The 125,076-nt window shown below is 49.8% G+C and overlaps 4 protein-coding genes and 1 non-coding gene across 8 annotated transcripts; 3 read left to right on the plus strand and 2 right to left on the minus strand.

Annotated features, from left to right (window-relative positions):
* Positions 1–18,621: 18,621 nt before the first annotated feature.
* LOC123353543 lies at positions 18,622–29,616 on the plus strand. 2 transcript variants are annotated; one of them, XM_044994700.1, is made up of 9 exons: positions 18,622–18,715; positions 19,972–20,076; positions 21,724–21,828; positions 22,300–22,362; positions 23,627–23,710; positions 24,977–25,172; positions 26,954–27,064; positions 28,129–28,218; positions 29,290–29,616. In XM_044994700.1, exons 2-9 carry the CDS (start codon positions 19,976–19,978, stop codon positions 29,542–29,544), a joined length of 1,005 nt encoding a protein of 334 aa, XP_044850635.1. In that variant the 5' UTR covers positions 18,622–18,715; positions 19,972–19,975; the 3' UTR covers positions 29,545–29,616. The 2 variants fall into 2 exon arrangements, 1 of the variants encoding a protein (XP_044850635.1); XR_006574528.1 differs by lacking the exon at positions 18,622–18,715 and having other exon boundaries at positions 19,677–20,076; positions 24,977–25,155.
* A 12,865-nt stretch (positions 29,617–42,481) lies between these two features.
* LOC123362321 lies at positions 42,482–42,631 on the minus strand. The gene has a single exon (XR_006576421.1). It is a non-coding gene; the product is annotated as a U12 minor spliceosomal RNA (small nuclear RNA).
* Positions 42,632–42,908: 277 nt separating this feature from the next.
* On the plus strand, positions 42,909–66,029 carry POLDIP3 (DNA polymerase delta interacting protein 3). The gene is made up of 9 exons (XM_044983380.1): positions 42,909–43,093; positions 46,053–46,446; positions 50,858–50,935; positions 56,872–56,967; positions 58,172–58,354; positions 59,034–59,111; positions 60,241–60,370; positions 61,336–61,402; positions 61,904–66,029. The coding sequence occupies exons 1-9, from the start codon at positions 42,987–42,989 to the stop codon at positions 62,076–62,078; spliced, it is 1,308 nt and encodes a 435-aa protein (XP_044839315.1). The 5' UTR covers positions 42,909–42,986; the 3' UTR covers positions 62,079–66,029.
* Positions 66,030–67,623: 1,594 nt separating this feature from the next.
* RRP7A (ribosomal RNA processing 7 homolog A) lies at positions 67,624–75,749 on the plus strand. Its single transcript, XM_044983416.1, has 7 exons — positions 67,624–67,757; positions 69,127–69,269; positions 71,881–72,006; positions 72,259–72,382; positions 73,432–73,529; positions 74,100–74,298; positions 75,181–75,749. The coding sequence occupies exons 1-7, from the start codon at positions 67,694–67,696 to the stop codon at positions 75,264–75,266; spliced, it is 840 nt and encodes a 279-aa protein (XP_044839351.1). The 5' UTR covers positions 67,624–67,693; the 3' UTR covers positions 75,267–75,749.
* A 1,049-nt stretch (positions 75,750–76,798) lies between these two features.
* On the minus strand, positions 76,799–102,511 carry SERHL2 (serine hydrolase like 2). Of its 3 annotated transcripts, none has more exons than XM_044983402.1 (14): positions 102,307–102,511; positions 92,291–92,352; positions 91,468–91,617; positions 91,261–91,374; positions 89,602–89,643; positions 88,438–88,457; positions 88,131–88,205; positions 86,623–86,706; positions 86,269–86,381; positions 85,819–85,898; positions 85,393–85,427; positions 83,693–83,769; positions 79,747–79,837; positions 76,799–77,375 (listed from the first exon to the last, which is right to left on the minus strand). In XM_044983402.1, exons 2-14 carry the CDS (start codon positions 92,328–92,330, stop codon positions 77,256–77,258), a joined length of 1,041 nt encoding a protein of 346 aa, XP_044839337.1. In that variant the 5' UTR covers positions 92,331–92,352; positions 102,307–102,511; the 3' UTR covers positions 76,799–77,255. The 3 variants fall into 3 exon arrangements, with proteins under 3 accessions (XP_044839337.1, XP_044839328.1, XP_044839344.1); XM_044983393.1 differs by lacking the exon at positions 102,307–102,511 and adding an exon at positions 94,530–94,629; XM_044983409.1 differs by lacking the exons at positions 86,623–86,706; positions 102,307–102,511 and adding an exon at positions 94,530–94,628.
* Between the last annotated feature and the right edge of the window lie 22,565 nt (positions 102,512–125,076).

Here is a 125,076-nt window from a genome sequence, read left to right on the forward strand (position 1 = left end):
GCCGCGACTGCGTAGCCGCCTTCTGTATTGGCGGCGCCGCGGAGGTGGAGCGGCTCGGTGCCGCCGGTGCGCTCTGCACCGAGGCAGCTCGCGGTGCCGGCGCAGACGGTGCCGGTGGTCGAAGCGACGCTTCCATTAAGATCTGCTTTAGACGGATGTCCCGCTCCTTTCGGGTCCGCGGTTTAAAAGTCAGGCAGATTGAACACTTGTCCGTTCTATGCCCTTCTCCCAGGCAACGGAGACAGGCGTCGTGCGGGTCTCCGATGGGCATAGGCTTCTGGCACGCCGCGCAGGGCTTAAAGCCCGGTGCCTTGGGCATGAGCCCGCACCGGGTGAGGTAAAAAGGGGAAACCCCCCTTTTTCACCTTATCTATACTAACCAACTATCTAAACTGTAAAACTAACTACAAAAACTAACTATATACAAGAGATGTAAACGCTAGGGATCGTGGAGAACGAAGAGCACTCAATAGTTCCAACTGGCCGTCACGGGCGGTAAGAAGGAACTGAGGAGCGGACGGGCCGGCTGGGGTATATATTTAGCGCAATAGCGGCGCCACTCCAGGGGGCGCCCAGCCGGCCTGCCGGGGTTGCTAGGGAAAAAAGTTCCGAGATGCTGTGCACGCGCGGCGCGCACACCTAACTGGAATGCATTGGAGCAATCACTCGAAGAAGAACTAAAAGATACTTTTTGTGTAAAGCAATATTATTTCCCCCTCCCTTCTTTTCCCAGCTACATAAAAGAGCCCTTACTCATGGCCCCTTCCTCCCTCCCCTGAGAATTGCTGACCAGGGAGATGTGTGGCAACAAATTGTTGCAAAGAAATGTATTTTCAAGGTAAAAATGCCTGTGATCTGCGTAATGCTGTGCACAATCAATAGAGGTGGGTTTACTAACAGAATGGGTGTTTTTATTACCTAATAAGGGTTTTTAAGGTGTTGTAATGGATGTAGGATGTACACGCTAACTTAAACAAAAAGAGTGTACTGTAACTAATTCAGTGCTTACTCAGCAATTGGGTCAAGGGGAACAAGTATCGCAATAAAGAAGCCCGTACTCAAATCTGCCTCTGGGTCAACCTGCTCCTTTTTCTTCTAACTGAGTCTAGCGGAGGGCAACTAAAATGATTAGGGGGCTGGAGCACATGACTTATGAGGAGAGGCTCCCAGCTAAGGTATGAAACTGGAGGGGCTGAAGGTGCCCCCCACAACCCTCCCTAAATGGAGCCCTTGGCATTAACCCTCCAAGTCCTGTATCTATTGTATTTTCTTGCACAGAAAGCTAGCGTTCCTGGGGCTATATAAATCTGCACTACTGTACTGTTGATGTATCTGAGCTGTGATAAAAACATTTGTTTTATTTCAGCGGGACGTGACTAACGAAAGTCCCCTGGTGCCCTAGATATCAGTGTTATTCACTGGTTAAAACAGAAATGCTTCAGGTGCTCAAATACTACAGTGATAAGGGCAGTATAAGGGCTTGTCTACACAGGGGTTTGGTTTGCACTGAGTTGATGCACTACATACGCTGGCTAATAGTGTATCCATGGGACAGCTGTGTCCTTTTTCAGATTGGATCAGTGTGTACACGTGGTGGGGGCTTGGTGTTCATTAAGCATGTGGCATTTCAGGTGTGTATCCTGGGATGGGTTGGACCCCCCCTTCCAGGGTGCCACCTGATGTACTGGGGTCTTACTGAGCCCGTCCATTCAACCAGCCTGGGCTCCCTTACCCAGTCCTGCTGTGCCAGGCCCTCAAGCCTCCTCTAGCACACACACCGGTAGGGGCACACCGAGCTGCAAAGGCACACACGCACTGAGATCAGCTCTGTGTGGGAAGACTCAGCTTGGGGATTGCCCACCACTCAAGTACACATCTCCTTTGGGTGCAAACCCAAAATTATATTGTCTTGCACTGCCCAGAAAACTGTACAGTGTATGCTTATGAAATTCACTCCCTCCCTCAGTGGGGAGGAAGATATGCACAGTTCCCCCAGTTATGAATTGCACAAACTGGGGTTTAGAAAACAAAACAAGTTTATTAACTACAAAGGATAAATGTTAAGTGATTATAAGGAATAGCAAACAGATCAAAGCAGAGTACTGAGCAAATAAAACAAAACGCACAAACTAAGCTTACTACACTAAAGTAACTGGTTAATAGTAAGAAATTCTCACCCTACGTGTTGTTTTAGGCAGGTTGCAAAGTTTCTTGGAGGTAAACTGCACTGCTTGCAGCTTAGATCTCCAGGTATTCCTTTCACAGTCTAGACCTTTTTCTCGTGGGCCCCGTCCCCCTCTCCCTCCTTAGTTCCTTTGTTTCTTCAGGTGTTTTCAGCAGTCTTCCTTCTTGGGCAGAGAGAGAGTAGAAAAGAACCAAGATTAACTCACTCCCCAGCCTTAAATAGGATTTACATATCGTGGGAATCCTTTGTTTCGATTCCCACCCTCCTCCTACCACTGGAAAAATACCAGAAGTCCAAGATGGAATCCAGTACCAGGTGACATGATCACATGACCCTGCAGTGTCAAAGCAGCATCCCAGGAAGCTTCTCAGGAAGGAGGGAGATTAGCATCTTCAAAGTCCTATTGTTCTCCCCAATGACCCATTCCAGGCTGATTGCATTCTGTCTGGTGCGCATTCCCCAGGTGTAAATACAGTTGTAATTATTACATAGTCAATTTTCCTAACTTCAGATACAGAAATGATACATGCATACAAATAGGATAATCATATTGAGTAAATCATAACTTTTCCAATAATACCTCACATGACCCATCTTGCAGTCAGGGCCAGCTCCAGGGTTTTTGCCGCTCCAAGTGGTGGTGGGGGGGGGAAGGGGGAAGTGATCAGCGGCAGCTCCACTGCACCGCTTTCTTCTTTGGCGGCAGATCCTTCCCTCCGAGAGAGACCGAGAGACCCGCTGCCAAAGAACCTGACATGCCACCCCTTCCCCTTGGCCGCCCCAAGCACCTGCTTGCTGAGCTGGTGCCTGGAGCCAGCTCTGCTTGCAGTAATAGTGAAGTAATGCAGCAGTATCATAACAATATTTCTATGAAGAATATGGAGAGTAGTGTCACATATCCCAGGATCCTTACTTGGCTGCTGAGCTGTGCACATGCTGGGATTTTTCTTGCAGTGCGTTGTGGGATACATAGTGGAAGTGAGTGGTATTCTGGGACTGGGGTTAAATTCCACAAATCGCGTAAGTCTGCTCCCTCCTTCCTGTGCTTCCGCTCTTTCTGGGCAAGTTAGCACCATTTTCAAATGGCTGTTGGCCAGCATGGACGCAACAATATGTTGTGCTGCTCTACTGCCAATACGCAGAGACTATGTGGACTTTATATGAGCTCTTGGCAGTGGGTGGCTTTGGTTTTGGATTTCAGTTAAAGCTGATGTGGCCATAACAGTGGCTCCTCCAGCACCAGCAGCAGAGGCGGGAGGAGGAGGAAGAGGACGACACTGAGCAACTGCTACTACACAAGCTGTTCCTGGAGCAGCTTCACAAAGAGCTGCACTGTTCCTGGGCTTGAGAAACCAGCATCGATTAGTGGGAGAGAATCATTCTAAGCCCTGGCAGGCTGAGCAGTGGCAACAGTACAACTCCCAATTACAAGACATATGTACCTCAGCCAGGAGCAGTAGCCTTACTATCTTTATGGGCATGCGGTGTCTGTGTCTACATCTGCCGCCAGGGGCGGCTCTAGGATTTCCGCCGCCCCAAGCAGGGTGGGAGGCCGCGGGGGGGCGCTCTGGCGGTTGCCGGTCCCACGGCTCCGGTGGACCTCCTGCAGACGTGCCTGTGGAGGGTCCGCTGGTCCCGCGGCTCTGGTGGACCTCCCACATGCATGCCTGCAGATGCTCCACCGAAGCCGCGGGACCAGCGGACCCTCCGCAGGCATGCCTGCGGGAGGTCCGCCGGAGCCGCCTGCTGCCCTCCCGCGGGATGCCGCCCCAAGCGCGCATTTGGTGCGCTGGGGTCTAGAGCCGGCCCTGTGTACCGCATGTGCCCTGTGAATATTAACCAAACTTTTTTTCATGTAACAACTATCTCAAACTTTTTAATTCCACACAACTATATAGTATCATTATTTGATTCTGCTGCATTATGGGAGGGAAAAGGAGGGAAAGGATGCGGTTGTATCATATGGCTACCATTTTGAGCATGTGAATGGGGTTAGGGTGGTGGGTGGCATTCACCAGGCTGGAGAGATGTGGGGGGGGAGAAGGAAATTAGCAGATGGGTATGCGCCCTCTCTGGGATGGGTTTGTAGAGAGATGATGGCCAAGGATTCAGTATGAGATAGAAGTCTATTGTGCAGCTAGTCCAGCAGCCATTTTGAAAATGTGTTCTGGGGTGAGAACTAATGGCCACAGCATTGGTGAGGGGCGGGGGGGGGGGGGGAGGTTGGGCTAGAGTTGCCAGGCGTCTGGTTTTTGACTGGAATGCCCAGTCAGAAAAGCACCCTGGCAGCTCCAGTCAGCACTGCTGACCAAGCCATAAAAGTCTGGTCAGCAGGGCTAAGGCAGGCCCTTACCCAGCTCTGCGTGGCTCCCGAAAGCCGCTGGCATGTCCCTGGGGCCCCTAGGTGCAGGGGCGGCCAATGGGAGCTGCAGGAGTGGCACCTGTGAGTGGGGGCAGCGCACAGAGATGCCTGGCTGTCCCACACCTAGGGGCTGCAGGGACATACCGGCCACTTCGGGGAGCTGCCTGAGGTAAGCACCACCCAGAGCCTGCACCCCCTCCAACACCCTGCCCCAGCCCTGAGCTTCCCCCTGCACACAAACTCCCTGCCAGACCCCACACTTTGCACCCACTCCCACACTCCAAACCCCTCAGCCCTATTCCATCCACGGCCCCACATCAAAGCCTGCACCCCCAGCCAGAGCCCTCACATCCCCTACACACTCCAAACCCATGTCCCAGCCCAGAGCCCCCTCATATACCCCAAACCCCTCATCCCTGGCCCCACTCCAGAGCCCACATCCCTAGCCAGAGCCCTCACCCCCTCTCACACCCAAACCCCCAGCCCAGTGAAAATGAGCAAGGATGGGGGAGAGCAAGCGGTGGAAGGAGGGGGGATGGAGCAAGTGGGGGCATGGTCTCTGTGACAGGGTGTGGCAAGGGTGTTCCATTTTCTGCAGTCAGAAAGTTAGCATCCCTAGGAAGGACCTGAAGAATGGAAACGCTTCTAGTTCACATCCACCAAAAATGGCAGCAGTGGAACCACACAGGTAAACAGAAAAGTTGGTCATGGGTGTCCGCAAAGCCATGTGGGATAGCAGTTGGAGGACTGCCAAAGTAATTCATAGCAGCAGCGTGTACATGAAAAGTAGACTGAACAACGCAATTCACACCAAACTTAGTCCACTTTAAAAGAGGACACCAGAATTTGCACCAAATAGGGAGTCAGTGTGCTTTGTGGGTTTGCAGTGTGTATACACAGGCATTTTTAATCCGCACTAATGTGCGTTAGTACAGAATAAACCCTCCCCCCGTCCCCGCACCTCCTATGTAGACAAGTCATAAGAACCTGAATAGGATTGAGTGCCTTTAAAAGATGTGATCCCATGCACACACTTCCAAGGGGGTCAGTCACCTCCATAAGTGACCATTCTCCCTTAGACCTATTAAGGAATGGATTTCATGGGCTGGGACGCCTAAATGTGTGTGGGGGAGGAATGGGGAACATGGAGCTCTGAAAGAGATGCAAAATAATAAGAGCCCTTCTGCCTTGCTGCTCCCATAGCACCAATCAAAATAGAATGAGCCTCAAGCAAAGAGCAAAGGGCAGCAGGAATATGACATCTCAGTGTTTAACAGAGGCTGAAGAAGCAGTTGCTTTGTTTCTTCCTAAATTAGAAGTTGACTGACTCTCTCGCCCCAAAACAGGAGTTTCCAACTCTCTCCTCTGACAAAGCCCATGTGATAAATGAAAGGAGGGGTAGTCAGCCAGCCAATTAGCTATAAAATCCCTCTTAGTAGCTGTTCTCTACTTGCTTTATCTGTAAAGGGTTAAAAATCTCCCTGTGATGCATAGGTAAAGGGAAGTGAGTGGGCACCTGACCAAAAGAGCCAATGGGAAGGCTAGAACTTTTTAAAACTGGGAAAAAACTTCCCCTTTGTCTGTCTGTGGTTGTTCTCGGGGAGAGGCAGACAGTGAGTAACTATGCTGTAAGAAGCTTGGGGCCAGGTATGAAAAATCATTGGTATCAGACCTAGAAACTATTCATTTGGAACCCCAGATATGTAAGTAGATCAGGAAATGTCTAGGAAGATGTGAATAGGTTTCTCTCTTTTTATTTCTTTATGGCCTGTGGACTCCTCTGTGCTAACCCCAAATGCTTTTGTTCTTCTTCGAGTGCTTGCTCATATCGATTCCAATTAGGTGTGCGCGCGCCACGTGCACATTCGTCGGAAGATTTTTACCCTAGCAACACTCAGTGGGTCGGCTGGGTGCCCCCTGGAGTGGCGCTGCCATGGCGCCAGATATATACCCCTGCCTACCCAACCGCCCCTCAGTTCCTTCTTACCGCCCATGACGGTCGTTGGAACTGTGGAGCGCGGCTTTGCTGATCTCCACATCCCTAGCTACTCATAGTTCTCTACTGCTAATTGTGTCATAGTTCGAATTTGATAGTTATAGTTAGTATTAGTTAGTTAGTGTATATAGTTAAAAGGGAGGTTTGGGGATTAGCCCCTTTCCCCCGCCCCGGTACGGGCCCATGCCCAAGGCACCAGGGTTCAAACCTTGCTCGGCGTGCCAAAAGCCGATGCCAATAGGGGATCCCCATGACTCCTGCCTCAAGTGCCTAGGGGAATCCCATCTTCCAGATAAGTGCCGCATTTGCAAGTCCTTTAAACCAAGGACGAAGAAGGAGCGGGACTTTAGATTGAAGCAGCTCCTCATGGAGTCGGCACTTACTCCTGCAGCATCGGTACCGAGTGCCCAACAGACTGCTTTGGTAAGGAGCGCCCCTTTGGCCCCGGACCGCTCCGGTACCGAGAAGGAGCCCCGGCACCGACCTCTACCTGCACCGACATCTGCTCAGCACCGCTCCCTGTCCCCGAGACCCAGGAAGCAACATAGCGCTCCAACTGCTGCAGCTCAACAGAAGGAGCGCTCTTCGAAGACGGCTCGCCTGGCACCGTCCTCTGCCACGGCACCGTCAGTTGTGGCACCGCCAGTTGTGACTCCACTGAGCTCGGCACCGTTGATTCCGGTCCCACAAGGGCCGTTGAGTCTGGTGCCTGACAGCTCCCCAGCTCATGCTTTGGTTGAGCTTGCCCTGCCTTCTACACCGGAGACCTTCTCCACGGCACGGGAGCTCATTGCCATGACGGAGTCAGCACGGCCTCAACCCCCGGCACCGCCGGTGCGGGTTATTCAATCTGTCGGAAAACCGGGCCTGGTGAGGCTGCCTTCCGTTGCCCCAACAGAGAGTCGTCGTTCAAGATCACGATCTCTCGATCTCGCCGTTCCCGCTCCCGGCGCCGCTCGCAGTCCCGGTACCGCTCTCCATCACGGTACCGGTCGTACTCAGGGCACCGGTCGACGTCTCGGTTGCCGACCAGGTACTCCCGGTACCAAGCCGACTCCCGGCACCGCTCTTAGCACCATGTTTCCCGCAGTCGCTCTCGACAAAGGGACTCGAGGTACCAGTCAACCTCCCGGCACCGCTACGGTAGAAGGTCCCGGTCTTGCTCGCGGTACCATTATGGGTCACAGTACCGCTCTCTGCTACCGACCCAGGAGTGCACATCCAGATCTGTGGTGCCCCCGCAGGCTCTCTCGGCACCGCCATGGCCTTCCAGACAAACATCGGTGTCCTCTCAGGCTGGTAGTGCATCCTACCAGCAGGAACGTGACTCTGACATCCTCAGCCAAGGACCTCATCACTGGTCCTTCTGGACACCGTGGGCATACCACCAATCCCAAGGTGCTCCCCCAGTCGCTCCACGGTCGGTCCTGTCAGAACACCGGGCACCAGAGGCGACGCTAAGCCGTCCTCCACCTACGGGCACGGATGAGGCTCTGATCCCAACTGCGGACACCCAGACTCCACCTGACGCAGCGGACGTTCCGCAAATACGGGAACCTCCACAGGATCCCTTGGTCCCGGGCCTCTCCTCTTCCTCCTCGCCTGACGAGGTGGTGGCGGGAACATCCTCCTCAGGCCCTCCACCGATTGAGCTCAGAGCCCATCAGGACCTCCTGAGACGAGTGGCTCTGAATATGAACCTACAAGTGGAGGAGATCCCTGAAGTAGAGGACCCTGTTGTGGATATCCTCTCGGCTGATGCACCCACTAGAGTGGCCCTGCCATTTATCCGCGCCATACAATCCAATGCGGATACCATCTGGCAGTCCCCGGCCTCGATTCCACCTACAGCAAGGGGGGTTGAGAGGAAATATATGGTCCCCTCAAAGGGGTACGAATACCTCTACACTCATCTACCTCCTTGCTCTTTAGTGGTCCAATCGGTGAATGAGCGGGAGCGTCATGGCCAACACGCCCCGGCTCCTAAGTCAAAGGAGGCTAGACGCATGGACCTCCTAGGCCGTAAAATATACTCTGCCGGGGGCCTCCAACTTAGGGTGGCAAACCAGCAAGCCCTCCTAAGCCGGTATAACTTTAACACGTGGGTGTCCGTGGGGAAGTTTATGGAGCTTCTTCCGCAGGAGTCCCGCCAGGAGTTTACCGCTCTCCTCGAGGAGGGTAAAAAGGTGGCAAGAACCTCACTCCAGGCTTCTCTGGATTCCGCGGACTCGGCAGCCAGAACCTTGGTGTCAGGAGTGACGATGCGGCGCATCTCCTGGCTCCAAGTGTCCGGCCTTCCCCCTGAATTGCAACAAACCATTCAGGATTTGCCCTTCGAAGGCCAAGGCCTGTTTTCAGATAAGACTGACCCCAGACTGCAAAGTCTGAAAGATAATCGTGTTATAATGCGCTCGCTGGGTATGCACACGCCAGTGACCCAACGCAGGACCTTCCGGCCACAGCCACACCGCCCTTACGCCCCGCCTAGACCGCAGCAGGACTTTAGCAGAAGGCGTGGCAGAGGAAATCGTTGAAGACAGTCTGGCCCTCAAGGAGGCCAAAATCAGGCGCCCCCAAAACTACCAGCAGGGCCCAAACAAAACTTTTGATGGGACGCCTGAGGGCGGCCCACCAGTTACTTTCCCGGATCCTTTTCCTCCGTTTCTCAACCGTCTCTCTCATTTCCTCCCTGCCTGGTCCCAGCTCACTTCCGACCGCTGGGTCCTGCGCACAGTGGAATTGGGATACCACCTCCAGTTTGTTTCAACCCCACCTTCCTACCCTCCCTCCCCGTCCCTCTTCAGGGACCCCTCTCACGAGCAATTCCTCTTGCAAGAGGTCCAGTCGCTCCTAGCTCTAGGAGCCATAGAGGAGGTACCAAAAGACATGAGGGGCAAGGGGTTTTACTCCCATTATTTCCTAATCCCCAAGGCAAAGGGAGGTCTGCGACCGATCTTAGACCTGCGAGAACTCAACAAATTCATGATAAAGCTGAAGTTCCGCATGGTAACGCTGGGGACCATTATTCCCTCCCTGGATCCGGGAGACTGGTATGCCGCCCTCGATATGAAGGACACGTATTTCCACGTCGCAATTTACCCGCCGCACAGACGGTACCTCCATTTTGTGGTCGGCCTTCAACATTTTCAGTTTACTGCACTCCCGTTTGGCCTTTCTACAGCTCCGCGTGTGTTCACGAAATGCATGGCCGTAGTCGCCGCCTCCCTCCGCCGTCGTCGGGTACACGTATACCCGTACCTCGACGCTTGGCTCATTCGAGGGACTTCCCAGTTGCAAGTGTCGCAGCACCTGCGCATAGTCAAAGACCTCTTCGGGAGCCTCGGCCTCATGATCAACACAGAGAAGTCTACCTTAACACCCACACAGAGACTAGACTTCATCGGAGCGACTCTGGACTCCAATCTGGCCAAAGCCTCCTCCCACAGTTGCGTTTTCAAGCGATGGCTTCCATTATTCGAGGTCTCCAAACCTTCCCGACAACGTCGGTATGCAACTGCCTCAGCCTGATCGGGCACATGGCCTCCTGCACCTTCGTAACCAAGCACGCGAGGCTACGCCTCCACCCCATTCAAACTTGGCTAGCTTCAATATACAGGCCGCGCAGAGACAGCCTGGACTCCGTGCTCACCATTCCCCAAGAGGTCCTGGTCTCCCTAACCTGGTGGCTGAACCCCACGATCGTTTGCGCGGGGATGCCATTCCACCCACCGCAACCCTCGATGGCTCTGACCACGGACGCATCAACTCTGGGTTGGGGTGCCCACCTCGAGGGCCTTCACACTCAGGGTCTCTGGTCATCTCAAGAGCTGGCTTTGCACATCAATGTGCGGGAGCTGAGGGCGGTCTGTCTAGCGTGCCAAGTGTTTCGAGACCATCTCCAAGGCCGTTGTGTATCAGTATTTATGGACAACACAATGGCCATGTTTTACATAAACAAGCAGGACGGAGCACAATCCTCTCCCCTTTGTCGAGAAGCTGTTCGCCTCTGGGACTTTTGTATATTCCACTCGATCGACTTGGTAGCGTACTTTCTCCCCAGAGTCCAGAACACTCTGGCGGATCACCTCAGCAGATCCTTCCTGTCTCACGAGTGGTCGATCCGCCCGGACGTCATCCATTTGGTTTCCGGAAGTGGGGGTTTCCACATGTCGACCTCTTTGCCTCCCAAGAGAACAGGAAATGCCAGGTGTTCTGCTCATTCCAGGGCCGCTCCCCCGGGCTCCCTCTTGGACGCGTTCCTGATTCCGTGGAAGAGGCACCTGTTCTATGCCTTCCCACCGTTCCCACTCGTCCACAGAGTCCTTCTCAAGCTCCGCAGGGACAGTGCCCGCATGATCCTGCTTGCTCCAGTGTGGCCGAGGCAGCACTGGTACACCATGTTGTTCGACCTTGCAGTGGCAGACCCGATTCCTCTGCCACTCTGGCCCAATCTGATAACACAGAACTTCGGCAGGCTTCACCATCCGGACCTGCAGTCTCTTCATCTCATGGCGTGGCTGCTGCATGGTTGAGCCAGTCTGAGTTGCGTTGTTCTGACTTGGTTCAGCAGGTACTATTGGGCAGTCGGAAGCCTTCCACTAGGATGACATATCTGGCCAAGTGGAAGTGTTTCTCCTGCTGGTGCACCCAGCGTGACTTAGTGCCCATGCAGGTGCATGTTCCTGCTATTCTGGACTACCTCTGGTCCCTGAAAGAACAGAGCCTAGCGGTGTCGTCCATAAAGGTCCATCTGGCAGCCATCTCCGCCTTCCACCCAAGGGAAAATGGCCGCTCGATCTTCTCTCACCCCATAGTCTCAAGGTTCCTCAAGGGCTTAGAATGTCTGTATCCTCAAGTCAGACGACTGATTCCTACCTGGGATCTTAACCTGGTCTTACCAGACTTATGGGTGCCCCTTTTGTACCACTGGCCACCTGCTCGCTACTGTACCTTTCCTGGAAAACAGCCTTCCTTGTCGCTATTACTTCGGCACGACGAGTATCTGAGCTTCGAGCCTTGACAGCTAATCCCCCGTATACGGTATTCCATAAGGATAAGGTACAGCTGCGACCACACCCCTCCTTCCTCCCTAAGGTGGTGTCTGCCTTTCATGTCAATCAAGACATCTTCCTCCCAGTCTTTTTCCCGAAGCCGCACATATCGCGACAGGAACAACAGTTGCACACCCTAGACGTTCGCAGGGCTCTCGCCTTCTATATCAAGAGAACAAAACCCTTTTGAAGGTCACCTCAGCTCTTCGTAGCTGTGGCAGATCGGATGAAAGGCCTACCGGTCTCATCCCAACGAATTTCATCTTGGGTGACGTCCTGCATCCGTACATGCTATGACTTGGCTCATGTTCCGGCTAGCCACCTCACCGCCCATTCTACTCAGGCTCAGGCTTCATCTGCCGCCTTCCTGGCCCACATTCCTATCCAGGATATATGTCGAGCGGGGTGTATGGGGTGTTCAGGGAGGGGTAGCACCTCTGGTGTAGGGGCATGTCGTGTCCTTTCAGGGCAGCTTGTCCACCTTTGGTCCCCACCTGTCACTCAGTTCTCACCTGTGGCTCCCTGTAGCTGTAGCATGCGCAGCGGCCACACCCCGGGCAACAGCTTCGACAGGCTGGCTAAACCAGGTTGAGGGTAGCTGTTGGGCTTAGACCTCCGGTGAGATAGGGCTTTGTCTATCTCGAGCATGTGAAGACAGACTCCGGCAGATTGAGCGGATGAGACCTTCTAGAATAGGACCAACGGTCATGAAGGCGGTTTCTGCAAGCGGTGTGGTACGCTAAGAGCACGGCAAGACGCGAAAGATGCCCTGGTCAACCACTGCGCCCAGCCCATCTCCAACCGTCTCGACTTTTGTCCTGCCATTGGAGCAAGATGGGATCTGGGAAGAGAGAGTGAGGCTGACTATGCGCACCTCTCCCTCACTTTAATCTAATCCACGCGCAAGTCTTGACATCTCCTAACTTCTGTAAATTTCAAAGTCCTGTGGCGATGGGCGAGCGACGAAGCAGCAGGTGTGGATACACTGGGAGCTGTAGCCGCGGACCTGCACACAGGCGGCTCAGGTCTAATGGTCGTCTTCTTGCTGATCGAAGCAACAGCTGGATTCGGCGTCTACCTGAGTGACTGAGCAGCCCTTTTTAGGACCGCACTGCTCACCTCCGTAGCAAGAGGAAGAGGCTAGAAAAGGTGCCCTAAACATTGTTTGCTTCACAGAACCCTGGCCAGCTTACCGCGGCTGGAGGGGATCCCATCTTATGCGGTCGAACAACAAAACTTCAAATAACAAACCGTAAGGTGACACCACTCATTATTGGTACATGGAACGTACGCACGCTTCAAGATAACCCCTCAGCAGATCGACCAGAAAGAAGAACAGCCCTGGTCGCTAGAGAGCTCGCAAGATTTAACATCAATATTGCAGCCTTGTGTGAAACTCGTCTAGCCAACGAAGGTCAGCTCACAGAAATAGGGGGTGGTTACACATTCTTCTGGTGTGGATGTAGCAGTGACGAACATCGTGAATCTGGAGTTGGCTTTGCGGTTAAGAATCAACTTGTCCGCAAATTTGCCAGTCTTCCCAAGGGTGTGAACGACCGACTCATGACACTGCATCTTCCACTACCGAGAGGAAAGCAAGCTATACTAATCAGTGCTTACGCACCCACAATGACGAATCCGGATGAAGTAAAGGACAAGTTTTATGAAGATCTTGATGCCCTACTCTCAGCCGTGAAGCGTACCGACAGGCTGATTCTACTTGGCGATTTTAACGCGAGAGTAGGATCTGATCACTCTGCCTGGGATGGCGTCATTGGAAAAAATGGAACCGGCAAATGTAACAGCAATGGCCTACTACTCCTGAAGACATGTATGGCTCATGATCTGATCATTACCAATACCATCTTCCGCCTGCCCACTCGCAAAAAGACGTCCTGGATGCATCCACGCTCCAAGCACTGGCATCTCATTGATTATGTCATTGTGCGGAGGAAAGACAGACAGGATGTAAGGGTGACTAAGGCCATGCCGAGTGCTGACTGTTGGACTGATCATAGACTCATCATCTCTAAATTAAGCCTTTACATCAAGCCAAAGAGACGTCCGCAGGGAAACAGAGCTGTGGTGAAAAAGATTAACGTCAGTAAACTGAGGAACCCCAATACAGCAGCTTTACTAGCAGAAGATCTTGACAACCAACTCTTAGAGCTGCAATTAGAGGAAAATGCTGAGAAGGACTGGGAACGCTTCCGGAATATTGTGCACTCTTCTGCACTAAAGGTTCTTGGACCCTCACACAGGAAACAGCAGGACTGGTTTGATGAAAACGATGAAGAGATCAAGGCCTTACTTGCTGAAAAGCACCGCCTTTACTCATCAGAACGACCCGTCGTCATCAGCTAAGAAAAATGCCTTTAACAACACTCGCAGGACCATACAGAGCAAGCTTCGCAAGATGCAGGACTCCTGGTTGAGTGCCAAGGCAGGTGAAATCCAGATGTTTGCTGATAGAAACGATGCTAAACGGTTCTACGAAGCCCTCAGATCCTTGTACGGCCCTCGGCCCTCAGGGAGCTCTCCTTTACTGGATTTAGATGGTGTAACTCTCACTACTGAGAAGACTCTTATTCTACGGCGTGGGCTGAGCATTTTCAATCCGTACTGAACCGCCCATCTTCCATTAATAACGAGGCGATTGATAGAATGCCCCAGGTGGATATCAACTACAGCCTGGACGTTCCACCATCAGAGACTGAAACCCTACAGGCCATCAGCCAGCTGTCCAGTGGCAAGGCCTCAGGATCTGATGCGATCCCAGCAGAAGTTTATAAGGATGGTGGTGCAGTGCTTGTTGACAAACTCACTCAACTGTTTCAGTCCTTCTGGAATCAAGGGTCTATTCCTCAGGAATTGAAAGACGCGTCCATCGTACACCTCTATAAGAGGAAAGGAAATCGAAAAGTCTGTGACAATCATAGAGGAATATCATTGCTTTCCAGCGCAGGCAAGATCCTTGCACGAGTGTTGCTGAATCGCCTGATTGACCACCTGGAACAGGGTCTATTACCCGAGACACAGTGCGGCTTTCGTAAAGAGCATGGCACTGTGGACATGATCTTCGCAGTCCGACAGCTCCAAGAGAAGTGTCAAGAGCAGAATCGTGAACTGTACACCATCTTTGTGGATCTCACTAAGGCTTTTGACACTGTCAGTCGTGATGGTCTGTGGCGTATCATGTCGAAGTTTGGGTGCCCTGATAGATTCATCCTGATGGTACGACGGCATGACGGCTCGTGTTCTGGACGACGGAGAAGCTTCAGAGGCCTTTCCCGTCACAAATGGCGTCAAGCAAGGGTGTGTGTTGGCACCGACCCTGTTCAGCATGATGTTTTCAGCCATGCTGTCAGACGCCTTTCAGAACAGTTCCTTGGGAGTCAGCCTGAGATACAGGACTGATGGGAAACTGTTCAACCTGCGAAGACTCCAGGCTGTCACCAAGATAAAGGAGACTGTGCTACGAGACCTCCTTTTTGCTGACGATTGTGCCCTGAATGCTGGATCAGAGCAGGAAATGCAAGCCAGCATGGACAAATTCGCAGCAGCATGCGATAACTTCGGCCTTCTTATCAACATAAAGAAAACCGAAGTGATGCACCAGCCAGCTCCGAAAGCCCAACACCAAGAGCCCACCATCACAGTGAAGGGGCAAAAGCTGCAAGCAGTGGACCAATTTACATACCTTGGCAGCACCCTCTCCCGCGCAGTGACAATTGACATTGAGGTCAACTGCAGAATCGCCAAGGCAAGCTCTGCATTTGGCGGACTGCTGACCAACGTGTGGGACCGCCGTGGAATATGCCTTGCTACAAAGCTTAAAGTCTACCGAGCAGTAGTGCTAACTACCTTGATGTATGCCAGTGAGACCTGGACTGTATACAGGAGGCACGCTAGGCAATTGAACCACTTCCACACGACTTGCCTCCGCAGACTTCTGAGGATTCGGTGGCAGGATAAGGTGCCTGACACAGAAGTCCTTTCCAGAGCAGGCCTGCTGTCAGTTTACACTCTGCTTATGAAAGCCCAGACACGCTGGGCAGGCCATGTTGCAAGGATGCCAGACCACCGCATCCCCAAACAGCTCTTCTATGGTGAGCTGTCTCAAGGAAAGCGATCGCACGGGGGACAAAAGAAGCGATACAAAGATACGCTGAAAGCCTCTCTTAAGTCCCTGGATATCGACATCACCTCCTGGGAAACCCTGGCACAAGACCGATCGACATGGCGTACGCTGATCCACCAAGGCTGCCAGACATCTGAAGCCAGAAGGATAACCCTAGCACAAGAGAAGCGAGCACTCCGTAAAGCCAGAGCTGTAACAGTGGTGCCCACACATGTCTGCCCGACATGTGGCAGAACATTCCGTGCCCGTATTGGCCTTACCAGCCATTTGCGGACGCACCGTGGACAGCTCACAACCTGATAGATGTTAAGGTCTTCTTCAAAAAGGATGGACGAACATCATATGTTGAGCAGCTACTTGGTCATCGGTTCACACCTTTGCCTCGCATTACGCACTAGTTCAACAGTCCAGAGATGATGCAGTATTTGGTTCAGCAGTTTTGCATTCTGCAACACTCCGACCCCACCGCCTAGGTAAGGCTTGGGAGTCACCTAATTGTAATCGATATGAGCAAGCACTCGAAGAAGAAAAGACAGTTACTCACCTTTGTAACTGTTGTTCTTTGAGATGTGTTGCTCATATCCATTCCAAACCCGCCCTCCTTCCCCACTGTCAGAGTAACCGGCAAGAAGGAACTGAGGGGCGGTTGGGTCAGCAGGAGTATATATCCAGCGCCATGGTGGCACCACTCCAGGGGGCGCCCAGCCGACCCACCGAGTGTTGCTAGGGTAAAAATCTTCCGACGAACATGCACGCGGCGCGCACACACCTAATTGGAATGGATATGAGCAACACATCTCGAAGAACAACAGTTACAAAGGTGAGTAACCGTCTTTTTTGCTTGTATCCTTTAAGCTGGACCTCAAGAAAGTTATTCTTGATGCTTAACCTAGTAAGTGGGTTTTTTTTAAAATCTAGCAATAGCCTGAGTTTCCAGGTGTTTTTTCTTTCTTTTTGTTTTTAATAAAATTTATCTTTTTTAAGAACAGGATTGGATTTTGTGTCCTAAGAGGTTTGTGCACATGTTGTTTAATTAGCTGGTGGCAACAGCTGATTTCCTTTGTGTTTCTTTCTCCGCTCTTCCCTGGAGGGGGGTGAAAGGGCTTGAGGTACCCCACAGGAAGGAATTCTCAAGTGCACCTTCCTGGGATTTCAAAGGGGTTTTTGCACTTGGGTGGTGGCAGCATCTACCCATCCAAGGTCAGAGAAAAGCTGTAACCCTGGGAGTTTAATACAAGCCTGGAGTGGCCAGTGTTAATTTTTAGAATCCTTGCAGGCCCCCACCTTCTGCACTCAAAGTGCCAGAGTGGGGAACCAGCCTTGACAGCCCAGCACTACTTTTGCTTTCCTTTCCCCTGACATTGTGTTTCTGAAGAGAAAGAGAGGAGGAAATGTTAATGTTTTCAGTTTAGAGAATTTCCACTTCTGGGGACATTCATAATTTGGGTTCAGATTAAGTTTAAAAGATTAACCCTTTTATGGTTTGGAACCAAGACTCAAATGTTGGCTCCCTGCATTCAGTGATATCTTGGACAAGTGCTGGGAGAAGGGGATGATGGAGCCACTTTAACAAGGTAGCAAATCCAGAAAATGTCAACGCAGGGGCTTTGGCACCTTCCATACGTCTGTGCACACTTCACTATTGCACTCTTCATCCTGCTTCCATTGGGGGAACTTCTGGGAATTGTTGGGCTCCTGAGATCACATGGTCCATAGGTAGTTTGGGAGGCCAATTCTACACAAAGGCATAGCAACTATTAGTGCCAGTCTCAGGCCAGAGTGTCAGAAACAGGGCAGCCACCCCAAACTAGTGGTATATTCTATAATCAGATTTCACCAATCCAGTAACAAACGTGAACTCCTGGATCACTATATTAGTCTTACCATGGAGTCACAGGCAGTCCCCTTAGACTCTCTAGCCTATCTTGCCACCCAGATAAACTGGACTTTGTGATAATGGTCACTATACTAAATATCACATCACATTAGGTTACTTCCAATCCCAAAGATCAGTTGCTTACCCCAGACCAATTGCTACTCTGGATATTACCAAAAGCAATGCTGGCAGCCAATTCTCTAGTAAACTAACTGAAGATTTATCAGCTAAGAAAAAGAAATGAGAAGTTAAAGCAGGTAAAATACATTAATAGGTGAGTCAAATTTTGTAAGTTGAAAATGACAGCAGAGCTGTAGCAATCTGCTAGTTTTCCAAAAGTCCCTCATGGTCAGTACCGGGTTTACAATGGCTCCGGTGGCACCGTGGCACCAGGCCCACACTTGGAAGAGGCCCACCAGGGCTGGCTCTTGGCACCAGCAAACCAAGCACGGGCTTGGGGTGGCACATTTTCAAGGGCGGCATTCTAGCCATCTTTTGTTGTTGTTGTTGCTTCCAGCGGCAAAAGGCTGGAACCGGCCCTGGCAGCAGCAGTGCGCCATGCGCTGGGGCCACTGTGGTTCGTGTTGGGGAGCAACACCTGCACCTTGTGGCTGGGCTGGGCAGGCTCTGAGTGGGGGACACTCGGGCTGGGGGCCGCCCACGGGGCGCACGGAGCCACCTGCAGGTGCCGCAGGGTAGCCACCCCCCAGCGCCGCAGCCGGGGCTGGGCGAAGTGGCCCAAGCCGCCCAGGGACTGCGGCAGGGCAGCCAGAAGCAGCAGCAGGGCCATAGAGGGCAGGGCACTGCCGTGCGGGGCCAGGGGTGGCAGGGGGTGTGAGTGGGGGAGGGCACTGCTGGGTGGGAGAGAGCCAGGGCCTGGGTGGGGGGCAGCCAAAATTTTTTTTGCTTGAGGAAGCAAAAAACCTAGAGCCGGCCCTGGGGCCCACAAAGGGTTAATCCAGCCCTGGCCACACCCCAGCAAAGTGAAGAGTCAGCAACTTCCCAGCAATGGCTAAAACACTCAGCAGCCCTGCTCAGGGTTACCCAGAAAAATCAAAAAAACAAACAGTATTAAACTCTAATGTTTTTACTTCATTAGACTCTGTAAGTGTCATGGCTGGCCAAGCCTGTCAAGTCTCAATTCAGCTCACATTGATGGTAGTGTGAAGATTTGCACTGACTTAAATGGGAGTTGTATCAGGTCCTAAATGAATTATCCCCATAGTGGGCCCATGACTGTTGGTGACTGAGGTCAGGACAGATTCTGAGCCCAGATAAGGATTTATTTTGGGTTTAATGTTTCTCCAACCTCCTGCTGCCAGATCACCAGAGCTCTTAGCTGCCCACTTCTCTAGCATTACAACTAGATTCTGTCTAGTTCACTACTTATCTAGCCCTGTCGCCATAGTATCTGTGTGTCTCCTCAGTATTTTAAACTAGAAATAGCAATAAAAACTCTCTCTTCCTTTCCTGGCTGTAGGAGAAAAAGCTCGATCAGGCTGTAGGCTTTGTGTTTGTTGGGTTGCTTCTGTTGGTGGGTGAGACTGAGGAGGGGTGTTGTATGTAGAGCTGAGCAAATTTTCACAGGCAACTTTTGGGGGGGGGGGGAAATTGGCAACAGCCAAACATTTGCAAATGCATGTCAATTTTGCCATGTTTTTCATTTTGAATTTTTTAAGTCAAGCTGAAAAATGCCAAATGGACTGTTTCAATATTTTTCTGACCAAAGATTTTTGATAGTTTAGTTGGAAACAACTTTGTTTCAAATTTTCATTTAATTTTATTTTTAAATGTAACAGCGCAAATCAAAATAAAACATTTCTTTTTTATGGAAATAAAACATTTCAATCGAGCCAAAATAAGACTTACTTTTTGCTGATTTATTTTTGAATTTTCAATTTGCTGAAAATGTTCAAGATTTACATTTTCATTTTGAACTGGGACTTTTTTTTTAATTGTGAAGTTGCCCACAAGCCAAAAAATCCATTTTTCACCCAGTTCTACTGTGAAGACTCCCATTTACTTCAATAGAAATTGAATTGTGGCCAAAATCAAGCTCCCACTGCCAAGGCAGCAAATATCTTGGCCTTCTACTCTGGTTCTGCAAAGAGATTGTCTGTCCACTTCTCTGGATACCATCAACACATTTAAACACCTCCCACATATTTAAAACTATAAATAGCAACAATAGTCTCTTTTTAGCCTGCAGGAGAGCTGCATTAAATTACTTATAGCTCAGGGGAGTGTGAGTGGGCAAAGTGGAACACTGTACAAATTGACTTTGCTTTCTTTTGATAGTTAATAACTTAGTTTTGCATTCAGTGTGGAAAGTTTGGAAGAGAGATTTGCTATTTTAACAGAAGCATGGAGCAAAGCGCTTTATCTAACCCAGGCACAGCTCAGCCAGAGGTTTCACAGTGCAAGGACTTGGATCACAGAACAGGGACTTCAGAAGAGACCAACAGGTAGGCTGGGCAATTGGAACTCAGTGGGTAATCACAGCATGTTTAATAGGAGCTCTAAGTTTCTGTTTAAAAACGGTTGTGAAACTCTCATGCAGCATTCTTCCTGTTGTCAGCGTTTGCAGTCAGAGACAGCATCATTTTTTTTTAATCCTAGCATTTGCAAATTTCAATTCAGGATGAAGACCAGATATTTTAAATAAAAAATGACAAAATTCTGCATGTCCCCTACCCTCCCCCTGAATGAAATCTTAAAGTGCTTTGATTTTGCACCAGTTAGAAAATTGCCATTTTTGTTTAAAGTAGTTTCACAGCAAAATGATTGTTCCCGCACATACTGCGAGGGGAGAACAGGGTTTGCTTTTTCACTGACCACTGCTGAACTTGACCTTTCTGCTCATTTGAGTTCACCCGCAGGCACACACACATGCATCCTGACTCATCCCATGCTCAGCTGCAAAAGCTTTGCCGTTATGTGTTTGTGCAGTAAGTCTTAACTACATCTGGAGTGGAGCTGCACAGTTCAGCTCCAAAGCTGGACTTCCCCTAAAATTTGGGAGTATTTGGATCTGGAGTTTTGGGTCCAATCGTTGTACCGATGGAGCAAGTTCAAGCTGCACAGTTTGGATCCTGTTTCAGTTTCAAAAGAGAGGTTTTCAACAGCAGTGACACCCAGTGAAGTGCCAGAGAACTGCTCCTTCCATTAATATTAGACAGCAGTTCATGAGGCAGCCCTAGAAGGGAATTATAGACTTGCAGTCAGAGGCACCGACTTCCCCTCTTTCACGTGGGTGCTCTCCCGGAGCGTGCTAACGCTGCCAAACAGTGGCTGGGCGGGAAACACTGGGAGATAGGTGGAGGAGCAGGGACGCAGCGCGCTCAGGGAGGGAGGGGAGCTTGATTGACAGTGGGTGTTCCAGCCCTGGAGCACCCACGGAATCAGCGCCTATGCTTGCAGTTACCAATGGCCCAGGCTCCCTCATCCTTTATCTGACACTGGGGTTCTGTGGCAGGGGGTCAGATCCTTAGTCATTAACTGAATTGCAGGAATATCTTGAACCTGCAAAACTGAGCTGGAAATCTCTCCAGAACAGTATTTGGAATTTCTGGTCCTAGGAAGAACTGAGAAACAGAGAAGCATCCATGAAACTGCAAAATATCTTTAGAATGCTACAACCTATTTCTGTCTCTCTTTTTCTGACACTCTCTAAAATAAAAGTATCTTAAAAATATTGAAGACTGGTTTAAGCAAAATAGCAAGCCAGATTTTTCCCCCCGACCTCTGAAATGTTTTTAGATTCAGTTTAAGTTTTGTGTGGTGAGTTCTTATTTTATCTTGCCCAGTTCATCCTGCCCTAGTGATAATTGCTAATCTGTCTATTTTAGGGTTTTATACTGTCTCCCATCCCTTCCACATAAAATCAGTAGCAATAGTGAAGTCTTGAGTGGATTTCACGGAGACACTGGCACTTCACGATTTTTGGGTAAAACATCTGCTTGGGGTAGGGTTTTTTGTTTTCATATTTTTAGATTTTATTAATTTCCTCTTTTTTCTGTGAGGGTACGGGGTTTATTGGGTAGAAGGTGTTGTCAGTGTTGTCACTCTTATGCTGGAAAGACTTCTAATGAGTTATCAGTCATCCTCAATAGCTCTGTGCCGTCCAGAGGTGAAAGTGAGGCTCCACAGGATGAGCTCACAAATTTGGGTGGAACCAAGGTGGAACAACGGGTGAAATATGTGGAAGACAAACTCAGGTAAGTTTGGTGATCTGAAATTGTATTCCATTTTAGACCCCTACCCTTGGGGCCAAACAAGTGTTCATGTTCCTAATAGATCTCTGAGGTTCACACCGTTCTTGTCATTTGCCCTCCTTGTCCTTTATTGAGATGCTGGCCCCTTCTTTGGCTAGAGGGACAATGTGTGGCCCTCCTTGTCTCCAGAGGCTCAGTGCTGTGCCTTGGCACCATTGCTTGGTGCTGACTCCTAGAGAAAGAGACAAAGAGAGAGTGGCTAAGATCATCACAGGTCTCCCACATTGCAGGGCAGGGTCATGGTCACCCAGCTGAGCAGATATGTTTTTAACCATATAAGTTTTGACTGTTTCGGTTTTTTGCCGAAGGGCTGACTAAAAATTTTGGGAGGGACTTCAGCTTTTGCAGATGTTATTACTTTATGGATATTTTATTAACTCTAATCCCTTTGCATTGTTCTTTGCCTGACGGAAGGGAAATGAATGCTCGATTTGAAGGTGCAGAGAAACGACTAGAGGTTTTGCAAGAACGGCTCAGGTAAGTGGGGAGGGTCAGGCCTCGATGACAGTGAAAAATATTGTGATTCTTTCTCAAATATCTACCATATCAAATAAGTCTTGTACATTTCCAGGTGGGCTTTCTTCTCGCTTGTGGGTATTTATACTAAAATATCAACATGCCTAGTGATTGGACTAGCTCCATTTCTCTGGCTTGGCATCGCTCTCCATGGTCAGGTTCTGAGGCTGCCATCAACTTCAGTTTGTCTTGCAATGCAAATCTGACAGTGTGATGTAACACCACAGCCTTATTATGTTGTGTGATTTTCATCTTGAAATCATGTCATGTTTTGAAACACTATGATGAATTTTAGCTCCATCCCAAATAGTTTTCTGAATAGGTAATACCCCTTTGTGCATCAGCGGGACACAGGATAAAGCCACCCTTCCTGATATAGAAAGAGCAGGTGGTAAGGTTATGCTTGGCAGGACTGTGAGTGCAGCTGCCATGACAGTATACTCTGATCCTAGAGAAAAGGGAGAGTCTTGCATTACTTAGCAGTGACCTCTTAACAGCTATTTAAGGGGTGGCATTGACAAGCTCCTAAAGAAAGGGTGGCAGCTGGGATTCTGGTGAGAGTGGAAAGGGGTGTACTGTGGGGGAGAGAAGAGAGGCAGTACCCTAGAGATGCAATACACAAGCATAACATGTCAAAATGAATCCTCCGAAAAGATCAAGAATAGTGATGAGCAAATCCAGCAAAGGTTGGTTCCAATAAACACACAAAAGTAAGGATCTTCTTTAGCCTTATCTGAATCCCATATAACTGGGCTAGAAATTGGATAAGAACAGGCTTTAGTGAGAGATTTCCTGCAACTTCTGTGCTTGGTCAGGATGGCATTACAATGACAGCAGCCTATCTCCATGGTATTTTGGAGCTTCCAATCTCAGCTAGAAAAAGGAAATACAGAGGCAGCCAGGATAAGGGAAATAGCTAATCAATCTCTTTCAAACCTGAAAGGTTATTCTTAGAATTTTGTCAACTCAAGATTGGGTTGATGTAGGACAAAAGTTCTGGTTGTTAACAGAAAGTGATCCGTGATACAGAAGTTGGAACTAGATCCAAATTTCCCCCCAAATTCAGACCAAGTTGGATCCAGAGATTTTGTTCAACCAAGTACAGTAGGCTAGCTGCAAAGACTGGATCTGGATCTGGGTATGAACTTCTCCAAAGTTCAGTTTTCTGAGTTTTGGTTTATTCCCATCTGCATTTTCTGTTCAACGTTGTTTGTCCCATCTCTAGTCAGGAAGCAGCAAGTGAGACTGATTGCTGTGGCTCCAGATCGCAGGAAGCCTCCAACAATAGTCAGTGCTTTGCAATTCAGAAGTGAGTAGTGTGTATTTTTGTTGCTATTCTGTGAATTGCCTCATCATCTAGGACCACTCACCCTGCTCTCATCTGTCACCTGTGAACTTGTTGGGACTCTAGAAACACAACCTTGTGAACAAACTTCATGAAGGTGCATGAAGACAGTAGCACACATGTCTGTGCTCAGGGAAAAGGAGATTTTTGTGAGTTAGGGACAAGCAGTGTTGCTTGTCCATCAAAAGATATTTATTACCCAAGGTTTTGACACACTGGACTGAACCAGCTCTTATCAAAGTCAATGGGAATTTTAATATTGACTTCAGTGGGTGCTGGATCAGGCCATAGTTTATAATACACATTACCTTCCTCCTAAGTATAAATATTGAGGGTAGTGAATCCCTTCAGTATCTAAATGAATCCCATCAAGTGCCTTGTGTATTCAACCTGTGAAACAAGAAATCCACAATGTAATAACATTGCATTTGGCGGCAGCAACATCACAACATAGCAAGGCCATAAATACATCTGGGACAATAACTGTCCTGTGAGCTGGGCTTGCAGAATAGATGGGTGAGAAGCTGGGACTGTCTCATAACTTCTGGAATGGGAGTGTCCTGTGCATCATTGGCTGGTTGGTGATATTTATATTGTCCATGAATCTGTTTCATGGAGCTTTCTAGAATGATCAGTGCAGAAAAGTTTCATCAGAAGGAGGAAGAATGTGAAAAGCTGAAGAAAGAAAAAAGAGTCTTAGAGCAAATATAGGGGATTTGTAAATATTTCCTCCAGAGCTTATCTTTCTACAAGGAGCCTGATCCTTCTCCCAATGCTGTAACCCCTCTATGCCACCGTGGCAGCCCAAGTGTCCCCTCCCCAGATTCTCAGTCTCCAGGGGATATGTGTACTACTGGCTGCAGTGAGATGGGGGACTATGGCAGTTCTGTGTCTGTCCCACTACCCAAGTGCAGATGAAAGAGGCAAGCTCTCAACATAAAACCCAAGTGCTGTTTAGACCATGCTAGCTGCCACTTGTGGAATATCACTGTGAGGGTGATACTTTTCCAGACAGAATCTGGCACACCCGGATGCTCCCTGGTCAGGCGGATATCAGTTTAGGGTTGGGAAGTACAGAGTGGAGGCTGTGTCTTGTGAATTATATGGCAATTCATAAACTATTTCCAATTTATTATTAGTTATCCTTTATGAATATCCCTTTATTCTTGATGTTTCTCATTTGTATCTGGTGCTTCCATTTTAAAATGAACTTTTTAACCCCTCTTTTAGCCCTGGATTGGAATCTGTCTTGGCCAATGCAATGAGAAGCCATAAGTTCTCTGAGTACCTGAATGACCCTTGTCAAGAAGCAGATGCGCTGGAAATGTACAACGGGCTCAGGACACATGAATGGGAGAAAGCCAAATGTGCTGCAAGTGGCTCTGCCTTCCCAATGACTTATGAAAAAGGTAGCACCATAATTAAGGTTTGTTCCTATTCATATCCATCCTAGAACTCAAATGTAATAGCACTGTACGAGCCAGTCTAATGACCTGGCATTTAGTACTTGCATGATCAAGCAGGAAACTAGATGTGACCTAAGCACCTCTTGATGCCAACTGACAGAGGGCATAGGGGCATGGGGATCCCCTAGGTTCATCAAAAAATGCCATGTATGGTCTCTAATGAAAGCCTGTGTCACACATGACATCATAATCATTGTAAAAGGAATGTATAGCAAATACATGAGGAATTAAGTGTATCTGCTGAAAATTAGGCTCTGTAGGACTGGTGGTTGAAGGCAGGTCACTGAAATGTAGTGCACCATGAGACAAACTGTCCAGACAGGAAGAGAGAGATATGTATCTCTCTGGTGGGCCATTGTGTGCCTTACAATAAAATTCTATTCCCATACTGAGTCAAATGTTCATTAAGAGTTTCCAGAAACTTTAGAAGGAAATTAACTGAAAGAGATAAAGAGCCGAGGGTGCCCTGTTTTCAGGTGAAGATCAAAGTTCTGGCCTGGTATATCTGGGGGGTGCAGAGAGATGCTCTGGCATCCTTCAGTCTGTGAAGACAAGTTTCCAGCTGGATTGATCTTATGAAAGAGGGATCTCAGCCATCCTGGTTGAAAATGCTGGGGAAAAGACTGGGAGTAAGCTCTCCTGGAAGAGACAGGGGAATACCTTGTGAGTTTAGTTTAGCTGAAACAAGCATGTTATGGTTTATATGTAACTATTTGTTTCCAGCATTGTTACTTACTATCATTTGACTCTCTCCATTTTGATAAAAAAAAACCTTATTCTTGTTTCACTATCCATGTATCTAAGTGCTGTGTGTTAAGCGGAGTGGTGATCCTGAGCTGACTGTAGTAAGCTGGTGTGTCCTGGGAGCAGAGAATCTAAGAGTTCTAAGAGTGTTCAATGAATTAGAGGCTGGATGCTCCATGAGGATGCGTGGAGGACTCAGTAGGGGGTGGGTGCCTCTTGCTAACCTGTACAGAGAAGTGAGGCCTGCGGAGACCTGGAAAGCAGGGCTTGTGTTGCCAGAGTTTGGGGGAGTCGGGGAGCTGGCACTCAGCAGGTAGAGAAAAGACTTCCTCACACTAAGGGCAGGTGGTAGCGAGGTGCCTCACAATCCTGGGTAACCCTGGGAAGTGTCACAAAAGGGTCAGCTACTACGTTGTTAACTCTTATTTTCCAGCCCAGCAGGGCCTATGGAATGCCATGGAGACCAACCTAATGGTGCTGCACAGTCCTGGCATTCAGAAGAGCAGGTTCAATTCCTTGTTGCCATTTCTCACTCCAACTAGGCATCAGCTGAGAGTGTTGCACCATCTTGTCTGGTTTCCTTCTGATTCCTTGTGCTGTGCCACATAGGAGATCTAGTTTTGATTTCTAATTATTGCTTCAAGACTGGGTGTATTGGGGAAAAAAATCACCACTGTATATTAAGAGGACAGCACAGGTGCACAGAAATGGAGTGACTGCTGTCAGAAATGTCTGCACCAATTGTGCAGTGGGAGGCACCCACACTGGCACTCCCTTAATTGATTAACCTCTAGCTATTATTGAGATAACTTCAATCCCTGATAGCTACCTGAAGCTTTTTTGCACATGGATTCAAGGTGCATTTCTACTGATTGAGGGATGTTACAGTCGAATGACCTCTCTACTGAAGATGAGATTTACGTCTTGTACGTACTGCACCATGACTCTTGATTCTCATCAATATTTACAATGATCTGTTGTTATCTTTGCACCACAGGCTGTGTTTTCCATATGTGAAGAAGACCTGTCACAAAGACTGAAGCATATTTTTGAACTCCTTGAGATTCCAGTTTCAAAGAAAACCACAAGCCTCTTTGACAGCCAACAGGTCATTTAACATTATAGCTCAGTAGGACTTGGGTAGCAGCGAGAAGCTGGGTAACCTGCTTAGATCTGCCACTTCTCTACAGCCTTATTCACACAAGGGAAATATCTCAAATGTCCCACAGTTGCTAAACCTGGTTCTGCACCAACTGTGTGAGCGATGCTGGAAGCAGGCCCGGCTCTAGGCTTTTTGCCGCCCCAAGCAAAAAAAATGTTGGCTGCCCCCCACCCGGGCCCTGGCTCTCTCCCCGCCACCATTGCCCTCCCCCACTCGCACCCCCTGCCACCCCAGGCCCCTCACGGCAGCGCCCGGCCCTCTATGGCCCCGCTGCTGCTTCTGGCTGCCCTGCCGCAGTCCCTGGGCGGCTTGGGCCACTTCGCCCAGCCCCGGCTGCGGCGCTGGGAGGCGGCCACCCTCCAGCACCTGCAGGCAGCTCCATGCACCCTGCGGGCAGCCCCCAGCCCGAGTGTCCCTCACTCGGAGCCTGCCCAGCCCAGACACAAGGTGCAGGCGCTGCTCCCCGACACGAACCACAGTGGCCCCAGCGCACGGCTGTGCTGCTAGGGCCGGCTCCAGGCTTTTGCCACTGGAAGCAACAACAACAACAACAACAAAAGATGGCCAGAATGCCGCCCTTGAAAATGTGCCACCCCAAGCTCGTGTTTGGTTTGCTGGTGCCTAGAGCCAGCCCTGGCTGGAAGCCCTAACATAGACAGGCAGCTACAATAGAAATAACATGAGCTAAATTGTGAGCTGTGCAGGACAGGCAGAGTAGAGGGGAGAACCGTGATTCCTTTATCTTTGTAATTAGTGTGACAGGAGAATGGCTGAGTCATATGTAGTGTGGTAGGTCACATGACTGAGACACACTAATCCTGTCATTGACTGTCTGGAATGCACTTACAAGAGAGAAACCTCCTTCCAACCCCATGTCCCAGTCTGGGCATTTGCCCAAACCCTGAGAGATGGAAGTTTCCAAATCACTGTTTGGCCAATAACCAGGAATTGGATTATTCCCATTTCATATCGGCTAAGTCAGGCTGTTTTGTTCTTTGTTTGGTTTGTAGCTGCCCCCTGGGCTGGCAAGAGAGATAAAGAATCACCTTAAAAATCTCTATTTTAACTATGGAGAAGACTTTTACCAAGCCAAGAGTAGGGTGAGTAAATACCAAGCCTGGGAAGGGGGTTCCATTTCCAAACATGTCTGTGAAACTCACGGTATTAAAAGACACACCACTGAGTTCTGTGCTGTATCGTCCACGTCTACCATGGGGGTGGGATTCACCAAACTCCAAGAATTTTCCTATCCAGCCCCTCCCTTTTACTCCTCTTTCCGCCCCCTCAAAAGGCAGGTCTACACGTAAAACACTGCAGCGGTGCAACTGTAGTGCTTCAGTGAAGATGCTACTACGCTGAGGGAAGAAATCCACCTCTATGAGAGGCAGCAGCTATGTTGATGGGAGAAGCGCTCCTGTCCACCTAGTGCTGACTACCCGGAGGGCTAGGTTGGTATAACTGCATTGCTTGGGGATGTGGATTTTTCACGCCCCCTCAGGGATGTAGTTAAAATGCCAATGTAAGTTTGTAGCGTAGCTGCACATCGTGGTAACACCTCTGGCTGAGGAGCTCTAGGTGCTCCTCCCTTCACACCCTGTTAATGCCACACCTTCCATCTGCCAGAAGGGGCTGATAGAGAATGTGCATCTGGCTTCTATGCTTGCCCATGAAAGCTGGACATTACATTGTGCTATGTGGAACTGGGATAACCGTAAGTGGGTGGAACCCTGATTTCAATACCTATATTCCAGTTCTATAAAACCAGACTGTCCTGTTTCTTGTGGTAAATGTCCATCAGGGCTGCAATGGACCTGTGTGGTCAGCCTGCAGTTTGGACATTTCAAAAATCCCTGGTTTCTCTGGTCTCCTGAAAGGCTTTGTTTGGATATGTGGGAGAAAAGGCAGCCCAGGAATTTTGTCAGGCCTCTGGCACGCTGAGTCCCATAACCTAGAACTTCTCCTGGTGCGGAGATCAGACTAAATAAAAGATCCCTGGGTGTATTTCCCTCACCACTATCAGTTCTGGCTTATGAATTCCATTACTGGTGTCAGTTACTCCATATTTATAAGCTGCAAACTGAGTCAACGGGTGGTGGTAGAATCTGCTTAACAATTAACATAACAACATTACAAAATCCCTATGATACTCACTGTCCTCATTTTATTTTCAGCCTTCGCTTCCTCCTGATCTACAGATGTTTCAGCCACTTGTACATTTCACAGCAGAGTGCTACAAAATTTACTGTTTGTTGCTTCTTCAGAACCCACCCATTAAAGCTGTGTGGCCCACAGAGGAAAAAATCCCAATCTCTTGCATACAGCATGTGGACAATAAAAACGTGGAGGATAGGATGCCATTAAACTTTCTGTGGCCCGTGCTGGCATGTGGGAGACTAGTATTTAAGAAAGCTGTAATCTATGATTAAATGGAATGGCTGTTTGGAATCTGATTATACCTCTGTGTTATAAAACAATTAAAAAAAAATAGTGAAAGAGCAGCCTTGCAGTTTGTATCTTTTTTTATTCAAATTCTCAGGTTTTAGCTCGTGTAGCATATACTCCTGGAAGGGGATGTGACATAGAGACCACTGGTACCTGCTGGCAAAGGGGTCACTGCTTTATAGCAGCAAATCCTAACTGGCTTGACAAGCTCACTATACCTTGCACACAGCTTTCATAGTAGTTATCCATAAAGAATGCCATGAGAGGTCTCAAAACCATGGTCACACTGGTCATTAATAGGGTTGTGAAATGTATGTACAGATATTATGTGAGGGGTTATATGCCTGTACTGGAAATATGTTTAGATTCGGTATCAAGGTATGAGTCACCAACCAAAGAGAAAGGAGATAATATGTGTGTCTCTCTGCCAAAATGTAACTTAAGATTGTAGGCTAACAAAATGGAATCCCCATCTACACAGGAAGTCACCAGAGCCCCGGGAAGTCAATAGAGAAGAGCACACTGGAAAAAACAAGTGATGGGGGAGTGATACTGCCCCTGACTAGAGACAATGAACTTTGGGAGATATAGGGAGAAGACAAAAAGACACCCTTTTATCCTGAACCTAGGAAGTAAATGAACAGTAGTTTACATTTGTGAAAATAGGATCTCAGCCAACCTTGGCTGAAACACTGCAGAAAAGGCTTTGGGTAAAATAAACTTCTTTAGAAAGGGGTTTGGCTTGTTAAGTTGAGTCTCTAGAAAGCATGTATTCATTTTCTTGTATATGTCTTACGGTTTGGTTGCTGATTTCTGTTCCCCCCGTCACACCTTTCTACTCCTGGAATGCCAAACATGGACACAATATTATCCACTCAAACTGACCTATTCACTTCTGCATTTAACTTTGGACTCTCCAAGATACCCATCTTTAAACAAATTATCTAGCATCTCAGCTTAGAATTATAATACAGGACAAGTGTACAATTTCCAAGCCAACATAATGTACTATTTAATATGGTATAACATGCCTTGATTAATAAAACAAACAAAAAAAGAAAATAAAGAGGCTGAAGGTTAATCCAAGTCACATTGTTCATTTCTATTGGATCAGTCAAAATAATAACACAGTGACTATTTGTATTTATAAAGCATCTCTCCCTCAAAGTGCTACACATTTTAGTGTCATTTAAAAAGAGTCAGGGAGGGGCTAAAACAAATCTCAAGGAGGAGTGACTTCCAGAAGATCACCCAAGTGAGGACCCAAATGCCCACCACCTGGTCTGTAGTGGAGGGATCCCTGAAAAGCTGGTGACTTCGGAATACAAATATATCCCAGAGAAAAAGGCTCCAGATTGAGACCTTGAATCTGGCCAGGCTTTGTACCACTAAGAACCCAGATCCCCAGCTGTTGTCAATTGTTGCAGCTCCACTGATGTAATGGAGCAACAATGATTTACACCAGCTGGGGAACTGACCTAAAATCTTTAAAAAACTATCTGGGCCAAATTAAAATCCAGCTCCTGCTTTGCAGCCAGTCAGTGTAAAGAATGAAGGGTGCACCTAACATGATCATAGCTGCCAACAGCCCTGACCAACAGAAAGTGAAATGGGCAATACCTCAGAAAGACAAGAGGTCCAGATAAATACACTGACATTTAAATGCTACTCCAAACCTCTGCCTGTGCTAAAGTGAGCTGGAAAACTCAGGAGAACTGATTTTTCTCATGTGACTTCCAGTACTTCTGGCTTCTGAGAGGTGAGAAATACCAGCAAGAACATCTTTGCTCATGGTATGTGAGGGCTTTCCATTTTGGTCCTGCCTGGAAGTTCCAGGTGGAAAAAGAATAAGTCAACCAAACTTTTCTAAATCTCAGATGGTTCTTGTTTTGGTCCAAGTAGATTCCTATTATATCTGAACTGGTCCATCCATTTGTGACACTCCGTATCTCGGGGGAACACCTGGCCCCCCCATGTTCATCCTTATAATATGATTGTGTGGTATCCAATGCAAACGTTGTCATGTCGGGTGTCTTCAGAAGGCTCATGATGCACAGAGGATTGTTGTTATAGTGATGTTATAGGTCATAATTTCATGTATATAGTTATGAGGCTGAAAATGTGTCCTCATAGCTTAAAACAAGCCCAGGGAAAACTCTCCGGGAACAGAGGGGCAGTTCACACCGCCGCGTGAACAGCACAGGAGTGAGGGTTATCACAGCAGAGCAGGGTGAGGCTGGCTCCCAGAGACAAGGATTGGAGTGACTTAGCAGATCATCAGCACAGATAACACCATGGGAACGTCACATCATTCCTAGTACAGGTTTGCAAAAATGTCTATATTAATGACCAGACATAACAGAGATACTGGCTCAGATATCTGGCTGCAGCCATAGTGAGCTTGGCATAGCCCACAATATGGAGTAGGGGACAAAGGTGACGATGCCATTTTATACACCGTGGATACTGGAGCTGTCAGGAGCCAGTTCAGTCCCCAGAATAAGCTAGAGCAGCTTCAAAGGCTGCCCTAACTTATGTCCTGGCAGCAGCTGTCCCCAAGGAACCATTCAGAAGATTAATATAACATAAGAATAGAAGAGTGGCCATACTGGGTCAGACCAAAGGTCCATCTAGCCCAGTATCCTGTCTTCTGACAGTGGCCAATGTCAGGTGCCCCAGAGGGAATGAACAGAACAGGTAATCATTAAGGGATCCATCCTCTGTTGCCCATTTCCATCTTCTGGCAAACAGAGGCTAAGGACACCATCCCTGCCCATCCTGGCTAATAGCTTTTAATGGACCTATCCTCCATGAACTTATCTAGTTCTTTTTTGAATCCTGTTATAGTCTTGGCCTTTACAACATCCTCTGGCAAGGATGCCTCTTCCCTCCCCCTGGCACAATACTAAACATGGGTCTGCAAATGGGAAGCAGTAAAGGCCCATTCTGCAGGCCTTATGTTACTAGTGAACCCTTCTTACACTGGATTGGTGGAAGCAGATTCCCCAGTGGGAAGACCTGGTTGGTTTTCATCCTTTGTTCTGCAGGAGCAGTGTAAAGGAGCCACATAGCAGCCCAGAATCAGAGCCCAAGTGTGGCTTGCTACTGTGCATGGGACTCATTACCTTTTCAGCAGATGCCACACCTTCAGAGAATTCTGTTTTATACTTTGACAGACCAGGAAACAACATCTCTGTCATCTCATGTCTCTCTTGTAGTCCTTTGATCATAGCATTAATCTCCACCCAGAATGTTTTCACTTTCAAAATCACCATCTGGGTTCTGGTTAAATGCTTGGATGCCTCTTTCAAGTGCTTATTTTCCCCTAAGGGAGCTAGCAAACAATATGCAAACATAAGCCATTTCAGCAAACGATGATTTGCATAAATGTATCTTGCTTATGGAAAAAACCTTATTCAATTGCTAGTTAAAGATACTCTACCTATACATTTTTTATAGGAGAGATCTCACTCTCTATTGCAATTTTTAGGTTTTCAAAGTAATTTTCTATGAAATTTTATGGGTTTCATCCTTATTAAATTCCTTCAGTCTTTTCCATAAGGTACTAAAACTAAATCAGTGCTTACCTATATGGTGACTCAGCGTGCTTTGCAGAAAAGCAGAAAGAGAGCATTTTGCACCTTTATGAAAAAGAAAAAGAAACAAACAAAGCTGTAAACCAGAGAAGTTGTACTAAATGTTAGAGACGCAGTCTGTTAATTTAGGACAGACAAATCTCATTGCTTCAAACTTCTTTTAAAGTGCATTACAAATAGATGTAAAAAGAACGGGAGTACTTGTGGCACCTTAGAGACTAACAAATTTATTTCAGCATAAGGTTTCATGGGCTACAGCTCACTTCTTCGGATGCATAGAATGGAACACACAGACAGGAGATATTTATACATACAGAGAACATGAAAAGTTGGAAGTACGCATACCAACTGGAAGAGTCCAATCTCTGAAACAAATAGATGTGTTTCCATTATGTTAGATATCAAAGATGAAATGTCTTCTTTAACTTTAACCCTTCTCCTACAATGCTGGAAATGCTGGGCTAGAACTTGCCAGCCAGAAAGTGAGACTAACTAGAAAGAAATGTGAGAAGGTGATAAATAGCTGGGCCTGAGCAAAAGGAACAAACGGGCAGGGGACATGTCTGACTGAGGCATGTGGTGTAGGTATGGCACTTGTATCAGACAAGACTTGGTTTTTGCGAACTGCACTTGGTTATTCTAGGACTTGGCAGCTGCAGCCACCATTTTGAAAGCCTTGTATGGAAGTGTGCATTCTCATAGAGACTTGGCTTCACTCTGCTCTGTATTGCGCAACCCCCCTAGCACAGATGAGCTGTAAAAAGTGACGTACCCCAGTATAGATTACCCTGGTGGCAGTACCTGTAGCTACCGCAGTGCCAAACACATTTGTGTAGCCAGGCCCTGAGCTCCATGGTGTTACTCTGGGGGAATTCTGTGCCAAAAAAATTAAAAATTCTGCACACAATATTTGAAAATTCTGCAAAATTCTGCATATTTAATTTGTCAAAATAGCACAATATAATCATGCCAGTTTCAATTATTTTGGTAATTTATTTCAAAATATCTGTCAGCAAGTATGTCTGTAACAATACAGAGCAATAAAGAAAAAAAGATTCTGGTAATTTTTTTCATAAATAGCTTTCTTACTAGGCATGTTATGCAAAACTTTGAGTAATTCATTTAAATTAAAATACAGACCTACATTTCCTGCACCTGTCAGAGGTAGTGCAAAGGCTGGGGAAGTCAGGGGTAACGGAGGAGCTGAGGGAGTGCTGCATTTCCCCCTTTTGCCCACCAGAGGCCGTTGTGCACCAGACCAGCGGGCTGCATTCACAGCAGCCGGCTGTTCTGGTGCCATAGCGGCCTCTTGTGGGCAAAAGGTGGAAATGCAGCACTTCTTGGGCAAAATGTCTTTTAGGCGGGAAAATACAGAATTATTCGGGACAGAAGAATTCTGTGCGTCCGCAGATGCGCAGAATTTTCCCAGGAGTAATGGTGGTCAGGGGCAGTGCACCTACTTCTACACCCATTCAGGGGCTGCGCCTGCAGCAAACCCCAGCCTGCATGGCCAGAGGGTGCAGAGGAGGGAATGGGAGGGGCATGAGTCATGACACTGCTTCAGCCCTTCTTTCTGTGCATCCCTGAGGAATATGGAGGGAACACTCCCCCATTTGCAGGGGCTAGTTGTGCCAGACCCTTAAATAGGATCCTTCTGACCCCGCCCCCACACTTCCCACACACACCATATACTCATGTAAGGGCTGGAAGCAATCTGACCCTAACACATTTTAACTAGCCATGGTGATGGGGGAAGAGAAGATTATTTAAGGGCAAAGAGACAAAGCAAGGGGTGGAGATGCAATAAGGGGCCAGGGTCCTTGAGCCCCCTGCTCTTTTCTTGTCTGTCCTTTCTTCCTGCCCTTCTTTCATACTTGCTTTCATGCTCAGTTTGGAGATGTCAGTTTCTCAAATTCCTTCCTCAGGCCAGAGAAGCTGAAATACAAATGTGGTATTCCGGTGAAGCAAATATTGAGCAAGCACTTAAATAAGCAGCCAAAGGAGCAGTGGTGGGACTATACAGGACAAGTATCAGAGGGGTAGCCGTGTTAGTCTGGATCTGTAAAAGCAGCAAAGAATCCTGTGGCACCTTATAGACTAACAGACGTTTTGGAGCATGAGCTTTCGTGGGTGAATACCCACTTCGTCGAAAGCTCATGCTCCAAAATGTCTGTTAGTCTATAAGGTACCACAGGATTCTTTGCTGCTTATACAGGACAGAGGGTGGAAGTATTCAAAACTCTTTATGTACCTAACATGGCTGGTTCAGGGATATTGAACCCAAACCTGCTACAGTGTGAGGTGAGGGACAAAGGACCAGATTTTTAAAAGTGCTTAAAGATCCAGAGCGGCACCTAGGCCAGATCCTCAAAGATATTTAGGTGCTGAACCTACATTGCTTTCAATTGGAGTTAGTCACCTAAATGCCTTTGAGGATCTGAGCCATAGTGGGATTTCCAAAAGCACCTCCAAGGTGCCCTCTAAGCACCTATCTGCATCTTTAGGCACTTTAATACCTTTAAATGTTTGGCCCTAAATGACTTACTTAGGGAGGAGGGATATCTCAGGGGTTTGAGCATTAACTTGCTAAACCCAGGATTGTGAGTTCAATCCTTGAGGGGGCCACTTAGGAATCCAGGGCAAAAACTGGTCCTGCTAGTGAAGGCAGCGGGCTGGACTCAATGACCTTTCAAGGTCCCTTCTAGTTCTAGGAGATTGGTACATCTCCAATTATTTATTTTTTTAACTTGTCTCTCCTTATTCAGCTGATTCTTTGCCAAAAGTTTCTAGAGAAAAAGAGATTACTTTTTCCCCATCTTCTCATAGACTCATAGACTTTAAGGTCAGAAGGGACCATTATGATCATCTAGTCTGACCTCCTGCACAATGCAGGCCACAGAATCTCACCCATCCACTTCTATAACAAACCCCTAGCCTATGTCTGAGTTACTGAAGTCCCCAAATTGCGGTTTGAAGACCTCAAGCTGCAGAGAATCCTCCAGCAAGTGACCCGTGACCCATGCCCAATGCTGCAGAGGAAGGCGAAAAACCTACAGGGCCTTTGCCAATCTGCCCTGGAGGAAAATTCCTTCCCGACCCCAAATATGGCGATCAGTTAAACCCTGAGCATGTGGGCAAGACTCACCAGCCAGCACCCAGGAAAGAATTCTCTGTAGTAACTCAGATCCCAACCCATCTAACATCCCATCACAGACCACTGTGCATACTTACCTGCTGATAATCAAAGATCAATTGCCAAAATTAGGCTATTCCATCATACCATCCCCTCCATAAATTTATCAAGCTTAGTCTTAAAGCCAGATATGTCTTTTGCCCCCACTACTCCCCTTGGAAGGCTGTTCCAGAACTTCACTCCTCTAATGGTTAGAAACCTTCGTCTAATTTCAAGTCTAAACTTCCTAGTGTCCAGTTTATATCCATTTGTTCTTGTGTCCACATTGTTACTAAGCTTAAATAATTCCTCTCCCTCCCTAATATTAATCCCTCTGATATATTTATAAAGAGCAATCATATCCCCCCTCAACCTTCTTTTGGTTAGGCTAAACAAGCCAAGCTCTTTCAGTCTCCTTTCATAAGACAGGTTTTCCATTCCTCAGATCATCCTAGTAGCCCGTCTCTGAACCTGTTCCAGTTTGAATTCATCCTTCTTAAACATGGGAGACCAGAACTGCACACAGTATTCCAGATGAGGTCTCACCAGTGCCTTATATAACAGTACTAACACCTCCTTATCTTTGCTGGAAATACCTTGCCTGATGCATCCTAAAACCGCATTAGCTTTTTTAATGGCCATATCACATTGGCGGCTCATAGTCATCCTGTGATCAACCAATACTCCGGGGTCCTTCTCCTCCTCTGTTACTTCCAACTGATGCGTCCCCAATTTATAACTAAAATTCTTGTTATTAATCCCTAAATTCATGACCTTGCACTTTTCACTATTAAATTTCATTCTATTACTATTACTCCAGTTTACAAGGTCATCCAGATCTTCCTGTATGATATCCCGGACCTTCTCTGTGTTAGCAATACCACCCAGCTTTGTGTCATCCGCAAACTTTATTAGCACATTCCCGCTTTTTGTGCCAAGGTCAGTAATAAAAAGGTTAAATAAAATTGGTCCCAAAACTGATCCCTGAGGAACTCCACTAGTAACCTCCTTCCAGCCTGACAGTTCACCTCTACTTCTTGCAGGAAATCTTGGCTCCAGCAGTCCATCTTAACAAGACCTGATTTTGCCATCTCTATCTCATTGATTTTTACCACTCTCCTGAGCACAGGAAACAGGGAAGAAATAACGTTCTGGGTAGTTATTGCATGCTATACAGGGAGGAAATATGTCAGTATGGTTAGTTCATGCTAAAATCAATTTCATTGCATGGAGAATTAGGCAAATGTCTCCAGATGTTAATGAGAATTGAGGTGTTAACTGCATTGTCTTTCTTTGTAAATTCAGTCAACTGTGCAATGAAGATTGCTTGGGACTGCTATGTAGACAGAGATGGCGTAACAGCGCTGTATGTATGTCTATTATATAATTTCCATGATAAAGCCAGGGAATTTCATACAAAAGGCAAGGCCAGAACAGCCTATATTTTCAGGAGGCCAATGAATTGCAGGTGACTAACAACCTAATTTCATCTACAGATCAGGTGATCATCCAAGTGCTAATGTTTGCTGCTCCATTCCCCACTCCCCCGTTGCTCGCTCTTCCCCACCCTCACACACTTACAACAGGTTGGGGCAGGAGGCAGTGGCGTAGCCAGGTTTTCAGTGTAGGGGGAGCAAAAAACATAAAAAAGGCGTCCCCCCTTGGCTCCTCCTCTGGCCACGCCCCCTTGACTCCTCCTCTGGCCACGCCCCCAGACCTATTCCCCCCCCCGCTCACCTTCCCTCCTGCACTGCTGCCTGTCCCTGGCTCCTGTCCCAGCGCTGAGCTGCACGGGCCAGCAGGCGCAGCTTCCGCACCGGCCTGCAGCCCCGCGGCTCCTCCGGCCGTGTGGTTGGCAGCGCCGGCCGGCAGGTGCCGCTTCCATGCCTGCCAGCCTGAGGGGAAGCAGCTGCTTCCACTGAACCCCACCAGCTACGCTACTGGCAGGAGGTTGGAGTTCGGGAGGGGGGTGCGGGCTCTGGGCTGGGGCCGGGGGGTTGCAGTGTGAGAGGGGACTCTGGGCTGAGCCTGGGGCAGAGGTTTGGGGTTCAGGAGGGGATGAGGGGTACAAGCACTGGGAGGGAGTTTGGGTGCAGGAGGGGGCTCTGGGCTGGGGCAGAGTGTTGGGGTGCAGGAGGGGATATGGGGTGCTGGCTGTAGGAGGGGGCTCAGGGCTGGGGGTTTGGTTGCTGTGGGCTCCCGCAAGGCAACACTTACCTTGGGTGGCTCCCGGGCAGGGACGCAGTGGAGCTAAGGCAGGCTCCCGGCCTGCCCCAACCCCACACCACTCCCGGAAGGGGTCAACGCACCCCCGCAGCCCTGTGGGGGACACGTGGCCACACGCTGTCCCTCTCTGCAGGCACAGCAGAGGCAGTGCTTGCAGGCAGGAGCAGCATCCAGAGACCCCTGCTCCCTCTCCCGCTGGCCCATGGGGGCGTGCTGGTGGCTTCTGGGAGAGGCGTGGGGCCAGGGCAGGCAGGGACCCTGCCTTGGCGGCAGAGGCAGCCCCACTACACCGCTGGAGATCATGATCAACTGGTTGGTGACCACTGCTCTAAGCAGATGGGACAGACTTTTCCCATTGGCTTAATAACTCCACCTCAGCGAGAGGTGGTAGCCATGGTGGCAGAAGCTCTCCTCCCAGCCCCAACATAGCGCTGGCTACACAGAGGGTTAAGGTCGGTATAACTACGTCACTCAGGGATTTGTACTTTTCACACCCCTGAGCAACGTAGTTATAATGAAGTAAGCATGTTGTGTAGACCTAACCTAAGTGAGCCTGATTGCTCCCTGTTTAATGATCTGTCCTCTTCATTATTTACCACTCCCTCAATCTTTGTGTCATCTGCAAACTTTATGAGTAATGATTTTATGTTTTCTTCCAGGTCATTAATAAAAATGTCAAATAACATAGGGCCAGGAACCAATCCCTGCAACATCCCACCAGAAACAAACCTGTTTGATGATGATTCCCCCTTTACAATTACATTTTAATACCCATCAGTTAGCTAGTGTTTAATGATTTAATATCTTCCATGTTGATTTTGTTTGTCTAGTTTCGTAATCAAAATGTCATCCAGTACCAAGTCAAATGCCTTACAGAAGTCTAATTATATTACAGCAACACTCTTTTCTTTATCAGCCAAACTTGTGGTCTCAGGGCCGCCCAGAGGATTCCGGGGGCCTGGGGTCTTCGGCGGCGGGGGGCCCTCGCTTCGGTGGTAATTTGGCGGTGGGGGGCCCCTTCCGTTCCGGGACCCGCCGCCGAAGTGCCCTGAAAACCTGCGGCAGGGGCCCCCTGCCGCCGAAGCGGGACCCGCCGCCGAAGTGCAGCAGGGTCTTTGGTGGTAATTCAGTGGTGGGGGCCCCCGCCGCGGGTCTTCGGGGCACTTTGGCGGCAGGTCCCGGAATGGAAGGACCCCTCGCCGCCGAATTACCGCCGAAGACCTGGCTGCATTTCGGCGGCGGGTCCCACTTCGGCGGTAATTCGCCGGCGGGTGCCCTTCCGCCCTGGAGCGGAAGGACCCCCCGCCGGCGAAGAGCGGAAGACGCTCCGGGGGCCCAGGCCCCGCAAGAGTTTTCCGGGCCCCCCAGAGCGAGTGAAGGACCCCGCTCCAGGGCCCCCGAAAAACTCTTGTGGGGGCCACGGCGGGACCCGGGTCCTGGGGCAAATTGCCCCTCTTGCCCCCCCGTCTGTGTGGTCTTATCAAAAAAAGATCTCAAGTTAGTTTGACAAGATCTAGTTTTCATAGACCCATGCTGCTTGGCATCAATTATATTAACCTCTTTTAGTTCTTTATGAAGTCCTGTATCAGCCATTCCACTATTTTCTCCAGGAGTGATGTCAGATTGACAGCCTATAATTATCTGGGCCATCCCATTTACCTTTTTAAAATATTGGCACATTAGCTTTCTTTCTGTCCTTTGGCGAGTCCTCATTGTGCCAAGACTTATTGAAAATCAACATTAATGGTCCAGAGAGCTCATTGGCCAGTTCTTTTAAAATTCTTGGATGCAAATTAGCTGGACTGGCTGATTTAAAAATATCTATCTTTAGTAGCTGCTGTTTAATATCCTCTTGAGCTACTGTTGGAATGAAAAGTATTTCTGCACTGTATAGGAATAATATTATTATTTATTACTTGTATTACCATAGCACCTAACAGAGATGGACCAGGACCCCATGTGTGAGGTGCTACACAAACACAGAATAAAAAAAAGGCGGTTCCTGCCCCCAAAGAGTTTGTAAGTTAAGTAATACATCAGCTGGCTTCTTCCCGAATACAGAACCAAAATATTTATTGAACATTTTTGCCTTTTATACATTATTGTTGGCAATTCTATCATTTCCAGCTAGTAACTGACCAATACTATTGTTAAGATTAACTTTGGTCCTAATATACTAAAAATCTTATTGTCTCCATGTGTCCTTTTGTTTCCATTACCAATTTTCTACAATTCCTAGCTTTTAAATTATATTAATTGCTATTAGCATCCCTCTATGTATTTATTTATTTGTTTATTTTAATAGCTGCTTTCACTTCCCCTATAAGGCAGGTTGGCTTTTTAACCAGTGTATCCTTCTTTCTTCATTGTGGGAGCATGGGTTGGCTCTGCATATTTAAAGGGCCAGTCTTGGAAAGGCACGATGGGAGGAAAAATGCTCCTGTAAGAGAGTGATCCTGCTCTGGAAAGAGTTAGCAGAAAGCAGCAAGTCACCAAGGAATGTGTTCTAGGGAAGAGGTTCCTTTGGTGCTGTGCCTGTCATCACTCTCTCCCAGGGAGTGTAGGGGAATGACACTTCAGAAATGGGAGGAGTTGTGGAGGGGACAGTCTCGTCTACATGATTTCTGGGGACTGTGGGACTGATCCCGCTGAAATGTAACAGGGCAGGAGCAGAAGCTGACCCGGGGGCTTTAGAGACCCCTGAAGCTTCTAATAAACATTGGGGAAGGAAACCTACTCAGCAAGGTCAGGCTCCACTCATAACTCTCCTGTAAGGGCTTTCTGACCAGGCTCCAGCAGAGCCCACTGGTGAAGCAAATAGCTATCTCTGCACAGGTCACCTCACCAGCCCCTGAATCTGCATATTCTAAGAAAATAGCTGGACACAAGTTTTTCCAAGACTCTTAGGAGTGAAAGATCATGTGTCATTGGAAATGCAGTGTCTCCTAGATTTACAGTAAAAGCTTGCAGACTTTGGATTTACATGTATGCTTTGCACAGTTATCTCCTTTTTTGTCTGATTGTGAGTGGTTCCTCTCCCCTACAACTTCCTCGAAAATATTTAAACGTTTATATTGCATCCATTAATGTTTTGCAGTATCTTTCTAGGTGCTGTAACTTATTGTAGCCTGGCTTGCCTAGACACATTGTATGACCAAAATATCAACACAGCATAGGTGCTGGAACTAAGGGTGCTGGAGGTGCTGCCACAACCCCTGGCTTGGTTTCCATTATATAGTGGGTTTACAATTTGGTTCAATTGCTCTCAGCCCCCCACCCCACATACAAATTTTTCCAGCACCCTTGTCACACAGAGCTAATTTTCTCTTTCTTTCTTTTAGTGGGTGCTCTGAGTTTGCACTAATAGGGTCTGTAGGTTATTGATGAATAGACTGAAAATGCTAGGGCTGAGCTTAGTATTTTGTTAGCATATTGTTTATGGTATTTGATAGACTAGGACATAGATTTAATGTTACATGTTACCCCCTAATTCCTCTTGATCTGAAGTTCAGTCCGGGGAGAAGGCAAATGGAACTGACACACTTTTAACTAGCAGGCAAAGATCTTCCCGTTTTGCTCATTGATCTGTTTCATGAGACTCACACCACACGCGTTCACGTATAAAACGGAACAGAAGGTCTGTTCATGTTTTTTTTTTTAGCGCTGCAAAATGTTGCCAGTTCAGCCCCCGCGGAGATCCGTGCCTGGATACGAGGGAGCCAAGATAATGAGCTCGTTTCGTTGGCCCCATAGCTGGAAAGCGCCCGGATCGCAGGAAAAATAAAGCTTTTAAAGGGCTGTGCCCGGCACTACGCTCTGTCGCCGCTGCACTGAACCACGCCAAGCACACAAGACCTGTGCACAGCAGCTCGGGCAGGGAACAAGCACAACTTCTTTGTCTTTGCCACATCAGCAGGTGGGTGGGATCGGGCAGATCACAGCACCCAGGCATCTCGCTAAGTAGGCGAGTCACCCTAGGGGCGACCTGTGCCCGCGCAAAAATTCTTCTCACATTAGCAGTGAGGACCCGGGCGTCACCCCGGATCGTTATTTTCCTTACTCATAAGTTTAAGGCATGACAAGAGAGTGGAGCAGCTAGAGGGGGGAGCCGAGACGGATGCTATACAAGTCGGGGTGAGCAAGGCTGCAGTTCCACCCCGGATTCAGGTCAAGCCAGGCCGCGGTTTCAGACCCTCCTGACGCTTCCACCCGTGTCTCTTTTCAGCGTGAGCTTTGTTTTCGGGGTAGAAATCGTCCAGGGTAATCGCCGTCGCGTATGCAAATATGGAGACTTCGGACGCACAGGATTGTGGGAACCGCGCGCCTTCCCTTCTCGCCCTCTTTGCGGCGCGCGCCCGGGAAGGGTCGCGCGACGCAGCGCCGCGCCGTTGGCGCCCGGAGCTGGGAGGGGAAGCGGAAGTAGTTTAATCTCATGTCCGGGCCTCGCTCGCTGCGTCTTGTCTCTGGGCCCCACGACAAGATGGCGGACCTGTCCCTGGACGAGCTCATCCGGAAGCGCGGTGTGACGGTGAAGGGGAGGTGAGCGGCCGGGGGCCCGGGACGCAGCGCGCCGGGGCGGGGCGGGGAGTCCCCGGCGGGACCCCGAGCCCCACTATCGCCCCGGCCCGGGCCTGTTCCAGCGGCGCCCGCCTCCTCCTCACACCCCCGACTTCCCATTGGCTGAGTCGCTGTCCCCTGGGACCCCTCTCTAGATGCTAATTGGCTGGCCTTGTTGTCAGTCAGAGCGGGTGGGGGGATGGAGATTCGGGGCGGGGGGCAGCTGGGCGGCGGCGGCGGCTCGCCCCCCGCCTCCCCCGGGCGTGCGGGACCGGCCTCTCCCGTCTGGGGCCGGCAGCCTGGCAGTGCCGCGGGGGCCGCTGAGCCCCGAGCGCGGGGGGCGCCCTGCCCTTTCCCCGTGCTCACCTAGCCCCCCCCCCTGCAGCTTCCTGCCTCCGCCTGCGCAAGCCCCCTCCCTGCCCGGGCAAAGGGCTTTTATCCCCCTGTTGCCTCCCGAGGCTGCTGCTCCGCTGCTCTTCTCTCGCCTCCCCTACTGCGGCTTTGTCTACACTGGAGAACTGAACCAGGCTAAGCATAAAGGGTTCAGCCAGTCCACACTAGCCGTGCTGAAAGGATTCAGTAACTATTGCAGGTTTGCCCTGCAGCCACGCTAGCACACACTGCTTTATGTGTAGGACTTCGCCTTTTCTGTGTTCTTGGGTACCCTGCCTGCAGTTCCCGGCACAGCTCCCAGAAGCAGTGGGACATGGAAGGCCTAGTTTAAACATTTGGGCTAGTCTGCAACCACACTGGCAGGAGTTCAGGCTGAAATGATTCAGACTAAACAGATCTGAAAAATCATAGTCTCCTTCATACCCGCAAAACTATTCAGCGTACTTGTGGATGTGAAGTGTGTTATAAGGTAGTTAGGAGGTGAGAATCATTCTTAGCATAGCAAGTATATATCTAGTGTAGACAATGTGCCCTCTTGATTTTCCTGCCCAGCTACCTTCTCCTGTGGCTGCTTTTGACCTTCCTTTTAGCCTCAGACACTTGATGCCCCTCAAGACCCTGTCCGTGCTTCACTTCTCTCTCTCTGCTCTTCCTAGGCAATCCAATCTACTCCCATGGTTTTAGTTTGGGGAGAGGTTAGACTTGAACATGTGCTAAGGTGGATGAGTTAAAGTCTATACTGTCTTGTCTAGCATCATCTTCTACAACAGGTTAGCCTACGCATATTGACTAGTGCAGCATTTCTCAACCCCTGGGTTGGGTTGCAAGAAATTGGGTTCCGAGAATGTTTCAAAGGGTCACGTGGCAGCTCCTGTCCCACAACCTCTGTGGTCCCAGGGCCCAGCTGTCATGATGACGGGAGCCTCAACAGTCCAAATTTGAGTGAGCCATGCTGTAACCCTATGAGCCAGGTCAGAACTCCACTCACAAATTTGGTCCAGTCATGGGGGCGGGACCAGACCAGCACTGCAGCCCCAGAGGTTGCAATGCCTGGAGCGGAGAGCCAAACCCAGCCAGCCCACAGCACAGGAGCTGCCACTGTGGGTGAGTGCTGGGCAGGACCCAACACACACTTCCCTCCCCCCGGGCAGGATCTGACTGAAACCACCCCAGGACCTCCACCCCCAGACTATTTACTGGGTTGTGACAAGTCATAAACATTTACAAATGGATCCTGAGCCCCAAAATATTGAGAACTACTTGGCTAGTACATTTTAACACACTTTTAAATCCTAGTCTAGCCAAGGCCTTGGCTTTGTCCCTTCATTCAAGCTTTCCTGCATGCTTGGGACAGTCTTATGCCGTTTATTACACCAAGCACTTCCTCTCTCTTTCAAAACCCTTCTTAACTGGAATCCTTACAACCTTCATTTGCTCAGCAGTAATCTGTCAACAGCATCCCTTACTTGAACATTTGTGCCTTGTCTATTCCTTGTTCATGGTGGCTGACGTAGATTGTAAGCTCTCTGATCCAGCTAATATGCCTTACTTAGTATTTGGCAAGCAGAATTAATTTGTATTACTATATAATGCTGTTTAATACAGCCTTGCAAGATTGTCATGAAAATTCAAAAGTCTAGGCATAAAATCTGCTTGCCCACTCAAACATTATGAAAGTGATAACTCTTATTTTATTTGTCACAATCAAGCTGTTAAGTAGAATTTGTACTAACAGGAACAGAGTTATATGGAGTGATATGGTTACTGATTTCTCCTGTATTAGGGCATCATTCAGTTACTACAGGAGTGATTCTCTACAGAAAAGTGACAGTCATCATACCACTACTTTTTTCTTTAACCCTTGCTCTCAAAAACACTGATTTAACTTAATCTTCAATACAGAGAATCCTGGCTGATTTCAACAGCGTTAAGTCGATAGCAGTCTGTATAATTCTGCTCAGATGCTAATACTGGAATTGGGTGAATTGAAGTGAGACTGGCGTAAGCCACTCACACATCCCAACATCTGAGGGTCATGCACGTCAGGAAAACATAACTTGTGTCTGTCTGACAGGAATTCTTGAAAAGATGTCAATACAGGTTAATTTTGTTTTTCTGCCAGGGCATAGTGTGTTACAAAGAACATGTTGAAGGACGTGTTGAATCCAAAAGCATGGAAAGCTGTTTCTGTCCTTTTGGTCCTTGCATGGTTCCCCCAAAATAACAACCCTTGAAGTCATACGGGCTTAGATGGGAGCTGATGTATGTTCAGCATTTATAGCTGCTTAAGTATGGACTTAGGAACCCATTTTTTAAAATCTTGTTGTTTTGCCTTTTGCATATCATATATATAATTTATAAATCAGCTTATAAAACACCTAGGACCTTTAGATTAAATAGACTATTGGAATATCACTCTGCTGCTGTTCTGTATATACACATGCATACACGGGGTTCTGTTTGGGAATACAGGGTTTTGTTTGCACCCACAGAAATGTTTCCATTAATGTTATAACCTGCTTTATCAGTCTGAAATTTCTTTTTCCAGACTGAACAGCAGGCCAGTATTTGGAGGCATTCGATCTCGAATTGGGATCCAGCAAACTCTTCTAAGTAGACCAACGCCAACCATCAGCTTCCAAAGGACGTTTGATGCCCGGCAAAAGATTGGCCTCACAGATGCCAGACACAAACTGGGAGTTAAAGATGCTCGGGAGAAACTGCTTCAGAAAGATGCTCGGTTCAAAATCAAAGGGAAAGTGCAGGATGCCCGGGAAATGCTGAATTCCCGCAAGCAGCAGAGTGTGCCTGCTGAGAAGGTGACCAAAGTGATAGATGCCAGAGAGAAGATCAGCTTGAAAAGGAGTGCTCCTACTGCTGCAATTGTAAGTCCATCTGTGGGGACAGTGACCCCAGCCATGAAGATCACCAAGACAATTCAGGTAGGTAGTCACTGCTATCCTATCACTTGATCCCCACCATCTGTGCTATGACAGGCCAGTTACAATCATAACGGTTGGATAGATGAATCCAAATGATTACAGAGGAGGAGTGTGGGAACCATAGTGATGAATTTTAACCCAGACACTGAAATAGGCATGCCGGGTTTTATGGTGTCTGTGGATTTTTGGTATTCGGAGTGTTTTCTGCAAGATCTGAGCTTTCATGTAAGCAAAAGTGATTCTGGTCCTTCTAGTGGCCAATAAAATCTTCTACATGTGACTAAGGCAGCGTTCTGAGTCTTCAGACAGACTGAAGTAGTAGCACTGAGAGGTATGAAGCACCCCCATCTTGCCCAGAAAAAATCTGAGGAAAATATAAGTATCATCATTAACTCCTACACTGCTGATCATCATAGCAAAACACCCATCTGGATAGCATGGTTGGATGTTCTGTTAATTGGATAGGACTGTCTGCAAGAATTAGATTACAAGTTAGAATATGCAGTTATTTGCATTTATAACAGATATTTACATTTTTGGTCTTAATTTCGTCATCTGCTCTTCTATTCCAGCCCTTTTCCAGCACAAGCTGATGATGACCTGTTTTAGCAGGAAAGTTCTCGTTTTCAGGAAGTGGCCTAGTTACTTGACAAATTACAAAACTCGGGTTTTGTCCCAGTTTCAGTATAACCAACTGATTGGCCTGCCATCTTTCCTCTGCTCACTGAACTCTGACTTTACCCCCTTGCCATGGATACAACCTTTCCCATCCACCCTCAGGCAGAGGTGGATTAAGATTTATTGGAGCCCTGGGCACAAAGAATATTTGGGTCCCCCCCATGCTCCTCCCTTTCCCCCGCCAAGGCCCTGTGACCTGGCTGAAATGGGATAAATGGCCGGTTTTGCCAAAAAGGGACGGGGGGGGGGTGGAGAGAAGAGTGGCGGTGCTTGGGGGTGAGCAGCAGCAGGGCCCAGGCCAGCCCCGCACAAGAAGGCAGGGGGGAATATGCTCACTGGGCTCCAGCTGCCAGCCTAGCCAGCGGGCAGGGCCTCGGGAAAGAGGAGGAGCAGGGTGGCAGGACCCTGGGAGGAGAGGAGAAGCAGGGGTGCAGGGCCAGAGTTCCAGTGCTCCTGCAGGGGCCACCACATTGGCCGGGGCTCCTGGGCACAGGCTCTGTGGGCCTGTGTGATAATCCACCACTGCCCTCAGGTAACGTGAATCTCAGCTAACTCTCCTGGACCTCAGTGCCACTTATCACCTGCCAGGCTCCCCAATGAACTACACGTGCACTTAGTGCAGTGAGTAGACCCAGATGTCACTGTAAAGGAGGAGAGGATGCTGGACAGCTAAAAGGAAAGGTGCCGGGGGAGAGCAGCAAACCTCCGCACATGATAACAGGAACTTACAACCTGATCCTGACCCCTTCTGGCTGCTAAACTGTCCTCCTCCCTAGGATGAGCATTACAGCTACCAAAACCTTTTGCTGAATCTCTTACCTGACCACTCTTTTCAGCTGCTTCCCATGTCTGCTAGGAAAAGCCATTTTCCCCCTTGAATTTGGAGGACTGAATAAGACTCTTTTTTGAGAAATTGCACATTACCTCTGCAGAGTTCCCAGTCCTTGCCAGCCTGGGGAGTGAGAGACTGGACCAAAGGATAGAAGCTGGCTCTCTCACATGGTAGTGTGATGCATTAATCACAGTACAGTAAAGCTTCCCATAGTCATTGATTATTCAAATAGTTGACACTTACAGCAATCCTTGACAGTTAAGGTAAAGGGATGTGTACAGAGCTCTCGGCTGTGAGGCATTAAGACGCTTGCAGTGCACACTATAAGATTTAAGTGGCTTCTGAAAACTTGGTCTACTTTAATGCCCTTACTGATATTTTTGACAGACTCCTCTTGCCCTACTGAGCTGACTAAGGAGTAGTGCAGGGCTTCTTAAACTTCATTGCACCGCGACCCCCTTATGACAACGTTACTACATGACCTTGGGGGTGGGAGGGGTGGAGCCCAAGTCCCAGCCCTGCTGTCCCATGTGGGGGGTGGGAGCTCAGACTTCAGCTTCAGCCCAGCAAGTCTAATGTTGGCCGTGGTGACCCCATTAAAATGGGATTGCAACCCACTTTGGGGTCCTGACCCACAGTTTGAGAACTGCTGGAGTTGTGCATAGTAGAGTTAAAAACAACATGAAATCACATAACTAAAACCACAGAGGAAACCCTACATGTGATCTAAGATTCTTCACAGCTGTTGCCAAAATTCCCAGCTGTTTGCAATGCCCCTGTTCACAACCCACAAACTAAACTGTCCTGGTCCCATCGGGCAGACAGCCATGTTGCCTTGGGATGCAATCTTGTCAGATCTCTTGATCATTACCTGAATGAGGGGCCTCCAAGGAAACCTCAGGGTGCTGCAGGAAGTGGTGTTGGTGGTTTAGTAGGGAAGACATTCTCTCTGAATCTGAATCAGTGGCAGAGAAGGAGCCTAGAGGGAGCTGTGCTGCAGGAGATGCTGCCTCCTAGAAATGCAAAACTGAGGCTCTGACTGGTTGAGATTATTAAAAGTTCCCATACTACTTTTGCAAAGGGAATATTAGCCCCACTGTCCTGGACAAGTTACATACTGCTCTCAAAGATGGCTGCTAAACTGTTAAGAGACCCAATATTCCAGAAAAGGAACCTTCAGTTATGGAATGGTGAAGTTGTAGACCAAGGGTCTCAAACTCAAATGACCATGAGGGCCACATGAGGACTAGTACATTGGCCCGAGGGCCGCGTTACTGACACCTGCCCCCTGCTGCCCTTGGCCCTGCCCCCACCCCATCCCTTCCATGAGGCTCCGCCCCGCCTCTTCCCACCCCTTCCCTGCCCCCATTCCAACTCCTTCCCCAAAATCCCCACCCCAACTCTGCCCCCTCCCTGCCTCCAGGGGGTGCAGGAGGGGTGTGGGGTGTGGCAGGGGCTCAGGGCAGGGAGTTGGGGTGTGGGGTGCAGGAGGGATGAGGGGTGCGGCAGGGGGTTGGGGTGCAGGAGGGGGGCTCAGGGCAGGGAGTTGGGGTGAGGGGTGTGGCAGGGGGTCAGAGCAGGGGATCGGGGTGCAGGAGGGGTGTGGCAGGGGGCTCAGGGCAGGGGATTGGGGTGCAGGAGGGGTGTGGCAGGGGCTCAGGGCAGTGGGTTGGGGTACGGGGTGCGGCAGGGAGCTCAGGGTACGGCAGGGGGTTGGGTGTGGCAGGGGGCTCAGGGCAGTGGGTTGGGGTACGGGGTGCGGCAGGGAGCTCAGGGTACGGCAGGGGGTTGGGTGTGGCAGGGGGCTCAGGGCAGTGGGTTGGGGTACGGGGTGCGGCAGGGAGCTCAGGGTATGGCAGGGGGTTGGGTGTGGCAGGGGGCTCAGGGCAGTGGGTTGGGGTGCAGGAAGGGCTTGGGGGGCGGGCTCTGGCCCAGCATGTACTGGAACCTGGGTGAGGAGAGGCGCAGGGGTGTATTGCTGTTGCTTCAGGCACCACCCCCAGCATCTCCCATTGGCCGGGAACAGGGAGCCGCGGCTAATGGGAGCTGCTGGGGGCGGTGCCTGAAGCAACATCAACACACACCCTGCGCCTCTCCTCCCCCACGTTCTTTCCTCTTTCCGCTTCCCAGAATGGCGCGGGGGCAGGGCAGGCAGGGTGTGCGCTGGGCCAGAGCCGCTCTAGGTAAACACTGGGGAAGGGCGGGGGGCTCCCGCGGGCCGCATATTTGAGACCCCTGTTGTAGACCCTGGGTTTATTCCAGTCGCACAGGGTAACTGGTCAGACTGCTGAAAGGACCAGCTGTACCATCTTGTGCAGCATTAGCTTCAAGCAAAACTTCATACTAGAGTAGGGATACGTTCATGCTTGATATAGAACAGAACTTTTGAATTACTTTGATCCTTAGGGTGTAGGTTTCTGGACAATACCATAAAATGTGGTTATATGCACTGTTGCTTCCCACAGCACCAAAGAAGGGCAGTCTGCAGATCCTGTCACTTAGCTGTATTTAATATTTGTATATGCATAAGTCTGATCTTAGCCTTGCAGGTTTTAAATTCATCTCCCGCTAATCTTAAGTCAAAGCTCACATAATTGGCAGTTATAAATCCTCTACCTAGGCCTTAGCTCTTAATTCCTTTGTTGTTTTGGGCTGGTGTGTCATGCTGAACACTTACTGTAGAAAAAAAAATTGATTCTGCATTATTCTGTCTCTTCTGTGCCTTCTAACTGAGGCTTTGTCTCTATGTCCTACCATATCGTGCCATGGTATGTATGAGAGCAGGGGTGTGAGTCTTGTTTAAGTATTCTTGAAATGAACAAATGGCTGCCCTGTTTTGAGACTGGGACTGGCAGATTCTGGTGTTAATACTTTGTCTGTTTCTTTCCTCTGATACCACAGCAGAAGGCTGCAGTCCCAGGACACTCTCATCCTGCAGGAATGAGGATCAATGTAGTGAACAACCACACACAGAGACAGGTGAGTTCCATTCACTGGCAGTACTGGTACTATCCACTTGTTATTATGTGTTTTCCCCAAGGATTAGTAAATGTGACGGGGGCACCTTTCATTTTCCTCTGGGTTCCAGTATCTTGGAAAGGGAGGAATTTGAAAGTTCTTTCACACCTTGACTCTTGTGTATTCTTGTGAAGAAGGTAGAAGGAGGAGAGGTCAAATAAAAGGGACCTTTTATATTGTAGCTATCGTACATGACAGTTCTGAGAATACAGGGTGGTATTTACAACTTTTGCATTTCTGAGTTTTAAAGTTTCTTTGCAGAATCCTCTCCTGTGTCCCTTCCCTCCAAACTCTTGTCATAAAATCGTTGGTAATATCACACCAGATCATGCAGTTGGTCCATCTAGTCCAACATCCAGCCTGCTCTGCTGGATCTGATTGTGGTCTGTTCACAAATGACCAAGTGCATTATGTGGGGGGGTTCCCCCTTCTCAGAAGTTCTGAATACTGGACCCTGATGAGGCAGAATGCTGGATTACGTTGACCAGTGCTGTGATTTAGCCTGGTAGTTTCTGTATTCATTAACTGAGCACACTTCTGGAGGTCTGAGGGAGACATCTGGCACTCTGTGCTGTCACTTTCTTTTACCATATTTGCATTTGAAAGCTTTAGCACCAGCCAGACTTGTAACATTCTCATCCCCTTTGATTTTTTTCTCTTTCTTCTTCTGTACCCAGGCTCTTGTTTCTTTTGGGGTTTTCCGCTACAATATCTCTCAAATCTATTTTTTCCTCTTCATAGCTATGGTAAAATCTTTTCCATGTCTTGGTCATCTCTCGCCTTGATTAGTGTAATTACCTTCTCCCTGGCCTTCTTTGGTCTTACCTCTTAATTTACTCCCCACCCCTATCTGCCCAGAATGCCATTGGTTAGAACACTTCTTTCTTCTGGCAATGTTGCTGCATTCCATGAATCCCTTCACCAACTTTCTCTTTCCATCCATGTCAGATACAAGTCTCTTGTCCTCATCCTCAGTGTTCCTCGCAACTCCATCCCTACCAACACTTCTGCTCTCATTTCATCCAACTATCCCTCTTCTTACAGTCCTGCTGCATCTCTTGCCTTCATGCTTTCTTCATTACTGCACCTTATGCTTGGAACAGACTCCTATTTCCTGTGCCCAACCAGAACCTGTGTCCTCCTTAAACCCACTTCTTTTGCAGATCCTTTCTTCACTGATCTCCACACTTTGTGAACTGTTTCCCTGAGTATAGAATTATAGAACTGTAAGGCACCTCGAGAGGTTATCTAATCCAGTCCCCTACACTCGTGGCAGGACTAAGTATTATCAAGACCGTTTCTGACAGGTGTTTGTCTAACATGCTCTTAAAAATCTCCAATGATGGAGACTCCCCAACCTCCCTAAGCAATTTATTCCAGTGCTTAACCACCCTGACAGGAAGTTTTTCCTAATGTCCAATCTAAACCTCCCTTGCTGCAATTTAAGCCCATTGCTTCTTGTCTTTTCCTCAGAGGTTAAGAACAATTTTTCTTCCTCCTCCTTGTGACAACCTTTTACGTAGTTGAAAACTGTTATCATGTCCCCTCTCAGTCTTCTCTTTTCCAGACTAAACAAACCCAGTTTTTTCAATCTTCCCTGATAGGTCATGTTTTCTAGACCTTTAATTATTTTTGTAGCTCTTTGGACTCTCTCAAATTTGTCTCCATCCTTCCTAAAATGTGGCACCCAGAACTGGACACAATACCCAGTTGAGGCCTAATCAGTGCAGAGTAGAGCAGAAGAACTACTTCGTGTCTTGCTTACAACACTCCTGCTAATACATCCCAGAACGTTCACTTTTTTTGCAACAGCGTAACTCTGTTGACTCATAATCAGCTTGTGATCCCCAGATCCCTTTCCACAGTACTCCTTCCTACGCAGTCATTTCCCATTTTGTATGTGTGCAACTGATTGTTCCTTCCTAAATGGAGTATTTTGCATTTGTCCTTATTGAATTTCATCCTACATACTTCAGGCCATTTCTCCAGTTTGTCCATATCATTTTGAATTTTAATCCTATCCTCCACAGCAGGGGTCCCCAACCCCCGGTCCGCGGCCCGGTACCGATCCGCGGCCTCTTAGAAACCGGGCCGCGAACCGACCCAGTGGAGCTTCCGCAGGCATGCCTGCGGGAGGTCCAGCTGAGCCGCGGGACGAGCGCTCCCTCCGCAGTCGTGCCTGCGGGAGGTCCGCTGCTCCCGGGGCTCAGCTGGAGCCGGTGGACCTCCCACAGGCGTGCCTGCGGAAGCTCCAGCTGAGCCCCGGGAGCAGCGGACCTCCCGCAGGCACGATTGCGGAGGGAGCGCTCGTCCCGCGGCTCAGCTGGACCTCCCGCAGGCACGCCTGCGGAGGGTCCGGCAAACGAAACCGGTCCCTGGACCTAAAAAGGTTGGGGACCCCTGCTCCACAGCACTTGCAACCCCTCCCAGTTTGGTACACCTCTACCCTATTATAATGTGACCCGATATAACACAAATTCGGATATAACACGGTAAAGCAGCACTCCAGGGGGGAGGGGCTGCGTACTCTGGCTGATCAAAGCAAGTTCAATATAATGCGGTTTCACCTATAACGCTGTAAGATTTTTTTTGGCTCCCGAGGACAGCGTTATAGCGGGGTAGAGGTGTATTGTCTGCAAACTTTATAAGTGTACTCTGTATGCCATTATCTAAATCATTGATTAAGATATTGAACAGAACCAGACCCAGAACCGATCCCTGCGGGACCCCACTCGTTATGCCCTTCCAGCATGACTGTGAACCACTGATAACTACTCTCTGGGAACGGTTTTCCAACCAGTTTTGCACCCGCCTTATAGTAGCTCCATCTAGGTTGCATTTCCCTAGTTTGTTTATGAGACTCTCATGCGAGACAGTATCAAAAGCTTTACTAAAGTCAAGATATACTGTACATCTTTGTGTTTGAGTTGAATTATAAGCTCTTTGGGCAGGTATCTTGGCTTTGTGTTTTGGAAACAACCATATGCATTTATGTTTCCCCTTAAAAACAGTATTGGCTACAATGTAATGAAAGTATTTGGGAGTTCCCTGCAGTGTTGAGGGTAGGGATTCAAAGCATCTAACGAAGCTTGGAAATGAATTTTTCATTCAGCAACAAAGAATGTCGACCTCCTCAGCACAGTGTTTTCTGGGACTGGACAGGCATCTAATGTGTTGAAGAACACAGTTTATTCAAAAGGAATTTTGAGCTCACATGCATTTTGCAGCCATCTGCTTACCAAAAAGTCATGTACATATGCTTTAGGCTGATAGCTGGCAGGATGTTAAGGAACAGCAGGCACTAAATCTTCACTGTATTAATGTTGTCCATGAGTCCACATAATGTCCAGGGATTCAGAAATCTGTATGTAGCTGCAGTATTTTTGGAGAACTCTCTTTGCTGTGACATCCCTGAGGAAGAAGTGTCATTGCGAGAGCACTCTTGTGTTCACTTGCTTTTCGAATCAGATTTATCCAACCTCAGCTCTTTGTCACTGAGTTGTGAGGGCAGGAGCAAGGCACAGAGTGGGGTTGTTGCTACCATGGCCTGGTCTACACTAGGCGTTTAAATCGGTTTTAGGAGCATAAAACCGATTTAACGCCAAAACCGTCCACACTAGGAGGCACCTTATATCGATTTTAATGGCTCTTTAAACCGGTTTCTGTACTCCTCCCTAACGAGAGGAGTAACGCTAGTATCGGTATTAACATATCGGATTAGGGTTAGTGTGGACGCTGATCGACGGTATTGGCCTCCGGGAGCTATCCCACAGTGCACCAGTGACCGCTCTGGACCGCAATCTGAACTCGGATGCAGTGGTCAGGTAAACAGGAAAAGCCCCGCGAACTTTTGAATATTTCCTGTTTGCCCAGCGTGGAGCTCCGATCAGCACGGGTGGCGATGCAGTCCGAAATCAAAATAAAAAAAAGAGCTCCCGCATGGACCATGCGGATGTGATCGCTGTAAGGGCAGGCAAATCCGTTCTATCCGTTCTATCAGCGCTCCGTTACAGAAGATGAAATTCAGAATCCTTTTTTAAAAATCTCCAGACAGACGCCATAGCAGGGACTCAGCGCACTGCAGCGTGACAAGCGTAACGGAAAGCCAAAGAATCAAATGGATGCGCATGGACTGGAGGACTGAAGCTATCCCACAGTTCCTGCAGCCTCCTAAAATTATTTGCATTCTTGGCTGAGCTCCAAATGCTTCTAGGGTCAAACACAGTGTCTGCGGGTCAGGGCATAGCTCGGCAATCTACTCACCCACCCCCCACCCACCCCCAGAAGCGAAAGGTAAAACAATCCTCTGACTCTTTTACATGTCACCCTATCTTTACTGAATGCTGCAGATAGACGCGATAGTGCAGCACTCAACACCAACATCCTTGCTCCCCCCCCGTCATGGGCGGCTGATGGTACAATACGATGGAAATCCATCCTCATCATCAGCATAAGCTGATCGTGCAAAAAGATGGAAATCCATCCTCATCATCAGCCTCAGCTGATGGTACAAAAGGACTGGTAACCGTCCTCGTCATCAGCCTATTGGCCCTAATTTTTTCTGGTGGATGGATGGTGCAATATGGCTGGTAACCATCCTCATCATAGCAACAGGGGGCTGAGCTCCATCAGCCCCCACCCTTCATGTGTAAAGAAAAGATTCAGTTGCCCCTGGACTAGCAGTGGGATGCTGGGCTTCTCTCCTACACACTGCTTAATGTCCTGTCTGGACTATCATAGCAGCTGGAGGCTGCCTTCCACTCATTTCTCACTAACAAGTCAGTGTGTCTTATTCCTGCATTCTTTATTAATTCATCACACAAGTGGGGGGACAATGCTACGGTAGCCAAGAAAGGCTGGGGAAGAACGGAATCAACAGGTGGGGTTGTTACAGGAGCACCCCCTGTGAATAGCATACAGATAATTTCTGCGGGCTCTGACACAGAGCAGGTGGTTCTCTAGCACACTTGCCTATATTAGGCAGCACTGATTCTATTTTTTTATACCAAAAAGGAGGGATTGACTCAGGGAGTCATTCCCAATTTTTGCTTTTGCGCCCCTGGCTGATCGGCCAGGGGCACTTATGACAGCAGCCAATGGTACAAAACGATGGAAGGTACAATATGGCTAGTAACCACTCTTGGCTTTGGCGCCCCTGGCTGATTGACCAGGGGCACTAGCAGCAAATGGTACAAAAGGACTGGTAGCCATGATCATCCTCAGTTCCAATTTATGGAAGGGTTTGGATGGTGCAATATGGCTAGTAACCATCTCTGCTGTCATGCAAAAGCAAAAGCATGCTTCTGTGTAGCGCTGCTGAATCGCCTCTGTGAGCGGCATCTAGTACACATACGGTGAGAGTCACAAACGGCAAAAAAAGCTCCATGATTGCCATGCTATGGCATCTGCCAGGGCAATCCAGGGGAAAAAGGCGCGAAATGCTTGTCTGCCGTTGCTTTCCCAGACGAAGGAGTGACTGACGACATTTACCCAGAACCACCCGCGACAATGATTTTTGCCCCATCAGGCACTGGGATCTCAACCCGGAAGTTCCAAGGGGCGGGGGAGGCTGCGGGAACTATGGGATAGCTAGGGAATAGCTACCCACAGTGCAACGCTCCAGAAATCGACGCTAGCCTCGGACCATGGACGCACACCACCGATTTAATGTGTTTAGTGTGGCCGCGCGCACTCGATTTTATAAAATCTGTTTTACAAAACCGGTTTATGCAAATTCGGAATAGTCCCGTAGTGTAGACGTACCCCATCTCTCTGACAGTGAGCAGGTCTGTTCCTCAGGCGGTTGGAGTTGGGGAGGGGAAGGTGATGGGCATGGTGCCATCTAAAGTAAAACCACGCCCTTGTGAGACTATTGTTTGCTTGCTGTTTGTCTTTAGGGCCTGTATGACATGGAAGATGATGATGAAAGCGTATCTCCCCTTCCTAGCAAACAGATGAAAATCACCACCACAAACAGCTTCCTGCACAACGCGGTAAGGGAGTGTCTCAACAGTCCCCACCACACCATGCTCACCTTGGGTGGACACGCAGGCTGCAGCTTTACAGGGCTTATGTTCTTTTAAAGTATGTAAAAGATCCCCTTGGAATGTGTTTGCCCTCAGCCCCTCCCTTTCCTTCATGCCTGTGCTTCCAGCTTTACCTTGCAGGTCAGAGGAGTCCCCTTTGGCCTCCATACGTTGTTACAAGCCTTTTGCAGCCAGAATGACTGTTTACCGTCGCTGGTAGGAGATTCCTGCATGTTGGCTTTTGGCTGTCTTCCTCTTGTGGGGAATAGTTCCTTGAACCTGGCTCATCGTTGCCTGAGCATGCGAATAGTGGAAACTTGCTGGTCCCACTGATCCCAGACTGGACAACTAGAGAGAGAGATCCTCTTGCATTGCAAAATTGCAGCTGGCTGCCTATCCGCAGGCACCAACCATCTGGGGGAGAGTGGAAAAGCAGGCAAATAGATGTGGCTGTCCTGGCACCCACAGTCTGGTTTGGTCCATCTAAGTCAGTGCTGAATCAGTGCCACTTAACTCCTGGAGTTGCCAGCATCTGACTAAGATTTAAAACCGAGCTGCTGACCACTTGAGGTCATTAAAAATTCCTGGATGTTTTTTTGCAAGAGTAGAGATGTTAGTTCCAATATACTGACCACATTTCAAGCATAATCATTATATTCTGCTGATCTAAAACTCCCCAAGCAGCCCCCAGTTGGAGATGTTATTCTTCACATCTCTTCCTGTGATATTAGGTTAGTGTTTCTGGAGAAGAATGGCCACTGCATTCTAGCCCATAGATAGATAGATGAATCTTAATGGATGAGTGATCTCTGCAGGCAGTTTGAAAAGTGCTTTGGGATCTTCAGAATGAATGATGCAAAATGAAATTCCTTCTTAACTGAGCTTTACTACTGCAATGTGAAAACAAGTACCTTTTAACAGTGCTTGTCTGCAAGGAGCAGTGATGACTGTGTTTAGGGGTAAATGCATCCCTAAGTGCTTTAGCTGATTTCCCCAGCCAGGGGTGGAGCTGCTGAGAGTCTCCAGTAGCTCATAAAGTCAACAGACTGGGAGGGTGTGACAGCACCTCAGTGTGTGTTGGTAATTCTCCCTGGCAATTGCTGCTTGAAAGGGGGTTTCTGCTTGAGAAGGTTACGTCTTTCAAGGATGCTGTTATTCACCCTTTGTTTAGGCTGGGCTGAGTGGCAATAAGTTCTCTCTTTCCAAGACCGTCCCCCTCACCAAAGTGGTCCAGAATGACACCTATACAGCCCCCCCAGCACCTCTCTCTCCCATTCGGACAAAGGCCCTGACAAACATGTCCCGGACCTTGGTGACCAAGGAGGAACCACCAAAAGAACCAGCACCTGTTGAGGTGAGTACAAGATAAGGGGTCTGCCTTCTAGTGGAGACCCTCCACACCTCTAAAATCTGTCTAGATGGGCTGGATGGAGAGCTCGCTTCCACATCTCCCTCCCACACCCTCAACATGGGATTTGTTGCTTAGAGGGTCAAGCCAATCTAGGTGACTAGAACCCACTTCCAGGCATTTTAAAGCTGAATCTGTCTATGAATCCTCATTTATTGCTAAACAGTAAGAAGGGGGAACGTTTGGGCTTCCCATCTTGATGTTTTTGTTGAATTTTCTGTCCCCCAGAAGTCCTGGCAGAATCCATGTTGCTAGGATAAAAGATAAGAAATGGGTGGTTACTTCGACACCAGTGGTGATTTCAGGGACCAATGGGATTTGAGATTTAACTGACTGTTTACATGTGCAGGGCTAAACTAATGGTCACACTTGGGGTTGAGATGGAAAAATAACTTCAGAGACCTATCAGCAGGAAAGATGGGCTTTATCTGTAAAGCTAGGTTTGAGGGAGCTTAGTACTGTCTTAGCTTCTCAGTACTATTGTTTTTCCCTCTCCCTTCTCCCATTTGCCTTCCCTAAGGCCCTATTTGCATCAGTTTATTCATGCTTTCTCTGCCATGATGTCTTCTCTGATGTCTTTTACTCTGTCCTTCTGCATATGATATGCTCTTCTTTGTGTTGGCAGCCGGTGTTCAGCCCTTTGGAAGGCACAAAGATGACTGTGAACAATCTGCACCCCAGAGTCACAGAGGAAGACATTGTTGTGAGTGCCATTTATTGCTGGGTTCTGTGTGGCTAGAATTTCCCTCATGCCCCTCTCCATAGATTTGATTGCACTAGCCACATTTTGTGTTAGTGCAGGGGTTGGCATTTGTTTGGGTTTTTTTTGTTTTTTTTGGGAAGAGTTCTGAGAGTTCCCTACCGTCCACTTCTTAACCTTTATGCTGAAGAAAAATCCCTTTTAGGGTGCATTGAGACCATGTCTAGTTGGCTGGAGGAGTTGATTTCAAGGGATACATGGCATTGTTCTCACCCTTCTACTGCCCACCCTCCACACCCAAAACCTCCACAGCACTTGCTCATAGTAAGCCTCCCTTGTGCTCCCAGCCCCTGAGCACTAAACATAGGCCCCCAGCTGATTAGAATTCTAATTTGTGTTCCTTTGAGAAATGAAAAACATGGAAATCCTTTTAATCCCACTTTGGAAAAACCTTCCTCTCTCTTTCAGTTAGACAGAGAAGGGTTACTGGGTTTAACTCCAGTTATTTCCTATGCTATGAATTCTTTCAGTTATTTCCTATGCTATGACTGAAGTAACCTTGAACGCTTCATCCTGCAGTAGTGTTAGTAATCAATCTATCAGACACCAAGTACTTATACTAGTGGTGGGCAACCTGCAGCCCATCAGGGTAATCTGATTACCGGCCCCGAGACATTTTCCTGCCATTGACCATCTGCAGGCACGGCCCCCCCCCGCAGCTCCCAGTGGTCACTTTTGCCATCCCCGGCCAATGGAAGCTGCAGGAAGCGGCAGCCAGCACATCCCGGCGGCCCGCTGCTTCCTGCAGCTCCCATTGGCCAGGAATGACGAACCGCAGCCACTGGGAGCTGCAGGGGGCCATGCCTGTGGACGGACAATGTCAGCAAAATGTCTTGCGGCCCACAGTCACATTACCCTGATGGGCCGCAGTGTTGCCCACCACTGACTTATACCACAGTAGGTATCTCTAAACTGCTAGCTATTTCACTCCCAGTGTCTTGAACTACTCAGCTGTGGATGTGGGGGTCCTCTTTCTGAGCCTGGCCCACCATGGTAAGACCGTCAGATCAAAGCAGTAACTCTAATGTGGCACTGACAGCAAGCACAGCCTTGACCTGCTGTCTGTCCTCAGGAGCTGTTCTGTGTGTGTGGCGCTCTAAAGCGAGCCCGTCTCGTGCACCCTGGAGTGGCTGAAGTGGTCTTTGTGAAGAAGGAAGATGCCATCACAGCATATAAGAAATACAACAACAGATGCTTAGATGGTAAGTTTGAGGCTGGAGTTGGTCGCGTGCATGAATCAATCAAAGGCTTTCCAGCTCGGTGCAGATTTCAGAAGGTAATTCAGAGTCTTGTGCTGCTCAAGGAGGGAGTGTGTCAGGGAATGCTACTGAGAGCTGGATAAAGGGGGTTGGGGTTCAATGCTACAGGTTTTATGTAGGTAGTTGAGTATCTCCACTGTCCATCAGTGTTGTTTTCAAAATCTATTCCCCTAGGGGAGCGGTCTAGCTCAGAGGTTGCATCTGGCTTCCGCTGAAGTTAAAAACACAAAATTCTCCCCACCAGATAAAACTATTGGTGCATCTAATCCAGTAGCCTGTCTCTGATCCCAGCCAATGCTGGACACTTCACAGGAAGGCATAGTGTCCCTGCTTGGGCAGTATGACGAACCCCTGTTTTTTGCAAAGGCCTCAAGGCACATCCAAAGCATTTCTGAAATCAGGGGGTTGCAAAAATGAATATCAGTCTCTGTATGGATTTTGTATAGTATAGTGATTCAGCTAATACAATTTACCGATATATTATTGTAGATAGAAATTCATTGCTGACTCTAGATGGTTATTCACTTGCTCTTTGCCCTTGAACTTGAGGATTGATGGCTCTTGTAACTTTATCCTAGCGAGCAAAGTCACTTAAGGTGCAAGCAGCTCAGAACCGGAGATTCTCCTGCATCTTTGCTAAACCATTACAGCCTACTCTGTAATTGCTCGGCCAGCTGTTATGATGGTGCTAGTGTTGTAATTGCATTAAGCTCTTACGGTAGGTCTGCTGCTGCTTGCAAGTGCTCTGACTTTGCCATGACTCAAGAGTGAAGCTGCTGTCTCTAATGGCTCCCCACAATTCCCCAATGTGTGGGGCTGCATCCGCTCACCTCTGTCTGCACGTCAGTGTAATGCTTCTGGGGTCTTGCCTTGTTGGGGATATGAAATTTGGTTTTGGGTTTTTTTAGGGCAGCCAATGAAGTGCAACCTTCACATGAACGGGAACGTCATCACATCAGATCAGCCAATCTTGCTGTAAGTGCTCAGGGTGGAAGAGCCAAAAGAATTTGCAGGTTCTGTTTTGGGGAGGACTTTTTGAGGTGAGGTGCAGGAGGAAAATTTTTCTATGGTAAATTCTTCTCACAAGAAAATCCTCTGTAGCCCTTTCTCACCTACACCCCTTCAGCTGCACCTAGCGCTGGATTGCAGCTGCTGCCTTTCCACTCAAGGAAAACAAGATGAGACTCCTTCCACAGCCCATCAGTGCTAGCCTGACTGGCTGCAGGATTGCTCCTGAGCAATGCAATGCGTTCCCTTCGCATGCACCTGAGTTGAGTGTGCTGCAGTCTGTTTCCATAGCATCCCTAGCCCCTGCTAGCTCAGGAATGAGAGGCTGGGACCAGGAACCCTTCCATGGCTGAAAGCATATCTGAAGCCACACACCCAATGTCTTGGAGGGGGAACAGTGGTGTCTGAGGCTGCCCTAGTCTTATTGTAATGTGAGATTAACTATTGTGTCTGTTTTTCATCATGCAGTCGATTAAGCGACACCCCCTCTGTGAAGAAGGAAGTAGAACCACGGCGGTCGAGTGCAGGTGCCTCCTCAAATCCGCCAGCTGAGGTGGACCCTGACACCATTTTGAAGGCGCTCTTCAAATCCTCGGCGGCCTCTGTTTCTGTGCAGCCCACAGAATTCAAAATCAAACTCTGAGAAGAGTGGAGGCGAGCAGTGGACTGGAAAACTTGCTGAAGGCTTGGAATGGGGAGAATCACGTGGGAGCGCAGGTGTTACTGTGTTTGCCCACCTTGTGTTTTTTGTTTTCTATGATCGCTACCTTCCTGTACAGTAGTGTTCCCTCTCATGTGTGTATTTTCTGTTTTCATAGTTGGAGTTTTCTTCCACATTTTTCCAAGAGAATAACCTCCCCCTTCTGCCAATGAGATATATTACCAAGCATAGACTCATGTAACTCCCTCATTTGCTCCACACCCCCTTGTGGTCAGCTATTAAAAGTGCACCCTAGAGACTTTGAGGGAAGGGGAATGATAAACAGCACATCTTGTCCTCTGGCTAACAACCTCTGACCGAAAGGTGAAGCCCCTCTGTTATTGTCGCTTGATACCAGATTTAATTTTTAAAGCTGCTGCATTTGGGGTGGAGCCAGGTGTGATGCTCAGAAGCAAGCAGCGTTTTGACAGTTTTATCTCATGTGCACCTGGTAGGATACAACTTCTGCCTGGCTGTTAGATGCTTTGCTGATCAGCAGCTGTGACACTTGGAGGCTCTGAGAAGAATCCAGCTCCCCTGTTTATCAGCTGATGGAAGAGTTTGGGCTGTGGGGAGGATGTATGCACAAGTGCAGACATACCGCATCTAATCTGCTGTCACAGTTAAGCCTCTGCTATTGTCCTGGTGAAGTTCAGCATTCAGTAACGCACTGAGGGGTAGAAAATAGCCCAGGCTTCTGTGTAACGTGAATATATCTGCTCCTTAGGGTACCCCAGGGTGATCTGCCTTTTCCTTCTTCTTTCTGGACTAACTTCATGTGAGAGCAGGGCTTTTGACCAGAAACACTAGAAATCGAGTGTTTTCCTTCTAATTAGGTTGAGTCATATCACGTTCTCCCAACCCCTGCTGTCCATGTAGGGACATGAGCTTTTTTATTGGGTGGGGTTGGGACTGGGAAGTCCTTCTAGCATCTCCAGTCCAATTTTATGGAGAGGAGTGGGTTGGGAAGTAAGTCATGTACTAATATGTAGGAAATAATCCTCTTGTCCACCTGCTTTGAAGGAGTATCAATTGTAAAAGGGCTCCACGTGAGCTATGCTTGGCCGCTATACAGAACAGTTGCTCATGTACATGGGCTGGAAGGATGGTGGAGGCACTTCATGGCCTCAGAGGGTTGGCCGTTGGGAAACCAGTGTAAGGTATACAGCAGAGAGGAGAGCATGGAAACCAAGCAAGCCCCAGGTAGAGCCACAAGAATGTACCTTCCAAGGAGGGATTGTTTGTCTATGATGAGCCATTGGCCACTAGGTGGGACTTGCTGTACTCCCACTGTTAGCATAGCATTAACCCAGTGAAAATTGGGAAATCCAGGTAGCTCTAACTCTATTAGTTTCAATTGTATTATGAGAAGAGGGAAATGAAAACCACCCCAAAATCTGGCTGAAGTTTGAACTTGATCCTTCCAGCTATGAAACTAACCAATTCTGGTCAGCACTGCTGATATTCTTTAGTGAACTCTGTCCAGTACCATTGTAGATTCAGACTCCATTTCTTGGTGGACCCTATGTTTCTTTTGCACTCTTGTGCAAACTCTTTGTTCTGTCCGGCGGCTACAAACCATTCCTCTCTCATGCCATTTCACTCGTAGTCATGGAAAGAACTGAGGACTCAACAGAACTTGCTTTTCTGAGTACTCATTGAATCTGGAAAATAACTGCAGTTATCGGGGATTTTTCTTATGAACTGCAAGTGTATGGGGGAAGGGTTTGAGACACCAATTGTTCCTCTTTTAGATCACCCATCAGACATCTGTGTTTTAATAAAAGGGGGTGGGAGAAGGGAGTGTTAGGGGTTGGAGAAGACTATGTATTATCTGTTTCAGAATAAATGTTTGTTATACAGAGATTGGATTCTAAACTTCTTAAGACACTGAGGAAATTGACAGAGGCCAGGTCAGTTGAACTTTGAATCAAGCCTGCTGCTTCACTGGTAGAAAGAAGTTGGGAAGTCTCAAATCAGTAGTGTTGGTTCAGTGAATGCCATACATAGTTAAGCACAAGGTGGGGCAGTGGGAGGAGAGTGCATGCCTGGCTCAGCTCAGGCAATTGGGACTAATATGACAAAGCCTTACAGCTTTGGTGCTGAAGTTCAGCCCAGCTCACTATGTCATCAGAATTATTACCCGCTGATAGCTGGCTGCTGTCCTATGATGTGAAATGAGATTGGTAGTCTTGGTCTAATTTTTAGTAGCTAGGTATCCACACTATCAAAATGGACACTGTCAGTCCACATTATTGGCAGCTTGAAGGCAAAAGAATGAATGGAGCTTTGAGACTGAACAACCCTCAGGGTTGAAATATATTGGTGAGATGATGTGGAGAAGTTTGCATTGCTGCTGTCTTCTCCATACCTGTTCTGAGAGAGGCATTCAGTTTACAGGTCTTTTAGGTATCTTTCAGGAGCACTAAGCTCACAACAAACATTTAATTAAAGAGTAGATCCTAACTATGCATTGTCTGAGCCTTTTGGCAATTCTCACTTCATGAAGGTCTACAACACTTGTAACAGTGGAGGGGAAAATATGTTCCAGTGTTCATTTACACGGTAATCTTTTTGGAGCAGGGACAGCACCGAGCCCAATGGGCCCTGAACCTGAGTAAGGTCTTTCAGTGCTACTGCAATATAAATAAGGCAACAAGAACCTGGGAACCTTACACAGTAGCACAACTCTCCTGCCTGCCTCAGAAAATCTTGTCTGTCCTTCCTCCCAGTAATAATATTTCTATCATGACAGATGAAATATCTATAAGGCCACTGACCTTCCAAGTGGTGGAGTGTGTGTGTTTGATGATAACCACAAGAATTCCTGTGCTGCATCCTTATTTTTAAACATCCAAATGCTCTGTGGTGGTGTATTTACCCAGCCCATCATGGCCTCCTTAGGACAGGAGACTTGAGTTGTCTGCATTGCAAAGCCTCTTTACGTGGATGCTTACCTTCCTTTTCCCATTTGACAATAAACATGGTGGTCTTCAGCCTGGCTAAGACTATCAGGACTGTGTGGAGCAACAAGCCCTAGAATGGCCACTGACCACTTAGCAAGCATGTAAACAGAACCTAGATGATGACAAGCTTTCAAAGTTTATCTTCCTGATAAAAATGCAGTCTTAAGGCTCTGAAAGGGTTTGTCACTACTGTAAGTACTGCTCCATGGAGACAAACCTGCAGTAACACTAATCCTTTTAGAGGACTGTTGTCCTGTTGATCCACAGTTAGTTCCAAAGGCAGAAAGGCATGGTGCGTTCTGGTGTCTGTCTAAAAATGTTCTGCATAGTAGATTATTATGCAGTTAACAAGGAGCTTTCTGATTTTATACACTAAGCCTCAGCCACAGCTGGAGAAAGGATACAGGTCTAGGTGGGTCACTAATCTCCATATTTTTGGCATAGGAAGTTCCTTTACCGTTAGGATGATGTGAATGTAGACACATGCATTAATGGTATTTGTTTAAGGAAGAGATGGTCACATTATTAACATTGTGATCATAGGTCAAACCTGGGATAATTTAACTGACATGGACATTTATTTAGAAGGCCATGGCACACTTTTATTTCCCCACAGCCCAGGAGCTCAAGTGTGACCATTGAGAATGTTTGGATTATACATATACTGTAATGGAGAGCCTGGGTCAAAGGTGAGTTCTACTAACAGACCTTATTTGTAGAATTCTAATATAATTAGTAAGTTACCCAAAAAAAAGTGCATTTGTCATGTGTTACCTGTAATGGTGTAGCAGTGGGGGATCTTGACCTTGGTCATTTCTGAGACTTTAAATCTAATGAAGGTCACCTTTCTCATGATATCTACAAAGTGTTCAATCATTTATCCATATCCATTTTTATTCATAATTTAAATAAACCAAATCTTGCCATCCTTACTGGATCAGCCTATTCTGTTAATCTTGCTAATTTAGAGAATCTACCCAACTGCTTTAGACTTCCTATCACAGCTCATCCCTACCTCTCCAAAGAGCTCTCATATCTGTGGTGAGCAGAAGTTAAAATGGTTGAGAGAGAGTTTTGACTCAGTTGCAAAAAATCTGTCTCTTAAAGAAAACAATTTGTTCCATGGGAGCTGGGATTCTCATGTTAGAGTGAGGGAATGGGGCAGAGCCTTAGATTCAGCTGCTCATTTCATAGGATTCCATCTTTTTTATCGTCTTTAAGCATTCTGCCACCTTAGTGATTTTGTATCTTCCACTGACAGAGACTTAAAATCAGTGGTTTGTGTGAAATTAGATGGTGGTTCAAGTTCAGTTTCCAGTGGCCCACCCTATCACAACTGTCAGCAAAGATAGGTAACAGAGATACAATTTCTCTCACCCTTCACTGCATTTCACTGTGGGAATTGGATAGTAGTGGGGAAGACAGAGGAGGAGTGATTTGGAAAGAACTTGTGTTATGTGTGGCTGTGCTGCACCTGTTCTGGGTATAGAGAGGTGCTTTCAGACTCCAGGGCTTTACATTTACCTCCTTTCACCAATGAGAATTTTGTTTTTTTAAATAAAACTAACATCTTAGAAACAGAAGGGAGGGAGCATGCTGTGCTGCCCACACCTAGAGCTCTAGTGTCTTCCAAACTGTCACAGCTTTCCTATGCAAGTTTGGCCACAGTGATTAACCTTCTGCCTTAATTTCCCCATCTGTAAAGCAGTGATAATACTTGGCTATGGCAGGATTGTTGTGGGGCTCAGCAGCGTTCACCGAAGTAGCAAAATCCCCTGATGAAATTGCCCTAGAATGGAAATTGCTCTAATTAGGGAAAGGGCCATGCCAATGCAATCACTGGAACAGGGTGGATGAGGTGGTGTGGGCAGGGCCAGCTCTACTGTTTTTGCCCCCAAGCAGTGTGCTGAATTGCCTGATGGCTGGGGCAGTCCCTGCGCCGTTAGGGCGGCACACGCGTTTCTGGGGCGGCGGCAATTCGGTGGCAGCTTCTGTCTTCAGCTGGAAGACAGAAGCTGTGCCGCCGCGCACAGCTGAACGTAGAAGCTGCCGCTGAATTGCCGCCGCTGCCGTGGAAACATGCGTGCCAGCCTAACGGCACACGGACTGCCCCCGCCGTCCAGCGGCAAGTTGGCGTGCTGCTTGGGGGCAAAAACACCCGGACTGCTGCCCCTTGCAGATTGCCGCCCCAAGCACCTGCTTGGGATGCTGGTGCCTGGAGCCGGCCCTGGTTGTGGGGCAGGAGCCTCTCCACAGCCCCCTCTAGGGCACAGTCAGCAGCACGGTAGCCACTGCCAGGCCTCTAGGAAGTAGGGGGTGAGGGCCCTGTATTTACACCCCCCCCCGGTGCACGCTCTGACTCCACCCCGTCCGGCGCTGGCAGAGGCCTCCCTGCGAGAGGGCAGCGCCTGTGTCAGCAGCGCCCGGGCTGCGCGCGGAACCTCGCCCTCCTCCGGAAGCCCCGCCCCCTACCCAGTCACTGCGTCACGCCAGCTCCCCCGGCGCCAAGGGGACGCCGCGAAGGAACTACAGCTCCCGGCGGCCCCTGCGCGCCTCGGCTGCTGAGCCGACGTCACCGACCGGGAAACTAAGATGGCGGCCGGCAGGAGGAAGCGTGTGGCTACCGCGGGGGCCGGGGCACCGGCGGGCTACACAGGTAACCAGCTGGGGGAGGGGCCTGCGGCGTGGACGGGGCACGGGTTTAAAGGGGGGGGAACCTCTAGACTGAAATCCCGGGGTCCCCCCGCCCCCAGCGTAGCCACAGGGGCTGATCAAGCCCAGTCCCCCCCCCCCCCTCGCGCGCCCCCTGGGCCCCGGTTCTAACACGCGCCCGTTGCCGCTGGCTGGGTCGGGCGCTGGTTGCGCCGCGCGCTGCTGTCCTGCCCCGAGCCGAGCGCGTGGTGCATCGCCTGCGTGCAGGGCCCCGATCCCGCGGCACCTTCCCTGGCCTGCGCCGCAGCACGTCCAGCAGCGCCTGTGGCATGAGCAGGGATCCCAGTTTTCTGTGATGACACCAACCCCTTCCCCCACCTCCCCCAAAATCTTGGTTAAAAAAACCCATTAAAGTCCATCAAGTATCAGAGTGGGGAGCCGTGTTAGTCTGGATCTGTAAAAAGCGACAGAGTCCTGTGGCACCTTATAGACTAACAGATGTATTGGAGCCACGAAAGTGCATGCTCCAATATGTCTGTTAGTGTATAAGGTGCCACAGGACTCTTTGTCGCTTTTTACATAAAAGTCCATGTTTTTTTCCCCATGATGAACATGAAATGCTGAACTTAATTTTCCCTAGCCACATTATGTACAGGTATCAGTTGAACACAATGTTTTGCTGATATATTTACAATTTTTAAACAAGCTTGAAACCTATTAGTTATTATAACAAAATTAATAGACTTGCTGTCTGGCTATCCAGCTCTGAAGGCAATACCATACCCAGCCAACTTTACTTCTGTGCTGCTGCTGGCAGTGGTGCTGCCTTCAGAGCTGGGTGCCAGGCCAGCAGCTGCTGCTCTCTACTCTGCCTTCGGAGCTGGGTGGCTGGAGAGTGGTGGCTGCTGGCCAAGCACCCAGCTCTGAAGGCAGCGCTGCCGCCAACAGCTTTCCATGCTCTCCTCCCCTCCAGAATACATTCCATTTACCCACTCACCCTCAGTTTGAGAACCTGTGGAATAAGTGATACTGGTATTTTCAGTAAAGGTTAGTTAATGTTTTTGTATTTTCACAGAATGTAAAATTTAAAGAGTCTCTGTAAAAATGCAAATTCCATGTTTTTCCATGACAAATGGATTTCTAGGATTCCTGGCTGAGTAAAGCACTTTGCACCTTGACACACTTTCCTGAGTTGTCAGGACTGGTGGGTGTTGAGATCCGGAGATTTATTTGTGGGAGCCAGATAGAACGTGATTAGGCAATGAAGTCAGCAACTCATGGTGTTTCCTCCTAAAATGTTTTTTGGAACTTGATGCTTTGCTGAAATCAGTTGCTGTAAATTGATACATCTCTTTAAAAATTGTCCCTTTTAGCCATTCCAGTTAAGCTTTCTGAGAAGCAACAGTCGCCTCACTACCTGTATGTGAAGGAACACAAAGTCCGAGAAGGCACCGATACTACCCACCCTCCAAACCGTACTCTCTTTGTCCTTAATATCCCCCCATATTGCACAAAGGTGAGTTGTTGGTAGGGTTGCCAACTTTGCTTGGACAAATTCCTGGAGATTTCATCACATGACATAATCTTTCATTCCTGGAAACTCCAGGACAATCCTGGAGGATTGGTAACCTAGTTGTTGGGCTGGAAGAAGTTATGAAAGAAATATGTGAATGTGGTCTTTTTACTGGGAGCTGGAGCATAACCAGAAGAGCAGAGAGTGATGCTGTAACAAGTACAGTAACTCCTCACTTAACATTGCCCTGGTTAAAGTTGTTTCATTGTTACGTCGCTGATCAATTAGGGAACATGCTCATTTAAAGTTGTGCAGTGCTCCCTTATAATGTTTAGCAGCCACTTGCTTTGTCCACTGGTTGCAGGAAGAGCAGCCCATTGGAGCTAGCTGGTAGGGGCTTGTAACCAGGGTGGGCATGCAGGCAGGCAGCCTCCCTATCAGCTCCCCACTCCCCTAAGTTCTCTGTGCGCAGCCGCCCAGCAGGCTATTGATTGCCGGGCACTTCAGCTGTCCCTCCCCCCACTGCCGTGTGCTGCTCCTGCCCTCTGCCTTGGAGCTGCTCCTGGGAGCTTCCTGCCCACTGTGTGGGGCGGGGGGAAGAGGGGTGTTAATGTCAGGGTGTCCCCCTAGCCCTGCCCCCCACTCCTGTACCCCATCTCCACAGAGCGGGGTGGGGGGGTGGGGGGAACGACACGACAGGGCTTGGGACGGAGGGAGCTTGCTGGCAGCAGCTGCTGTCTCAACTTGCTGATCTACTTAAAAAGGCAGTGTACTTAAAGGGGCAGTGGCATGTCTGTCTCTCTCTCTCTCTCTCTCTCACACACACACCATGTATGTCTCTGTCTTTCTCACACTACCCCCCCCCCCCCCGACACTTTGGAAAGTGGAGGGAGTGGTGTGCTCCAGTAGAATAGCGTGGGTTCAGTTTCCGCAAGGAATATTTGCAGCCACTGCTGTGCATTTATTGTATCTCCTCCCTCCATTTGTGCTGCCTTGTAGAGGGGCTACATTAACAACAATGTGTTAACCCTTGAGGGCTCAGCCAAGTGCTAGTTCATCATTTAGCAGTAAGGCATTCCCTGGGAAATATCCCACCCTTTTCCACTCTCTGACTTGACCTCAACCACGTTTCACAATCATTATTGCTGTGTACAGTATTAAATTGTTTGTTTAATACTTATACTCTGTGTGTGTGTGTGTATATATATTTATTTATTTCACTGGAACCTGACACCCCTCCCCCCCTTTACATTAATTCTTATGGGGAAATTGGATTCGCTTAACATCATTTCGCTTAAAGTAGCATTTTTCAGGAACGTAACTACAAAGTTAAGTGAGGAGTTACTGTATGTTAGTACTTGTATGGGAGAGCTGCACGGACTAAACAGTGGTGCAGGGAGAGGGTGATGATGACTTAACAAAGGCCATGCTTCCCTCTGAGGCTTTGTCTAGAATAAGGAAAAATGTGTTTTGTTTGTTAGCTAACCCCACTTGAAATGCCACTTGGGATCTAGTGTAGGTGCAGTATAATACCTTTAAACCCACTTTAGCTAGTCAAAGACAACCATAGCGTGGAGCCAAAAGTTCACCTTGACTGACTAACAAGTTTTTGTAAAATCACCCTTTGTCCTTGTTACAAGTTACAGGGGGATCACTGAAGCCCATGTCTTCCTTCTTGCCTGTAGGAAAGGTAAATTTGCCTGGTGCTCCTCCCATCTTGTGACATATCCAGTAACCATGGGGAGTTGCCACAGATTTGCCCATGCAACCTCCTTAACCTCAAGGGAGCTGCAGTGCTTCTGGAGCTTATTGATCCTACAAGGCAGAAGTCTAGGGACTCTGTTACACCAGTTCCACAAGGAAACTGGTGTAAGTTTGTTCAGTTAGCCCAGAGTTATAGTTAGCCCAGAGTTGTAGGATATCATTGCTTTTAAAGGTACAACTGATAGACCATCTCACTGACCAAAGAGCTTCATAGGACCTGGGTTTGATCTTCATTCCAATCTCACTCCTAAAATGTGTCTTTGCTTCAAAAGTTTGTGCATGTTTTTAGGCCATGATGCAGCTACACAGAAGTAGAAGCTGATGCAGACGCAGCTCAGGCGTTCTTGGCACTGTGTTCTGAAAATCTGCTGGGAGCAGATGTTTCCTAACAGTGATGAAAACACGTGCGCCCTGTGCTCACTATAATTTATCCCAGAGCAGTTGCACCACTATTTGAAAACAGGTACAAAACTTGAGTGTAGACGCTCCCCTGTGGGCTGAGAGCCTAGATCTGGCTCCCTCGTGGTAGGTACGCTACCAGATGGGGGACCCAGGCGAGGGTGTCTTGCTCCTTGATCCACCAGTTGCAGGAAGCATTGTGAGGCGTCAAACTCTGCATGTGAGGGGAATGGCAGAGGGCTTCCTTGTCACTCAGCATTGACGGCTGCAGATGAGTACAGAGAGAGGGTTATAAAGCATTCTCAGCTGGGAGGATGGTGATGGCTGCAGTGTGGAATCTTTGGAAGTAGGGGGGAAATGGGGTGTCTACAGCAGACTGTAGCTCCCATCTCCCAAGGGAAGGGCACACAGGTGAGCCCTGGTCACTTTTCTCTCTCTCCTTTGTATTAAGGCATGTCTGTCCAGGCTGTTTTCCTGCTGCTCGTCTGTCCAGTCTGTGAACGTGTGTGAGAAACCGGGGCCACGAGAGAAACCAGAGGCACCCAAGTCCAAATTCTTCAATCTCAAGACAGTTCCGGTAAAGCTCAGGGAGACTCTGAGAAGAGCAGAGGGAAAGGGGGCATATAGGGGCTAGGACGGGAAGAAACCTAAGGTGTTGGTGGGGAAAGAGGCCTTCTGAGGGATTCTTCAATTTTTTTAACTCTCTCCTGGCAACCCCAGTGCTGGCTGCAGCCTTATTTCTCTAATAAAGCCGCTCATTCTGTGGTACTGCTCGTTCTGAGGGAGCTGATTGGTCACTGACTGTACCAACGCACTGCCTTTTCCCTAGGGATTCCGAGTGGCTTACGTGGTTTTTAAGAATCCGGCTGGGGTACAGGCAGCCAAGTCCCTATCTCTGCAGGGCCCTCATGTGATATCTTCAGAGAGTCACCCCGTGAAAACCGGTATCCGCAGTAAGTCACCTTGTGCTCTCCAGACTTGTCGATGGGAGGGTGTATCAGAGAGGTGTCTCATCCTGGCTATACCCCACGCCATAACAGTGCCATCCAGGTTGTGTGTCAATCACCCCTCAACAGTGATTCTCACATGCCCCATGTTGAGCTGGGAGTTGTCCAGCATTTCCCCTGTCCCTTCTCCTTTTGTTCTGCATTCCCTGTATTCCTCACTCACCCCACATGGAGCTTCTCACACTAGTGGAAGGACCTAGTTCCTGATCACAGGCTCCATAACCAGCTGCTCTGGAAGGGGTGGGGAGGTCCACAAGGGAGTTGCAGTTGTCAGACCTATATGGTGCCTTGGTCATTCAAGTGGTTGTGTGGCCCTTATCCATAGTCTTTCAATATCTTCTCTGGTTTGGGGGAGTTGGCCTTGACTTGTTTATAACTGAGAATGAGACTAGTCCTCATTCCTATGGCACCATGCATTGAAAGATCACAGTGTGCTTTACTGACAATGAACTATCCAGCTGGGAGCACAGTCCATGGTAGAGCCAGGATTTCCTGTGGTTTGGCACCTCCTCCTGCTGATGCTGACATCCTTGCTTTAGGTTTAGAAGGATATGATGCACTTTAAGGAGATGCTGGGTCCTCACAGCAGAGGATGTTAAATTTGAACTCTGAATGTTTAGGGCCCTGGCTGGCTTGTGTAGCGGGGCATGGAGCTACTCTGCTCTGACACTGGCTTCTCCCCAGCCCTAGACGTGAGTGGCTATCTGCTATTCTCATCACACAGATGTTCATTGGCCTGTGGGAAAAGAGCTGGCAGGCATCAGCCCAGATCATGATGAGAAAGGTGCCTGGGTCCCATGAACCACTGTGGCCACATTTGTCACTCACTGGCTCCCTTGCTGGCCATCTTAGCAAGCAGGCCCTGGAGTGATGACATGGAGACTGACCACCTCTCTGGTACCTAGAGTTGTTCTGTCCAGGGCTGCATTGAGGTATCTTGTTGGGAGTAGGCTCACTGCAGAGGCAGCTGCTGACCTCTTCCCTCCTTGTCTCAGAGTGGATCGCTAGTTATGCAGCTTCAGTGGTGGATCCAGCAGAGCTGAAGGCTGAAGTGGACACCTTCATGCAAACCTATGATAAGAAAATAGCAGAGGTAGGAAGGGCTGATGAGATAAACCAGGCATGTGCTTTCTTAAGGGATTCTCTGCGCCTAGCAAGTCCTTGGGGATTGTCATTGCTGACTGGCCTGTTCCTGTTGGACAGAGCAGCTCTTTGCGCAGCAGCAGGAATGCCCGAGTCTTCCAGTGTTTCACATCCTGTCAGTTTGTCCACGCTCTTTATCGGGGTGGCTGGCTGGGCAAGGCCTCCTGTTTAGGCCCAGGGTTGCTGTCTCCCAGTTGCTGGCAGGCAGGGCACAGGCACTAGGTTTGACCAGGTTCCATTATCCTCCCCACAAGCTGTGGTATAGTTACCACAAAAACTCCAGCTCTTGGATGCCCACATCCTCAGCCACTTTGTATCACAATTCTACAGCTCCCTCAGAACACTGCCATGGGCCTTCTCGCATGGCAGAGCAGCAGGTGCTGGGATTCTCCACGCCCTTGGGGTGTGAGGGAGGTGTTTGTTGGGTGACAGCCTCAGGAAGCTGTTGTGGAATGGAACCAGTTGGCTCATGACAGGTTTGGACTAAGCTGCATTTTTTCCCCTCGTCCTCCTCACCTAGGAAGAAGCCAAAGCGGAGAAGGAGGAGGGTATTCCGGATGAAGAGGGTTGGGTGAAGGTGACACGGAAAGGCCGAAGGCCTGGACTCCCCCGGATAGAGGCTGCCAGCTTGCGGGTGCTGGAGAGGGAGAAGCGAAAAAGAGCACGCAAGGAGCTGCTCAACTTCTATGCCTGGCAGCATCGAGAGACCAAGAGAGAAAGTGAGTTGTGTAGGCAGGGGTGACTACCTCCTTGTTCCCCAGCATCACAGTCTGAACATCCCACCAGTCCAGGTTGATTGTCACCAACACTGTGACAGGTGAGAGTGGCCACCACTGCTCTTGTGAATTCCAGGCACAGCTGCAGGACAGCCAGCCACACCACTTCAGGCTGCGATCCTGTCAGATCTTGGAAGCTAAATGGGGTTGGTTCTGGTCAGTATTTGGATGGGAGACCTTTGTGGAGAAGTTGTGTTGATTCAAATGGTTGCGTTTTCCCTTTCTGAGTTAGTGCAGAAGCAATACCCAGCAGAGTGCTGTGGGGAGCTTGGGTTGTTATCTGAATGGTATCATGAGATCCTTGTCTTGTCCTCATTAATTTGATTCCATGCCAGTCTTTGTAAGAACACATTTGTTAGCACCCGTATCCTTTCCAAATTTCCACTACATGCATTGGATGAAGTGGGTATTCACCCACGAAAGCTCATGCTCCAATACGTCTGTTAATCTATAAGGTGCCACAGGACTCTTTGCTGCTTTGTGTTCTCTCTGTTTCCCTTGAATTCCCAGTGAATATCATTTTCACTGGCTGCGTACAGGCAGCTGTGTAAAAGTAAACAGCGTCATGTTCAACCCCAGATGGAACTGCAGCACAGTGGTAGATGAGTGAGTCCCTATATATGCAGCACTAAATTCAGCACTGATGCAATGGGAATTGCACCACTTAACTGGAGTGGCTATTGAGCCTGCTTGTGCTGGGATTGAACTTGCTTCCCAGTAAGTAAAGAGCTTTTGAGAGCCGCCAGGGTACAAAGCTCTCAAGCAAGGTAAATCTGCTGCTCTTGGTAACATGGCCATACCCAATCCCCTTCTTTGTCCTTTCAGACATAGCCCAGCTGAGGAAGAAGTTTGAGGAGGACAAGCAGAGGATTGCGCTAATGCGGGCCCAGCGCAAGTTCCGGCCATACTGAGCCACTCTGGGCGCTGCCACGTCCTTGGATGTTTCCACGGGAGGGTGCGTTGAGAAGCTTACAGAGCCCGCTGAGGGGCCTCTAGGAAGTGCAGTGACACCAATTTGTTCCTTCTGCTGTAGCCTGGGCCCTCAATAAGAAATCCCCGGTGGTTACAAGTGGAGGGTTGGGTGGAGCTCTTCATCTGCTGAACATGCCTTTAGTGGCAGCGAGCCCAGCACAGAGACTCTCATTAGCATGACTCATGTGCAGTTCACAGGGTGCAGCCTCTCCTGTGCTGAGTGGGATGGGTACCTCCTGTAACCAGCCTTCACCTTTTATCTTACTGCACTGTCTCCTCTGGACACCCATCTTAAACCAGATCCCCCAGCAAGGGATGGGACCCACCCCCACTCCTGGACAACCGCAGGAGGGCTGCTGCTGAATCAGAGGCAGCAGAAGTCCACTCTACGTGAATTGTAAATAAACTTCCCTTGTTTCCTATGTGCCGCCTTATTGCCCTTGTCAACCCTCAGCTAGCAGCTCTCCACATGCCTGGTTGAGTAGATAACAGGGCGGGATACACTATGCAGTGTGCTGGGCAGAGCTTCTGCCCTAATCCAGGCCAAGCTAGTGTATTGCCTGCTGCCGTGAGCCCCTCCTCCCCGCCCCCTCCAGGGAGGGGAAGTGAGGCCCTGTGGGAGGAGGGGAGAATGCTCCTGTGTCCTTGAGGCCGTGCCCTGTGGCAGTTTTTCAGAGCGTTGGGCTGGTGCTTGCAGGGCAGGCGTTCATGCTTCCCTCCCTGCTGTCAGGGATGCGGAGCCCTAGGGTCCACCATGAGCCTCCGGCTTGTTGCCTATAGGGCACTGAGCTGCTCTGGCTTATCCTCTGTTTCAGTACATTCACAGGAAGGCAGTGTCAGTGTCCTGTGTTTCTGACTGCAAGGGTGGTACTTGCAGGGGCCTGTCTGTAGCGCTTTGGCTGGGGGAGGGAGTCCCCGCAGGCCCATGGTTCTCCCCACAACCCTCTCATTCCCTTTCTCTCAAATAAGGGTGAATCTGTTTTAACAGTCCAGCTTTCTTTTGGAGTAAGTGGGCCCCCTTTATTACAGTGATGGCAGCTAGGCTATTGCTTGTTTAGTGCATGGGAAGAGTGTGACCTCTTTTGATTGCCTCTGGTGTCCTTTACAAGCCAACTGATCACTCTGACACTAGAAAATGTGTCTCAATGGCTGCTGTTCATGGTCCAACTGTGAAGCTCTGTGTATTCCTACAGGGTTATCTGTCTCCCTCAAGCAATGCTACCTTCTACTCCCCTCCTAATACCAGACTGTGGCTTTTTGCTCAAATGCTGTACTCTCCTTGGATGCCGCGTCTCCTGTAACCTGCGAGGGAGCAGAACCTGCACTGTGCCCCCACTGGTGCCAGAATACATTCATGTCACTCCTGGCTAAAATGCTCAATGAAATGAGAGATGCAGAATTGTTATAGGAGGCAGGTACCGGGTGAAGAGAGGTGAAATGTCATACAGTATCAAAGAACTCACTTCTCATGCATATATAAACATATCTATTATAAGCTGTGGGTGGTGGGGAAATGCCTGGCTTACCCCTCCCAGTCCCTTCCAAGGCAGCACATCACCAAAATGAAGCAAGGGGGTTTGCTTCCTGCTGATGAAACTGCACCAGGTTTAACAGGGAAGTGGGCCTTAAATCCAGAAGCTGCTGAGTAAAGTGGAGGTATGAGGTGGGACTCCTCCCTGTCGCTGTTTGAACAGCAATTCCTTGAGAGTCCTCTGTGCCTGTTTGCTGAGACAGGTTCTTTTGCCATTCCAAGCCACTGGGCTCAAGAGAGGGATGAAAATCATGTAATGAGCAAAACTTCAGGGCCCAGCCAGGTAACGGTGCTGTCTCATCTCGCATGCGAAGCTATTAAGCTCCTTGTCCTCTTTTGTCACTGCTGCTGTCTGCACTGGAAAGCTGGTAGCCAAGCCCTGATGCAGGAATCCAGGCTACAGCCTGGCTTTGGAGCTCTGGTCCCTTTTCAGGAAGATGTTGATGAGCCCAGCCACTACTTCAGGCTCATTCAGGTGGACAAAATGATTCCCCGTCACCTCAGCTAACTGGAAGTGCTAGAGGGAGAGAACACAGGGAGATGTGAACTGGAGGAAATACTTCTCCATGCAGTCTGTGGAGTTCACTTCAACAGAAAGTCATCAAGCTAAATGCTGGGGCTAAATATTTTTCTTGAAGAGTGGGATAACTTCATCAGCAGATGCTGTAGATGTGCAAATAAGCATAATCTCACCTCATTCTGCAAGGTCGTAAAATGATCAACTGAGCTGGGCAGGCAGACGTGTTCTGCAATGAGCAGTACTGAGCATGGGGACAGAGGCTGCAGTAGGGACAGGCAAAAAAGGCAGCTGCCTAGGGCGGCAGATTCATGGCACACCGGGGCATACTCTGCCCCACACTAGCTGCTGCGGTGTGGGCTGTCTGTGTTGATCCTGTATCCATTAATGGTTCCTTAAAGTGCTTTGATTTAGTCTGGTTTCAAAGAGGACTAGATCAAAGCATATTAACAAACTGTTAATGCACATCAGTGGTACCCTGGGCACATTAGCATCTGAGGCAGGGACCATGTAGCTGGAGGGCTCAGCTTAGCCCCTGGTGGCCTCCCCCTGCATGAGCCAGAGAATGAGGCCCCCCCAGTGGCAGGTATGTGGCACCCCCAGCCTGCCCCTCCTGTCCTAGTCTCCAGTTCCTCTCTATCCCTGGTGTCCTACTCCAACCCCAGATACCCCTGCCCCACTGGGATCCTGCCCCCGCCCCCATCCTAGCCTTCCTGCCCCTGATCTCCCTCCTGTGTAGCTAGCCCATCTTCTACCTGGCATCCTGCCCCGTCTATCCCACCTTATCTGCCCCCATAGGCATTGGAGACAAAAAGGGCCATTGCCCCCTCCCCCAATACACTTTTAAAACCTGGCTGGGATGGAGCATGCCACTGGCTGGCCTCTGGGTCCCACTCTGCTTCATACCATGATCATCTGATCCCTCACCTACTGGCTGCTGAAAGGCCACGGTGGCTTGTCTGGGAAGCAGGATGGACCCATCACCCAAGGGCCTCAGGATTGGCAGCTGGGAGGGTAGGATTGGGGGGGGAGGTAGGGGCTTCAGACTGGGGGCTCCATCAAGGGGTCCAGGAGGGTCACGGCTTCCCTCCCCCCACTTCTGCAGTCCTTCCAATTTCCATGCCCTTGATCCCCTGAGGTCTGTCCCTTTCCCCAGTCCTACCTACCCCCTGGGGTCTGCCCCACCCCACCATGTCCTCCTACTCTCCCCACTCTCCAACTGTCCCAGGAGCTGCTCCCTTGCCCTGTTTTCCTACCTCCCTCCATACCCCATTTGTCTCCTCTGTATCCTGGTCTTCACACACTCCCAGGTCCTGCCCCCCCACACCCCACTCATCCAGTCTCCCTATATTATCCCCCACATTGTTCCACCCATGTATTGCATGCCCCCACTGCCCCGCCTTCATGTCAGGAGTCCCCACTGGCGTGGTGCAACTCCCCCTGCATCGTAGGGTTCCCTTTGGATTGACACCCAGAAGAGTTTGCTTGGGGGAGGGCGGACGGATGGACCCCCTATGCCACAAGTCTCAGCTAGATCCCTACCACAGGGCTGCTGGTTCCTCAGGATGGGGGATCCCAGTGTGAGGTCCTTCCAGGGCAGCCTATTTATGGAGGAGCACACTGCTTTACTTGCTGGACTGTGGCCCTGAAAGGGGAGTCAGTCAGGAAGTTGCAGGGAGTCACTCCTGTCTGTGCATGGGGTGTCCCCTTTGAAATGTGGGTGCTGTTTTAAAGGAGTCCTTTAGGTCCTATACATCTTTATATCAGACCCAGGGCTGGGGCGGGGTCACTTACCCACCCACCCAGGCCAGGGCTGTAGTCAGGCTTAGTCCCACGGTTTTATCCAATACGTGTGGACCAGACTTTCCCTTGTGCCCTTATTTTCAATTTTTGTGCCTACATGGGGGTTTCCCCCTCTGCCCCGCCACAAGTCCCCAGCATGGGGGAGGCTCTGCCCCTTATGCCTCTGCTGGGGGCTTTGCCCCATCGGCCTCATCAAAAATTGTACAAACCTGGCTCTGCCTATGTTACGGAAGTGTAAACGCAGGGTAGGCAGAGCACTGATGTAGTGCCTAGGGTGGCAAGTTGTCTGACGCACCCTCTGAGGGGGGCTGGGGATCTCCTTCATTTGAAGCATCAGGCTGCTGGGGTAACTGGAAGTGGAGAAGGACTTGGCCTAGCAGTTGCTAAGTGGGGCAGCCTAATGCTTCAAATAAAGGAGACAACCAGCATGATGAAGGGTGTGAACTTAAGGCACTAAAGCTAGTCCAGTAGGACTCCCCAGGTGGATGCTTATTTTGAAATAATTGCTATCTCCCTGTGTGCACAAACTGGCAGTGACTGGGCATGTCTGGCTGGTGCTTGCTCTCACCTTCAGGTTGGACTGGAATGCTTCCAGCAGGGGTTTCACAAAGTACCGGCTGGGGTTTTCAGCTTCAGCATTAAAAATTCCATCCTGTGCTCTAGAAAACAATCACAAAGTTCCATGTAACACACAGTGCGTCTTGGGCCACAGCTCCACAGATCTTAGCTGCTCTCCTTCCCTGAGAGGTGAGACCAGACACAGACAGAGAAACTGAACTAGCTCATCTTGCTTTCCACAGTCACATATGTGTAGGCTGGGACTGAACTATATGACTCTGTTGTGGACACCAAGGGTTAGACTCACTTAGTTGAGTGAGAGGAGGAAGGACCACACTCAGGGGTCCATTATCTATCAAAGCCCTTGCTGAAAGAGTGGATTGATCATGGTGCATAAGCTCAGGAAATTACCCTTCCCAGGGCTCAGTTCTGTGAAGGTCAAGTTCTTAGGAGAGCCAAGGCCAGGACAGCTTTGCCTAGGGTCTGAAAACCAGCTTCACTGGTGCTTTCACCCAACCAGCCCCTCCATCTCTCCCTGGTGGCTTTCCCCCTCCCCCTTTGAGCATGTACATGTTTGGTTTTAGCCATTAAACAATCCCTGGCATTAGCCTCCTCTGGGCAGTAGGGCACGAGGGGCTACAAGAGCAGCCACTCAGGAAATGCTAAAACAGACAAATGAGAGAGAACAAAACAAACCCCAAACATACAAAACATGTTGCAGTTTCCCAATTTTAACTTTTATGGGAGGCTGTAACACTGCATTTCTTCCACACGGTGGTGCAATGTGCGATTACAAGTCCTCTCCCCCCCTCCCCCCCCACATTTTCAAGATGTCTCCAGAAAATGTTTGTTTCTACTGGATCCAGGGCCGGCTCCAGGCACCAGCTAAGGAAGCAGGTGCCTGGGGCAGCCAATAGAAAGAGGCGGCGGGTCCTTCACTCTTCCTCTTCGGTGGCAGTTCGGCAGCAGCTCAATCAGGTTTTACTTTTTTTTTTTCCCCTTCGCTGCTTGGGGCGGCAAAAAAGCTGGAGCCGGCCCTGACTGGATCCAGAAGAAACAGCTAGACACTTAAGAACATGTTCTCCTAAAGTAAAAGTGCCCATGGTTCTATTTCTGTAACAGATGGAGGCTAAGCCAGCTCTGCTGTTAGTTTCTCCTCCATTTTCCCCTCAACTTCCAGTGGGGTTTTATTTTATATAGGTGCTCTAAGGTCCCAATCAGGATTAGAGACAGGTTAAGTGGACATGACATCAGCCCTGCAGATCTTGTCCTTTAAGAAGAGGAGCTACATACAGAAGTGAGCAGGGGAATATAATGTTTATAATTTACTTGTTTTGCCTTATTTAAATGATCATCAATTTATGCCCTGCTGCCTCTTCTTGGAGGAGCTGTGATAAAAGCGGGCAGTTGAGAAGGGCTTTGGGGGAGGCAGTGGTAATGGGTTTAGATTAGTTTCGGGGATGGGTTTTCCAACTCTGGGAGGAGTGGAGAAATGGGTAAGCCAGGCTAGCATCACTGGTGGAGAGAGAATTAGACAATGAGAAGTAGTTAAAGGCAGAGTTTTAAAGACCTTCACAGGTTTCTTGATATTATGATACTAAGTTCCTTCGTAAAGCATTTAAGATCTACTGATGAAGAGTGCGTTACAAAAGAGGTAGGTATTATTACAATGAGATCCACTTCTGAACTAACTCAGTGTCTCCTCCTTGAGTTGCCTCATCCTCCCTCCCTTTTAGTTGGTACAGTATAATCTATACATTTAGGGCCCAGTTCGGCTGCCAGTGACATGAATATCTCTGCCATACACTTCACGGGGAGCAGTACTAGGTCTGCAATGTGCTGTTTGCCACCTGTTCTACATCTGTGTTTAATTTAACACCAGCTCTTCTCCAAAAGCCTCCCTTGTGAGATGTTACCATTGATCACAGCAATAAGCCATCACGGGGGGCACCTTAGCAGGTTATTGTACCAGCCTTAGGTGTCTGTGTATGTGACCTAACCTGAGAAATGCACTGCCACCCTTCTCTCATCTGGGGTGGCTAACTGCTATTAGCGTAGGGCCCAGTAGTGTTATTTAACTTAATCGACCCCCACTTTGTGTCTGCCTTGCTGTGTTTAGTGCCGCCTCCCCCTATGAAAGAGATCCCCGTAGAAGGATAAGAAAAGAGAAACACACTTTTCCCCTACTATTTTGAAAATATTAGTATTTATATGACAGTAGTGCCTAGAGTAAATTTGATAGTTCATTGCTATAATGCTCTAGGATGCATGCAATCCAGACTGGATGAGAGCTGTGTGCTTATTTTTCTTGTTAAAGGCAGACTCCAGAAAGCAGCTCTCCTATTCAGCCATTTTAGAATCTTTGGTCATTTCACATACGCACCTGCTCTTTTACAATCAGGCTTCTCCCACTGTTATTCCAGCCCACTCATGCGGTGCCAGGGTGAATTGGGAGTTGGGTTGGGTTGGATTGAGAGGAGAAGCAAGCGAGCAGCAGGTGGGAGTGAAACGTACACTCAGCAGGAATTGAGAACTGTTATACAATGGGTCTTTCCACCATGAGAGCTCCATTACAAGTATTTCTCTCCCCCTCTTCCACTTCTGAGCAGGGTAACAAAGGTTACAGCATAGGGCACACATTAGTGACCCCTTGGGAGCCTGTGCACACAAGTCCACAGATACAAGCTTTGAAAGACCCAGTGAGCAGGAGTCTCCAAGAAAGGGAGGAGAATCCTGCAGAAGGGGAAGAAAGCCTGAGCCTGGGGACAAAGGATAAGAAAACCCACCTTTAACTGGCGGGATGGTGGCAGCCCCTTGCATGGGCTGGGGAGTGGAGGCCTCCCATGGGGTAGATGATCAGAAGAAGCATGAATACTGCACTGGGGGTTCTCTCTGCCAGCCTAGAGACTCTTCCTCCCTGAGCATCCAGCAGCGCTAGCCAGTTGTGAAGGGCTCCTTGACGCAGCTTCTAATCCGTGACTTCTAGAGTAGCTGGTGCTCACAGCCCCTGGGCCAGCAGCAGCAGTTTGGGTGTGTGGGAGGGCGCTAGGGGCAGGGGGTTGGGAGGTGTGGGTGGCACTTACCTCAGGATCAGAGGGTCCCCAGCTCCCACTGGCATGGCCCTGCAGCTCCTAAGCAGAGGGGTCAGGGGGCTCTGCGCACTGCCCGCAGGCCCTGCCCCCGCAGCTCCCATTGGCTGCGGTTCCTGGCCAACAGGAGCTGTGCAGCCAGCGCTTGTGGTGGGAGCAGCGCACTGAGCCCCCTGGCCCCTCCGCCACCTAGGAGATGCAGGGACACATGGAGCCTGGTAGGGAGCCTGTGAGCCCCACCAACCCTCCCCCCCCGCAGCACTAGCAGGGGACCCAGGCTGCATGCCACTGCCCGCCCCGTCCCCCAGCATCAGCAGGGGTCCCAGGCCACCTTCCCCAGCACCCACGGTGCCCCCGGACCCCCTGCCCCCCCAGAGGTCCCCGGGCCCAAGTTTTAGTTAGGGGTATATAGTAAAAGTTATGGGCTGTGAATTTTTGTTTACTCCCCGAGACCTGTCCATGACTTTTACTAAAAATACCCGTAACTAAAACGTAGCCTTAGTTATGAGGGAGCAGCAAGCAAGAGAGAACCGGTGTCCATGCCCTTTTCTGCAGGTGAACACACACCTGCCATGGGTTAAGTGAAGGAACCCGTGGAAGGGGAATGGGGCTTGCTGCTGGAAGTGGCACTACCGCCCTGTCGAAAGCTGAACAAGGGGCTAGCTTTGTTTGTGTTTGGGTGTGTGTCCCGGAGCGGTTATACACCAAGCTTATTTAGTTCCTGTCAGTATTAAATCCTTAAATCTACCTTCCATACATGGAAAGGGTTTTTATTCACACCTGCCCTCCAGTGCACCACCCACCCTGGGCATGGGCACATGGAAAGGGGCGGACGATAGGTATTGGCTATGCTTGTGCATCACTCACATGATCATTAGGACACTGGCCTGGATTTTGTTCAAGAAGCTCACACACTGCTCCAGAGTCGGGGAGTCTTGATTGTGCTGCAGATGCAAAGACAAATGGAGACACAGACATCCACAGAAATTCCAGGGGGGGCGGGGTTGGGAGGCAATGCACTCACTGGTTGGCCTGGAATCTGACATTTGACACTACATCCTATGGGCTATTCTGGGGCCTGGATGGGACTTATCAGTGCAGCAGGGTGTTGCAGTGTAGGTGTAGACTGCAGTCACAGGGATGAGCACATACAGACATGCACACTAGCTTTAATCTAGCTAGCATGGCTAAAAATGCAGTGAAGATGCAGCGACACAATGGCGCAGGCTGTACAAGCCTGTCTAGACCCTAGGTATGTACTCACACCCTAGCCCATGCTGGGGTCTGCGATGCCGTTTCTTCACTGCTGTTTTTTTGCTGTGCTAGCTGGATTAAAGATGGCCCAGACTGCTCTATTCAAGCTGCAGGCCCACCGTGATAAGTGAAAAACCCTTGTGATCTTATTAGGGCAACAAGGTGTTTGGAGCTATGAAACAAGGCACCTCTTTCTACCCATAGGGTTTCAAAATTGCAATAACACCAGTACATCAAAGCCAAGTGCTGTAATACGTTCAAGAATGAGAACGGTCTCAGTTCTGAGCATTTCTAGTGGGTGTCTGACACACAAGGCTACGCAGACCCCAGAGTGATGCTGAGAGATCGCATGACTAGAGTTACCCCATTCACACAAAGTTGTTAGTAGAGAAAGGTTTTAGAAAGCCTCCCCTAAAAGAAGGCTGGCTGAATCTCTTGCTTGAGTCCCTACCTTAGGGCAAACAAAATGAGGACTGAGGGCAAGTCCACACTTAAAACGCTGTGTCAGCGCTTTGATGAAGACACTCTGAGCTGATGGGAGAGAGCTCTCCTCGGTTTAGTTAATCCGTCTCCTGAGAGGCAGGAGCTACGTTGGCAGGAGAAGCAGCGCTGTCTATGGGGTGGGGGGTTAGCGTGGTATAACTGCGTTGCTCAGGGATATGGAGTTTTCACACCCCTGAGTGACGTAGTTATTCCGATATAGGTCTGTAGTGTAGGGCAGACCTGACTTGTTTAAAGGTAGGACAGTCGGACAAGGTGTAGATATCTGATCACCCCAACTCTGGCCCCCGCTCTTCTTCCAAGGCAACCCCACAGAAAGGAAACAAGCTGAAAAGCTGCCCCTAAGAACACTCCCACTCTCCCCGGACTTAGGATAGGGAGGGAGAGGACTCGTTCAGGATGATCTGAAAGGGTCTAACTTGCTCTGCTTAGGAAATCCCATTAACTGCAGTGGGGTTTCAAAGCTGTATGGTCAATTCAACCTATTAGAGTGTAAAACAGTCGCCCAGAGGAAGCTCTGCCATTTATATAACTTAAGACTTGCCGGGGGGGGGGGGGGGGGGTGGCACTGAACAAGCCTGGGGCAGGGGTGCTGGAACCATTTGTAGAGTGGGGGAGCTGAGAGCCATTGAACCAAACTGTAAACCCTGGATATGATGGAAAACGCACCCCTAGTTCCAGCACCTATGGCCTGGGCTTTAGGTGGTGGGAAATGGAACCCAGATGGGATGTGACCTAAAACGGGATGGTTTTTTCCCTTTCAGCAAAGGGCCCCATCAGAGTAAGGGGCAGGGGAGAACGTCAGTACTCACCGTAAGGGCTCTCATGTCTCTGTTATACACCAGGCCTGGGAAGAAAGGAGAGAGAGTTATTTACACCCCACAGGGTGGAAATTCACACTGGGGTTCCAGCTCCCCCTCTGCTTTTTAGCTAACCTAGGGTCATATCTAGGGGGAAGGGGAGGAACAATGGATTGGGAATTTCTTCTTTTTACTCAAGTGTTAAATGAATTAAGCCCCTTGGCCTAAGGGGAAAGGTGGGCTTGGACCTCAGTTGTCGGTTACAGGAAGCTCCACCTTCCAAATGCAGTCACTCATTCAGATCTCAGGGGCTCTTCACACCTGGGCTGCCCCAGGCCTTGGGCCTAAACCAGGGAGCAGGTGGCTCTTTAAGCCCAAAGTCAGCATGGCTCTGTAGCCAGCTGGCCATCACTTCCCCGAGCAGCTAAGGCACCTCACCTCCCGGCACCTCAGTCGCTCCTCGCTGCAGTAAGATCCTCCCACTCTCCTCTGTCAGGTGGCTGTTGGCTTGTAATAGCCTGGGGAAGAGACAGCATGTGGTTTTGGAGAAGTGGGGGGTGGAAGGCATCAACAGAGAAGATGATAAAGAGAGGGGGTGGAAGGGAAAAGACCTAACTAGTTCAGTTCTTGTACATTAGCCAACCTATTCCAGCCCCACAGGAGGCAGGGGGCTGGCAATGGGGTACAAGCCCCTGCTCAGATTCTGGAAGAAAATGAATTGCTGATTCTGAAGGGAGGGGAAAGTACAAAGGGGTCAGCTGCACCTCATGGTTCTTGCCCCCACTAATTCTGTCCAGGAGAACACGCACCTACTGCAAGAGCTCTGCGAGGGCAGAGGTGGCACTATCTCCCACAGAGACCAAAGATGGGGCCGGGGGGGACACGCACCTCTGCAGCGCTTCTTGGGGGCTGCGTACTTTAGGGGACTGGTGCTTGTTCTCCTCCAGACTCAGGAGACTTTCAATCACCTTCCTCTTAGAATTCAGCCATGCGTCACTTTCCTAGAAATCAGAGATGCAGGAAACAGAAGTGATTGTATGTTTCTATAGCACCTTTCACCCTCAAGGATCTCAAAGCACTTTACCAACTACGTACAGCTCTTCTGAACAACAACCATGGATGCTGGGGAGGGGTGAACAGCAGCACTACACAGCAGTGGAGGTGGTAATCAGGGGAGGACAAAGTATTGCCAAAGACACTGCTACTCTTAAACAAAATACTACAAGTTCTTTAATATCTCACCTCTGACTTGGATGGCCCATCTCTAGAGGGAAGAGGGGAGTTCAGCTTCCTTTGCCTACCTAATCCTGGGCCTTTGTCCTGACCCTGCCAACAAGACAGCCAATTAGTGGTGACGGTCATTGGTGTGGGGTGAACGCCTGTCCCACTAGGAACTGGAATGAGATCCACCAAATCCTTTCTGATGGCTATTTTGGTGACCTACATGAAAGGAATGGCCCTAAAGTGACATTGTCAAAGGGCCTCAGAATATCCCCATCTGTACAAGTTTGTGCATGTATAGACAAGTGGAGAATTTACACCTTCAGATTACCCATTTGTGATTAACCTGCACTTCACTGTTGTGTCCAAATGGGTTTGGAACAAGCAAGTTCTGCCATGGCACAAGTGACTGTGAAATTTGAGCATGCAAGTGATTGTGTGCGCAGAGGCTTGGTCTTCACTTAAAAATGATGTTGGCAAAGCTACAAGGTGTGAAAAAGACCACACCCCTGATTAGCATAGCTATGACAACAAACCGCCCAGTGTGGATGCAACTATGTTGATAGAAGAGGGCTTCTGTCAACATAGCTAATGTTGTCAGGGAGCTGGTTTTCCTACTTGGAAAGAAAAACTCCTGTCAGTGTATGCTACGCCTACACTAAGTGGCTGTGCTGACATAGGCTCTGTACTATAGACATACCCAGAGAGAGACTATGTTTAAAAAATGTTGCCAACTCTCACGGTTTTGTCAAGAGTCTTGTGATAATTCTTGCTTTCCTTAAAGCCCCAGCTCCTGGAGCCAAGTGGCTATGTGAAGATTTCAGTCTTTGTTCTTAAAGAAAAAATAAGTTTCTAGCCCTTGTGGCTGTGGAGAAAGCTTCAAAATGTGACCCCCCAGTGCAGCCAAAAAGCTTAGAAAGCAGAAGGCGAATAAAACACACCAAATCTATTATTTTACGTCATCTCATGATTCTAAAGCCAACCTCATGGTTTTTGGTGACTTGTGATTTTTGAACATTTGGGGTTGGCAATACTGAATCTGTGATCAGACTGGAACCACTGAACTAGAAATGAAAGTCGTCATGCCCTCTCATCAGTCACCTGAGTCATCCAGCCCTGGGACGGTCTGCTACTGTGTTTGTCCGGTGCCTAGCACAAGGAGGCCCCATTTCTGGTTGGCCTTTAGGTACTACCCTAAGGAACATGATTACGAACAACAAACAAGGGCATTGTTTCTTCACTATGAATTCCCGGAGCCACAAGTGGCTCCAGATATTTATTGTTCATTTAGATCTGTTCTGACCAGCACTGTGCCTGGGGAAGAGACGGGAACTGTTCTAGTTGTCTTATGTCTCTCAACCTCTTGTTCCTTTACCCACTGCAATTGGAAATGAGCCCATGCCCTCCAGAAGGGAAGACCACTGAGAAACATGCTCCCCTAGTGGCAGTACAAGGAATAAGCCTTCTGAGGGTTTTTTCTTTACCCTGTCGTCTCTCTCTTCTGTGTCTGCCAAAGGGAAAAATCTAACCTGAGGAGCTGGGAAGAAGCCATAAGATTCCACCAGGATCAGCTTATCCACCATCTCAGGGAAAATGCAGGAGAACTGGAATGAGGCAGAAATATTGTGAGAGGGAGGAACAGAAAAGGGTTATGTTATTAGCTGGCCCAGAACATACACAATGCTCTTAAGCATCCTGTATCAGGAGGGGCTTCCTCTCATCTTAGACACAAATTTGTTTCTGTCCCATGCAGGCTGCCCCCTAATTCCCCCAGCCTATAGGGGCCATCACCCTTCCATCTGAGGCAACCCCATTAATAAAGGCTGCTGTACTCACCATTCCTGCAACAGTCCCACCTGTGAGAGAGAGGACGACACTTGGCTTATATACAGTAAACACAGTACAGGGCAACACCCTTCCCCAGAGTGACAGCTACCAAGAGGATGCCGGGGAGTATTGGTGGGGTGGCCTAGAAGCGCTCACTTGACAAGGAGAAGGAGGCAACAATCTTACCTGAGGTTTGAATCCCAAGCCACAGGTCAGTGAGTGTCCCAGCAGGGGGCACTGTAGGAATTAGGGCAGGGATACTGGCTGTGTGGGGAGATCCCTTCAGACACCACACCCAGTCTGCCTCAGCAGGAAGCCCTGGCTAGTGGGAGCTGCCAGCAAAAATGGTACAGTGTTCTGGGAGCAGGGAGATGTGGTCACAGATGGGATAGATTAGATCTGGGGCGTCAAACCCACTGGGGAGAGGAACATTTTTAATTATGGTCTGTGGCCCAAGGGATAAGTTTAGGGGTACTTGATCCCCTCAATTCACAGCATTTCTCCCACCGATGGCAATCAAGGATAGAATATGGACTGTATGTAGAAACAGTGAGGATATCAGGAAGTCCTGTTAGTTACATTCAGCATCACTCAGGGGGAGAATACGGTCGCCTTCAGGCCTCCATGCTTTCCTCTGTGTTCTCTTCCTCCCTTCTTATTTACCCTTCTTTCTTCAGGGCAAAAGCGAGAAGGAGGGAGGAGAGGAAGCCGTTCCTTTCCTGCAGCATGTCTCAATTCCCCCATGGACTCCATACCCACCCCATTTCCCATCCTATCTGACAAATGAGCAACTAAAGAGTTAGTGACATGTAAAGTGTCATCCTTAGGATTTAAAATTAATGTCCTGATGAGATCAGTAAGAGGGTTGAGCCATTGTTTCAGGCTCTCTGCCAACTCAGGAAGACAGCACTGCGTTGATTGAAACCCACTTTGCATTTGGACTGTTTTTCTTGTTCTCAAGAGGCCGAGACACAGTTCTTTTTAAAGGTGTGCTAGATGATTGTGTGTAATTTGAATGGGGTGTGGGCCACATAATTGCATCAAATGGATGGGGTGCTTGGCACCTGAAAAGAAAATACTGCAGTCTATTCTCTGCCAAAAGAAAGTGATGCAAGTTAATCATTCACCAATGTTTGCTGGTGTCAAACTGCCATTGGGACAAGAGTCACTTACCCAAACTGTGGCCCATTAGAGTAAATCGACTCCACTTCAAGGCTAAAAAGCAACAGATAAAACACTGGATAAAATACAGCAGCAGTGATGTGTTGCCATTCACTCGTCCCGACACACAGGGACCTAAAGAGAGCCTTCACTGATGTTTTGCTTCCTAATCAGGAAATAGGATGGATTAATAGGCCAGTCTTACAGGGACCAACCTCCGCCTGCCTCAGCTTCTCACTGCCTGTTTGCTGGTTCCAGGCAGTTCCCTCTGGCTCATAGATCTCACCTGCCACAGCCGTTCCCATTCAGGGCAAGTCCTTGGGACCATCAGTCAGACAAAGGAGCCTGGCTGCATTCTGCACTGTAGGAAAGTCGAACCTCTGAATGCTCTGCTGTGGAGCATTCATAGGGAATAGGGCAGACGGGGCCATGATCCTGGGGAAGGACTGTTATTACTCTTAATGAAAACGTGTGGCATAATTCAGCATGCCAGGCTCCTAAATCACATGATGCATTTTCATAACAGCCCTTTAGGTTTGTGGAAATCAGCCTGGAAGTTACAGCTCCATCCATCCTGCTCCTATAAATGTGCCCTGGCATCTTCAAGACAGGGTTTGCACTGCAGCACTTCAAAGGAAAGGGGTGTGCGCTCCTTCAGCTCTGGAGAGATGGATGGTGGTACTGAGCAGCGGACAGATGCTTTTCCAGTTTCATTACCAGGCAGGAAATTGGACCAGGTGGTGCGGAGGATTTGCAGAGGCCTGGTCAGGCCTGTTTTTGTTTATGGCTGACCCTGTTGTAAAGCACAAAAACTGACTCCATGCACCCACTGATGAGTCACAGAGAAAGGTTAGATAGGAAGAATTTAGAGACTCTTCTAACACTGGTCTGAGCGGGGGAGCAGAGCGCAGACCGTTGAAGCCTGGGGGCTGGTTGGTAAGAAGGAGCGAGCCTGGCAGCACACAGATCCATTGGACACATCAGCAGGCCACTAACTGCTGCTCTTACAGGGTTTTATTTCTATCACTTGGTTTCATGTTTCTCACTCGGAAAAAGAGTCAGAAATTGGGCTCTTCATCCAGGCTGCGGGTGCAGAGTGCTGCAGGGCCCCCCAGAGGGTGTGTGTGTGGGGGGTGGGAGTGGGGCAATTTGCCCCAGGCCTCACAGGGCCCCCCACAAGAATATAGTATTCTATAGTATTGCAACTTTTTTTTATGGATGGGGCCCCCAAAATTGCTTTGCCTTGGGTCCCCTGAATCCTCTGGGCGGCCCTGGAGTGCTGCTCTTGGGTGCTGGTGGACCTGCAGCTCTGGAGAAGCCCTTGGTTCCTGAGAGGTCTGGCTCCTGCGGTGGTCAAGGCTCAGCTCCTGACTGGGGTCCCATGGTGCCTGAAGCCCAGGTAAGCAGCATTATCCCCCCTCTGCACCTAGCACACTTTCTGGATGAAGTGCTCTTTGAGGGAGCCTGGGGCTCAGTCTGGCTAAAGCCAAAGTCAAGAAGGAGTCTGGCCTAGGGGGCTACCCAGAGTATGGATCACAGTGAGGCCAGGAGGAAGCAGAGGATAACTGGTAATGGGAGGCGGGGGGAACAGGGGTGTGAGAGGAGTCCTGTCTGGCTGTGGAGCCAGGAACACAAAGCTCCCTGCCCTGCGAGTCCTCCCAGCCTGCTCACCTGCTGTCACCCTGCGGATCTCGCTCACGTAGTCCAGGAAGTGGTAAGGAAAGCCCGCAGGCCGGTGGGATGACAGGCCGTGGCCCCCAAAATCCATTGCCATGTAATAGTAATCTGAAAGAGAGGCAGCAGCGACAGTAAGTCACAGAGCAGCCTCTCTCCCCGCAGCAGCAAACCAGAGGCTCTACCATAAAAGAACTGCCCCACCTTTAGGGAGCAATGGGATGAGTCTGTTGAAGGTGTTGGCATTGTCCAGCCAGCCATGCAAACAGAGCACGGGACGGCCTTGCGGGGATCCCCAGCTCTTGGCTGCAATGTGGCCCCAAGGAACTGGAAACTTCAACTCCGAGACCATGCCTGAAATACAACATACATCAGCAAATTACCTCACCCGAGCGCTGCAGCCTCATTGCTCAGTTAGGGTGCTGTGAGAGTCATCACATTGCGCTCAGAACAGGTGCCAGCTGTTTGTCACCTAGCAAACTCCAGCCTGTGCTTATGTAGTAACTGTTTGCCACCCCCACCCCTGGGCCTGACCCACGTGCTCCTGGCCTCTCACTAGTCCTTGCCCCATGTACGGCCTTGCAATCACATCCCTCCTCTTCCTCCCACATCCCAGCTCCCCCAGTTTCACCAGCTGTCCAGTGAGTGATGAGCTGGACCCAGGATCTTACCCTCTTTAATCACAGAGGTTATTTGCCGAGATGTTTTGGGGTTTCTTTCTGGTAAGTACTGACCCCCAGAGACCTTTCCTTTGGGATTTCCCCACCTCTAGGTCACTAGCAGCTGCCTTCTCTGGTAAGTAGCACCATCAGCACCTTCCAGGGCAACATGCCAGTAATGCTCCTTAACTGCCAGGAAGGGGAGGGCTTTCACAATAAAGCAACAGAAGGAATTCCCCTCTCCCAATCCTTTCCTGGCTCCGCAGCACCTGCTAACCCTGCTGGCCACAGGCACAGAAGATCCAGAGTGGGACTCAAACCTGTATCTCAGCAGCAGATTCCCCTTGGTTAGCAACACAGACACCTACCTGCCACTGGCAGAGAAGACCATTTCAGCAGCGAGGGCATCTCGTTTTCTACCTCCTGGAGCCTTAGAAGAAAAGGGGAACACAGTCTACTAGAAACAGTAAGCAAGGAGAGGCAGACCCTGACCTTTCTCCTTCAGCACTTTGATCACTCTGTAACCTGATGCCAGATTCTGGTCCACCTTGTCACAGAAGACACTCCTCCTCTCACACAGTATTTATTAGCATCTCCAAGGAAACAGCTCCCTATTCATCATCCACCAGGGGCTCCTCTACCATAGATCCTCTCCCCCCGCCCTCCGTGGCAAAATTATCACGCCCCTGGGAACAATGTAGGATGCTTGGCAATATCTGTATAGCTTGGCATGCCAATGAAGGCTCATTTAATTGAATTCAATCAGCTGCTTCTGCAGAATGGCAGGAGCTGCTGCAGATCATGAGAGATGTCAGCTGCTGCATGAAAAAAATCTCACAAATAGAATAGCAGGGAGTAGCGCCTGTAAGGATTGAGGGGTATTGATAGAGCCAAGGCTGGTATTGGCCAGTCAGAGATAGGATATGGGATCAGATTACCTGACTCGGCATGGCAATCTCCATTCATTTCAGAGGCTCTTTTACCTCTGCTCTCAAGATTCCCCCAATCACTGTTGCTCCCTCAATTGCTGCCACCTCATCCTGGCTCTATGCGTGGGCTGGGAAGACAGAGGCTTTCTGCTCTTCCCACCCATTCAAGAGCATATAAGAGCAGAGGTTGCTCTTGCGTGAGGAGCCCAGGACTTTTAGGCTTAGCTCAGGCCCCACACCAAAAAGTTATATTGGCATAGCTACACTGGTCAGGGGGGTATGGAAAAACCGCACCCCGACCAACATAGCTATACCAACAACACCCCCAGGATAGATGCAGCTATGCTGACAGAAGAGGGCCTCTGTCAATGGAGCCGATGTCATCCAGGGAGGTGGTGTTCCTACAGTGATGGGAAACTCCTTCTGTCGGTGTTGGTTATGTCTGCGCTAGTGGGCTATACCGACGTAGTTACATTGGCATAGTATAGACATATCTTCAGTCTGAGAAGTCAGAAAATGGTTCAGCCCCACTTACTAGCAAACAAAACATTCTATAGTATTCTTGCGGAGAAGGAAAGCTTACTGGTATAGGGATACCGACACACTGTACCAGCAAAGCGCTCCTAGTGTGGGAGTAGCTATACTGGCAAGGCTGTTACCGGTATAATAAAATCACCCCCATGAGCGAAACAAGCTAGGAAAGGCACAGCTTTGCTGGCATAGTTGCATCTACCCTAGGGACTTCTCCTAACTCGGCTATGTCAGATCACAGCTCTTCACACCCCTGACTAACAGCTGTGCTGACAGAAGTCCCTAGGGTAGAACTGCCCCTAGAGTAGGACACGCAAGGCTGGAACTTTTGCTGGTATAAAGCAAATATGCCAGTTTACCCTCACTGCAGACATGGCCCTTAAGTTTCCAGAAGCCAGGCAGCTTGAGACAAGGGACACAGCCTCTCTGCACTAGGGTGTTGGTCCAATTCCAGCCCCTGGTTGGATGTGTCCTTGACCAGGGCTGTACTAGAAACTTTTGCCAGTCTAGCAATGTCAGTTAGGGGTGGGATTTTTTTCACATTTCTTTTCCACCAAAAGCCCTAATGTAGAATCAGTTATAGTGGCAAAAAGTGACTTTACCAGGAGAGCTGATTTCATTAGTGCCAGTGGCATACACTCTCCGGGCAAAAGAACTCTCTCATCAGTATAAGCTAGGGCTGTGCAAGGAGGGTTTGCTGGCATTGCTATAGTAGCGGCAAACCTTTTCTAATGCAGATTAGGCCAAAGTCATCCCAACTTGCTTCACAAAAGCTCTTTGGTAGGATCTGGTCTGATTCCCAGCAGGATGGGTCCAAATACCAAAACTCTGCATCCTACCCATCTGGCCCCTGCCTTTGCAGCCTCAGCACACAGGCCAAGGACTGGGAGCGCCAGGGAGAATGAACTGACCCCTTAGCTGTGGGCCCCCTGAGCTGAGGCACAGTTGGAAACTCCATTGCTACCTACCCAGCTCGTACTTATCCCAGAAACTACAAGCCAGGCTTTCGCTCTGGCACCCTCCCCAGCACTAGCCTCAGTCAGTACAAAGGGGAGATTTCTAAAAGGAGGAAGCTAGGTAAGAACCACACCAAGGGGAAAGGAGATCAGAAGGCACGAGGGCACCTGTGCAGCGGCTGCTCACATACCTCCAGGAGTCCACACGGCGGCGTCAAAGCCACAGCTGCACACACTGAGCCCTGAGTCGGCTTGATGCAGAGAGCGGGAGGGGAGGACTCAGATAGCCACTTCCTAGTAGCTGCCGCCGGAACTATAGAGAAGACCCTCCCCCTGTGGCTGCAACGCTTAAAGGGACCTAATACTGCCCCTTCTCCAGCTCTCCTCTGTAGCCTCATTGCTGTACACAATTTAAGGATGGTGAGGCTGTGCCCTTTTAAAACTAATGTCCAGCAGTAGTGATTATAACTGTACCTTACATTTCTGTAGCACTGTCCGTGCTGAAGGGAGCCTGCTTATCTGTGCACTGCGTAGAAAGGGAGTGTTTCTTCCACTGCTGAAATGCAGCCACTGTTGCTCTGGTGTATTGCAGCTGCTCTTTAACAGAGTGCAGCAAACACTAGGCCAGTGGTTCCCAAACTGTTCTGCCCCTTGTGCAGGAAAACCCCTGGCGGGCCTGGCCAGTTTGTTTACCTGCCCCATCCGCAGGTTTGGCTGATCGCAGCTCCCAGGGGCTGCGGTTTGCTGCTCCAGGCCCATGGGAGCTGCTGGAAGTGGCACAGGCCAAGGGATATGCTGGCCGCCACTTCCAGCGGCTCCCATGGGCCTGGAGCAGCGGGAGCCGCAATAGACCGAAACTGCGGATGCGGCAGGTAAACAAACCGGCCCGGCCCGCCAGGGGCTTTCCCTGGACAAGCGGCGGAACAAGTTTGGGAACCACTGCACTAGGCAACAGTGTAAGATAGGATGTGAAGAAGGATGCTGTAGCCAGTGTCAGCTTCAGGGGAGACAATCATCACCCAAACAAGAATTTAATCCAGACACCAGTAATAAGACCCCCTTGCATTTGTAAAAGTAACATGATCCCTTTTATGCAAGTGTTGCAGCTATGTCAGCCCTGTGATATTAGAGAGACACGGGGGTGAGGTAATATCTTTTATTAGACCAACTTTTGTTGATGAATAAGAGCTGTGTGTAAGCTTGGAAGCTTGTCCCTCTCACCAACAGAAGTTAGTCCAGTAAAGGATATTACCTCACCCACCTTTTCTCTGTAATTATCCCTTTTGTGACTAGAAGGGATCAGTACCTCTGCTTCCTGTGCAGTGCAAAAGGCAGAACCACTGTGTGTGTATGGGTGTGTTGTTCTGATTTTAAACTCTTTCCAGGAGAGTTCCCCATCTCCAAGGAACAGCGACCCCTGGTGACTATAAGCACAATTGCAGACAAAGGACAGCTTAGCCTGCAGCACCCCATCCTGAACACAGCTGAGACCTGCAGCTTCACTACTCAGAAATTTCTGCACTTTGACAGCAGAAGACTGTGGCCTGGTCTATGCTACATGGTTAGGTCAACATAAGCTTCCTTAGGTTGACCAGGCATCCTGATTTTATAGGGACAGTCCCAATATTTGGGGCTTTTTTTAATATGAGCTCCTATTACACACACACACCCCGATTTTCCACACTTGCTATCTGGTCACCCTACCAGGCCTTGGTCTACACTACAAGTTTATGTCGAATTTAGCAGCATTAGATCAATTTAACCCTGCACCCATCCACACGATGAAGCCATTTTTGTCAGCTTAAACGGATCTGTAGCAGGGTGGATCCTGCTCCTGCTGGAAGGGGTTTAAAAGCAGCTTGGCAGGGCTTGAGAGCTGCTACTCTCAAGCTGGGCTGATTGGGGAAGTAGCTGCAGCTGGGCCACACCCCAATCAGGCCACAGCTGGCCCCTATAAAAGGCTATGAGCCAGGAGCCCAGGCAGTCTCTCTCTGGCTATAGAGAGAGATGGGCCTAGCTGCTGGGAAATAGAGACCAGGTACCTGAGTGAAGCAGGGCTGGGGACAGGCTAAGGAGCTGGGGAGCTCTGGCCTGGAAAGCCCCAGGCTGCGGCCTAGCAGTGGGCCGATAGGTACTGTGGGTTGCAGAGGGCAGCCCAGGGGTAGGACAAAGCAGCAGGTCCAAACCCTCCTTGCCAGGGGTGAGTAGGCTGATACTGCAGTCTGCCCCAGAGTGTGGGACTAGACAATGACTGGCAGTAGCCAAAAACTGAGGCAAGGTAGGGATAGAGGGTGAGGGTTCCCTAAGGAGGGGAGACCCAGAGAGATGGGGGGTTACTGCTAGGGGGCAGCACCCCATGCAAAAGGGCACTGGGTCCAGAGAGGGACACGGGGGGCCTAAGAACAGGTGCTCCACCGCTGGACTGAGCTAATTCGCAGAGCAACCAGTAGGAGGTGCCGCAGGGGTGAGTCGACCCGTTTACAGGATCTTATAATCAATTTCTGTACTCCTCCCCAACGAGGGGATTAGTGCTGAAATCGACATCACCGGGTTGAATTTGGGGTAGTGTGGATGCAATTCAATGGTATTGGCCTCCAGGAGCTATCCCAGAGTGCTCCATTTTGACCGCTTTGGACAGCACTTTCAACTCAGATGCACTAGCCACGTACACAGCAAAAGCCCCGGGAACTTTTGAAGTTCATTTCCTATTTGGCCAGTGTGGCGAGCTCATCAGCACAGGTGACCATGCAGTCCCAGAATAGCAAAAGAGCTCCAGCATGGACCAAACGGGAGGTACTGGATCTGATTGCTGTCTGGGAAGATGAATCCATCCTATCAGAACTCCATTCCAAAAGTCGAAATGCCAAAATACTTGAAAAAATCTCCAAGGGCATGATGGACAGAGGCTACAACAGGGACCTGCAGCAGTGCCGTGTGAAAATTAAGGAGCTGAGACAAGCCTACCAAAGAGGCAAATGGCCGCTCCTAGTCAGAGCCCCAGACATGCCGCTTCTATGATGAGCTGTATGCAATTCTGGGGGGGGGGCTACCACTACCCCACCCCTGTCTGTGGACACCTGCAAGTGGGGAGTCTCACACAACAGGGATGAGGATATTGGGGACGAGGAAGATAAGGAGGTGGAGGAGGACAGCGCACAGCACGCAAGTGGAGAAGCCATTCTCCCCAACAGCCAGGAACTGTTTATCACCCTGGAGCCAATACCCTCCCAAGGCGGGCTCACGGACCATTAAGCCGGTGAAGGCACCTCTGGTGAGTGTACCTTTGTAAATATAATGCATGATTTAAAAGCAAGCATGTTTAATGATTAATTTGCCCTCAAGACTTGGGATGCATTCGCAGCCAGTACAGCCTGTCCTTTTAAATGGCTAACCCAATGGGTGCTTGGTGTGGGAAGGGAGGGTGCTGCTGTTTGAAACCATTCCCACATGTTATGAAGGTTGAAGAAGCCGAAAGACTGTGGCTTACCATGGCTGCCTGCAAGCTGAATTCTGTTGCCCGGCCCTGCATGTGTGATCTCTCACACCAAACCGGCAGGCCCTCAATATAAGAGGCAAAATGCGACCTTGTAACGAAAACACATGTGCTGTGTAATGTTAACAGCTTGGTTCACCATGAAAGAGTCTACCCATTGTTCTCTAAAATGTGTCTTTTTAAATACTATTCTCCCTTTTTTTCCTCCCACAGCTGCAAATGTTTCAAAGCTCCCCCTATTACCTCTGTCCCAGAGGCTAGCACAGATAAGAAGGCAAAAAAAACTCACTCGCGATGAAATGTTCTCTGAGCTCATGCAGTCCTCCTGCACTGAAAGAGCTCAGCAGAATGCCTGGAGACAAACAATGTCAGAGTCCAGGAAAGCAGAAAATGAACGCGAGGACAGGAGGGACGAGATGAGAGGTGGCGGGAGCAAGATGAGAGGAGGCAGGATGCAATGCTGAGGCTACTGGGGGATCAAACTGATATGCTCTGGTGGAGCTGCAGGAAAGGCAGCAAGAGCACAGACCGTTGCTGTTGCCCCTATGTAACCGCCTGCCCTCCTCCTCAAGTTCCATAGCCTCCTCATCCAGACACCCAAGAACTGAGGGAGGGGGGTGTGCTCTGGGCACCCAACCACTCCACCCCAGAGGACTGCCCAAGCAACAGAAGGATGACATTCAATAAGTTTTAAAGTGCAGTCTGACCTTGTCCTTCCCTCCTCCTCTTATCCACCACCCCACCACACGCAGTGCTTCCCTCCTCCACCACCCCTCCCGGTCTACCTATTTGTGTGATGAATTAATAAAGAATGCATGGTTTTGAAACAATAATGACTTTATTGCCTTTGCAAGTGGTGATCGAAGGGGGGAGGGCGGTTGACTTACGAGGAAGTAGAGTGAACTAAGGGGGTGGGTTTTCATCAAGGCGAAACAAACAGAACTTTCACACCAAGCCTGGCCAGTCATGAAACTGGTTTTCAAAGCTTCTCTGATGTGCAGCGCGCCCAGCTGTGCTCTTCTAATCGCCCTGGTGTCTGGCTGTGCATAATCAATGGCCAGGCAATTTGCCTCAACCTCCCACTCCACCATAAACGTCTTCCCCTTACTCTCACAGATATTATGGAGCACACAGCAAGCGGCAATAACAATTGGAATACTGGTTTCGCCAAGGTCTAACCGAGTCAGTAAACTGCGCCAGCTTTTAAATGTCCAAATGCAATTCTACCACCATTCTGCACTTGCTCAGCCTATCGTTGAACAGCTCCTTATTACTGTCGAGGCTGCCTGTGTATGGCTTCATGAGTCATGGCATTAAGAGGTAGGCTGGGTCCCCGAGGATAACTATAGGCATTTCAACATCCTCAACAATAATTTTCTGGTCTGGGAAGTAAGTCCCTTCCTGCAGCTGTTCAAACAGACCAGAGTTCCTGAAGATGTGAGCGTCATGTACCTTTCCCAGCCATCCCACGTTGATGTCGGTGAAACGTCCCTCGTGATCCACCAGTGCTTGCAGCACCATTGAAAAGTACCCCTTGTGGTTTATATACTAGCTGCCAAGGTGCTCCGGTGCCAAGATAGGGATATGGGTTCCGTCTATCGCCCCACCACAGTTAGAGATTCCCATTGCAGCAAAGCCATCCACTATGACCTGCACATTTCTCAGAGTCACTACCCTTGATAGCAGCAGCTCAGTGATTACATTGGCTACTTGGATCACAGCAGCCCCCACAGTAGATTTGCCCACTCCAAATTGATGCCCAACTGATCGGTAGCTGTCTGACATTGCAAGCTTCCACAGTGCTATGGCCACTCGCTTCTCAACTGTGAGGGCTGCTCTCATCTTGGTATTCTTGCACTTCAGGGCAGGGGAAAGCAAGTCACAAAGTTCCATGAAAGTGCCCTTACGCATGCAAAAGTTTCTCAGTCACTGGGAATCATCCCAGACCTGCAACATTATGTGGTCCCACCAGTCTGTGCTTGTTTCCCGAGCCCAGAATCGGAATTCCATGGCATGAACCTGCCCTGTTACCACCATGATGTCCAAATTGCCAGGGCCTGTGCTTTGAGAGAAGTCTGTGTCCATGTCCTCATCACTTTCGTCACTGCACTGCCTCCTCACCTGCTTTTGCAGGTTTGGTTCTGCACATACTGCAGGATAATGTGCAAAGTGTTTACAATGCTCACAACAGCAGCAGTGAGCTGAGCAGGCTCCATGCTTGCCGTGGTATGGCGTCTGCAGGAGAGCAGAGTTGCAGCGGAAGTGGTGGATGATGACAGATGCCACGAGAATAGATATTTATACCGAATGACGAGAGGATCTGCGAGGTGGATTCATGGCACCAGGAGAGCAGAGTTGCAGCGGAAGTGGTGGAGGACAACAGTTAGCACTGCACACATTTTCCAAGGAAGAACACACGTTCCTGGGAGCCCATGGAGACAACATGGAGAAATTTGCTATCAAGACATAAGCAGGAGAGCAGGGCTGTAGCGGAAGCGGTGGATGACGACAGATGCCACGAGAACAGATATTTATACCAAATGACGAGAGGACCTGCGAGATGGATTCATGGCACCAGGAGAGCAGAGTTGCAGTGGAAGCAGTGGTTGGATGACGACGGTTAGCAGTCCTACTGAACCATCTGCTGAAAGAAGTATGGTGTCTGCATGGAAAAAGGCGCGAAACGATTGTCTGCCGTTGCTTTCATGGAGGGAGGGGCGACTGACGACATGTACCCAAAACCACCTGTGACAATGTTTTTGCCCCATCAGGCATTGGGAGCTCAACCCAGAATTCCAATGGGCAGCAGAGACTGTGGGAACTGTGGGATAGCTACCCACAGTGCAACCCTCTGAAAGTCGATGCTAGCCATGGTACTGTGGACGCACTCCGCCAACTTAATGCGCTTAGTGGGGACACACACAATCGACTGTATAAAATCGCTTCCTAAAAATCGACTTCTATAAATTCGACCTAACTTCGTAATGTAGACATACCCCAGGTGTCTGGTTTTCGACCAGAACAGCTGGTCAAAAAGGGACCCTGGCAGCTCCGATCAGCACCGCCAACTGGGCCCTTAAAAGTCTGGTCAGTGGTGCTGTGGAACTAAGGCAGGCTAGTCCCTACCTGTCCTGGCTCCGCACTGTGCCCCGGAAGTGGCCAGCAGGTCCGGCTCCTAGGTGGCGGGCGGGGGGTATGGAGCTCCACATCCTGCCCCCACCATGAGCACTGGCTCTGCACTCCCAGTGGCTGGGAACCGCGGCCAATGGGAACTGCAGGGGTGGTTCCTGTGGGTAAGAGCAGTGTGCAGAGGCACCTGCCACGCTTCCGCCTAGGAGCCAGACCTGCTGGCTGCTTCCAGGGCACAGAACGGAGCCAGGACACGCAGGGGGCCTGCCTTAGCCCTGCTGCGCCGCTGACTGGGAGCCGCCTGAGGTAAGCCCATGCCCCAACCCCCTTCCCCAGCCCTGAGCTTCCCCTAACCCAGAGTCTCATCCTGCACCCAAGCCCCTCATCCCTGGCCCCATCTCAGAGCCTGTACCCCCAGATGAAGCCCTCACCCCACTGCACCCTAACCTCCTGCCCCAGCCCACAGCCCCTTCCCACATTGTGAACCCTTCTGCCCACCCCCCAGCCTGGAGCCCCATCCTGCAGCCCAAACCCCTCATCCTCAGGCCCACCCCACATCCTGCAGCCCAAACCCCTCATCCTCAGGCCCACCCCACCCCCCAGATGGAGCCCTCACCCCCTGCACTCCATCCCCTTGCGGCAGCCCAGAGCCTCCTCCCGTACCCATAAGCCCTCATTTATGGCCCCACCCTGGAGTCCACACCCCCAGCCGGAACCTCTCACCCCCTTCCGCACCTCAACCCCCCGCCCCAGCCCAGTGAAAGAGTGAGGGTGGGGGAGAGCAAGCCACCGAGGGAGGGGGAATGTTGTGAGTGGGGGGCAGGTCTTCAGAGAAGGGATGGGGCTAGGGTGTTTGGTTTTGAATTAAGATGGCATTCTGCTTGTTTGCTAACCTTTTGTTATAAAGGAATAATAAACCCCGTGGGCCTGGGCCTGGCAGTGCATGCTTGGAGTTGGGCAGTGGTGGCCACCTGTGACCCATGGTACCAGAAGTGGGATCCCAGCCCACCCCTAGACTATGGGGAAAGATGGAGAAGGTGATCTGCCTGACCCAGGCCCTGCTGATGCAGTTGAAGGAGAATCAACAGAAACAGCAGGGGGCCCACTGGCAAGAAGTCCACTCCAAACAGCAGGTGTGGATACAGAAGCGGTTGGGCCGTGCCACACCTGGTAATGCAGTTGATGATCAGACTGGGGGCCAGTTGGCTCTGGGCCTGGCAAAGCTCAGACCAGAGGATGACCCCGAGGCTTTCCTGGTGGTAAAGGCAGCAGACTGGGAGGATTCGACTTGGGGTTGGGTGGCCGGCATAGCACCGCTCCTGACAGGCAAGGCACAGGCAGCTTACCAGGCAGTGAGCGATGAGCAGGCAGACTCCTACCCAGTGGTGAAGGCAGCCGTCCTAGACCAGTTAGGGCCGACTCCGAGGGCTTATGGCCACAGGGTCTGGATAGAACCGTTCCCGCAAGGGGAACGGCTGCGGGTAGTGGCCCAGAAACCACAGGACCTCGCGACGTGGGGGCTCTGCCCTGAGACCAGTTCAATGGAGAAAGTTCTGGATCAGGTTGTCCTGGAACAGTTCCTGAAGGTTCTACCCGGGGGGGTGCAGAGCTGGGTGGGGCACTTCCAGCCGGCCTCAGGGGGGGAAGCCATGGAGCGAGCTGAAGCCTTCTTTGAGGCCAAAGGAGACGAGCGACCAGGGCAGTATGGTAAAGCAAGGGGAGTTCACCAGAGGTGACCCAGGGAAGTCCTCAAAGGGGAAAGACCCCGAGTGTCCTAAACATGGAGGTGGGGAGTGCACAGCACCTACAAAGGACCCGGGGAGCTCTGCAGTCTACTGGAAATACTAGTGGGAGCAGACCATGGGGCCCTGTGGTTTGCTTCAGGTGTGGTCATTCTGGGCCTATTAAACAAAAATTGCCCAATTATGGAATGTTACTACCTCAACTGTTACTACAGTGGGCCCAAGCAGTAGGCATCCGCTCCAAAAATCAGAGGGCTCTTCTTTGGGTAGTAGCAGTTAGGGTGAGAGGAACTGTAGTTAAGGGACTCGTAGACTCAGGTTGCAGGTGTACTCTGGTTCAGGAAGACCAGGGGAGGTTGAATAGTCCAGACTGACACCTCCCAGTACATGTCTCCTGTATTTATATTGAGACCCGCATCTATCCCACTGCAGAAGTTGAGCTGGAGCTGTGGGGTTGGAAAACTCAACTGCATGTCAGGGTGGCCGAGGGGCTGCCCTGGCCCACAGTTCCGGGGAGATACTGAGTGGGTTTCTCAGCCCTCGTGCAAGAGAGGCTAGGACATCAGCCCAGGACCAGGGGGTGGGGGGTCTGGGGCAGACTAGGAATGGAAGTAATGGGGCTGGGAGCTGGAGTAAGGATGACAAAGAGGGACCAAGAGGTAGAATGTGATTTTCTCTGACCAGCCTAGGAAGTGCCAACAGGAATTGGACAATGTAAGCCATAAATTTGATGGTCAAAATTCCTGATGGTCAAAATCCCTTTCCTAATCCTATCTGGCCAAATGATGGAGTTGCCAGTTATACAGAGTTTCAAGTTATCCCTAGAGAGAGGCTTTGATATGTAGAAGGGGGGTGGTCTTTAAATTTAGTAGTCATTGTACTACAAATATTTTTGGCTGTCACAATAACTGGAAATTGTTCTTTAGGGAATCTGTAGTAATCTGAGTGCAGCGCTTTGGAGAGGGATAAAGGAGCAACCAATTATGCTCCCAGCTGGATTCAATCCATGGCTCCAGCATGAGGGAACAAGCCACTGTGCCGCGTGGTTAAAATTATAGCCTGATGGTAAAGTTTGAAGTTGGGAACTTGTAACCCACCTGTATTGACAGAGGGCTGTAATCTTTGTAAGGATGTTGTGGGCTTGTTACCAAAACAACCTCCCCCCTCCCCCCCCCCCAAGAAAGACCTGAACATGTTGTCGATTTCAGTAAAATAAAAGGGAGGAATATGGATGGGAAGGGAATTTAGAATACAAAAGATCATGGGAAGGGCATTCATTTTGTTTTTCCCCGAAGGGAGAGGGGTAGTGCCTTCCATCTGTTTAAATCATTTTCTGACTGCATGATTAATGGGGCTAAGTTAACCTTGACTAAGTTCTTAATTTCCTTAAGGAAAAAGATGCCAAGATATCTGAGATTTGTCTGTTACCATCTAAATATCCCTATAGGAAAGCCATTTCCAACTAGATCCAATGAAATCTTCATTGCTTCTGATGTATCACAATTTATCTTGTAGCCAGAGAATTTACCAAAGTTATCCATTGTTGGTAGAATATTCAGAATAGACTGATCTGGATTTTTAATAAATAGGAGGATGTCATCTGCATGTAGAAGGATTTTTGCCTCCCGAGTCCCTAATTTGATCCCTTGAATACCTTTGTGTTCTCTAATTAGTAGTGCAAGTGGTTTTAATACTAGATTGAACAGGAATGGGGAGAGGGCATTCCTGTCTAGTTCTACAAAACAGATCAAAGGTGGGAGACATTGTACTATTTGTTAGGATAGGGGAGGTGGGATTGGATGTTAGCACCCGAGTCCATGAAATAAAGGATTTCCTCAACCCAAATTTATCCAGGGTAGGAAACAGATATTGTTAGATAAGGCTTTCTTTGCATTGAGTGAAATTATTGCATGGAAATTTCTAGAATGTTGGTGGACTGCCATAACGTTAATCAACTGATGCGTTATCTGAACCATGCCTTTCTTTTAATAAATGACACTTGACTGGGGTGAACCATATCACTTGTTACTTTTTCAAGCCTCAGACAATATTTTTGAAAATGTTTTTATATCAGTATTGACTAAAGAGATGAGTCTGTAGCTCCTAGACTTTTATGCAACCTTACCCAGTTTAAGTAGCACAGTAATTTAAGGCTTCCCTCATAACTGGAGGCAACATCCATTTCTTTAAGGCATCTTTGTAAATGTAGAACAGCTTAGGGACCAGAATTTCTTTGAGACTTTGATTGAATTCTATCAGTAGGCCATCAGGACTCAGGGTCTTGTCTGGACTCATTTTCTCCAAAGCCTTGATTATTCCTTCTGATTGCAAGGGAAAGGCCAGACTGGCCTGCTGCTCTTCTAAGATTTGTGGGAGGTTAAGAGTTTTAACAAAGTTATTCAGTTCTTCCGTGTCAGGTGGTAAATTATTGTAAAGAGCCTGGTAGAATTTCAAAAATTGATCATTGATCTCTTCGTGGCAAGTAATAACCTGCCCTTGTTCTGATTTGATTGACACTATTCAGAACCTTTGACCTCTCACTTTTAATCTCTGTGTGAGAATTTTCCCTGCTCTCTCCCCCAATTCCCAGTATGTTTGAGTATAAAAAGAGCAAATTTGGCTTGTGCTATAGTCAATCTATTTATTTCATGTCTAAGAGTGACTGAGGGTAGTCTTATTGCTATATACTTATGGTGGTGTAACAGAATTGATGATAACCTGTACAAATGTGAGTGTCAGTAAAAACCCACATGTGCTGAGGGATTATTTAATGTTGTACTTTTATATTAATATAAAATGCCTATGCAACTCACATGGAAAACTGATCTGTACTGTATTCTACTTAACTTGTGAATATTTTTTGAAGCCTGCATGCAATTCCTTTGTCTGCCACTTAAGAAATTCTAGGGTCTGTCCCAATATTTAGTTTCCCTCTATCAACCAGCTATTTTAACCTAAACCAAAGTGTAGAAACAGTTTTCAGAAGTGTTGCTGTAGAACAGAAGCAGTTAGGAAAGAGTGGAATTACCTGGTTTTATAGTCTTTAACATGTAAGAACACCATTTTCCTTTAGCATATTTTGTTAATTAATTTGGGTTAAGATACTGTGACAAAGTTCCTCCTCTACCTTGGTGGGTCCTGTGCTTATTGGCAGATTTGCTCACCTCACAGATTCACCCTGTAGGTTGGGAAACAGCACAGAGACCTTCCCCTCTGGTAGAAGCCACAGTCCAGGTCAATTCCTCCTGTATTTGATCAGGAGTTGGGAGGTTTGGGGGGAAACCCAAGCCCACCCTCTAGTCCAGGTTCCAGTCCAGGGCCCTGTGGACTACAGCTGCCTAGAGTGCCTCTTGGTACAGTTGCATGACAGCTACAACTCCCTGGGCTACTTCCCCGTGGCCTCCTCCCAACACTGTTGTGTATTTGGTTGTCATGGTTTTTGTTACTATGGCAACTGAGTTAGATTATTAGGGGATAGCCCAGCCAGCTTCAGCCGGTTCGGTGAGCTCTGTGTCTGTAAATAAAATGGTAATTTTGTTAGCTGTCTGCTGTCTGGCCTCAAGTGATTTCTTCCTAAACCAGCTGCCCCCAAGGATATAACAAGTGGTGACGATGGATGGGATTCCGGTGCTGCTCCAGTAACAGAAGGAAGTAGAAGTCAAGGTAAAGAACAAACAAACAAAAAAACCTGGCTTGTTTGCACTGACTGTGAAAGTGAAACTAAAAATCATGGCTACTCTGACCAGGCCACTGGAACCTTTTGATGAGAATATAGAGCAGTGGCATGTGTATACTGAGCGTTTTGAGCTTTTTGTTATTGCAAATGACATTACAGAAGCAAAGAAGGTACCAGTATTCTTAAGTGTTGTAGGGGCTAAAACCTACTCCCTGCTACGCAGCTTACTACACCCTGTTAAGCCTGAGACTAATTCTTACAGTGACATTGTGGAAATCCTGGGGTCCCATTTTTCCCCAAAACCACTGGTAATTGCTGAAAGATATAGGTTCCACAAAAGAGACCAAAAGGAAGATGAAACAGTTGTACAATTTGTAGCAATTTTAAAAAAGCTAGCAGAACACTGTGAATTTAAAGAGATGTTAAATGGTGCCCTGCGTCACAGGTTAGTGTGTGGCCTCTACAGTGCCTACTGACAGAGGCTCAGCTTACCTTACAGAAGGCTGTTGATATTGCTGTCTCCTTGGAACTGGCTACAAGGGAGGCACAATACATCGGTGCATCCCCTAGGGTGCAAAAAGTGTCACAAGAACCGACCCACCAAACTGTGCAGAGTCAAGAATGTTACCGCTGTGGTAAGCCGGGTAACCAGGCATCAGAATGCTGGTGTAAGGACCTGGTGTGTCGACACTGTGGCAAAAAGGGACACATTGAGTGTGCCTGTAAACAAAAGAAAAAGAGGCCTGTGGTCTGGCCGACAAAAAGAGGAACCCTGCATACCCTAGAGCAGACCCAGGATGATCAAGGTGACACCTCATCGCAAGAGGAAGTGCCACTGCATGTTTTGTCTTTGGCAGTGGGCTCACATGAATACTGGGTAACCCCGTTGTTGGATGGCAAACCTATACGCATGGAACTGGACACCGGTGCAGCTGTCTCGCTGGTCTCCGAGACTGTGTATAAAGAAAAGCTACAGCGTCTTCCACTTAAGGCAACAAAAACTGTTCTGAAGACGTATACGGGAGAAGCTGTGCCCATGTTGGGCACTATTGATGTTAAGGTGGAGCTCAATGGACAGGCTGCTAAATTGCCACTGTTCGTGGTGAGAGGTAACTACCCAGCCTTAATGGGTAGGTCTTGGCTTGGGAAGATTCAACTGAACTGGGCAGAAGTGCACCGGATGACTAAAGAAGAAACCAGTCTAACCCCTATACTAAGGAAACATGCTGCTGTTTTTGGAGATGATTTGGGAAGTATGAAGGGAATCACTGTGACATTGAACATTAAACCTGACAGTCCACCAAAATATCTGAAAGCCCAAACTGTGCCATATGCCATCAGGCCAAAAGTTGAAGAAGACCTGGAGCGCCTGGTCACCAATGGAGTCCTAATACCAGTTACCCATAGCTCATGCGCCACTCCTATCATTCCAATAGTGAAGAAAGATGGCTCTCTCCGGATTTGCGGTGATTTTAAAGTCACTGTCAACCCAGTGTTGTGTGCAGAGCAATACCCACTTCCCCGCATCGATGACCTCTTCGCAGGCCTGGCAGGGGGACAAAAGTTCAGTAAGATTGATCTGAGTCCAGCATATTTACAGATGCACGTCGATGAAAAGTCCCAAGAGCTGTTGACTATTGTGACTCATAAGGGGCTTTATCGATACTGTCGCCTACCCTTCGGAATAACGTCTGCTCCCGCCCTGTTCCAGAGGGCTATGGACCAGATCTTGTGTGGCTTGTCAGGAGTTCAGTGCCATCTGGATGATATCCTGGTCACTGGAAGAAATGAAGAGGATCACTTAAAGAATTTAGAGGCTACCCTACAAAGACTGGAAGAGTATGGCCTATGAGTTCGCAAAGACAAGTGTGAATTCTTCAAGCCCTCTGTTGAATATTTGGGACACATCATTGATTCTGCAGGTCTTCATAAGGCCCCTGCAAAAGTTAAAGCTATTGTGGAGGCTCCCCCACCTCGAAATGTAAGCCAGCTGTGCTCGTTTCTAGGACTACTGAACTATTATGGAAAGTTCATCTCACAGTTAGCCACACTGCTAAAACCACTTCATGAGCTCCTTGGGCAGAACAAGGCCTGGAAGTGGACTGAAGCCTGTGATGTTGCATTTAACAAAGCTAAGGATGCATTGCTAAATTCTGAAGTTCTAACGCACTTTGATCCATCCTTACCCCTACAATTGGCCTGCGATGCCTCCCCTTATGGAGTGGGAGCAGTCGTGTCACACATTATGCCTTCGGGAGAAGAGAGACCTATTGCTTTTGCTTCACGCACTCTAAGCAAAGCAGAAACTAACTATGCCCAAATCGAACGTGAGGCATTAGGAATTGTTTTTGGAATTCGGACGTTTCATCAGTACCTGTTTGGGCAAAAGTTTACTCTTCTCACAGACCATCGACCTCTGACGTCAATTTTTGGACCCTACACAGGCATTCCTCCATTAGCTGCCAGTCGTATGCAACGTTGGGCATTGTTACTTTCAGCACACACATATGAAATCAAATATTGGAAATCCACTCTGCACGGCAATGCCGATGGCCTCTCAAGGTTGCCTTTGCCGGTCAAACATCAAGATAGTGCCCAAAAGGAAATCTTCTACTTTGAACAGGTAGAGAATACACCCATCACTGCTACTCAGATAAAGAAGGCAACTCGCATTGACCCAGTATTGTCCCAAGTTATGGACCTGGTGATGCACGGAAAATCTCAACAAACCTCTCCGGTCTCACCTGACCTTGTTACCTACATGTCCAGGAGGATGGAGTTATCGGTCCAATCTGGTTGTTTGTTGTGGGGGAGACGTGTCATTATTCCACCACCACTGAGATCACAGATGTTAGAACAGCTACATTCCGGTCACTGTGGAATAGTGCGCATGAAGGAAATTGCACGAAGCTATTTTTGGTGGCCTGGATTGGACAGTACTATTGAAGAGAAGGCAAAAGCTTGTATGTCATGTCAGGGTGGAGGAATGCACCGCAGTGGGCACCCCTACACCCATGGGACTGGCCTGAAAACCCGTGGCAACGTATTCACATTGACTTCGCTGGCCCCCTTGAAGGAAGCATGTTCTTGGTGGCAGTAGATGCCCATTCTAAATGGCCAGAAGTCTCTATAATGCAGTCCACTACTGCAGAGAGTACTATCCAAAAACTACGAGGACTCTTTAGTCATTTTGGTCTGCCAGAACAACTTGTGAACGACAATGGACCGCAGTTCGTCTCTCAGGAGTTTCAAAATTTTATGAAGGCAAATGGGATACACCACATCACGTCAGCACCATATCATCCATCCACCAACGAATTAGCTGAAAGATTTGTACAGACAATGAAACGCTTTGAAATCAGCAAGGGGACAACACTCCATTCAAAAGCGTCTGGATACCTTCTTACTTTCCTACAGAAACACACCTCATGCTACGACCCAGGCATCCCCGGCCTTTCTAATGATGGGACGACAGCTGCACACTTGCTTTGATCTGCTGAAACCTTCTGAACCCCGACAAATTGTGCAACATCAGCAGCAATATCAAGTCATCAGACGGGCAGCCCGGGACAGCCAGTTTTGGCTTGGAATTATACTTCCAGAGCTAAATGGGTCCCTGCCACAATCATCACTCAAACAGGACCTCTTTCCTACACAGTCTGGACTGCAGAGAATCTTACCTGGCGGTGACATGTAGATCAGCTATTGCCAGGTCATGCCAGTCCTCAGGACACATCTGCAGTTGAGTGGTCTGACTTCACCTCTTCTGGTGAGACACCGAATCACAAATCACCTGTTCCTGACTGCTGTTCTCCATTACTGCCGGCAGCTGAGATACCCCTTTGCCCAGCATGAGCTGATACCACCTCCTCACCTGTTCGTGCCACGGACCCTGAGCCCATGGTACTTTCGGGTGCAACAACACCAGAAGTTCGCTGTAATCCACCTAGAGACAGAAGGCCTCCTCATCGGCTGGATCTTTAGCTAGGGTGATCCCACGGTTATGGGGCAAAATAATCCCCAGGGTTTAGCCGGGAATGGAGGCAGTCTACCCTCCTTCTCTAGTCTAGTGTGTGTTTTATTAGGGGATGTTCTTATTAGGGGGGAGGAATATGTTGTGTATTTGGTTGTCATGGTTTTTGTTCCTATGGCAACTGAGTTAGATTATTAGGGGATAGCCCAACCAGCTTCGGCCGGTTGGGTGAGCTCTGTGTCTGTAAATAAAATGGTAGTTTTGTTAGCTGTCTGCTGTCTGGCCTCAAGTGATTTCTTCCTAAACCGGATGCCCCCAAGGATATAACAAACACCTTCTTTATCCTCACCACAGGACCTTCCTCCTGATGTCTGATAACATTTGTACATCTCAGTCCTCCAGCAGTATGCCTGCTCACTCTCTGCTTCTTCCTCTCACACACTTCCTCTCCTCTGACTCCCCCTTGGGGCTGACTAGAATGAGCCCTTTTATAGCATCAGAGGGGCCTTAATTAGAGTCAGGTGCTTAACAGCCTCACCTGACTCTTAGCAGGTTAATTGGAATCAGGTGTTCTCATTAGCCTGGAGCAGCCCCTGCTCTGGTCAGTCAGGGAACAGAAAACTGCTTCTCCAGTGGCCAGTAGTGTATCTCCCGTCTACTCCTCTGCTGTAGAGGGAAGGAGGGAGAGGACTGCTGCTGCTGTTCCTGCTGGGTATTGGGCCCTCACTGCTGGTGCTCTAGCTGCTCTCCTGGCTGGGCTAGACATCACCACCCACTCCCTTTCTCTGCTACCTGCTGGCTGTCTGGCTAGTGAACCCCCGCACCCTCAGTTGCTGCTGTTCCTCCAACTGCAGACCCTTGGGGGGGTGGGGGCTGCTGGCCTGCTCCCCAGAGGAGGGGAGTGAGAGACCCCAGCTCCAGCCCTTGTTGTAGAGGATACCACCACCACCACCATCTGATCAGGGTCCCTCCTGCCTGGCCACCAGACCGCCACCTGGAGCTTCTGTGTTTGCTGCTGGGGAGCTGCTGGAGCCCTGAGGAAGAGAAGAAGAGGACCACCTGCTGCTGGGGAATACACAGAGGCTCTGAAGACCACCGTGGAGGGGGCACTTAAGGACTGAGTATTTTTTGAACTGTGCTCTTGTGGTGGGGGTTTGGACTGTGTTTGTGAGGACACTGGGGGTGTGGTGTGAAGCCTGCCCCCGGCCCATCCATGTCCCCCTTTGCCTCCACCACCATTGTTGCCCCCTCCACCATCCCCGCTGGCTGTTTTCCATCTGCCTCGACCTCCTGCCTCTGGGACTGAGCTGCTTGCCTGGCTTGCCGCACTCACTTCCACCATTTGGGCCTGCAGCAGCAGCCAGCCTAATATTGATTTTTTATACTGCGGTGCGGTGTATATTCCGTGCATACACCCCACACCCCCTGGACTGACCCCCTCTCCTTCACAACAGGCCCCCCCAACTTTATCCCTTGCTACCTATCCCGTTTGCCCCTGCAGCCTTTGCTCATCCCCAACCTCAGCTCTGGGTTGTTTGTCTGCCCGCCCATTTCCCTCTGCAGCCCTGACTGTCCTGCCCCAGCCCTGAAGCCAGCCCCTTGGTCCCTCCGCCCCATTCCCAACTTGATTCTTTTTCCCCTATCCCGTGGTTCCCCCAGCCCTGATTAGTCCTTCCCCTTGTGCGCCCATGCCCCCTCCCACGCGCTTGTGCCCCTCCCCTGTTTGAGTTTACCCTTGTTCACTGCACTCCCCTATCCTGTCATCGCCCCCGATCCCCTAGTGCAGCTAGAGGAGCCGGAATTCCCCTTTGAGTCGGTGACTGACACCCTCCCCTTCTAAGTCCCCCATGCCCATTTAGCCCTCCCCTTCTGGCGCCCTACTCCCCTGCCTGCAGCCTAGCGGGGAGGGGTGGTTGCCTCCTCTCCCTCCCCTCCCCTCGCTGTTTGTCCCCCTTCCCACTCTCGTTATGGCGGGGGAGACGGCGGGGGAGACTCACCACAATGCTCCCACCGCCCCTCCTCCACCTGCCCCCGCGTCCATTCCCCAAGCTTCTGCATTGACCGCCGCTGCCGATCCACCTGCTACCGCCCCTGCTGGGGCGCCGGCAGCGGCGAGTACCGGGGAGACCTCCGGAGGGACTGCCCCTTAGCCCGGCACGGAGGAGCGTCCGGGACCCCCGAGCCCCAGCATGGCACCGGCCCGGTCATCGCCGACGCCTCTGGCTGCCCGGCACCCGGAGCTGCCCCTCCTCCTTCCCGGTCCACCACTGCTCCCGCTCAGGCCCAAGGGGTACTCCCCACAGCGCGCCCAGACGAGCAGGAGAGCCCCACCTCCGCTGTCTGCGATCTGGTGGGGCCTGTGGAGGAGGGTGCCGTGGAGATACCGCCGGGCACAGGAGAGGGAGACTCCTCCCTTCTACATGCTGCCCCACTGTTGCCTCCCCGAGTCCCTGAGCCATCACCCTTACCCCCCGACCCGACCCCCTGTTAGCCAGCCCCCAGATGATGCCATGGAGGGCTGGTCCTTAGTGCAGGGGAAGCAGGGCAAGCGGAAGGCTCAGGCCCCTTTCCATCCTTCAGATTCGGAGACCCCCTGGAAAAGCAGGAAGGGGGGCACTAATGCCGAGCCTTCCGCTTTGCCCCCTGACAACTCCCATTCATTGGTGCCAGCTGGCGACAACGTGGCAGCACCGGAAGGTAACATCGCCCCTCCTCCGGAGTCCCTTCCTCTGGAAGCCCCTGATGGAGCCCCTCTCTCCCCACTACCTTCTGAAGCCCCTGCGAGCACCGAGGCGGGCATCGCTTCGGGTGCTGGCAGGGAGAACCCTGGGGTGGTGGAAGTGGATCTCCCCTCCATCTATGAGGAGATCGAGGCCCTGGGTCTGACCCCGGTCACTCAGGGGGAGGACTACCCTCTGCCAGCGGGCCTCGATCTGAGTGACCTCACCCCGGTTCCCCTGTCCCCGGGTTCCCTTCCCCTAACCGTTGCTTCTGCTCCTGCCTCTGAGGGTCCCCTGGAGTCTTCCATCTGCTGGGCCACAGGTGGCACCCCGCTGACGGCCGCCGAGCCTATTGAGGCGACGGCCGGTGCCACACTGCTGGGACATGATTCCCATGGGGTATCCCTCTTCGGTGTGGGACAACCGACCTCCTTCCCGGGCGGGGACCCCACTGACGACCATTCATCTCCAGATGCCGTGGCTGCCACACCAGCCGTAGTGGCTGAGCCCGGCATCGTTGAGGGTCCCCTTCCCACTCCCTAGATTCCTGAGCCAGACCAAGAGGGGCCGCCTTCCAGCGACCCAACTACTGGGGCTCGGGATCCTGCTTCTGCCCCCCTCCCCGATTCTGTGCCTGACCCCTGCCCTGACCCTACTCCTGACCCCTGCCCTGTCCCAGATGCCAGCCCCGTCCTTGTCCCCTCCACCTCCCGTGCTGCCATTGCCGCCCCTGGAGCTGACTCCTTCCTGAAGGATACTCCCCAGGGAGCAGCCTTTGTATTTCCCTGTCCCAACCCACCAGGGGCTGCTTTTTTCCCTCCGCCGCCCCCTGTTGAACCGGGGAGCGGGGCAGGCTGTGTGGCATCAGTCCATCGGACGCCATGTCGGGGGTCTGCCCCCTGCCTGCCTGCCTCGGTGGGCCATGGGGCTGTAACAGAGGCCTCGCTGGGGGAAAGTCGTAGATCCGAAACCCCGCCCCCCCCCCCATATGCTGAGAGAGGAGCTGCAGGAGTTCCTTGAGGACGTCTGTGGCTCCCATAACAAGGTCCAGCTTGCGCTCCAGCGGTGAGGGGATTTCCATCAGATCCTCTGGGCCGCAAGGGTCCTTATGGGGGAGGGTAAGAGGACCGGGAAGCAGGCCGCTGCGGCCTACCAGCGGGTCCGCCTCTTCCGTGACTCTTTACTCACCTACGGGGTAGGTCACGGATTGCTGCATGGCCTGACGGAGGCCGTGGGCGTGTCTGCGGCGAGGATCCCCCCCAGCCCTCCTCATGGCACTGATCATCTTTGCAACACTAAACGCCCGGGGCTGTAGGATGGGTCTCCGCAGGAGCCAGGTGCTCTTCTTCCTTTGGGAGGGGAGGTACTCTGTGGTTTTCCTGCAGGAGACCCATATGGATCCGGCCGCTGAAGCTAGCTGGCGGCTGGAGTGAGGGGACGGGGTCTACTTTAGCCACCTCTCGGTTCACACGGCTGGAGTGGCAACCCTGTTCTCCCCCGACCTACGGCCCGAGGTGCTGGGGGTTGCCGAGGCTGTGCCGGGCCGCCTGCTGCACCTCCGGGTCCGCATGGAGGGGCTTGTGGTTAATCTTGTCAACGTCTAAGCCCCGACATCGGGCCCGGAGAGGTTGCGTTTTTATCAGCAGGCGTCCGCCTTCCTCGGCTCCCTGGATCCTCGTGAGTGCCTGGTCCTGGGCGGGGACTTTAACACCACCCTCGAGGAACGGGACCGCTCGGGGACCGAGCAGTGCCCGGCCGCCGCGGACGTCCTCCGAGAGATCATCGAACGCTACTCTCTGGTGGACGTCTGGCGCGACCACCACCCGGACGACGTCTCAGCGTTCACCTTCGTCCGGGTGGAGGCCCATCGGTCGCATCACTCCCGGCTGGACCGCATTTACCTGTCACGTTTCCACCTTTCACGAGCCCACTCCTCCAGCGTTCGGCCGACCCCCTTTTCGGATCACCACCTTGCCACCGTGACGGCCTCTCTCTGCGCGGAGAGGCCGGGGCCGGCCTATTGGCACTTTAATAATAGTTTGCTGGAAGACGCGGGCTTCGTGGCGTCCTTCCGGGAGTTCTGGCTGGCCTGGCGAGGGCAGAGGCGTGCCTTTCCCTCGGCACGGCGGTGGTGGGACTTGGGGAAGGTGCGCGCCCGGCTCTTCTGCCACGACTACACCCGGGGCGCCAGCCGACGGAGGGATGCGGCGATAGAGCAGTTGGAACGGGAGGTCTTGGGGCTGGAGAGGCGTCTGGCCTCCAGCCCCGAGGATCCATCCCTCTGCGGAGCGTGCCGGGAGAAGCGGGAGGAGCTCCGGGCCCTCGAGGATCATCGAGCCCGGGGTGCCTTTGTTCGATCCCGCATCCGCCTCCTTCGGGAGATGGATTGCAGCTCCCGCTTCTTCTACGCCCTGGAGAAAAGGAGGAGGGCCAAGAAGCACGTCACCTGTCTCCTGGCGGAGGACGGCACCCCCCTCACAGATCCAGTGGAGATGTGCGGGAGGGCCAGGGCCTTCTACGCGACTCTTTTCTCCCCGGATCAGACCGATCCTAACACTTGCAGAGTGCTCTGGGATGGACTCCCGACGGTCAGGGTGGGTGACCGGGACCGGCTAGAGCTGCCTCTCACTCTGGCCGAGTTCTCGGAAGCCCTCCGTCACATGCCCACCAATAAATCTCCGGGCATGGACGGGCTGACCATGGAGTTCTACTGCGTGCTCTGGGACGTCCTCGGCCCAGACCTAGTCACCGTCTGGGCCGAGTCTTTGCAGGGCGGGGTCCTCCCTCTTTCGTGCAGGCAAGCCATGCTCGCCTTATTGCTGAAGAAGGGGGACCTCCGCGACTTACGGAATTGGCGTCCCGTCTCATCCTCAGCACGGACTACAAAATCGTGGCGAAGGCCATCTCGATGCAGCTAGGGTCCGTGCTGGCGGACGTGGTCCACCCAGATCAGACCTACACCATCCCGGGCTGCACAATATTTGATAACCTGTATCTGGTCCGGGACCTCCTGGAATTAGGGTGTAGGGATGGTTTGTCGTTCACCCTCTTGTCCCTGGATCAGGAGAAGGCGTTCGACAGGGTGGACCACGGGTATCTCCTGAGCACTCTGCGAGCGTTTGGCTTCGGACCCCGGTTTGTGGGTTTTCTCCAGGTGCCGTATGCTTTGCAGAGTGTCTGGTCAGGCTCAACTGGACCTTGACCGAGCCGGTCAGCTTCAGGCGAGGCGTGCGGCAGGGGTGTCCCCTCTCGAGTCAGCTGTACGCTCTGGCGATCGAGCCCTTCCTCTGTCTCCTCCATCAGAGGCTGACGGGGTTGGTGCTTCAAGAGCCGGAGCTGCGGCTGGTCCTGTCGGTGTATGCCAACGATGTGCTCCTCGTGGTCCAGGACCTGAGCGACTTGGCGTGGGTGGAAGCTTGCCAGGCCATCTACTTGGCAGCCTCCTCCGCCCGGGTCAACTGGGTTAAGAGCTCTGGCCTGGTGGTCGGGGACGGGTGGCAGGCGAGCTCCCTCCCACCCACGCTTCAGGCTATCCGGTGGAGCGCGGGTCCGCTGCTCTATCTCGGCGTTTACCTTTCTGCCACGCATCCATCTCCGCCGGAGAACTGGCATGGCTTAGAGGGCAGGGTGACGGAGCGGCTCCGGAAATGGACGGGACTACTCCGGTGCCTCTCCCTCTGAGGGAGGGCACTGGTGCTCAATCAACTAGTCCTGTCCATGCTCTGGTACCGGCTCAACACCCTGGTCCCGGCCCTGGGTTTCCTGGCCAACCTCCGGACGGCGATTCTGGAGTTCTTTTGGCCAGGTCTGCACTGGGTCTCTGCAGGGGTCCTCCACCTGCCCCTGGTGGAGGGAGGGCAGGGCCTGAAGTGCCTACACACTCAGGTCCATGTCTTCCGCCTCCAGGCTCTGCAGAGACTCCTGTATGGTGCAGGTAGTCTGGTGTGGAGCGTACTGGCGCACGGCTTCCTCCGCCGCTTCCAAGGGTTCCGATACGACCGGCAGCTCTTTTACCTCCATCCGAGAGGTCTTCCACGAGACCTCTCCGGGCTGCCGGTCTTCTAACAAGACGTCCTCCGGACCTGGAAGCTCTTTTCGGTGACTAGGTCCATGGGGGCTGATCTCCTCATGGAGCCCCTGCTACACAACCCCCAGCTTCGTGTGCAGGTGGCGTAGTCCCCCGCGGTGCGCCTGAGGCTGGTCTCGGCGGGAGTCACCAGGGTTGGAGACCTCCTGGACTACAACTGGGGAGACTGGCTGGATCCCCTGATGCTCGCTCAGCGCATGGGGCTTTCCAGACCTCGTACTCCCTGGCGCGTACTTCAGGAGGTGAAGGCCGCTTTACCACCCGCTGCTTGGGCCTACCTCGACCGTGTCCTGCGAGAGGGCACGCCCCGCCCACCCTCCACCCCAGGCCCTGTGGACCTTTTCATCAGGCCCCTGCCCCGTGGACCTAATCGGCCCCCCCCACCCTTTCACTGCGAGCCGGCTGCACGACCTGCAGCCGGTTCTGTTCCAAACCGTGCCAAGGAAACATCTGTACACGCTCGTGCTCCACACTCTTCATTTCCTCACCCTCGCGTCCCGCCCCGACACAAAGTGGTGAGACCTTCTGCCACCTCTCGAGGGTGAGATGCCCCGGTGGGCTAGCTTGTACTCCACCCTGATTCCAAAGCCCGCCAGGGATATCAATTGGCGGCTCCTTCACGGGGCCGTGAGCAAGGGCGTGTAATTGGCGCGGTTTACCCCTCTCCCAAACACCTGCCCCTTTTGCGGCATGAAGGAAACTCTGGCGCACATTTATCTAGAGTGCGCCAGGTTGCAGCCCCTTTTCCAGCTCCTCTTAAATCTCTTCTTACATTTTTGGTTGCACTTTTCCCCTCACCTGTTCATCTATGCACTCCCCATCCGTGGCCCCACAAAGTCGCGGGATCTCCTTATCAACCTCCTCTTAGCCCTGGCCAAACTAGCCATCTACAAAACCAGGGAGAGGAGGTTGGCCAATGGGATTTCCTGTGACTGTGGGGCCTATTTCCGTTCCTCTGTCCGTTCACGCATCCGGGCAGAGTTTCTCTGGGCAGCGTCCGCTGGCTCCCTTGATGCCTCTGAGGAGCAGTGGGCGCTGTCCGGGGTTCTCTGCTCGGTGTCCCCATCAGGTTCCCTTCGTTTACCCTATGACCTCACTCCCGATCCTGTTTTTTTTGTTCATTAGTTGTCCCCCGTATTTATTTGGTATCACAGACCATACCAACAGGACTCCTCTGATGGGAACAGCAGAGGAGTCCTGTTGGTATCCAGGAAGTGGGCGGGGTCTATCACAATACAGTAGTAAATATAAAATGCACCTTGTGAATTTTTTGGTGGGTTTTCTTCTGTGATTCTTCTGGGGGAATTATTAGGGCTGCATGATTCTCTTTGTGTAAAGCACTTTGGGTGTAATTCAATCTAGAACTTAACACAAAAAATAAGGCCCCAATTTTGCATTCTAACCAAGCTCCACTCAGCACAGGATTGAAGGTGGAGGCAAAGGTGGCTTTATGCCAGCTTGTGCCTCCTTTGTTTTGTGGTTGTCTGGGAGCCTGCCTGGCCCCAATATAAATAATAAAAAAAACGCTCAGGGTGTCACACTATGCCCTCCCCAAATATCTGTCACTACCTCCAGTAACAACAACTAAGCATATTAGTCTGATATTTCTGCTAAAACAATCAGCAATTAAATAGTTAACAATATTGACATTTAAATAGTCATCACTATTAACAGTTAATTTAGAATTAACAGCTTGTTTACATGGACTGGAGCAGTTAACATTTCTGAGCTAGTGTTTCAGGCTGTTTGCAGACTCAGACATGTATCACTAGATCATTTTACCTTCATTTTTTTGCAATTAACAGTGCAAGAGACTTAACTGTGCTCCAGAATCTAAACTTTCATTTTAAAAAAATCATGTGCTATATTTTAAAAATGAGGAATTATGTCACATTATATAAAAGGCCCTGATTAGACTTGCTTAGCACTCCTCTGAGTGACTGTGTCTGTATGTTGTATAAAAGTCCTTAAATGGAAGACCACATAGATTCCCAGGCCAGAAGGGACCAGATCATTCATCTGACCTGTATAACATAGGACTGAGAACCTCCCCATAGATTTTAATCCCCTCTTGTTTAAAACTATATCTCTAAAAGGGGCATTGATTCCTGGGTGATTGTCTGATGAGGGGCGTGAGCCTTAGATCATCCAGTTCACACAAGAAAATCTGTTCACTGAAATTCATCTGAACTGCAGTCCACAAGATGTACACAGCTCCAGTCAGTACCCACTTTGGTAGCTCTCTCAGGCTATGTCTTCACTGCAGAGTCAGCTCAAGTTACCCACACTCACAGGGCCGGCTTTAGGAAGTGCGGGGCCCAATTCAAACAGTTTCGACGGGGCCCCGGCAAGGATGACTTAAACAAAAAAAAAAAACGTAAAAAACCACGGGGGGCTTGTCCTCACCAGGCGGTGCTCCGAGTCTTCGGCGGCATTTCGGCAACGGGTCCTTCACTCGCTCCAGCTCTTTGGCGGCACTGAAGGACCCGCCGCTGAAGTGCCGCTGAAGACCCAAAGCGCCGCCAGGTGAGTAAAAATTAAAAAGGTGCCTCTAGCCAGGGAAGGGTTTCTCACTGGGCACGGGGCCCTCTTAGGCGCGGGGCCCGATTCGGGGGAATTAGTGGAATAGGCCTAAAGCCAGCCCTGCACACTCAAGTTAGCCTATCTTGAGAAAGGCCATGGTGCAAAACAACACCGGGCAGCACAGAGCAATTGGATTAGCAGCACAGATTGGCTGAGTCCTACTACATCACTAGTTTGGGTGTCAGGAACACTTGAGCTTCAAAATATATCCCCTGGCAAGCCAGCTAGTTTGAGTTTAAAGCACCATTTAACTCAAGCTAGAGAATGTGTGTGTGGATGGGAGTCAGGTTAGGGGCAACACGTGAGTTCTACTTCGAGCTCACCCTTCAATGAAGACAAGTCCTCACTGTCTGCCATTCCATATGAAAGGGGGTGCTGCAGATCAGGACTGAGGTCCATTAAAGGAGCCCCATATACATGCATGGGGCCCAGAATGGAAAAGCAGGGGGTGCTCTAGGAAAGTGTTGAGATGCCTTGGCAGAGCTGTGTGCTGGGACTAGGGGGAAGAGTGGACTAGCAGGGGTTATTGCAGGACAGAAGTGAGACAAATTGGTAGTGCTTATTATGTGGGAGCCTTCAGAAGAGCAGCCTCCCCCATTACCTGTTGTACAGCCCCTTAACGTTTCTCCTTCTTCCTAACCCACCTTGTAAGTGATCCTGGATGCTCTATGATGCTGTTCAGCACTGTCTTACATTCATAGACAGAATCAGCCTCTTGCCTAATGGTTGCAGTGTGAGAATGGAAGTGCACAACGTGTTTCTGGCGTCCCTCACTGGGTCACTGCACTGTGGGCGGCATGCAAGCAGCCTTCACTTTCCTGGAAAGCGTGTCTCTTTTTGTTACTGAGAAGTGACCTACTCCTGGAGTGGGAGGGGTGGGGCCAGGCTGCAGCTTCACTGAAAGGGGCCAATGAAATGTGCCAGCGTTTCCTGCAAGAGTAGAACTAATTCAGCCTCAGTTTGCTTGCAGCCACAAAGATTTGTCCTCTTGTTTTCCTGATGCTTTATTCTTTGAACTGTGAACATCCCTCAAAGGAGGTTGTGCAAGGCAGCATCAGAGAGGGGACCCTGTAGGGGAGGGTATCTTACTGGGAAAAGGACCTAAGTTGTCTTCTTCACACTGGGGTTTGTAGTCACACATTTCCTAGTTTGGATAGGCCGAGCTCATTACATTCACGTGAGTTCTACTTCGAGCTCACCCTTCAATGAAGACAAGTCCTTGTATCTCTCCATTCCACCTCCTGCAAGTTGCCTGTGCCACTCTCCCATCCCTGTCTATTTCAGTGACTCCCTGCAACTCCTCATTCCCCTCCCCCATGGCAGCAGTTCTCTGTGCCCTCCTATTCCTCCATGCCCCCTTCTGCCACATGCCAGAGGCTCTGTGTATTCCCCACATGCATCCCCCTGCACCCATTCCATTATCCCACATTTCCCCTTCTCCATGGCCGGGGCTCTCTGTGCCCCTCATTTCCCCCATTGCTTCCCCATTTCTTCTCCCATGACCCCCAGGTTCCCTTTATTCACCTCTGTGTGCGTCCCCATTCCCCACTTCCACCCCATTTCTCCCTTTACCACAAATCAGGGGCTCTGTGTGACCCCCATTCCACCCTTCCCCCACATGCCCAGGTCTCTGTGCAACTCGAATGTAGGACCTCACTTTGCTCAGCCAAAACCACAGTGAATTTAGAGCTATTGCAATCAGCAGTCTGATTTCAATAAAACCCTTTGGACCTAAGGCTTCTCCTGGGGACGATATATTTTTCTTGTATTGTATTTTAGAATGTTTCAGGGATAGTGGGAATTAATCCCCCAAACCTGCAGCATGCCATGGAATGGTATGGTCTTGGTCTGGTGTCTTGGAGAAGCTATTTTATTACTGAAAATAAATGATGATGCAGGCCCGAGTTTTTGTTGAACTAACCCTTTTGCATTAGCAGCTTTTCATCGCTACCCTGAACATCCCAGAATACCTTACTCTCAGGATGCATGTGCATTCTCCAAAGGTGCAGTGTTGGGCTGGAGTTAAAAGGGGTCACACATGGCGGTGACAAGGGCCTGTCTGCTTATCTATTTTATTTCCAAGGTGCCTTTCACCTTGGTACCTAAACACTGAAAAGAGTTCTGTAAAAAGCACAAGTCTCGAACATGGTCTCCTGGTTTCAGGGAGTGTTGTTTGGTTAGTGTCCCTCTTTTTCTTTTTTTTAAAGTAAATTATTACTTGGGGAATACTTTAAAAGTGAATCTTACATTTCAGTCTGGACAGTCAGGCTTGGTCTCAGTCAACTCTCCTGTGACAAGAAAGAGGTTCCATAACAGTGGATCCAGTGCTAAGAATGCTTTGTCCCCTACACCTGAGAGTCTTATTCTGGGTCCCTCCAGCTGTAGCATCCCACTGGAGAGCATATAATGAGGTAATCTCTGAGGTACCCAGACCCCAACACATTATGGTCCTTATAGATTATGGCCAGTTTTTTTGAAATGTGTGGAGCAAATGGAGTCAAAACACAAATGTAATATGTCTGATGGGCCTTTATTGCTTACGAGGTCGACTGCTGCAGGGTGTCCCAGAGGCAGCTTTTATGTGGTGGTAAGCTCAGCGCTAGAATGAGTGAGCTGCAGTAGTGGTAAGAAAGTGAGATTCACTGCTAGATGTTGCAAGTAAAGAAACAGAGGAAAACTTAAAGGAAGAATTAGAAGAATCAACATTAACGTTAATGCAGGGTGGCTAGTATAATCTGAGAAATCACCCAGAAATGGCTACAACTATCCACAGAGGAAAAACTCTCCTCTTGACCACTCTTCAATTTTGCATTAGGAAAGCACAGAATACTGTGCCCAACTTGCTGAAGATGTCATCCAAGAATGCAGAGAAAACTATGACAAGCAAGTCTCTCCTATTTGCGCAGACAAATAAAATTCACATGAAAAAGATGAGAACTAGTGTAGTCATCTTAAACTTCTAATGGCTGGTGCTCAGCACACTATTTCAACCTTGCTGAGACAGAAATAACATGTACCTTTTTATTTTTGAGGAATAGACATTTATGAAATGAATCACATGGTATGCTGTTTATGTTTAATGTTATAAAATATTTGTGGGTTTTCTCTGGATTTTCCCCCCACTCTTTTTAGTGTTTGTTTCTCCCCAGGTGGAAAAAACCAAACTTTTTGGAGGGGCTTGCTCTGTCAGTGCACTGTAACTGTTACCTGCAGCACTCACTCTTATAATGGTTTTAGATTCCACACAGCTCTGCCAATGACCTCACTTCAGACCAAGAGCAAATTGTTAGTGCAATGCAATCATAGGACACCACAGTGACTGGCCAAAGGAAGAGCTGAATTTGGAGAAACCCAGAGAAGAAAGAGTGAAACCGCAGGAGCTGTACCAGGTCTGCTTGTGAATCTTCGGATGGCAGAAGAGCAAATCAGCAATCACCATTAAACTGGCAGCTGCAAATCCGAGCAATTGCTGTCTGTTCCTGTTCTTCTGCCTGATATCAAACTTCCTGAGTGTTCATGCCCAGGTGTCATTATCCTTTCCTACCCATACATTAAAGTTGCCCAGGATCATGATCCTCCCAGAGTTTCATTAAGGACTGACTGCAGTTGCTAGTAAAAATTAACTGCAGCTGCATCATTGATCATTGGCCTTGGTGGTACCATGCACTGTGATTATGGTAAGACGGCCATGGCTGGTACAGAATTGGGCACTAAGTTGCTCATTAATCACCCACCAATGCTACAATGCCCATGGGGCACTGGGTGAAAGTACAATGGCCACCCCTTGCTGGAGCAATCCATTAGGGAAGCCCAAGAACAAGAATGTACAGGCCTCAATTGTCTTTTCACTGCTTCCTGGCCAGTGCACTTCAGATAAAGCAAAGGTCTCAATGTTCAGGCTTTGCAATCAGTTGACAAGAACAGTTTTAGCTCTTTAGGACAACGCTCAAACATTCCAGGTTCCAATCCTACATTTGCCACCAACATGCAGGAGACTGACTCATGTGGATACCAGATGTTCAGGGGTGCAATAAGATTGCCAGTGAAGGACATAAACTGAATAGCCATCCAGACCACCTTAAGGACATAGCTAGAGACCAATGTGGGGGAGAGGGATGGCACAGGGCACAAAAAAAGGCCACATCCCTCTGGGATTTGCCATGATGAAAGAGAAATGAGAGACAGCCTCTCCCCAAACCCATCATTGTGCCTGGTATAGTTTACCCTCATTTTCTTTCTGGAAAGGTGACAAGTATCATAGAATATCAGGGTTAGAAGGGACCTCAGGAGGTCATCTAGTCCAACCCCCTGCTCAAAGCAGGACCAATCCCCAGACAGCTTTTTGCCCCAGATCCCTAAATGGCCCCCTCAAGGATTGAACTCACAACCCTGGGTTTAGCAGGCCAAGGCTCAAGTAGCTGATATGACAGCAGCTCTGTGTGTAGGGGACCACCAATATTTAACTGAAATAACTACGCAAAATAGAGGGCAAAGTTTATTGGCACTACCCCACAGTGTTCTATTCAAAATCATACATCTGTTTCACAGCACAGGATCCTTTGCATGGACACGGTTGAGATAGAGGACAGTGTCCTTTGTTGAGTTGGGGTATATCTACACTAAAAACAATACAGTGGCACAGCTGTAGCATCGCAGTGTAGATGCTTACTACAGGGACAGAGGCAGTTTTTTCATCGCTGTACTAAATCCACCCCCTCGACAGGCCATGGCAGGGCTGGCGGAATAATCTTCCATCGACCTGGCTGCATCTGCAGTGGGGGTTGGGTCGACCTAACTAAGATGCTGCAGGTGCGAAATGTTCCGCAGCCCCGAGCCATGGCGTAGGTCGGCCCAAGTTTTGGGTGTGGAGCAGGATGCCGGGCTACCAAGCATGAGGTGGGCAGGGGTCACCATTCCCTCTGTCTATGTGCTCCTGAGCCCCCACTGCCTGCAGCCACAAGGGACCCACTGATTGCCCCACGGTTAAATGCTGCAGGCTAGCTGGGTCTGGGTGGGAAGGAGGATGGCTGGATGCTGCTGGGCTCCCGGCCACCGCAGGGGGCATCTGTTTTGCCCCCCTCCTAGGAGTCTCTGGAGGGGGAATTACTGTCTGCGATCCCAGCAGCGGAGCCAGCGTCTGCCAGGGCTTGGCCTGTGCAGCGAGCCCTGGCTCACCCCCGTGAGCAGGAAGGGCAGGGGTCAGTCACCCCGCAGCCTCCCCCTCGCTCCTGCCTTGCCCCCGCCGCGGCCGTGCTGCTTGGCGCGGGCGGGCAGCAGAGCGGAGAGGGGTTCCCCTCTCCCCAGCGCGGGGGGGGGGGGGGCTTTTTCGTTTGTC

This window comes from Mauremys mutica, chromosome 1, assembly GCF_020497125.1.
Source record: "Mauremys mutica isolate MM-2020 ecotype Southern chromosome 1, ASM2049712v1, whole genome shotgun sequence".
Lineage (NCBI taxonomy): Eukaryota > Metazoa > Chordata > Testudines > Geoemydidae > Mauremys > Mauremys mutica.

Bases quoted from the DNA above. Each gene is read 5' to 3' on its own strand.
- RRP7A (XM_044983416.1), top strand. From the start codon at position 67,694: ATGGCGGCCGGCAGGAGGAAGCGTGTGGCTACCGCGGGGGCCGGGGCA. The intron at 67,758-69,126 runs GTAACCAGCTGG...TGTCCCTTTTAG, and splicing joins GGCACCGGCGGGCTACACAG to CCATTCCAGTTAAGCTTTCT. The intron at 69,270-71,880 runs GTGAGTTGTTGG...CTTTGTATTAAG, and splicing joins TCCCCCCATATTGCACAAAG to GCATGTCTGTCCAGGCTGTT.
- LOC123353543 (XM_044994700.1), top strand. From the start codon at position 19,976: ATGGAGCAAAGCGCTTTATCTAACCCAGGCACAGCTCAGCCAGAGGTT. The intron at 20,077-21,723 runs GTAGGCTGGGCA...CATCCTCAATAG, and splicing joins ACTTCAGAAGAGACCAACAG to CTCTGTGCCGTCCAGAGGTG. The intron at 25,173-26,953 runs GTTTGTTCCTAT...TTTGCACCACAG, and splicing joins AAGGTAGCACCATAATTAAG to GCTGTGTTTTCCATATGTGA.
- POLDIP3 (XM_044983380.1), top strand. From the start codon at position 42,987: ATGTCCGGGCCTCGCTCGCTGCGTCTTGTCTCTGGGCCCCACGACAAG. The intron at 56,968-58,171 runs GTAAGGGAGTGT...CCCTTTGTTTAG, and splicing joins ACAGCTTCCTGCACAACGCG to GCTGGGCTGAGTGGCAATAA. The intron at 59,112-60,240 runs GTGAGTGCCATT...GTCTGTCCTCAG, and splicing joins TCACAGAGGAAGACATTGTT to GAGCTGTTCTGTGTGTGTGG.
- SERHL2 (XM_044983402.1), bottom strand. From the start codon at position 92,330: ATGCCCTCGCTGCTGAAATGGTCTTCTCTGCCAGTGGCAG. The intron at 91,618-92,290 runs GTAGGTGTCTGT...GTTGTATTTCAG, and splicing joins GTCTTCTCTGCCAGTGGCAG to GCATGGTCTCGGAGTTGAAG. The intron at 85,899-86,268 runs GTGCGTGTCCCC...TCTCTTCCCCAG, and splicing joins CCCCAAGAAGCGCTGCAGAG to GCTATTACAAGCCAACAGCC.